The sequence below is a fragment of the Mytilus californianus genome, unplaced genomic scaffold, assembly GCF_021869535.1.
Source record: "Mytilus californianus isolate M0D057914Y unplaced genomic scaffold, xbMytCali1.0.p SCAF_15, whole genome shotgun sequence".
NCBI classification, from domain to species: Eukaryota; Metazoa; Mollusca; class Bivalvia; order Mytilida; family Mytilidae; genus Mytilus; species Mytilus californianus.
In genome coordinates this window covers 20,100,912-20,245,090 of record NW_026262637.1, presented here as the reverse complement: position 1 = coordinate 20,245,090, position 144,179 = coordinate 20,100,912, and the positions used below count along the sequence as shown (strand labels likewise).

At 32.3% G+C, this 144,179-nt stretch overlaps 3 protein-coding genes and 2 long non-coding RNA genes across 19 annotated transcripts in view; 4 read left to right on the top strand and 1 right to left on the bottom strand.

Annotated features, from left to right (window-relative positions):
* LOC127725628 (uncharacterized) overlaps nt 1-8,266 on the bottom strand; it is a 22,082-nt gene extending 13,816 nt beyond the window's left edge. For 6 of the 12 annotated variants that reach the window (XR_007993051.1, XR_007993053.1, XR_007993046.1 and 3 more), the window contains exons 1-2: nt 8,223-8,266; nt 4,015-4,339 (exon numbers count right to left, since the gene is read on the bottom strand). This is a non-coding gene — a long non-coding RNA (uncharacterized LOC127725628). Of the gene's footprint in view, nt 1-156; nt 264-880; nt 1,818-3,539; nt 4,340-8,222 lie in introns of all 12 variants that reach the window. The other 6 variants (XR_007993055.1, XR_007993057.1, XR_007993056.1 and 3 more) reach the window with 5 other exon arrangements.
* The window catches only part of LOC127725630 (uncharacterized), a 27,110-nt gene extending 13,814 nt beyond the window's left edge, over nt 1-13,296 (top strand). For 3 of the 4 annotated variants that reach the window (XR_007993061.1, XR_007993059.1, XR_007993058.1), the window contains exon 4: nt 13,196-13,296. This is a non-coding gene — a long non-coding RNA (uncharacterized LOC127725630). Of the gene's footprint in view, nt 1-11,065; nt 11,211-13,195 lie in introns of all 4 variants that reach the window. The other variant, XR_007993060.1, reaches the window with a different exon arrangement.
* A 5,997-nt stretch (nt 13,297-19,293) lies between these two features.
* LOC127725996 (hemicentin-1-like) lies at nt 19,294-42,569 on the top strand. Its single transcript, XM_052233295.1, has 7 exons — nt 19,294-19,351; nt 27,355-27,467; nt 30,172-30,486; nt 32,511-32,828; nt 33,134-33,412; nt 41,519-41,803; nt 42,244-42,569. The coding sequence occupies exons 2-7, from the start codon at nt 27,392-27,394 to the stop codon at nt 42,567-42,569; spliced, it is 1,599 nt and encodes a 532-aa protein (XP_052089255.1). The 5' UTR covers nt 19,294-19,351; nt 27,355-27,391.
* Nucleotides 42,570-44,508: 1,939 nt separating this feature from the next.
* On the top strand, nt 44,509-84,063 carry LOC127725995 (C-type lectin domain family 10 member A-like). The gene is made up of 6 exons (XM_052233294.1): nt 44,509-44,811; nt 50,506-50,814; nt 52,681-52,778; nt 75,889-75,988; nt 83,560-83,769; nt 84,059-84,063. Exons 2-6 carry the CDS (start codon nt 50,784-50,786, stop codon nt 84,061-84,063), a joined length of 444 nt encoding a protein of 147 aa, XP_052089254.1. The 5' UTR covers nt 44,509-44,811; nt 50,506-50,783.
* Nucleotides 84,064-95,103: 11,040 nt separating this feature from the next.
* LOC127725626 (adhesion G protein-coupled receptor L3-like) lies at nt 95,104-143,789 on the top strand. The gene is made up of 28 exons (XM_052232716.1): nt 95,104-95,368; nt 99,591-99,881; nt 101,771-102,091; nt 104,724-105,020; nt 110,053-110,301; nt 111,025-111,240; nt 112,084-112,230; nt 112,832-112,936; nt 114,392-114,486; nt 117,842-118,033; nt 119,225-119,296; nt 120,300-120,408; nt 121,007-121,126; nt 123,218-123,296; nt 123,858-123,975; nt 125,205-125,251; nt 126,064-126,187; nt 127,128-127,231; nt 128,845-128,974; nt 129,612-129,762; nt 130,396-130,465; nt 131,357-131,423; nt 134,405-134,490; nt 134,782-134,908; nt 136,189-136,305; nt 140,775-140,832; nt 141,427-141,647; nt 142,092-143,789. Exons 1-28 carry the CDS (start codon nt 95,353-95,355, stop codon nt 142,389-142,391), a joined length of 4,029 nt encoding a protein of 1,342 aa, XP_052088676.1. The 5' UTR covers nt 95,104-95,352; the 3' UTR covers nt 142,392-143,789.
* The last annotated feature ends 390 nt before the right edge of the window (nt 143,790-144,179 follow it).

Below are 144,179 nucleotides of genomic sequence, written 5' to 3'. Positions count from 1 at the left end.
TACACGGTAAGACCTTTCATTTGATATACAACAACCTTATCTTAAAAGAAAATTTATTTTTTTGCATTCAATGACCCCAACCAACCCATTTTTTGGGGACGTCAATTTGATATTTGAAATGTACGCTTTATGGACTTTCATTTGATATGCGACAACCTAACCATCTGAGAAGTTTTAATTTTTTGCACTAAATGACCCCACCCTTCCCCCTGGGATGAAAAGGGGGTTTTACATTTTCATTTTTGAGTAGAGCTCGTTAAGACCTTCAATTTGATATATCAAATGACCCCATTTGGCAAAGTGCCATAAATGATGCAATATCAATTATATAAATAGAACTTATGAAACTTACAAAGTCAATGCAAAACATGAAAATTTCAAATTGATTTTTAGGTTTTTTTTTTCATTGAATGTTTTTGGTATTTGGTCAAACATATAACCATGTTAAACTCTTCAATTTCTTATAATTTCAGGTGGTTACCTGTTGTTGATTCAGAAATACATGCCTCCGCTCGCAAAATTTCAAAGTGCATTATCTCTTAAACGACAACAGGTATCTCAAATTTGTTAAAAGAAAAATGATCTACAGTAAAAGGACAACATTTTAGAATAAAAATTGGACATTTCCAAAGTTCATCAAGGTCACAATGAATTATCAAATATATGATGCAATATCAAACTTGAGAACCGTAAGTCGTAGAGACATGGGACTACCACCATTCAACTCAAGACCACTTGACCTTTCAAATGTCACAAGGTCAAGGTCATAGTACACTCTGAAGGTCAAGTTTAATTTCATCATGACCTGACATTGACCTCAAATTGAAGGCCTTGAATTAGTGATCATCTTTGCAGTTTATAGTAGGTTGATATATGTTACCTTTTAAAAGATATACATATGTTACTATAGTTTTAAGAATTATGTTAATGTAACTTTTGAACAAACAGTCGGACATTTTTGAGCTTAATGTATAAAATGTAGAGCTCGTCGAGAGGAACATTTTATACACAGTATGTATGCAGCAAACTCTTATGGTTTTCTTAATATGCAAGCTTGAAATTGCAGCGTAAAGTTTTTTTGCACTCTGTGACCTTTGACCTTGGATGCAAATTGAAGGTCACATGAACTTAAGATTATTGGTGTAGGTCCCAAGTCTCTACGACTTAGGGTTCTCGAAATACAATTTTTCAAAAATTGTGTATATTTTTTTAAGAGAAATAACTCCTTATAAGGGTCAATAACAAAATTATTTTATATGTTCATTAACATTGCCATCAGTTCCTGTATATGTTGCCGTTTTCAAATCGATTCTATCTCTAATACTTTTTGAGAAAAATGCAAAGGAAAGAAATCGCTTCAAGGGGATATAACTCGCATAGGGGATGATGAAATCCTATGCAGTCACATATGGAAGTACATCATGATGAGATCAACCTATTGTCAAAATAAGGTCATGATATCTTCAAAAACAACGAAGGGGGGCCATGTTGAAAAAATCCAATAAAAGGGGGATAACTTCTACAGGGGATGATGAAATCCTAAACAGGGTCATGTGGTAATACTTCATGATGATGTCTATCGATGGTCCATATTTGGTCTTGATAACTTGAACAGAAACGGGGGGAGGGCATTCCCAAAAAAATGTTGGAAGAAAAAAAAGAAAAAAAAAAAAAAAAAAAAAAAGAAAAAGAAAAAAAAAAAAAAAAAGAAAAAAAAAAAACATTAGAAAAACAATAAGGTCTTTCCTAACGGAGTGGAAAGACCTTAAAAAAACATTAGAAAAACAATAAGGTCTTTCCTAACGGAGTGGAAAGACCTTAATTAGAAAAACTAGTATCTCAATTGTTTGTAAAACAATTGAAAGGTCTTTCCTGTTAAAGTGATGTTTTCGTAATGTACTTTGTACGACCTTTCATTTGATATACGACAAGCATACCTTCTGAAATTTTTCGCTTTTTACACTTAATGACCCCATCCGCCTTGATTTTCGAGGTCGGAAGTATGATATATGTAATCTAGACTTGATGATCTTTCATTTGATATGCGACAACGCCATGTTCTAGAAAGTTTGATTTTTGCACTTAATAACCCCATCCAACTCATTTGGCAAAGTCCCAAAAATGATACAATATCAATTGTATAAATAGAACTTATGAAACTTACAAAGTCAATGCAAAACATGAAAATTTCAAATTGATTTTTTTTGTTTTTTTTTTCATTGAATGTTTTTGATATTTTGTCAAACATATAATCATGTTAAACTCTTCATTTTCTGAAAATTTCAGGTGGTTACGTGTTGTTGATTTAGAAATACATGCTGCCGCTCGCAAAATTTCAAACTGCATTATCTCTAAAACGACAACAGATATTTCAAATCTGATAAATGATAAATGATCTGCAGTAGAAGGGCAAAATTGTAAAAAAATTTGGGACAATTCCAAAGTTCATCAAGGTCACAATGAATCATCAAATATATGATGCAATACCAAACTTGAGAACCGGAAGTTGCAGAGACATGGGACTACCACCATTCAACTCAAGATCACTTGCCCTTTCAAATGTCACAAGGTCAAGGTCATAAAACACTTTGAAGGTCAAGGTAAAATTTCATCATGACCTGACATTGACCTCAAATTGAAGGTCTTAAAATACTGATCATTTTTCCAATTTATATTAGGTTGATATCTGTTACCTTTAAAAAGATATACACACAATACTATACTTTTAAGAATTATCTCGTTGTAACTTGTGAACAGACGGTCGGACATTTTTGAGCTTAATGTATAAAATGTAGAGCTCGTCGAGAAGAACATTTTATACGCAGTATGTATGCAGCAAACTCTTATCGTTTTGTTAATATGTAAGCTTGAAATTGCAGCGTAATTTTATTTTGCACTCATTGACCTTTGACCTTGGATGTAAGTTAAAGGTCACATGAATTAAAGATTATTGGTGAAGGTCCAAAGTCTTTACGACTTCCGGTTCTCGAAGAAGAAATTTTCAAAAAATGTGTATAATTTTTCAAGAGAAATAACTCCTTATAAGGGTTGATAACAAAATAATTGTTTATGTTTATTAACATTGCCATCTGTTCTTGTACATGCTGTCATTTTCAAATTGATTCTATCTGTAATACTTTTTAAGAAAAATGCAAATAAAAGAAATTGCTTCAAGGGGATATTACTCTCAAAGGGGATGATGAAATCCTACGCAGCCTCATAGGGTAATACATCATAATGAGATCTACCTATTGTTCACATAAAGTCATGATATCTTTAAAAACAACGACGAAGGGCCATGTTGAAAAAACCCAATAAAAGGGAGATAACTTCTAAAGGGGATGATGAAATCCTTAACAGGGTCATCTGGTTATACTTCATGATGAGGTCTATCGATGGTCCATATTTGGTCTTGATAACTTCAACAGAAACGGCGGGAGGGCATGTCAAAAAAATGTTGGAAGAAAAAAAAGAAAAAAAAAAAAAAAAGAAAAAACATTAGAAAAACAATAAGGTCTTTCCTAACGGAATGGAAAGACCTTAAAAACATTAGAACTAGTATCTCAATTGTTTGTAAAACAATTGAAAGGTCTTTCCTGTAAAAGTGATGTTTTTGTAATGTACTCTTTAAGACCTTTCATTTGATATACGACAAGCATACCTTCTGAAAATTTTCACTTTTTACACTTAATGACCCCATCCGCCTACATTTTTGATATCGGAAGTATGATATATGTAATCTAGACTTGATTATCTTTCATTTGATATGCGACAACGTCATGTTCTAGAAAGTTTTATTTTTGCACTTAATAACCCATCCAACTAATTTTTTGAGGACAAGAATCTGATATTTGAAATGTACACGTTACGACCTTTCATTTGAAATACAACAACCTTACCTTAAAAGAAAATTTTATTTTTTACACTCAATGACCCCACCCAACCCATTTTTGGGGACGTCAATTTGATATTTGAAATGTACTCTTTATGGACTTTCATTTGATATGCGACAACCTAACCATCTGAGAAGTTTGAATTTTTTGCACTTAATGACCCCACCCTTCCCCCTGGGATGAAAAGGGGGTTTAACATTTTCATTTTTGAGTAGAGCTCGTTAAGACCTTCAATTTGATATATCAAATGACCCCATTTGGCAAAGTGCCAAAAATGATGCAATATCAATTATATAAATAGAACTTATGAAACTTACAAAGTAAATGCAAAACATGAAAATTTCAAATTGAATTTTTGGTTTTTTTTTTCATTGAATGTTTTTGGTATTTAGTCAAACATATAACCATGTTGAATTCTTTAATTTTTGAAAATTTCAGGTGGTAAACTGTTGTTGATTCAGAATTACGTGCCTCCGCTCGAAAAATTTTAAACTGCATTATCTCTTAAACGACAACAGATATCTCAAATCTGTTAAATGATAAATGATCTGCCGTTGGAAGGCAACATTGTATAAAAAAATTTGGGACAATTCCATAGTTCAACAAGGTCACAATGAATTATCAAATATATGATGCAATATCAAACTTCAGAACCGGAAGTCGTAGAGACATAAGACTACCACTATTCAAATCAGGACCACTTGACCTTTCAAATGTCACAATGTCAAGGTCATAGCACACTCTGAAGGTCAAGGTTAAATTTCATCATGACCTGACATTGACCTCAAATTGAAGGCCTTGAATTACTGATCATCTTTGCAGTTTATAGTAGGTTGATATCTGTTACCTTTTAAAAGATATACATATGTTACTATAGTTTTAAGAATTATGTTAATGTAACTTTTGAACAGACGGTCGGACATTTTTGAGCTTACTGTATAAAATGTAGAGCTCGTCGAGAGGAACATTTTATACACAGTATGTATGCAGCAAACTCTTATCGTTTTCTTAATATGCAAGCTTGAAATTGCAACGTACATTTTTTTTTGCACTCTGTGACCTTTGACCTTGGGTGCAAATTGAAGGTCACATGAACTTAAGATTATTGGTGTAGGTCCCAAGTCTCTACGACTTACGGTTCTCGAAATACAATTTTTCAAAAATTGGGTATATTTTTTTAAGAGAAATAACTCCTGATAAGGGTCAATAACAAAATTATTTTATATGTTCATTAACATTACCATCAGATTCTGTATATGTTGCCGTTTTCAAATCGATTCTATCCCTAATACTTTTTGAGAAAAATGCAAAGGAAAGAAATTGCTTCAAGGGGATTTAACTCGCATAGGGGATGATGAAATCCTATGCAGCCTCATATGGTAGTACATCATAATGAGATCAACCTATTGTCAAAATAAGGTCATGATATCTTCAAAAACAACGAAGGGGGGCCATGTTGAAAAAATCTAATAAAAGGGGGATAACTTCTACAGGGGATGATGAAATCCTTAACAGGGTCATGTGGTAATACTTCATGATGATGTCTATCGATGGTCCATATTTGGTCTTGATAACTTTAACAGAAACGGGGGGAGGGCATTCCCAAAAAAATGTTGGAAGAAAAAAAAGAAAAAAAAAAAAAAAAAAGAAAAAGACTAGTATCTCAATTGTTTGTAAAACAATTGAAAGGTCTTTCCTCTAAAAGTGATGTTTTTGTAATGTACTCTCTAAGACCTTTCATTTGATATACGACAAGCATACCTTCTGAATATTTTCACTTTTTACACTGAATGACCCCATCCGGCTACATTTTTGATATCGGAAGTATGATATATGTAATGTAGACTTGATGATCTTTCATATGATATGCGACAACGCCATGTTCTAGAAAGTTTGATTTTTGCACTTAATAACCCCATCAACCACATTTTTGGAGGACAGGAATTTGATATTTGAAATCAACACATTATGACCTTTCATTTGATATACAACAACCTTACCTTAGAAGACAATTTATTTTCTGCACTCAATGACCCCACCCATGCCACTGGGATGAAAAAGGGGTTTGAAATTTTCATTTTTGAGTAGAGCTCATTCACACGTTCAATTTGATATACATAATGACCCCATTTGGCAAAGTGCCAAAAATTATGCAATATCAATTGTATAAATAGAAATTATGAAACTTACAAAGTCAATGCAAAACATGAAAATTTCAAAGTGATTTTTTGGGGTTTTTTTTCAGTGAATGTTTTTGGTATTTGGTCGAACATAAAACCATGTTAAACTCTTCAATTTCTGAAAATTCCAGGTGGTAAACTGTTCTTGATTCAGAAATACATGCCTCCGCTCGCAAAATTTCAAACTGCATTATCTCTAAAACGACAACAGATATCTAAAATATGTTAAAAGAAAAATGATCTGCAGTGAAGGGACAACATTTAAAAAAAAAATTTGGACAATTCCAAAGTTCATCAAGGTCACAATGAATTATCAAATATATGATGCAATATCAAACTTGAGAACCGGAAGTCGTAAAGACATGGGACTACCACCATTCAACTCAAGACCACTTGACCTTTCAAATGTCACAAGGTCAAGGTCATAGTACACTCTGAAGGTCAAGGTTTAATTTCATCATGACCTGACATTGACCTCAAATTGAAGGTCTTGAATTACTGATCATCTTTCCAGTTTATAGAAGGTTGATATCTGTTACCTTTAAAAAGATATGCACATGTTACTAAAGTTTTAAGAATTATGTTAATGTAACTTTTGAACAGACGGTCGGACATTTTTAAGCTTAATGTATAAAATGTAGAGCTCGTCGAGAGGAACATTTTATACACAGTATGTATGCAGCAAACTCTTATCGTTTTCTTAATATGTAAGCTTGAAATTGCAGCGTAAATTTTTTTTGCACTCAGTGACCTTTGACCTTGGGTGCAAAGTAAAGGTCACATGAATTTAAGATTATTGGTGAAGGTCTCAAGTCTATACGACTTCCGGTTCTCGAAATAGAATTTTTCAAAAATTGTGTATAATTTTTAAAGGGAAATAACTCCTTATAAGGGTTAATAACAAACTAAATGTTTATGTTTATTAATATTGCCATCTGTTCTTGTAGATGCTGCAATTTTCAATTTGATTCTATCTCTAATACTTTTTAAGATAAATGCAAATAAAAGAAATTACTTCAAGGGGATATAACTCTCAAAGGGGATGATGAAATCCTACGCAGCCTCATATGGTAATACATCATGATGGGATCTACCTATAGTACAAATAAGGTCATGATACCTTGAAAAACAACGAGGGGGGGCTTTGTTGAAAAAAACCAATAAAAGGGAGATAACTTCTAAAGTGGATGACGAAATCCTTAACAGGGTCATCTGGTAATACTTCATGATGAGGTCTATCGATGGTCCATATTTGGTCTTGTTAACTTTAATAGAAACGAGGGGAGGGCAGGTCAAAAAAATGTTGGAAGAAAAAAAAGAAAAAAAAAAAAAAAAAAAAAAAAAAAGAAAAAAAAAAAAAAACACTAGTATCTCAATTGTTTGTAAAACAATTGAAAGGTCTTTCCTGCAAAAGTGATGTTTTTGTAATGTACTCTTTAAGACCTTTCATTTGATATACGACAAGCATACCTTCTAAAAATTTTCACTTTTTACACTTAATGACCCCATCCGCCTACATTTTTGATATCGGAAGTATGATATATGTAATCTAGACTTGATTATCTTTCATTTGATATGCAACAACGCCATGTTCTAGAAAGTTTGATTTCTGCACTTAATAACCCCATCCAACTTATTTTTGGAGGACAGGAATCTGATATTTGAAATGTACACGTTACGAGCTTTCATTTGAAATACAACAACCTTACCTTAAAAGAAAATTTTTTTTTTGCACTCAATGACCCCACCCAACCAATTTTTTGGGGACGTCAATTTGATATTTGAAATGTACGCTTTATGGACTTTCATTTGATATGCGACAACCTAACCATCTGAGAAGTTTTAATTTTTTGCACTAAATGACCCCACCCTTCCCCCTGGGATGAAAAGGGGGTTTTACATTTTCATTTTTGAGTAGAGCTCGTTAAGACCGTCAATTTGATATATCAAATGACCCCATTTGGCAAAGTGCCAAAAATGATGCAATATCAATTATATAAATAGAACCTATGAAACTTACAAAGTCAATGCAAAACATGAAAATTTCAAATTGATTTTTTGGTTTTTTTTTTCATTGAATGTTTTTGGTATTATGTCAAACACATAACCATGTTAAACTCTTCAATTTCTTATAATTTCAGGTGGTTACCTGTTGTTGATTCAGAAATACATGCCTCCGCTCGCAAAATTTCAAAGTGCATTATCTCTTAAACGACAACAGGTATCTCAAATTTGTTAAAAGAAAAATGATCTACAGTAAAAGGACAACATTTTAGAAAAAAATTGGACAATTCCAAAGTTCATCAAGGTCACAATGAATTATCAAATATATGATGCAATATCAAACTTGAGAACCGGAAGTCGTAGAGACATGGGACTACCACCATTCAACTCAAGACCACTTGACCTTTCAAATGTCACAAGGTCAAGGTCATAGTACACTCTGAAGGTCAAGGTTAAATTTCATCATGACCTGACATTGACCTCAAATTGAAGGCCTTGAATTACTGATCATCTTTGCAGTATATAGTAGGTTGATATCTGTTACCTTTCAAAAGATATACATATGTTACTATAGTTTTAAGAATTATGTTAATGTAACTTTTGAACAGACGGTCGGACATTTTTGAGCTTAATGTATAAAATGTAGAGCTCGTCGAGAGAAACATTTTATGCACAGTGTGTATACAGCAAACTCTTATCGTTTTCTTAATATGCAAGCTTGAAATTGCAGCGTAAATTTTTTTTGCACTCTGTGACCTTTGACCTTGGGTGCAAATTGAAGGTCACATGAACTTAAGATTATTGGTGTAGGTCCCAAGTCTCTACGACTTACGGTTCTCGAAATACAATTTTTCAAAAATTGTGTATATTTTTTTAAGAGAATTAACTCCTTATAAGGGTCAATAACAAAATTATTTTATATGTTCATTAACATTGCCATCTGTTCCTGTATATGTTGCCGTTTTCAAATCGATTCTATCCCTAATACTTTTTGAGAAAAATGCAAAGGAAAGAAATCGCTTTAAGGGGATATTACTCGCATAGGGGATGATGAAATCCTATGCAGCCTCATATGGTAGTACATCATGATGAGATCAACCTATTGTCAAAATAAGGTCATGATATCTTTAAAAACAACGAAGGGGGGCCATGTTGAAAAAATCCAATAAAAGGGGGATAACTTCTACAGGGGATGATGAAATCCTTAACAGGGTCATGTGGTAATACTTCATGATGATGTCTATCGATGGTCCATATTTGGTCTTGATAACTTTAACAGAAACTGGGGGAGGGCATTCCCAAAAAAATGTTGGAAGAAAAAAAAAAAAAAAAAAAAAAAAAAAAAAAAAGAAAAAGAAAAAAAAAAAAAAAAAGAAAAAAAAAAAACATTAGAAAAACAATAAGGTCTTTCCTAACGGAGTGGAAAGACCTTAATGATATACAACAACCTTATCTGAAAAGAAAATTAATGTTTTGCACTCAATGACCCCACCCAATCCATTTTTTGGGGACGTCAATTTGATATTTGAAATGTACGCTTTATTGGCTTTCATTTGATATGCGACAACCTGACCATCTAAGAAGTTTGAATTTTTTGCACTAAATGACCCCACCCTTCCCTCTGGGATGAAAAAGGGGTTTGAAATTTTCATTTTTGAGTAGAGGTCATTTAGACGTTCAATTTGATATACATAATGACCGCATTTGGCAAAGAGCCAAAAATGATGCAATATCAATTATATAAATAGAACTTATGAAACTTACAAAGTCAAAGTAAAAGATGAAAATTTCAAATTGATTTTTTTTTTTGAGTTTTTCTTTGAAAGTTTTTGGTAATTAGTCAAACATATAACCATGTTAAACTCTTCAATTTCTGAAAATTTCAGGTGGAAAGCTGTTGTTGATTCAGAAATACATGCCTCCGCTCGCAAAATTATAAACTTGATTATTTCTAAAACTACAATAGATATCTCAAATCTGTTAAATGATAAATGATCTGCAGTTAAAGGAAAACATTGTAGAAAAAATTTGGGACAATTCCAAAGTTCATCAAGGTCACAATGAATCATCAAATATATGATGCAATACCAAACTTGAGAACCGGAAGTCGTAGAGACATAGGACTACCACCATTCAACTCAAGACCACTTGACCTTTCAAATATCACAAGGTCAAGGTCATAGTACACTTTGAAGGTCAAGGTAAAATTTCATCATGACCTGACATTGACCTTAATTTGAAGGTCTTACAATACTGATCATTTTTGCAATTTATAGTAGGTTGATATCTGTTGCCTTTAAAAAGATATACACACAGTACTATACTTTTAAGAATTATCTCGTCGTAACTTTTGAACAGACGGTCGGACAGTTTTGAGCTTAATGTATAAAATGTAGATCTAGCCGAGAGGAACATTTTATACACAGGATGTATGCAGCAAACTCTTATCGTTTTCTTAATATGTAAGGTTGAAATTGCAGCGTAAATTTTTTTTGCACTCAGTGACCTTTGACCTTGGGTGCAAATTAAAGGTCACATAAATTAAAGATTATTGGTGAAGGTCCCAAGTCTCTACGATTTCCGGTTCTCGAAATAGAATTTTTCAAAAATTGTGTATAATTTTTCAAGGGAAATAACTCCTTATAAGGGTTAATAACAAACTAATTGTTTATGTTTATTAACATTGCCATCTGTTCTTGTACATGCTGCCATTTTCAATTCGATTCTATCTCTAATACTTTTTAAGAAAAATGCAAATAAAAGAAATTGCTTCAAGGGGATATAACTCTCAAAGGGGATGATGAAATCCTACGCAGCCTCATATGGTAATAGATAATGATGAGATCTACCTATTGTACAAATATGGTCATGATATCTTAAAAAACAACGAAGGGGGGCCATGTTGAAAAAATACAAAAAAAGAGAGATAACTTCTAAAGTGGATGATGAAATCCTTAACAGCCTCATCTGGTAATATTTCATGATGAGGTCTATCGATGGTCCATATTTGGTCTTGATAACTCTAATAGAAACGAGGGGAGGGCAGGTCAAAAAAATGTTGGAAGAAAAAAAAGAAAAAAAAAAAAAACATTAGAAAAACTAGTATCTCAATTGTTTGTAAAACAATTGAAAGGTCTTTCCTGTTAAAGTGATGTTTTCGTAATGTACTTTGTACGACCTTTCATTTGATATACGACAAGCATACCTTCTGAAACTTTTCGCATTTTACACCTAATGACCCCATCCGCCTTAATTTTCGAGATCGGATGTATGATATATGTAATGTAGACTTGATGATCTTTCATCTGATATGCGACAACGCCATGTTCTAGAAAGTTTGATTTTAGCACTTAATAACCCCATCCAACTCATTTTTTGAGGACAGGAATCTGATATTTGAAATGTACACGTTACGACCTTTCATTTGATATACAACAACCTTACCTTAAAAGAAAATTTTATTTTTTGCACTCAATGACCCCACCTAACTCATTTTTTGGGGACGTCAATTTGATATTTGAAATGTACGCTTCATCGACTTTCATTTGATATGCGACAACCTAACCATCTGAGAAGTTTGATTTTTTTGCACTAAATGACCCTACCCTTCCCACTGGAATGAAAAAGGGGTTTATAATTTTCATTTTTGAGTAGAGCTTATTAAGACCTTCAATTTGATATATCAAATGACCCCATTTGGCAAAGTGCCAAAAATGATGCAATATCAATTGTATAAATAGAACTTATGAAACTCACAAAGTGAATGCAAAACATGAAAATTTCAAATTGATTTTTTGGGTTTTTTTTTCGTTGTATTGTTTTTGGTAATAAGTCAAACATATAACCATGTTAAACTCTTCACTTTCTGAAAATTTCAGGTGGTTACCTGTTGTTAATTCAGAAATACATGCCTCCGCTCGCAAAATTTCAAACTGCATTATCTCTAAAACAACAATAGATATCTCAAATCTGTTAAATGATAAATGATCTGCAGTTGATGGGCAACATTGTATAAAAATTTGGGACAATTCCAAATTTCATCAAGGTCACAAGGAATCATCAAATATATGATGCAATACCAAACTTGAGAACCGGAAGTCGTAGAGACATAAGACTACCACCATTCAACTCAGGACTACTTGACCTTTCAAATATCACGAGGTCAAGGTCATAGTACACTTTGAAGGTCAAGGTAAAATTTCATCATGACCTGACATTGACCTCAAATTGAAGGTTTTAAATTACTGATCATTTTTACAATTTATAGTAGGTTGATATCTGTTACCTTTTAAAAGATATACACACAGTACTGTACTTTTAAGAATTATCTCGTCGTAACTTGTGAACAGACGGTCGGACAGTTTTGAGCCTAATAAATAAAATGTAGAGCTCGTCGAGAGGAACATTTTATACACAGTATGTATGCAGGAAACTCTTATCGTTTTCTTAATATGTAAGCTTGAAATTGCAGTGTAAATTTTTTTTGCACTCAGTGACCTTTGCCCTTGGGTGGAAGTTAAAGGTCACATGAAATAAAGATTATTGGTGAAGGTCCCAAGTCTCTACGACTTCCGGTTCTCGAAATACAATTTATATAAAATTGAGTAAAATATTTCAAGGGAAATAACTCCGTATAAGGGTTAATAACATACTAATTGTTTATGTTTATTAACATTGCCATTTGTTCTTGTAGATGCTGCAATTTTCAATTCGATTCTATCTCTTATACTTTTTAAGAAAAATGCAAATAAAAGAAATTGCTTCAAGGGGATGCAACTCTCAAAGGAGTTGATGAAATCCTAAGCAGCCTCATATGGTAATACATCATGATGAGATCTACCTTTAGTACAAATAAAATCATGATATCTTTAAAAACAACGAGGGAGGGCCATGTCGAAAAAATCCAATAAAAGGGAGATAACTTCTACAGGGGATGATGAAATCTTTAACAGGGTCATGTGGTGATACTTCATGATGAGGTCTATCGATGGTCCATATTTGGTCTTGATAACTTCAACAGAAACGGGGGGAGGGCATTCCCAAAAAAATGTTGGAAGAAAAAAAAGAAAAAAAAAAAAAAAAAACTAGTATCTCAATTGTTTGAAAAACAATTGAAAGGTCTTTCCTGCAAAAGTGATGTTTTTGTAATGTACTCTTTAAGACCTTTCATTTGATATACGACAAGCATACCTTCTAAAAATTTTCACTTTTACACTTAATGACCCCATCCGCCTACATTTTTGATATCGGAAGTATGATATATGTAATGTAGACTTGATTATCTTTCATTTGATATGCAACAACGCCATGTTCTAGAAAGTTTGATTTCTGCACTTAATAACCCCATCCAACTTATTTTTTGAGGACAGGAATCTGATATTTGAAATGTACATGTTACGACCTTTCATTTGAAATACAACAACCTTACCTTAAAAGAAAATTATATTTTTTGCACTCAATGACCCCAACCAACCCATTTTTTGGGGACGTCAATTTGATATTTGAAATGTACGCTTTATGGACTTTCATTTGATATGCGACAACCTAACCATCTGAGAAGTTTTAATTTTTTGCACTAAATGACCCCACCCTTCCCCCTGGGATGAAAAGGGGGTTTTACATTTTCATTTTTGAGTAGAGCTCGTTAAGACCTTCAATTTGATATATCAAATGACCCCATTTGGCAAAGTGCCAAAAATGATGCAATATCAATTATATAAATAGAACTTATGAAACTTACAAAGTCAATGCAAAACATGAAAATTTCAAATTGATTTTTTGGTTTTTTTTTCATTGAATGTTTTTGGTATTTGGTCAAACATATAACCATGTTAAACTCTTCAATTTCTTATAATTTCAGGTGGTTACCTGTTGTTGATTCAGAAATACATGCCTCCGCTCGCAAAATTTCAAAGTGCATTATCTCTTAAACGACAACAGGTATCTCAAATTTGTTAAAAGAAAAATGATCTACAGTAAAAGGACAACATTTTAGAAAAAAAATTGGACAATTCCAAAGTTCATCAAGGTCACAATGAATTATCAAATATATGATGCAATATCAAACTTGAGAACCGGAAGTCGTAGAGACATGGGACTACCACCATTCAACTCAAGACCACTTGACCTTTCAAATGTCACAAGGTCAAGGTCATAGTACACTCTGAAGGTCAAGGTTAAATTTCATCATGACCTGACATTGACCTCAAATTGAAGGCCTTGAATTACTGATCATCTTTGCAGTTTATAGTAGGTTGATATCTGTTACCTTTTAAAAGATATACATATGTTACTATAGTTTTAAGAATTATGTTAATGTAACTTTTGAACAGACGGTCGGACATTTTTGAGCTTAATGTATAAAATGTAGAGCTCGTCGAGAGGAACATTTTATACACAGTATGTATGCAGCAAACTCTTATCGTTTTCTTAATATGCAAGCTTGAAATTGCAGCGTAAAATTTTGTTGCACTCTGTGACCTTTGACCTTGGGTGCAAATTGAAGGTCACATGAACTTAAGATTATTGGTGTAGGTCCCAAGTCTCTACGACTTACGGTTCTCGAAATACAATTTTTCAAAAATTGTGTATATTTTTTTAAGAGAAATAACTCCTTATAAGGGTCAATAACAAAATTATTTTATATGTTCATTAACATTGCCATCAGTTCCTGTATATGTTGCCGTTTTCAAATCGATTCTATCTCTAATACTTTTTGAGAAAAATGCAAAGGAAAGAAATCGCTTCAAGGGGATATAACTCGCATAGGGGATGATGAAATCCTATGCAGCCTCATATGGTAGTACATCATGATGATATCAACCTATTGTCAAAATAAGGTCATGATATCTTCAAAAACAACGAAGGGGGGCCATGTTGAAAAAATCCAATAAAAGGGTGATTACTTCTACAGGGGATGATGAAATCCTTAACAGGGTCATGTGGTAATACTTCATGATGATGTCTATCGATGGTCCATATTTGGTCTTGATAACTTTAACAGAAACGGGGGGAGGGCATTCCCAAAAAAATGTTGGAAGAAAAAAAAGAAAAAAAAAAAAAAAAAAAAAAAGAAAAAGAAAAAAAAAAAAAAAAAGAAAAAAAAAAAACATTAGAAAAACAATAAGGTCTTTCCTAACGGAGTGGAAAGACCTTAACAATAAGGTCTTTCCTAACGGAGTGGAAAGACCTTAAAAAAAAAAAAAAAAAAAAAGAAAAAAAAAAAACATTAGAAAAACAATAAGGTCTTTCCTAACGGAGTGGAAAGACCTTTACAATAAGGTCTTTCCTAACGGAGTGGAAAGACCTTAATAACAAAGTAAACGAAATCGATCCTTGTAACACCAGTATTATATTTGCTTAGTGTACAGTTGTCAGCCAATATAAAGATTCCCAGTTATAATACCTTCCAGTTAAAAAAGAATAGTACTCCTTTATGGAAAACACCGTCAAAATATTAACTTGTATGAAAGAATCAATTTTAATTGTATTTCACTCATTTAACTTAAACCATAAAAAGTATGTTTAATATTGTCAAAACAGATCCCGGAAATAGTATCGTCAGCTAAAAAGCCGACATAACGTCATCCAACATATTTAACTGCGAGGCAAATAAAGATAAAAAGCTTCAGTTTTCTCGCTGTCGTTATTAATAAATCATAAAGTGGAGTTGATAATAGAGTTTCCGGATTTAGATGTAGGTTGATAATGGATGCTGTCGTCTTACTTTCTTAATCTAATGTATCAAGAGGTCATTTCCTTAGCGAGATTGTCGGAGTATGATCCCTTTTTGCAGATAAGATTTAAAGATCTTTCATTTTTGAGAATGGTGCTGTATTATTTGTTGAATTGACTACTTCTATGTATTTTCGGTTCAGTCAATCATGCCAAAGAACACTTGTTGATCGAGCACAAATGACCTTTTTTCAAAGATAGTGCTAGAGCAATGATAGTGCTAGCTAGAAATGCGTATAAACGTATATCAAAATAAAGCCATGGTCAGTACTGAAGAGATGATGAAAACAAATAACCAATGAATAAATTAAACAAAGTTTTTTTTAAGTACTAGTGTGCTATCGAAATATTCAGTATATGATTACCGACGTAAACAACTTGAACAGTTGCTTTTCTGTTATTCCAGCTTCACTAGTTTTCACATTTAGTTTTTTTTCTAGTACGTGTTTAGAGCGAAAGATTATTGAATAAAGCATGAAATACATATTAAACTTCTATCTAAATAAAACACAAATTATAAAATGAATTAAAATCATTAAAGTAAGAAGGATCAATAACAATCTGAGCTTTATTTTCAGAAAATTTAATAAAATCAAAGATAAACCTATGTACAGTAATTTATAATTGATTTAAATCTTTGGTTTTTCTTGAAGAAAAGTGAATTACGAAAACAGATGTGAATCCAGTCACCTACAATAGTTATGTGTCGTGTTCAAAAATATAAAGATTACAGAAAATATGAAATGCACATAAAAATTCATTTAATAGATGAACATTGCTGAAACCTATTTTTTAAAATTTGGTATCATTTTATATTAAATAGGGTGTAAACTCACCTTTTTAGCTAACCTAGACAATAGGTCCAAGTGAGCTGTTCTCATCACTTCTCGTCCGTCGTTGTCTCTTCCGTTGTCGTCTCGTCCGTCGTCGTTAATTTTTACAAAAATCTCCTCCTCTGAAACTACTGGGCCGAATTTAACCAAAGTTGGCCACAATCATCATTAAGGTATCTAGGTGCCTATTAAATTGACGATCATAATAAATAGAGAGAAACTTTTAATAGAACAAATAATCAACAAGACAAGATCTACAAATAATTTGACTTGGTCGAAATTATCAGATGTTTTGTCTAATATCTGAAAAACTATAATAGATATATAGTAATTGAAATCATTAGAAATGAACAGCAAGACAGGATTTAAGTTAAGAATGATCTCATATGTTTTTCACTGTGCACAAGTTCCGTGCCTTGAAAACTTTTCACATTCCCTTAGGAAGGACAGAATTTAACCTTGTATTTTTGACACATAATTTTGTGTCTAGATGAGGCATGAGTCCAGTTTTTGGATGGAGCTCTAGCTGCTTGATCTTTATTTTTTCTGGTATGGTTTTCCTTGAATTATTTTTATGCTTGTCTTATTTATTTTTCTACTCTATTGTCTGTCTTTGTTTTGTCCACTTGGTATCGGCCCCTCTTTTTAAATATTGCCATCTACACATAGTGGTTGAATATTTAATCCTTCAAACGTAAATTGACTTGAATCACGTGACAAGATTGGCAACGGTACAGAGATATGTTTGTGTATATATTTTTTGTTAAATAAAGTTCACGTTATCAAATTATATTGTTTATTTTCTAATTTCGTGAATATTTAGCAATTTAAAAATCGAATGTCAAAAATAGGTTTATGAAGGATATCTTTCTATTTACTGTAACAGCTGTGTGAAGATATTCGATACAACCTAACTAAATTGCATTTTAAAAACAGTTATAATGCAGATGAAATGAAAAAAACAAAAAACAAGTAACCTTATTCGAATGTAAATTCACTATTTACTTCAAACATTTCACATGCTGTTAAATTTTGTAGTGAAGTCTCACATTACATCTAGGCATCTCGTTTAAATACAATGTGTACAAACGGTCATAATTTCACAATGATGTTATCCTTAATATCACTATTGTGTAACCAAGGTTAAAAACCGGTTTAAAACATAACATTACTTTTATTTATAGTGTTAGAATTATATTTGACACCCCAGTAAACTTCTTGATGTTCTTATATTTCTTTTTTTTTCGTGTTAATCGTAATTGCTTTTTGGAAGTTCAACATTCAACTTCCTGATTAGTGAAAAACGATATTTTTACACTTGCTGTTTGCATTCCTCTGCAAAATGCCTTTACCTACTGCAAACAGATGAATATTTAAAGTTATTTCTTAATCCCCATTTCTTTAAACAACTACAAAAAAAATATGTCCCGCCATCAAAATCACAAGCACTTTGAGCATGGATCCCCCTATTTTAATTTCGAAAATATATATATATTTACATTCATTTTTATTTGATTTTTTTAACTATTATTCCCTATTTTCATGTTGTTTTGTTTTGTTTTTGCTCTTATCCATACAATTTAACAAAAACGGTTTTTATAAGTGATGCCCATCTTCTCTAGGTGGAAAATACCGACAAATCATTTTACGTATAATCGTCAAAAAATATGTCATTCTGTGATTGTTTATAGAAAATTATGGTTGCTACTTAACTTTCGGGTTTTGGTGACAAAGTTAAACAATCAACATAGAATCACAGAGCACGTGAGAAATAAGTGAGAAGGTAGAGCGTTGTGCATTTGTTTTTGTTTTTTATTATTATTTTCCATTCGTTTCCTTTTGTGTGATTGCTGAAGTTCTAACGAGAGGGCTCATGGTTTAGATCAATTCAAACGGAAAAGCTGTCGGCAAATGTGAATGCTTGAAGTACATTTTTGAAGATTTTGACAAGACAAAGAATTATATTTTTAAACCATGTAAAATTAGTTACATTTTTGTATATTAGAAATATTATATGACTTTAAGCAGAAAGTTATAACTGTTTAAGTGAGTGTTCAACTCTTCCCATTTTACAATTGATTCTCGAACATTGGAACAAGAGGTACGGAGAAACGGAAAATAAATTAAGTTCAGCTAGATTAAAGTTTTATAAAAAGAACCCACATCTTTAAGAACATTATCTTAACCGCTCGTTTAGGATTTAAAATTGCTACAAATTGAAAATTACATTCATATTATAGATTTTCTTTTATTTATGCCTTACAATCTGGCTATTGCAGAATATTTGCGTCTGTATAGCATTCAAATGAAATCAAAATCGAAAATTATTTTATTTATAACAACACTTTCATTATCATTAATCACTATTAAACTAGTACAGTTATATTAGATACGGTTTAAGCTTATCAAATTTCAACCTGATCTCCAATTAAACATTTTTTAAATATAGTTGACTGTAAAGACTGAAGGTTTAAACAAAAGATTAAAGTTGATTATTTACAATGTATCTATCATTTTCACCACTATTGCATGACATAAAATTTTAAAAGCCGCATTTTTTTAACAATCACAATATATCAAAATAGTTTGCTACTCATATTACTTTTCTCGAGGAAAATAGGAATATTTTGAAAGTTGACTACCCGTGAAACTTCCTGTTTGAATAAGTTCACATATTCATTCAATCTATCAACCTTTGAAATTACAGGTAGGTACCATTTATAGATGTATGCATGTTTTTTTTCTTTTAAAGTTTGAAAATTTGGAAAATCAAATCTTCGTCTTTATTACATTAATATAAAATGTTATGTTGATGCAAATTTGCAGTAAACCTCGATGAAAAGCAAGAAGTGCACTACAATAAAATGGTATTGTTTATTGATAGATACTGTTTAAAAGGTGACTGTTAATATCTACAGAAAACAGACTGCAACAGAGAAAATGTCCCAATTTTACGTAGGGGCAGCGAGAAAGAAAATATATGGCGGGCATAAAATCCTTTTTTTTTTTTAACCAAATAGGGTTTTACTAATTTTTTATTCATTCAGCTTTTTTTGTAATTAATTGAAACTGCGTTTAATTACAGAAGATTTTAAAATTCAAATGGTTTTGATTGGATATTAAAATGTATGACAGCATGTTCTAATGTCAGCAGTTTAAGAACCGTGAGCTTGTTCTCAGTAACTGAGAACATTCTGTGATACAGTATTTCTCATTATTGATTTAAATTGTATTGAGATTAAATTTGTTATTTCTTATACCGTTAATCTAAAGTGAAGCTTTTCAGTTTCCTGAAAGTATAGATTTTTATATGATTGTTCTTGTATATACACACCCTTTATACGTCTACTGGTAGCGATTAACATGGGAGGGATCAAGATCTCCAGAATTATCATTATTACGCAACATGAACATATCCGTGTCCCAAGTTAGGAACAACGTCAGTGGTTGTCTTCGTCAGATCAAAATGTGTTTCTTTGGAGTTTTTTTTCTTCTGTTTTTTTTTTATATGATTTAAAGAATTTGGTGTTAGTGGCAGGTCTACGATGGTATCTGTTTAATTTCCTCCATTTTGTTTTTAGATTTAGGGTGATTTATAAGAGCTGTATTTGTTGAGAACAGTAAGTAACCTCAAGTTTGTTTAGGTGAGGTTGGGTTGCTGTCTTATTGACCTTCGTGAAACATGATATGTTTTTATTAATTTTTTAACATTTATCGAATTATGCTACTGGACCATAATATAAATCCAAGTGTTTCGAGCGAATAATGTGATTGTCAATATCAATCCACTCTTTCTTCTGGAAAACGCCATTTCAAATGATGACTTGTTTTTTTTTCAAAATTTTTTGATTTCTAAAATGGAATAACAATTTATGTCTGAAGAACACGATACCTCGCTTTTGCTGCAGCACAATTTTATTTCCATGTTTAGTGAACAATGAAATGATGGTCAGAGCCCTAATTTGATATGCCGGATATTTGAAAGCCAAGAATGTATAAAACCGAAACAGTTGAAGATCTTTGTGACCAAAACGGATCTTAAAATATTAGCCAAATCCATCTAAGATCAATTTTGCCAAAGGGTGTGTATAAGGTATTATTGTTAAACAGATGAGCACTGCATTACTGCTTTGATTGAAAGAAAACTGTATCTACCTCAGACGAAAAAAATTAAAAGAATTTCAGAAAAATACAAGAACTTGTAGTATTAACAACTTCGTTTTATCTAATGATATGAAAAGTATGATTATGATTGTTGATTTGAGATTCTTTGAAACTTTTATATTGGGATGCATAAGATGTATTTGCTGATGGTTCATTTAAGTCGAATCGTCACGTGCTTGAACTCCATTTTTTTGGTATTTTTCTAAAAAAAACAGCTATGAAGTCTATAGTGTAAAATTTAAAAAAATATTTTATCTACGCATTAGTGTAATTAATTGGCTTTTTAATCAAGAAAACCGAGAGGTGTTGAAAATTATTGCAATTTATATTAATAGATGTTTTGAACTCAGAAAACTATAAAAAAAAATGTATATAGTACAGATATGTTTAACCCATTAAGAATATTTGCCTGTTAATATTATATATAACTGTTATGCTTTTTACTTATATGCTTATGGCTCTGCTCTGGCTGTTTTCTTTAAGATCTTAGAATTGAGATGATTATATTCATATTTGTATATGATTATCAAAATTATCAAAATCATTTTAATAAATTACTTTGCTCTGCATGGGCCCTTTAATTGGAATAAAAATATCTTATCTTATCTTACACTAAATTTTTGGCGGAAAAGATACACATTATTTTAAAACCGAGTGACACAAGCGCATTATTGGCGGAAGTGAAGTGTGAAACAACAGGATTTTTGTCACCCACAGATTTCTCTCAGCATAATCTAACAAAAACAAAAACAGCACACAAAAATTTAAAATTTACAGCTTGAATAGTCCCATTTCAAACTCGACTGTTTACTTTTAAACAAAATAGGTTCATTTCCGTTATTTAAAAAAAATATCTATAAAAGCAACTTATTTCATTTTTTGTTTAATTATTTGTTTAAGTTTTTAAACCATGTTCTTTAATAATCCATTGCATTACGTAGCATTTAAAGTTTTTTTTTTTTTTTTTGAAAAAGGAATATTTTTGATTTGCAAACTATGATAATTTTACCTTTAAACGGTGTGTTCCCATTTCGCCTTAGCTGGAAATTCCAGGTAAAAAAGGTAAAATAAATACTAAGGCGATATGGGAATTGTACTAAGGCGAAATGTGAATTTAGATGAAAAAATTAAATAAACAAATTAAACCTCTGTGTTTTTATAACAATATAAACAACATTTAATTAGGGATTTTTTTTTCTCTTGGATTATTATTTTAATATTTATTTATAAAAAGACACTTTTTATGATTTAAAAAATTGTGAAATCAGAAAAAAATCTACAATAAAACATAAGTCAGTAGGAAAGTTGCTTCTTTTATGCTTTATTTAAGAAAAGTTTCGATTGTATGAATTTTATGCAATTAAAAAATTCTTAATAATTCAATTATCCTTTACATTGTGCAACACAAAAAGTTAAAAAGAAAGAGAAAAAATACATTCCCACAGATTTATTTACATATATGACAGAAATTTTAATAAAATAAATAAAATAATAAAAAAAAATTTTTAATTGTGTTAATTATATATAATAAAGAAAATTTCGCCAGACCACAAGTAGAGAACCATTTCTACAAGCTGATGATGGTGACATCAACAAGCTACTCATATTTACAACTGCTGAAAATCTACGACAACTGTGCACTGCAGACACTGTATACTGTGATGGAACTTTCTACACAGCACCACCAATGTTTGACAGCATTTTCACCATTCATGCATTTGTTGGGACAGCCATGTTTCAAACATATTTGAAATTATCAATGTGTTCAAGAAAGAGCAAGCATCTAACGAGGTAAAGAAAGTACAGTATGCAGCAGGTGGCAAGATGAGGGGGAAAGCAAAGAAGTATAGAGAAATAGAAGAAAGATTCGCCAATTTGAAGGAAACCCTACACAATGGTACAACTGACTATATTCAGTATGGTGATGCAGCATCTTACATCCTCAAACTTGGAAACTAAATGAACTTTGAACATTCAAATGTGTACATCAGTGCCTTGTTTTTCAAAATATGAACTATATGGAAATAATTCTTATGTTTTATGTATAAGTGCTTATTCTCATGCTATTATTTATAACATTGTGCTTTGAATTCAGTGCTGATTCAGAAATAAAATATTTGTTATGATAGTTTGATATTTGTCTTTATTTATTCATTAAAATATGAAACATCCATATCCAATTTGTCATATCTAATAAGACTTTATTTACAAAATATAACACATGAGTAAAAAAATACAATTTCAGAAAAAGAAGAGCAACTATAAAAAAAAATATTTTAAAAGTGGGACACAAAAAATCAAAAAAAAAATATCTTCTTTTAAATAGTATTTCATGGTAGAATTTGACATCAAAATAACAAATATCAACTAATTGCAATACAAACAAAACATAACTTAATTACGTTGTTTACAGAAGCTCCCATTTCGCCTTAGTTAATTCTTGTGTACCTGAAAATTTGTACTAAGGCAAACTGGGATTAATTTTATATAATTATTTTGACAGCTAAGGCGAAATGAGAATAAGCCCTTTAAACTACCCTTTTATTAATAACTAAATTGGGATCTAAAACAACACCAATTACCTGAAACAACATCTATTCAATTTATTTTGTTGGCAATCGAGGAATAGATATTTTAGAAAATGTAGACTCCAGGAAGACACCTTTTGGAATATATATCAATCAGTTTACTGATCAATGAACATTTGTACTAAGTTTCAAATTGATGTGCTCACAAAATATCTAAAACAAAACTTTAACCTTGTATATTTCCATGTTCAGTAAACTCTGGTATCTTGGTCAAAATTCTAAATTTGCATCTATATTAAACGGTTCTTATCATGATACATATGTGTACAAAGTTGAAGTGACCACAAACTATCATAAACCAAACCGAACGGACGGACATACAAATGCATAATCCTGATAATTTGGAGAAACAATAGTTATCGTACAGTGGAAGCAATTGTAGGATAGCCAAATATATTTCAAACTTGGACTGGCATTTTCTCCTGACAATTCCAGCATATTACATTTACATCATAAAACCACCCGTTTGAATGTTCATAGAAGAATCAATTGGTTCCAAATCTATATTAGAATTCATTGTAGGAAGAAATATTCACTTCAGGGAAAGTAATCATATATTCAAAGACAAAAACGAAAATGGAAATTAATGAAATGATACTGTTAAAATGCAATTGTGCTAAAAATAAGCTAAATCTGATGTGTTTATACGTGTTTTATGGGTTTTCTTTTTGTAAACACGAGATAAGCTCGGAGCAAGAGCTATGAAGTCTCCTCCCGGAGCATACAAGGTACTAAAGGGGTGGGTGGTGGGGTAAGTTCTGTAATGTTTAGTTTTCTAGGTAATCTTTTATTGAACAATGTTTGCCTGTTCCTCTCTTTATTTAGCCATGGTTTTGCCAAATAATAGAATGCTAAAGTTAAATGACTTTTTCGTATAAATATTCGTAAAATAAAATTTTCTTTAAGATTTATGATTATATTAAACTAGGAATATGTGGTATGATTGTCAATGAGACAATTCTCCACCAAAGACCAATAACATAGAAGTTTTAACACAACTATAGGTCATGCATGTACTCTTTCTAAGTACGTAACCTCAAATAAATAATAGAATGTAATGAAAACGCACTGGCCTCTTCATCAATCCAAGAGGTCATGGGACATGTCACATCTGCACACTACAGTTCACATTTGTATCCGCTTCTCCTCCCATCATTTATAATTTTATTCTCATTGTTATTCACAATATAATAGCTTTGTTAAAAAAAACTATTTAAAGAAACAAAATGCATTCATTCGGAAAAGATACAGTCAAAAATGAAAAGAACATCGTGACCAGGTATGGATTTGTGTCGCTAGATTAATACAAAAGTTATTAAGTAACCATTATCTGAATTACTTTTATTTCAACATCGACAAATAAGTATTAGAGAACACAGTAATTTGAAAGCATACAAAATTTCATGCATCATGTATTAATATTACCTTTAAATGGCTCTTACAGTAGTGTAATATATATATTAGTTCATTACTATCTGATGAATTAAGGCGACAGTAGATTACCGATGTTTAAATCTCGTAAAATAGATAAGGAAGAGACAAATCAAATTAAACAAAAACTGAGGGAATCGCATGAACTCCATTGGGAGCGAGACCGGTTGCGTCAATAGGTAAGCGTCTCCTGCTATGCAAGAAGTCAGATTTTGTCATTTTGACTATGTATGTATTATTAGTTATCGATGTTCCCACTGTCTGTATCACTCTGCTCAGTTCTTCTTAAAATTGCATATCACGGCTTTGTGACGTCAAATACGTTGACCTGGCCGTAATAACTTTGATCCGGACATATTACCGACGTCGTAATGAATGAACCGACGTTGATAAGTTTGATCCAAAATTATCACGTCATCTTCCGGTTTGCTGGTGAAACAAAGAAAATACTTGTTTCTATCATGCAAATACACAAATACAACCCAATATCAGCTGCTCGACACAATTTGCGCTCACTCGACAAAAAAACTTCATATTGTGACTCGCAGCTGATATTTTACAATATCATTATGCAGACAACCTGATTTCCGGTACTTGGCAGCCGGTTCGTTATTGGTTATTCGATATTCATATTTTCTTAGTTAAAAGTACTAGTAACAAAAATTTGATAACATAAAAATAATGATAGTCATAGCGTTTGGAATGGCACATGGAAATAGTTTTTAGCAGAGGTGGATTAAGGAGGGGGCAGAGTGCCCATATATCGTTAATGCATAGACTTTTTACATGTCCCATTCCAAACGTTGCTTACTTTGGGGCCCCGGGCCCCTTTTATCAAAAATCATCTGTTAAGGACACATTTTGACCGGAACTGAACTTTGCATAAACATATTCAAAATTTACAAATAAAGTGCAAGAAAGTTATAAATTGTATGACATTCCTTACAGAAACCAGATGGGGTGCAACCAGCCCTACACTTACAAAAAAAAATATGTATATTTGACTGGACGAAAAATTGAGTATGGTTGTGGAATATATAATTCATAAGTTTTTCAACTAAACATTGTTTAGATAGCATTCAGACTCGAGTATTACGTAAATGTACCGGCTCAATGAGATGTGTCTCTTTGAAATCTTTACCAAGCTGAAATGGGTGTTCATAAGATAAGAAGAAAGAGTCAGACTAAAGATGCGGAACGATACTTTTATTTTTTTATTGTAACTCCAAAATTGTTAAACAAAAACCTTTTACAAGCTGTCATAATATGTAATACCCTGCCATATCCGGTATGTGTTTTTGTTAGATGTTTTTCTGCTTTGTATCGATCCGGTGAGTTAAGTCTTTTTCGACTGATTTTTATAGTTTGTTTTTATGTTGTGCTGTAACAACACTGTTCTAGGTTAGGAGGAATGTTGAGCGCTCACAAATATGTTCAACCCAGCCACATTCTTTATGTGCCTATCCAAAGTCAGGAGTCTGTAGTTCAGTGGTTGTCGTTGGTTCATATCTGTTATATATGTTTTTCGTAAATTTTTTTGTTATATATTTGGCCGTTAGTTTTCTCAATTGAATTCTTTAATATTTTTCATGTCGGGGCTTTTTAGACGACTATACGGTATGGGTTTTCATTGTTGAAGGTCGTACGGTTGCCTATAATTGCTTACATCCACTTAATTTGAACTTTGGTGGATAGGTGTCTCATTGGCAATCATACCACATCTCCATATTTTTGGAAATAAATTAAATATTTTTATTTTAGATTTAATTTGGAAGTTGATCAGTATTTTATTTAGAAGACCTTTTATAACATATCCAATTTATTTTGAATTTTTCTGAGTTTATTTATTATTTTACATTTATTATTAAAAAAGTATTATAATGTGAAAATTATATTATACGTTGTATACAGGTATCATTATAATTTCTTAAGACAACAATTTTATTTGCTATATAAACGCCAAGCCCATCTATTTTTTGACACTTATTGGATGAACATGAGTTGGATTTTCAAATGTTGGAGAACCGTGAATAAACCCCTACTGTAACCCAAATTTTACAGACATGAAAGATCAAGAAAGTCTCACTGTCATTTAAGCGAACCACGGTAGTCTATTGCATATATTTTGTATTCAAAAGCACTTGAAAATGTCCATTATGGTTTTCCATAGTTAGATATTTTTTAAACGTTATATAAATTGTTCATATTTTTATCTATAAAATTCAGTCGTGGTCCAGTAAAAAAATGAAATCTTTAGTTCATTTTGATCCTTTAAGATTGACAAACTAAACATATAGGTTCGTGTTCTATGTAAGGGTGTTATATTTGAGAACAACGAGAATTTATAAATTATTTGTAGGAGTAAGAAACACGATTTGTATCATATTTTTCTTCATATCTAATTTTTTTAATATTGCTTTCATTTTTTTTTTTTTTTTAAATTTAAAATTTTTATTATTTTTTACTGAAAAGAATTATTTGTTATGTATCTTTTTATTTGATAATGTTGCATAACGGATCATTTCAGATGAAAATTATCATAAATTTAGAAGCAGCTGTATGATATGTTCAGAGTGAATGCTATCATGGTTACGTGGCTTGTTTGGAATGTTCTGTTAGTCCATGTATTCTGTCAAGGGAGTAAGTATGAATAAAAAGGTGGATTCATTGTAGTTTTGCAGAACGACCAATGGAAAATATCTCATGCATTGAAAGATTGAAGTTATTTGGTTTACCTCAATTAGATCACGCAACAATCTAAAAGGTAGAAAGAAGTCAACATATTATGATATTGTCTAAAGAATATGTCAAGCTCTACATCGCGACAGTGTAGAAAAGTTGTAAATAAATTACACCGGAACAATACAAATCTATAACAAACAGCAAATTCCCGACATGACAGAACACACTTTCCAAAATATGACTTAAGACAACAACTGACGGGAATACTGTCTTGAAATTGGGACTGGCATTTGAACATCTTGAATTGTTTAACAAAGTTCTAAACCTCCCATTTGTTATATCAATCAGTAGAATAACAAAAGGTGTAATCAAAATCAGTACAGAAAAAAGATAACATAATCATTATACTAAATGATACCTTGGTATAGAATATATCTGTTGGTGAATGCTACTCCACAATATCTTACTTACTTATTTGAAATTATGCCGAACAACGCCATAATATCAGATCGCGCAATCCTTTGTATTTAACAGTACACTTATGCTTTTTCTATATATATAAATGTATATATGCAAGTCTGAATTGAAAACAACGTTCAAACCTATGATTGCGTTGGATAAAAACCGCAATTTTTATACGTGTGCATGCAAAACAAATTTCTTGGTAGAGGGGTCTAAATACAGCACAAACAACATTTTCCAAAAGACCAAATGAGTGAAAAAGTATATTTTAACAAAACGCATTTGACTAGCAGGTCGAACAACTAATGTTCTTAAACCCTACTGACTGCCATTGGCGATTGTCAAATAAACGGATCACAAGATGTAACAAAATAAATCTTATTAATAATTTATTACCAAACAGAAAACATATCTGGACACAGTGAAGGCGGTGTTGCCACGATGTCACAGAAGCAGGGGTTCGAATCCCGTTGATGGAAGAGACAACAATCTAACTTTGTTGGGCTACATTTGAGACTAATTATATTTATATTATGGTGTTAGCCCTGTACAAACACAGGTTACCCTATTGAGAACGTCTGTCGTACAGTTGTCACATGTTTAGACGTATATAACAAAATTATAATTTGATGTGACGGCATGGTATTTACAGACGAAGCATAGATGATCTGAAATTAACACCATCCTACTTGCCACTGTACATCATGTACTGTGTTACAACCCAAGATAAAGCCGACGACGAAAGGCATTACTCGACCAACGAAAGCTTTATATTTATACAACCTAGTTGGCCGACAGGTCTAGGGCGCTAGACAAAATGCTATAAATTTTAACAGAATATTTTAACAAAGTAGTGCATAGAATACTATTTTTTTCAGGGGGGACTAGAAAAAATCTAAACGAAAAATTAAGATTATATGTTTTAAATGCTGGTATTAAAGCGTAACTATAATAGTTATCATGGAGCCATGTTTTCGAAAGTATTTAAGGAGTAAGAAAGGTCTTTAGGCGGTATTTGGACACGTCTTAGTCTTAAGATATGCTTTCGAAAGCTAGTGTATTAAAGTAAAGATCTGTACTTATTGTTATGGTTATCTTTAAAGACCTCATTACATGTACATGTGTTATGATGGTCTAAAGAATATCATAAAAGTAACCAAATAACGTAAAACGAACATGGCTGAAGTTTACGTGCACATTCGATAGCGAGCTGAAAAGGCACGCCGAAACAGAGTGATCCGAAATATCCCATTGGATTATGTGGATGATGAACAAATTTTGTGTAGATATGTACTTTCACTGATATTTGAGTTGTAAGGCATCTGCAAAATCCTTTTTTTTTTCTGTATCATATCAAATCATGTTAGAGAGATATCAGAGGTTTCCTAAATGTAGTCGATGCCATTAATAGAACACACATCTATATAAAAGCTTCATAATAATACAAATATATCTCTGTGAATAGAAAGAAAACTAACATTCCAATACTGTTGAGGCAGATTGTGATTCAAACATGAAGTTTGTGAACATTGTTACAAAGTAACACTCACGTATCATCTATTACTGTCATAGTTGACGACCTGAGTGATAAATGCAAGTACGAAATCTGAGGAACGCTAGAATAGAGCACATATAAGGAGAAGAAGTGATGTTGAAAGAATCTTTGGGTTGCTTAAGTGAAAGTTCAGATGCATTGACAATAGTGCTGAAACACTTCTGTACAAAGCTGCTAAAAGATGTGACATAACCGTAGGTGTAACAGTTCTCAACAACATATGCATAAACCATGACAGTCTACTACCGCTAGAGGAATACAACTGCGACTGTCATAAGATAAAACTAAGATATTCATAAAATTTGTCTTAAGATGTATCTTAAGACATATCTGAAGATCCTCTCGAAAATCAGGCCTTGAGTTAGAAGCAAATATGGATTATTTTTTCTCAAAGTTCTGTATGGCGAAGCAAAAGAGTATCATGATTTCAGTTCAAAATTGTAATTGATTTCATCCATAATTGGGTTTTGAGACAAGGGGAAAATAATAAAAAAAAAAAAACTTATTGGACCAAAGTAAAAGTTTTTTTTACAAAAGATTCTTTGATATCAAATAAGTTCATTAGAGTGGTTGTTACTATGTAATACATTTATGTACCATGCCACAAAAAAGATATATTGCCATCAATATTTTTACATTTGACAGACAAACCTTCAATAGTGGTGACACCATATCAGGCTACACGTTATGGTACTTCAACAATTGTAATCCAATGTACCGTGTCGTCATCACCTGTCGCTACATCAGTTGGCTGGAAAAAGGTTTCATTAATTGACGGTACTTCACAAGAAATAGATTCACAACATCATTATGAGAGCTATCAAATGGCCGATTCAATGGTTAATCCCCATTTGACCATCACCAATATAGCATTTTCTCATCAAGCTGACTATATTTGTTTTGCAACAAATGAGGCTGGAACAGGACAAAGTAATTACGGAAGAATAAATGTTACTATCGGTAAGTCATGTTTTTCTTTATATTTTTAGTGATTAATGTACTATTATAAAGTTGAGAACCAAATAGTTAAACATAAACTAAGAGTAAAACAAAATTCAAATAGTATATGTCAAAGTTTTCAAGATAATGACATTCATTAAACTATAAGTTCATATACTGAAAATTTACCCAAAAAAAATGTATCGTTTAATGTCAAATAACAAGTATTCGGTAATGCTTAAGATATTTCTGAAATTTGCAAATTATTGAATCAACCTTAAAACAGAAAATGGCCCTAAATTCTTTTATTGTTAGACAAACATGATTTGACATAAAACTCATTAAATAGTCAAACATTGGATTGTTAGTCTCAAATTAATAAAAAAACAAACTTTTTTGGAAATGTTTTCAAAGGATCAAAGTTACAGGATTGTTCAAGAGTTATCAATAGATGTTCATTAAAATGATGATTATTCATCAATTCTGGATACATCAAAGAACTATGGGGGCTTCACAATATATTATGATATGGAAGTATGGAGATAAAGGAGTACACGTCAATGAACCAGTATCCAATCGAAATATAAACTCAAAAGAAGTCTAGAGGTCAACACATAGTCTTTGAACAATAGACAAGTGGTCACGACGCAATATGCATAGTTCTTAATCGCTCCAAAAACCTGAAAAAGAAATAAAAGATTTCATGCATGGGTGATTACTAGAATGGTATAAAATTCAAAATATCGTTCTCCCCGCGCTTTTTTTTAAAGAAATTTAATATAGTAAATGTATATGACTTGTGAGTTTAGATATGAGTGGGATATGAGAGAGAAATTAAACCCTCAAAGTCTTACAGCTAATTAAAATAATGACCCACATTCATCACATCCTTGATGTTTAGATAAAAGGTAGAATAACAAAAATACCGAACTCCAAGGAAAATTCATAACGGAGTACTTTATCAAATGGCAAAGTCAAAAGCTCAAACACATCAAACGAATGAAAAACAACTGTCATATTCCTGACTTGGTACAGGCATTTCCTTATGTAGAAAGGTGTGTAACAATGTGTCAGCAAAAGACACAGACATAATAGGAAAAAATGTCAAAAATTGGGGTTTCATTATCTATCATAAAGCCTCTAGGCTTTCTCGTGTTTAATGAGAATCTTTTAAGAATGAAAACATCATATCGGCTGGAAATAAAAAAATCATTCAAAATAAACATTTATAAATAGATGAAAATGACTCCCCTACAAGACTTAAACCACTGTGGAAATGTCGATCACTTATTACCACATTATAAAATCAACAGTTCAAAGCAATTGTCCATTCCATCAATGCATCTAAACGATCCTTCTTTGAATCGATTATCAGTACGCTTCCTGTGATTGCTGTAATATAAATATACAAAAATAAAAAGTAAAATAACGAAGTCCAAGCGAAGTTCAAAACGGAAAGTCCCGTAGCAAATGACAAAATCAAAAGCTCAAACACATCAAACACATGGAAAATAACTGTCGCATTCCTGACTTGGTACAAACAATTGCTTATGTAGAAAATAGTAGATTAAACCTGGTTTTATAGCTAGCTAAACCTCTCACTTGTATGACAGTCGCATAAAATTCCATTATATTGATAAAAATGTGTCAGCAAAAGAAACAGACATAATAGGTAAAAATGTCAAAAATTGGAGAACAACAGTAAATATTGTATTATAATCTTCACCAAAGAAAATGTCTTATTGTCTCTTATGCCAACACTGTATTTGAAAAGAAGACGGAAGTTTTTGCGTTTGTCCACTTAGTCGAAATTGATGGAAATGGGTAAGAGAAATTAAATCCTTCTCAAAGATAACTTTTAGTTATTTTTCACTGATTTCATATGCAGTTTATAATTACATATTCATATTTGTAGAAAAAACACTTGTCCGATATTCAGTTTAATATCAGTTTGAATTAATAATTTTTCATATCAATTCAAATAAGTATCACTACCACAATTTGATTCAAAAGTATAGTATAGTATATATATATATATTTCACAGATATACCATCTGTAACTGTGACACCAGAAATACAGTTTCCATTCGAGGATACCTCAAAGATAATAATCAAGTGCTATATCACGTCATTACCAACTGCCTCCACTGTTGGTTGGCAAAGGACATCTTTAGATGGTTATTCAACAGTAACAATAGTTGTGGCTAATAGTAATGGCAAATATCACGTGGACAATTCATTGGAATATCCGCATTTGACCATTAATGATATCTCATTAGCAGATGACGCTTATTATGCATGTTTTGCAATCAATGATGCCGGCAAGGGAATAAGTAATAGATCTAGGGTTGATGTCCTCAAATGTAAGTTTCGTACATATCAAAACAAATAGAATTAATTAACTTCTTTAATATTGTGTCAATTGTTTAATATTTGAGTTAATCAATGCATTTTTGTAGAAAATGTTAAAACAATGATCTTTGTTTAACCGTTCTAATATATCCTCACACTGAAATAAAAGTTGCCTTTATTTTTTTATCAACAAACCAAAGATTTGATATTCTTATCATTTTAATTTAATGTCGAAAGTGATTATCAAAAGTGATAATAACAATAAATCAGATTTTTCTTTAATTGAAATACATTTGTATATTAATTACCTTTGTAGCACCACTAGCTGTAAGTGTACCAGTAACAGAATATTCAGCATCAATTGGGTCTAGAGTCACTTTGCAGTGTTCGATTACTTTAGGCACTGCAACAGAAGTAAAGTGGCTTAAAAACAACAACATAATTATGATGACTGCTAGATTATCTGAAGGAAACGTAAAGTCTCCGTCATTGACTATAAATTCAGTAGAACAAGGGGACTTAGGATATTATGTCTGCCATGCAACTGACGGAGTAAGGATTGTGAATTCAGATGACATACTTCTAATTCCTTCAGGTAAGCAAGACTGTATTAAAAACCTTTAAAATAAAATACAACTACCTAGCTACTAGTTAAAAGGGCATTAGCTACGATTTAGACAAAACATTAAAATACGATTGCTTTTGTTTCAAATATTGATAAAAGCAGAATTTTGAAATAATATTTCGTTACAAGCATTCAGTTTGGCCCAAATTTGTCAAAATAAGCTCAGAAAACATCGCTGGTTTCAAGTCAATAATTTAACCTCAATTGAATTTGTATTTATGTGACCGTCAATTTAACCCCTTAGCTGGAGATGGGATTCGTATGTATTATGCGTGTTCAGCTATTAAAGGTAAAAGAATGCTAACATTGAAAGTGATTCGATCCACAAAAACATCATTCATATACAGGTAAAAACGCTGATTAACATTTTTTTTTTAATCTACAACATGATATCAAACAGACCTAGAAAAATCCAATTGCACGTGCTCGATGTCTATTTATATTGATATTTATGATTATATCGGGGTATATAACCGTCGGCAGTATTCGGAGGTCATCTCGCTGGTCAATCAGATGGCGTCTAGACTAAAATACACACGCAATGCTGATACATCTCATCAGCATGCATTGTTAATTGTTTATTTTAGACTTTTTGTAATTTGGATATACATTATAGTATGTTAAAAATCAAATATTAGAATTTGAGTCAAATCGGTTGACATGAGTTTGACAACTATTGCCCCTTTTAGAAAAGTTATAGAAGTGTAAGAGATACTTCAAATAATTACTACATTACTGTGTTTTTGCATAGTATTAATAAAAACAAGTATTAACAAAAATACCAAACTCCAAGGTAAATCAAAAAGGTAAAAGTCCATAAAATTTGACAAAATCAAACGACTATATATCAACCAACGGAACAGATAGAAAAAGATGGTTCTTTCAAATGAGCGGATTGGTTTATCGATATGGTGTGTCTGTGTTTCGAATATAACGAGAGGCATGTATTCACGGCCTTTAGATCTTAGAATCTAGATGTCGTCTCATCTGTAATATTATAGATTGTGTCCTATTCCTTTTCTTGGCATTTTGACAAGGTTTGGAAGGCATTAATAGCAAGAGACGTTTTACCTTGTCGACGCATCTCTTTTAGTTGGAAATTTATCAGTGCCGTCCTGTTAAATACCCCGCTCAAATAGGGGGTACATAATGATGCATATGTCCATCCGTCCTTCACAGTTTTGTTTTCTTCCAAATTAAAGTACAAACTTACCAAATCTTTTGAAATTTAAATAACCATAAACTACAAGCGGTCAAGTTTGATGATGATGGTTTAGAAATTTACCGTTCAAGATGTGTGCCCCCAGTACCCAGTTCACTCTATTGTCTGCTCTGGGTCGCATCCGATCGCAATCGATTTTTATGGTTTATACATCCGCAAAGCCTTGTGGAATAAAATTCTCCAGGAAATGGAATAATTAAAGATTTCTTAAATAGTTCAAAAGACGAAAATTTAATATTGTGTTCGTATACAATAATTCTAGCTGTCCTTTTGCAATTTTGGTAAACTGTCCATTAAAATAAATGCTGCAGTTTCTCATTACTGAAAACGGTAACCAAAATTGTGGAAAATATATGCATTGTACAATAGAATTATTGTGAAATATTTCTTGATCTCTTCCTTAACGCTAATGAAAAATTAACTTTTTGATGACATAATTGATATGATCAGACTATTACCTAGAACCTTTACTAAATTTTTCCATAGATACAAAGATTTGGTTTGGAAGTTTGGCTGTACCAAAACTAACTATTATTAACTTTGAACTAGCTGTCAGTAACTGCAAGTCCTCTCAGATCTGTATTTAGCGTTTTTTGTTGTTGTGGGGATGTACAGATACCCTGCCACATCCGGTCTGTGTTCTGTTCTATGTCTTTCTGCTTTGTATTGATCTGATGAGTTAAGCCCTTTCAAACTGATTTTTATAGTTTGTTCTTATGTTGTAATGTAACTCTACTATCCCAGGTCAGAGGAGGGTTGGCGCCTTCAAACTAATTTAATCCCGCCACATCCTGTATGTGCCTGTTCCAAGTCAGGAGCCTGTAATTCAGTGGTTGTCATTTGTTGCTGTTTATCATATTTATTTTTTCGTTCATTGTTTTGTACATAAGGCAGGTAATTAGTTTTCTCGTTTGAATTGTTTTACATTTTTCATTTCGGGGCCTGCTACAGCTGACTATACGGTATGAGTTTTTCTCATTGTTGTAGGCCGTACGGTGACGTAAATTTGTTAACTTCTATGGCATTTTGTCTCTGGTGGAGAGTTACCTCATTGGCAATCATACCACATCTTCTTATCTTTATAAGACAGAGTTGCGTTAACAAAAATACCAAGGACCTTCACAGTCACTTCATTAATATGTTAGCCATTACATGTAATGGACATAGCAAATGTTTTAATACACATCGCAGAAAGTTTCTGTTTTAAATTCATACACATTGTCTTTTTATTTGACAAATTTTCTAACAGCTTGTTTTTCATCGCACCAATGAGAAATATTTTCTAAAACAATACTAAGTGACTGACTTATATAACTTTTGTTTTCCCAATGACAGAAACATGGCTATCATCAGCAAAAAAATGCTGGTATTTGATTAGGATTATATAAAGGCAACTCATTAATAAATATTAAGAATAATAAAGAGCCTAAAATTGACCCTGGAGAAACAATTTTGTATTTTTCCACATCTGAAGAAGTATTTGAAATGGCGACCCTAACGTCAATCAACAAAATATGAAATAAAACACTGTAGTGAGATATTAAAATATTGATGTAATTTTTAAGGATCAGTTCAGGATTTAGTTTTCTGTGTTTCCACATATGAGTTTGAATATCCCTTTGGTTTCTTCCGCCTCTCTTTTAGAAGACCAAAAGATTCAGAAATATCGCTCCTTCTAATTGCCGCTATTAATGGCTTTTAAATGTCTAAAAAAGATATCAAAACAGTTTGACAAAACTGGTTTGAACGGAATACAACACATTATATTTGTTCAAAAAATTCACCAATTGAGTCTCAAGTGTCTCTCAATGATTTTAAGTTACAAATGGTACAGTTGCAATAAGTCTGTAATTTAAAACATTATTTTTCAATCTTAATACTTTAAAACTTTATATATAAAATTAGTGGTATGATTGCCAATGTGACAATTCTCTATCAGAGACCAAATGACGCAAAAGTTTAATACTCTGGGTTACCGTACGGCCTTCAACAATAAGCAAACCCAATACGGCATAATAAGCTATAAAAGGCCCCGAAATGACTAATGTAAAACTATTCAAACGAGAAAAATAACGGCCTAATTTATATACAAAACAATAAACGAAAACAAATACGATATACAGCAACATACGACAACCTCTGAATTACAGGCTTTTGACTTTGGATAGGCACATGCAGAATAACGATAAGTGAACTGATTTTCTGATGTTTAAATTAGAAATATGAATTCATGGAATGGAAATAAGATGTGAGGCCATTTCTTAAAAACTTTGCACCGAATTTTATTAGGACCTGTTGCCTTTGACTCATTAAGTGTGATTAATTCGTTGGTTGTTTTTAGTTAGTAAATAAGACATTTTCATGTATGAGACATGCAATGTAATCATGCAACTGTAGTTAAAAATATTTGATTTGCTCTTTTAGTCAGTAATAGGTTTATTGTTACAACCATTTAACATTTTATGGCCATGACAATTTTCACTACCACTGAAATAATACAGTTGCCTCCATAATTTTCGGACGTTTCCCGTTTCGTGATCTTTTACATCAGTATAGAGATTTTGCTTTGAATTATCTATCAAAACGGTTGAAGTTTTTATAACTCTGGTAGAATCCGAAACCATCTGAAATATGTTAAAAGTATTTTTGAAGTGCGACTGACTTGGATGTTTATTACTTGACATTAAATCAATATGAAAAATCTCCCAAAATAAATGAACCCCACTTAAAATGAGGGATAATTTCATTCCGGGTTCATTTCAGGTAAAGACGTGTACACTACATAAAAAAAGGACCGATAAGAGCCATTATTAATCTCTGAAATTACAATATAGTAGAATTACACAAACCTTTCAAACGCTTGTTATTGTATTGATAAATAAATTAAAATGCATTCTAGAGACTTTAGTGTAGAAACTTGTGATGTCACTGTGATATCAGAAACATGTTGGAATTGATATGTTTGAGCCGATATCACAATTTGGATTTGACTTTAATTAGGGTCCTTTTTTGTTTGATCAGCTCTTCATGGTTTTAAATATGTTTTGGATTTACAAATACTTTGGCCTCGAGCATCACTGAAGAGACATTTGATTAATTGTCGAAATGCGCATCTAATGCAGTAAAATTAGTAACGTTTATATTATTACACATAGTTTTTGGACGAAATAGATATGAGAAACAGACTTACCCAATCTGGATAAAGTGCATCTTATAGCAAAATGTCTTTTGGGGTGCAGCTGTTGCTCAATCTGAATGAAAATATATCAAATTGTGGATATTTTGGCAGATAATTTAGTTTTGCACTAGATAATATAAGTTTAAAGCCCTAATGCAATATGCAAGATAGAATTCAAAAATATAAATGTTGATTTATGACAGACTAATGTCTTGTGAACATTTGAAGGATGTTTTTTGGTATATTTATGATACTTTCTGATTTTTAAATTCAAGGGGCCAAAACAAGTTGCCTTATCATACCGTCTCCTTTAACCCAAGTTAATTATTTCGACTCGAACACGGATTCATACGACATAGTGTGAACGGGGTGTTATTGACACACGTATCTTACAATAGATATAAGAAGATGTGGTATGAGTGCCAATGAGACAACTCTCCATTCAAGTCACAATTTGTGAAAGTAAACCATTATAGGTCAAAGTACGGCCTTCAACACGGAGCCTTGGCTCACACCGAATAGCAAGCTATAAAGGGCCTCAACAATGACTAGTGTAAAACCATTCAAACAGGAAAATCAACGGTCTAATCTATATAAAAAACGAGAAACGAGAAACACTTATGAACTGACTTAGGACAGATGCAAACAAATGCAATGGATTTAAACGTTTTAATAGGCGTCAACCTTCACCCTACCATAAAGAATAGTGTAACATCACAACATAGAAATACACACTATAAAATAGAAAATAAAATGGCTTAACTCAACCAAAAGACATATTAACAAAAAGTGAAAATACACTGAACGAATAAATTTGATCTATGACACAATGTAAATACAAAATTAATAAAACAAGGGATTAAGATGTAAAACAATATCAGAAAAATAACCATAACCATGGACAAAATGCCGCCAAATAAAATAACGTACACAGGTAAAAAAAAATAATTTTGTTGTAAGGTATACATGGAGTACGGAAATAATTTTTACAAAACAAACAATTTTTTTGTTCCTAGTACGAGAACAAAAGTGAAAATTTATCGTCATACTAAACACTTATCAAAGGTGGTATATATTAAAAGATATAACACTGAATAAATAATCATTAAATAACAAAAATACATAACAAATTGTATCAACAGGTCAAATTAACACGAAAGTACGATTTGAGAGTACTCGCAGTTATTGAAAGCTAGTTAAAAGCCAAAAACAATTAAAAATAAAAAATCATGCATTTTTCGATTTCCAGATAATGATTAAAATACCGCTTGACCAAATCGTTTGAAACTTTAAAATTACGCCATTCGCCATTATACAGGTCAGATTCAATTTTGATGGTTTTAACCTTACCGTTCAAAATGTTTGCTCATTAGCTATAAAATAGATAGTATAAGGTTTGGAAGAGACACTTAGCATACTAATTGGAATAAATAAAATAATGTTGGAAAAAGAAAAAAAAAACGGACTAAAATGATATTTTTCAAACAAAACGAAGAGTGTCACTGATATATTTCTGAACAGATTTAAGATACGCAACATTCATATCAAACGAAAATAATCTATTTACGAAAATCAATAAGCCAATATTTATTTCAACATTATTATCTACAATTGAGTGAATGGAATCAGTTTATATATGTCCAACATCATTGTACTTAGGAAATAGTACGATGTTTAAGAGCTGAATGTGGACTACCGTTTCCATTGAAAATAGGATTAACATGTGCAAATTTCCATAACAATGGAACCTGTTGAACTGAAAGAGACATATAAAATAGTTTAGTTAATGGTTTTGAAATAGAGCTATCAACTTCTTTTAAAATTCTAGGACTCATACCATCAGATCCAGCTGTTTATTTGTTTTTATCTAACTAATATAAAACTTCTTTCTCAGTGAAGACAAATTTGTTTAAATGACACAAAAAGGCTAGTTATTATCAGGAATGTCTAGTTCCGTACAAATTTGTTTAAATGGCACGACAAGGCTATTTATTATCAGTAATGTCTAGTTCCGTATCACTTTTAGCTATATTAGCAATACTCTCTGATTTGCCCAATGGATTAATCCAATTGGCCATCATGTTTTAAACATGGGGATGAATCTCTGTTTTTTTATAATTAGAGCTTCGAGGCCTGTATAATACACTAACTCAAAATTTTCATTATTACAATTCAAGATTGCTTACGGATAAGTCATTCCCTATAATAAAATGTAAACTATTTTAATATAAAAAAAAATGGTCACACTAGTACTTCCACCATGTCTATTTCTATCTAGCCTTACAGGTTTATGAAACCCATTTAATTTGATTTGATGATCATTAATCGAAATTCATAAAAACAAAAAATGCCATACTCATGTATTTCATTGTTAATGAGATCTAACTTGGGAAATAAATTACACAAATTAAGGTGTTCTATTTCAAAATTCTTTTTATTACTCTGATCTGGGCCTGGATTATTCTCGGTTCCTGCGATCAGTAACAAATGATAATAGCACTGAGGTTAAACATGTTATATGGTAACAGGGAGGATTCGGTTGTAATGATACTTTTAACAGTTTTACAGATTATTGGTAAAAACATTGATCAGTCAAAACGATTAAAACTAATTGTGAACATATACCCAAACATAAGTACATGACATACACTTTGAACTGACCATTGTCACACGGACCAAACGCTGAAATTGATTGAAAGGACACTCAAAACTATACAAGAGAAAGCATAAGACAAACCACATACAACATATGTACAAAGGGAAGATATGGATAAATTACAGATGTTAACAGTATCAATAAACATTTGGTAATACCGTATTGGAGAAAACAAACGACAGTAGGTTTGTGGTCAATGAATACCTTTTGTTACAAATGTCGAATAGATATTTAGAAAGTAAAAATAAAAATATAACCACAGATTACTAAAAGGTATATCATAGCCTGAGTTTGTTCATGACTCGTACATGTGCACAGGAAAATACAACAATTAGGTGTATGCACATTAAATGCACAAGTTTGTTGAAGGTGGCATCGATTGAAAATTAAAAAAAAAGTAGAATGCATGTTATTAGAATCGAATTAATGCATGGATTATCATTATTTTTAATTCAATTGTGTGGTTTTCTTTCTTTAAATTTTGCATATCTATGGACTTTAAAATTCCACGATAACTTATTTTCATTTCTTAAAGAGTTATGCATAGTTTCTGATAATCATAATGTTAAGGAAATTATTGGACCCACACATCCATATATACTAAACTAAGTTCTCTGTGCATTTTTTATTAAACATTTATTATGAATCCAGAACTTATAGTGTTAAAGCAGTCTCAGTTATAATCGACCAAAAAAATGCAATCGGTGATTGTTGATCGAATATTTTGGCTGCTTATTGATCTTCCGGTTTTGGTGCCGAAGTATACAGATCTTAACCTTGACGGTTTTCCCTTCGCACTTGCGTTATGTGATTGCCGAATTTTTATTAAGTTCAGGTTATTGCATAAAAAAAGTTGACAGGAAATGAGAGTACGAGAAGACGAAAATTCAATAGCAGTAAGTTTGATAAAGTAAAATGAACCAAAATATGTTTACGATAATATTCATCAATATATATTTATCCCTATACAATAAGCAGAGAAACGTAAATAAACTTACTGTTTTGCATTATATATTACAGATGTACGAATGAGAGTTGAAGTACCCGTTACTCAATATTCTCCTACTTTATTATCTAATGTAAAACTACAATGTGAAGTAACAGGAAGTGCGACATCTGTAAAATGGTTTAAAAATAACAACCTTATTGTAATAGCTAACAATCCAAGATATTCTGGTGGTAATTTAAATTCCCCATCTCTGACGATCATTTCTGTAAAGGAAGATGACTTTGGATACTATACGTGCCAGGTAACCAATGGCGTTGATATTCTAAATGCTGACCAAATAGCTGTGTTACCTAAAGGTTAGTATATAGATACAGAATGTACATTAGAACATTCTGAACATTTTATAATGTATTCAATGACGAAAACGAATTATATATGACATAATTCCTTTGAATGTGTATTTCTTAAAAATATGAAATAATTTGAAGCGGTACCAAATTGCCTTCAAAGTCTCTTATGTCACTGCACTAGATGTGATAAATGTACTTACTTATAATTGTCACAAATTTTATTCTTATAAGAATAATTCATTTGCTCCACCATTAATCACTGAACTACCACCGAAACATCTCAAAAAATATTTTCGAATTTAGTTATATCCAAAACGTTCCAGTCATCATCATAGAGCACATACACAAGCGGACTGCGAAACCTAGTTGTTCAACATCTCAACTCTGTCCTTTTCATGCAACAATAGTGTAGATGAAAAAAGAAAAATGTTTTATAAATGTTGCAGGCATTCCACCAGTTGTTTCTGTTCCACAACAGTTGTCTGCACCGATTATAGGACAACAGTTCATTATTCCTTGCACTACAGAATCAACCAGCAGTTCTCTGAAAGAAATACAGTGGATACGTATAGATTTTAAAGGAAAAATAATTGACCCGATAATTACATCTTCACAGCAGCCAATAAAGTACCAAGGTTCTATTGTCGATAATCCATCACTTGTAATACACGATTATCAGTCTTCTGACGATGGACGCTATAGGTGTCGTGCTATAAATAACTGGGGAAGTTCTGTCAGTGATGCAGTTTTGGTTACGACTGAAAGTAAGTGAAATTGGAGGTTTACCCCTTGCAAATTTTAAATGTAGCATAGGGAGAACCATGTCAGTGATTATCTTTGGTTACAAACACAATATAGGTTAAATGTCAATGATTATGGAATAATCATTTTATAGTACTTTAAAATAACGCTTTTGTTGATTGTTTGGTAAGTAAAACTATTGACACTAGGCCGAAGGAAATGTTTGTAATAAATATCCAAATTATTCTGAATTAGAAATCCTGAATATCACTTAAGAGATATTGATTGGCTAGATGCAGTAAACTTGATATTGTACAATTTGAATAGAAATGTTATCTTAATTGTATTAAAAATGTATAGGAAATTCATTTGTCTAGCTTCACATGTTTAACACCATTTTAATATACAGATACGGAGATGTGGAAAGTTGGTCAATGGGACAACTATCCACCAAATCGAGTTCAAATGACGAGGATATAAGCAATTATTGGTCACCGTATACGACCTTCAACAATGGGGAAAACCCCATACCGTGTTATACGCTAAAAAAGGTCCCAACATGAAAAATGTGAGACAATTCAAACTGGAAAACTAACGACATAATTTATAACGGTACAATTTACGAAAAAGACATGACAGACATGAACCAACGACAACTACTAGATAACTGGCTCATGATTCGGGACAGTCAAATACAGAATGTGACGGGGTTAAACATGTTTGTGAGCACACAAGCCTACCCTACCTTGGGACAGTGTTGTATCAGCACAACATTAGAATAAGCTGTACAAATCAGTTGCCCGGTTTTTGGTGTGGTTCGTTTTGCTCAGTCTTTAGTTTTGGTATGTTGTGAATTTATGCAGACTGGTCATATTTTGAATTAGTTTTAGTTTGAATTGAAGTGATAATATATTTTCATGTTTTCTGAAATACATGGAGATTTAAATGTTATATTACCTGGATATCGTTGAAGATTGTTTGTAGTGTGTTGCTTTCTGATTGACGTTTAAAACAGATGAAAAATTTTAGGATTTTAGCTGTTAAACAATTATAACCTATTCCTATCGAATAACATTAAATATGAAAACTGCATGATATCAACTGCAAATTAAAATAATCTGTGTTCATTTTTATTGCAATAAATACTAGAAAACTCTTTGCATAAATGGTTGTCATAATTGAATGTTTTACTGGTATCGTTTCCCAATGCTTAGCCGTCAATAATAAACAGAAGAATGGTTAAGTTTTATTATCTACACCAATCCATTGCATCCAAGATTTTCAAAAGAGGGTGAAAGAGACCATTTACCTCAAGGATAAAAATTATAAACTTGTTCTTAGTCATCGTTCTAGTATGAATAAAGATATCATGCTGCGGACGATGAAGTACTTCCAAACGATAGTAAATGAATTCAAATTTTCCAAATTAAGGAGCAAGGTAATGTTAACGTTGACATTTCATCATGGCTTCATAAGGTTAATGAGTTCGACCTCGAAAAAGACATATATTTTACTATTTTTAGCTCGCATGTTCCTGTGAAGGCCTTTTATTTTTCTCTTTTTCATTTTTGGTAATTGTGTTTTACCAGATATTGACAACAATCGGTGTGTAATCGTAACAAGGAAAAGCAAAGAGATTACTATTTGTAGATGGCAGTATTAGGAACAGCTACAAAAATTTCAATAGAACTGTTTGCAGAACAAAATTCAGTAAAAATGATGATACAAATTAAATGGGAATATAAAGTAAAATTTTATCTTATTTTTGGGCATATAAATGTTGGTTCCTAAAGAAATTTAATGATTTTATGTACACATTTTCTCTTGTATTGCAATTTTCTACATATTTTCATGACTTGAAACAGTGTTTATTTCTACTCTATATATCTAAACATTTATATTAGAGTTACTTGATTATAATAGCAAAACGACTCATAATAAAATACTATGATTGTTATTTCTAGGTGTACCTATTGTATCTGGAGGTCAGGCTTATCATCAGAATGAAAGATTTACCCACGTGACTTTGACCTGTGCTGTGAATTCTGGAATTTCGATCCTTCATGTGTTTTGGCAGAAGAAAATATTGAATTCTTACATAACTACGATCGGCCCTGATACAAACATCAATAAATATAGCGGTAGTTCTCCATCTATACCACATCTCACAATATTAAATCTTGATGGTGGCGATGAAGGAGAGTATACATGTTTTGCATCAAACAATGTAGGAATAGGACAGAGTTCACCAACACATTTGTCTATTACTAATGGTAAGTTGTTGTTGAGATATTAACAATTTACAATAGAAATAATAGCTTTATTTTCATAATATTCATTAAATTTGGGAAGATTATTGGGTGAAGGAAGGAAGATTTCTTTTCTTCATATATCTTGACGCACTTCAAAAACGACTGGTTACAGAATACTGGCAAATATATCTTCTAATCTAAGCTCTACTTTTTGTGCTTCCAACAACAACAGTGACATTTTTAATGTACAATTGTTACTGAACAGTGATAACTAAGTAAGTCTTGTTTCACCTTATAATTGAGGCGTGTGGCGTGGTTATTCCTAAACGTATAAGAAAAGAATATCCTTTTTTTAAATGTCATCGGTAAAAATGGATACAATTTCCTGCAAATCTTTGCAAAAAACATTATTTTTTACAGTGTATAAGTCAGATAATTCTTATTTGGGGTTCATTTTATCAATCCAGACACCCTCGGTGTTATCTATAAAATGATGTTTTGTTTTCAATTCTCTTCAAATTTGCAATTAAGAGGGTATTCCAACTGTTGTGATTTAAGCGTCTCTGATGAGTCTTCATGTAAACGAAACTCAAGTTTGGCGTATTTAATTGTAAACCTGGTTTCTCTGATGAGTTCCAACTTTGATATTATTTACAGTATATATATCAGTGTAATTGATGATAACGATTATGTTATATTTGATTTATGCACAATCCCGTCCGAACTTATTGAATACTTCCCAAATGTAACTTGTAACCGCACTTTTTTTTGTTTTGTTAGCAAAACTATATTTTGCTTGTTTTGTCAGCAAAACTATGAATGCCGCATAAATAGAAAGAATAAGTTACGATTTCAGTGAGCATTTATTAGATTGTGATGCTCAACTTAAATTTTCTGTATAATGGACTGTTTTTTGTTTTCTCTCCTTTTTGTTGTTGTTGTATATTGTGATGAACAAAGTATTTTCGAGTTAAATGTGTTGATTTTTCTCACTAGATATCTTCTTATTTTCCTACTAGAGACATTGTAAAAGATCCCAGTTTCATTTTTATTTAAATTACCCGCATAAGAATTATATTAATAAAAACATGGATTATACTTTCTTTTTTAGCTTGATATAATGACACAAAATTCTTAATGATAATCAAGTATTTATTTTTACGTCATGCAACGAAGTTCTGGAGGGAATCTTATCCTTATTAATTGTCAAGATAGCGCCTTCATTTATAATCAGATTCTATTAAAGATTGTATGATAATAAGAAAAATCTTGATATAAGATGATATGAAAAATAAATCCATATTAAGTATGTGGAGCGCTGGGTGTGCAACCTTACTCCATTATATGGTTCTTGTATTAAAATCAGTTTTTGTCACAACAGGTATTTGTCCATATCATATTTAGTGTACAGAGAACGTGTTTTAAGTGACATTTAAAACAAAAAGGACCAGATAAGAACATCCTATAGCGTGTACAATCATATTTTCGTATGGAATTGAAACCTTTGTTTATGTACAACTGCATGTTTAGTTAACCTACAGTTCTCGTCATTTTATTTATTCCAATATATAATCATGGGGCAAAAGGGCGAGTAGGCACAGCCCTCTAGCAGGTTATCGATCAACTGGATATAAATTAAACGCCTAATCTTAAATTCAGTTTGTTAATTCATTTTTGATTTCTTTCTCTGTGCTCTTTTAAACCTTCAGTAAATTTGTTTCCCTGTATAAAAAATAAATTGTAGAGATCGAATTTGTTTTTCACGCTTAAGGTGTATGGTTATAAGTTTTTTTAAAGGTGATGACATATTTATTCTTGGGATACTTTTCTAATGTAACTACTTCATTTTCTCTCTTTTGGCAGATAATTTATAAAAATTATTATATAAAACATCCGAATTAGTATTCGTAATCATATTTTTGAATATCTGTAAACTATAATTGTTGCATTAATTCATATATTATATCGTTGTGGCCTGAGGTAGTTTAACTGTTCAAATTGTTTCAGCATTTTTCGATGATATTGTCGGATTATTGTTTACACGATATAACTATGCTACATTTATTTCCTAGATATATTGTATTACCATGAATATGTGTTCTTTGTTGAACATAGTAGCGTGATCGACGTCTATTAAAATGTTTTACCCAAAACCGATGCCAGAGGCCGTTTTGAACTTGAAATGAGCTGTCAGCCTTTTACTCATGTGGAAGGATTCAATGGTGCTTTGGGGGTAAAGATCATCAATGAAATCGCTTTTGCATTTGCTCTTGGTTTTGTCACTGGCGTTTAGTGAATATATGTCATAAATAATTGCACAATTCCTTTTCTCTGCAATTTTTGTGAGAACCATTCAATAAAAGGATTTATATTTTTCACTTATGGTAAGGTGCTGACTTTGTGAAGGAGATGATAAGGCAATTTTATTGGCCATTTGTATTCGAAGAAAACAAAAAGTATTATAATTCTACAAATAAATATCTTAAGAAGTTCATAAGTCATTAGTCTGTCAGACATCATTTATTTTATAATTTAGAAATTTGTCTTCTGCTTACCCTTCCGGAGAACATGAGATCACTCCCGAATTTTGATAGAGTTAGTGTTGCTCAGTCTATAGGTTTCTATGTTGACTTTTGTAGACTGTTGTGTGACTTTTGGTCTTTTTCGGTTTTTGCCATGGCATTTTCAGTTCGAGTTTAACTATACCTATATTTGGTATCATCCGCCTCTCTTGTATATTTACATTAGGGCTTCAAACTTCTTGAGATAAACTGCCAAATTCGCTTTATTTTAGATCTTGTCATTAATATGAGCAACATTTTTACCCAAAAAGAATTGTAACTAGATGTATTCACAAATATTTTTGTGTGTAAAATATCTTTTTGGGTAAGACTGTTGCTCATATTTTTTCATCGGATTTATACACTTCTACCGAAACTAATAGAGCAGTAACTTATACTTACCTTTGGAATCAATCACTTTTTGTTACCAGTGTTTTGTCGGTCAACCTATTGTCGTGTGACTTACAAATGATTCCTACACAATTTGTAAAACAATATTTGGATTTTATCCCTCTTTCTTTTGGCGTTGATATTTTAGATATTTAATTGTTCACTTATTGGTCTGATGAAATTAGATATGTGTAACCAATATTTCTTCCATAGCCATACAAAAACGGAACATAAACAGCGTGTGATTAAAGTTGTATTGCGTCCATGGTTTAGCATATACAGGCTTGTTTTACTTATATATGTAAGAGTTAATCAAAAATAAAAATCCAAGATAGTAATGCCATTAGGAGCGTTTATAGCCGAAAAAAGTGTGGTTTAATAATTTTAATAATTGTTTAAATGCTTAATGTTATGGTAATGGCTTATAAGTTGGACGGAAGGGGGTCTCGAACTTTTTTCGTTGGTTCTCTAGAAGTACATTTTATGTGTTCGAGTACAGATATAACCCCTGCGACCTTCTGTTTATACTATTGAGCTCCAACGTGGTGGTCTATTACAATAAAGGTAAGACTCTCACCTTGTCGAGTCATTCAATGTTTTCACCTTTTAACACTTCCGAGGACGTAGCAATGTCTTCTGGAATAACCTTCATTTAATGTCTCAGAATAAGTTGACCGGTTAATGAAGAAACGATAATTTTTACTATCCGTCTATTTTGATTCCTGCATTAAATCTTAAATATCTCTTTTATTTGACCCATCAATATTTTGATGTACTAAAAGAATTGTTGATCAAGATCAAGACTCTTACAAAATTATGTGGAGTTTCAGATTATAAGATAAGAACCAGACCATTGTGTAGAACAAAACAACCACAACTTTAAACTCCTTAAAAACAATGTAATCATTTGGTTCAACTAGTAGTTTTAAAGACATGATAGATATGGAATAATAAAAAAATCTAAATTAATTTAAAAATTTGGCAGCTCGACGGGTGCCACATGATGAGCAGGACAGCTTACCATTATGGAGCACCTTATTCGCCCCCAGTTTGTAATGGGGTTCGTTTTGCTCAGTCTGTAGTCTTCTAGTTTATATTTTGTTGATGGTTGTCCTTTGTCTTTCTTTTAATTTTTGGACATGGTTTTGCCTGCATTTATTAAACTTATGATTTTCGAATGCCCCCTGGTACCAATTTTCTATTTTTAAGCACATGGAAGATCATTTCATAGAGCAAACAATCGAAGATGTAGAACTCATCACACTATTGTTAGAGATACATAAATCGATGTTGAACAAACTAGTGTATATTATTTTATCGCTATTTTATGTATTTTTCCTTTGATCTTTTTTGTGATAATTTTTCATATCATGCCTCTCGCTTGAGATAGAAAATTATCGCTAGAAACTTAGGGTGCACGTGTCGTTGTTAATGTAAACATTAACGACTTCGTAGGCAAAATAGCAACAAACAGATAACCGAGGATGTTTCTCGCCTATATCTCATCTAAAGGGTTTTGTCCTTCGATATGACTAAAGCTTAGAAACACCCTCTTGTTTGAAAAACTATCGATCATCTAGAATTCTTCTGGAAATTCCTGTACCAAGTCAAGAATATCACAGTTGTATTTTAGTTGTCAATATAATGGAATTGTATATGACTGTCATACAAGTGCGAGGTTAAGCTAGCTATAAATAAAGGCAACAGTAGTATACCGCTGTTCGAAAGTCATAAATCGATAGAGATAAAAACAAATCCGGGTTACAAACTAAAACTGAGGGAAACGCATCAAATATAAGAGAACAACGACACAACAAAAACACAACATTAAAATATAACACACACAGAAACGAACTATAATATAACAATGGCCATTTTCCTGACTTGGTACAGGACATTTTAAGAAAAAAATGGTGGGTTGAACCTGGTTTTGTGGCATGCCAAACCTCCCGCTTTTATGGCAACGTCAAACACAACACCAAAACGACAACATCACATGACAGGACCACAATACAAATAAATGGGAGAACATATAGGACAAAGAAACACACGAATAATAGCTAACAAAAGGTACTAGGCTTAAAATTCAATAAACCAGGTTTAATCCACCATTTTCTACATACGGAAATGCCTGTGCCAAGTCAGGAATATGATAGTTGTTATCCATTGGTTTGATGTGTTTGTGCTTTTGATTTTGCCATTGGATAAGGATCTTTCCGTTTTGAAATTTCCTTGGAGTTCGATATTTTTCTTATTTTACTTTTTTCGTTGGTTAATTAACTCTAGCGTTCGGTTCTGTCAGGTTTTATGTACTTCCCTCTTTTTTAATTTGAGTTTGGTACTTTTGTTTATTCATTTATCATAATTCTTACCATTGATCAAAATATGAAAATAGTGTTCGTTATTTTTTATTTCAAGGCGTAATTTGTGGTCATGTGTATTTTCCCCGTAGTCCTAATTTCAAGGTCAGTGCAATTGTGAACAATCTCTTAGCAATCCATAAATCAGTAGATGATTTAATGGCTTTCACTTGTTTTTCAGTAGTTTCTGAGCCATCATAAGAGTTTTTTCTGGATTAAAGAAATTTTCACAAATGGGCGTAAAAAAACAGTCGAATGAAAACAAAACACTTCAAAAATTATTTTGTTGAACTAAACAATAGCATATGAAAAAAATCTAAATGACACATATTAACTTTTATACATTTTTTTCAGGTGGGACAGTTAATTTTTTTTTTTTAAATATAATTTTTGTTTCATTGTAGGACAGCCACCAACAGTTATTGTAGAGCAATCATCATACCAAGTTGCAATCAGTAGATCAGTGACTTTGATTTGCACTGCCAACTTTCACCCTCTGTATGCTATTACTGGGGTTAAATGGGAAAGATATAATACTGGTGGTTCTACATCAAATATTTTGCCTTATACTAGCAAATACAGTGGAGGCAGCGTTTCGATACCTTCCCTTACGATCGTTTATGCGGAAGAGAGTGATGCTGGGACTTATAGATGTTCCGTATCTAATATTTTTGGGACAGGAATGGGAACTACCACACTCTATGTAACAGAAAGTAAGTATATTTTGTATGCATTTTGTTTTCCTTTTCAATGCTCAGGAAAACGTATTTAACCACTCAATCAGTCATTTTCACTGTACATTTCATCTCAAAAATCATGACAATTTACTGTTTCTATTACTCAGGTTGCAACTTGCTTAGGAAATGTTTACGTTAAAAAGTTTTTGCTGTTTTGTGTAGGCTCTTTGTGGTTATGGCGTTTAATACGTTAAGTTATTGAACAATCAAACCTTTGCATGAAAATACCTAAATAAGAATATCCCAGAAAAAAACCATACATGAACTCATAATCAAACATTAGCTTTAATCTCTTATTATCTCTGTCAAAAAGGATTCAGTTAAAACGCAAAATAACATTTCGACTGGAAAAGTGTTTAATTCAATTGTATTGTATTACTTGATATTAAAGAAATATAAAAACAAAACGTATCAGAATACATTTCCCTCCTGATGTGAAGTAAAAACCAAAGCGAACAGGATACCCAGGGTGCAAGAAAGAACCAGATGTTGAAGAAAAACAGATAAGACTATGGCAAAAAAAAAAACCGGAGAAAACAATAACAAGAGCCTATAATTCATAAATAAGAAGATGTGGTTTAATTGCCAACGAGGAATTATTCGACAAATACAAAAGAACAAATTATCAAATATTTGACATCTCTAGTTTATTTTTTGATTCATGTGTAAGATAGTTAAACCAAGGTAGCATGAATATTCGTATCCAAATTAATTCTTTAAATATCTCTAAGAGAAGTATTAAAAAAGCGATATAGGGTATGAGTTAATGAAACTCCGACCTAATCACATGCAAACACAGAAGACTTCCTTATGTCAATTAACATACAGTCTTTAGCAATAGACAAGTTTATACAATATGTCAAGTTCTTATCAACAAACTAGAAAGTTTGGTTTATTCATATGGTTTAATAGCTATTTCTGTGCAAAAAAACAGTTACAGAGCAAATATTTTAAATACTTCCAACGATATCAATCAAATACATAAAATCTTGCCATCATTTGTCACAAAGAATTAAGTTTGTCTTAGGTCAAATGTTCAGCGCTTGGATGATGCATAAGCCTTTTATTGCATACAATCTTCCTATATCTATAAAGCAATAATCTAATAGATACCTCGTATTACAACGTAGGAAAAGTTGATATTTGATTTTCCCTAAAAACAATTAAGGACACTCAATCTTGATTGATATCTTTTATGCCTTTACTATCAGCAGATTAAGTAGACTGAGCTTGCCTTAAGTAGCATCGAGCATTTCTACTATTGTTACTTGTTTCTATGTTTTAGTCGTCTGTCAAACGGACGGATTTTTTAGATATAAAACATATGTTGATTCCTTTTTTGTTGAAAATAACAATAACTATATACTTTACAATATATGCAATTATGTTGACCGAGATCAAGCGGGGGTGAGGTTAAATACAAAACTTAGTTTTACCCTCCCATATGTTAATATGCCAATCTTAATTCATAAACCTCATTAGTGGTCGTCTTTGATTTTAAACTAATACTAATGTCTACCGAGTCTACCTAAAGAAAATTATTTTAGAAATACTGACATGCATATTGATATCAGTAGCAATGATCAGTGTATGATACTTTATTGTATGGCAATGCAATGCTCGACAAATAACTAATCAAAACATGAAACTTAAAAAAACCTACTTTGCTTCCTATATAAAGCATTTTAGCTTTTACATTCTTGTCCTTGACCAACCACATGGTCAATTTTGGTATGAATTTCTTCAAGATTTATCGATGTGTAGATAAGTAAAGTCCGTTTATTTAATTCTGTACAATGCAATGTCAAAAACTGTTTTTAAAAGTTTTAATAATTTTTTTAGATACTCAAAAGACAGAATGTCCTTCTTCGAATTGGTTGATTTATGAAAATTCGTGCTACCTCTTCGTGACCTCAAGTCTTGACTGGTTTGGAGCACAAGTAAGTAAATGTGTTGTTAAAAATGAAAACAAAAAATTCGCAGTAAGCATTACTACAGTAGCACTTGGTCAGCAACGTTATTGGATGATTGACATTCCCCGAGAGTAATATCCGCCCGGTAACCAGTTTGTATGTACAGACATGATGAAAATGATGCAAACTTTATAAAATATAAAAATTAAATCCTACTGACAAAGTTGCCTATGGACGTTTATGGTTGTTCTAGAATGACTCATTTGTCATGATTCCCAAAGCATAATCATAATAAAACTAACAAACAAACAAAGCATAACAAAAATCATTTGAAATTGAAATTGAAAAAAATCTGTTTAACTAAGCTGTGGTAGAGCAAACGTCGAATTTCCGCACAAATTCTTGTAACTCAGTATATTAATCCTTACATTGACTAGCTTTCAGGAACTGTGAGCACTCTTAGATCGGTATTTTGTGTCTATTGTCTTTTTAGACCACGCTCCAGAAGTGGGGCTATTTTACAATCACTTTGTGCGTCCGTTAGCCGTCAATCCGTTCGTCCAACAAAAATTTACGACAAACTTTATCAGAAACTTCTAAAGGTTAGGTAAAGGGTTCAACGCTCACAAACATGTTTAACCCCGCCGTATTTTTTATCAGTCTATCTCAAGCCAGAAATCTGTAATCCAGTGGTTGTCTTTGTTGGATGTCATATTTGTGTTTCATTAAGTATGAATCAGGCCGTTGGTTTTTCTCTTTGAAACGTTTAACATTTGTCATGCCGAGGCCTTTTATAGCTCACTATACAGATTTGGTTTTATGCACTATTGAAGGAAGTACGGTGACCAAAATTAGTTGCTCACATCTTTGTCCTTTGGTCTTTATGAATAGTTGTCTCATTGACAACCATTTCACATCTCCTTATTTATTTTTTTTTGTGTATGCGTATTGTATAAGGTCTACTAGATTATTCAAATTGCTACTACTAGTATCGGTAAATTTGGTCTGGTACCTGTCTGTCATCTGACAATTTATATACTACTTTCAGCGTTCTCTTGCACACATTTGCGCCAGATGTTGAAGTGTTATCTTGTCTCGTTAACTTAACAAAGCTTCTTGCGAGTAATATTTTTATTCAGTTTTACAAATCATTTTAATAATCTTTGAATTCTTTTATGGTAAAGTCACAAAAATCAATTGCTTTGTTTCATGACATATCATAGGTTTGTTTTAACGATAAAACTTAAGCTGCTTTTAATTCATGTCTTGAGTGATCTCCTACGGCATAAAGCGACTCATCCTAAGACACCTTCGTTTGAATAACCACATATTTCCCTTTGTAGCAGCCACTGCTTCTGAACCGCATAAGATAATTTTGTTATAAACTTCCAAGGAATCTTATTCACATGATATACTTGTGCTCCTCTTAATTTCTTCATCTAAAGATTGTAGGGTTAACTTTTGCATAACATGGACTTTGTCATATCCACACATCTTAAACTCTAATCAGAATTGAATGATCACTTTTACCATTTTCTATGGAACGCCAAAACTGTCTTATTATGCCCATTTTCATCATATGATGTGCATTTACCTTTATATGATATGCACTTGTCATTATATGATGTGCAAACACCTTTATATGATGTGCAAACATACTTACATGATGTGCAAATATATTTATATCATGTGCAAACATACTTATATGATGTGCAAATATACTTATATGATGTGCAAACATCCTTATATGATGTGCAAATATACTTATATGATGTGCAAATATACTTATATGATGTGCAAACATACTTATATGATGTGCAAATATACTTATATGATGTGCAAACATACTTATATGATGTGCAAGTGTACTTATATGGTGTGCAAAGATCCTTATATGATGTGCAAATATACTTATATGATGTGCATTTTCCCTTATATTATGTGCAAACATCTTTATATGATGTAGTTGTGTCATTATATTATGTGCTTGTAACATTATATTATGTGGTTCGGTTTACTTCATTATATGATGTCAAAACGTCCTTATATGATGTGCTTTCATCGTTGTTATTGTCAATGAACATGGATTACGATTAGAATGATTACTGTGTACGTCATAACTGATTTCGATCTGCTTCCCCGGAATTACTATAATCCCAGCTCAAATCTGAAGCTATCGTTTGGAAAATGGTTGAGATTTTAAAAGAGATAAATCTTGACACGCTGGTACCTCGTTTTAAAGAGGAAAAAATCACATCTGATATTGTTGGAAAATTGTCAAAAATTTAATATGAATTGCAAAGTTAAGGTTAAATCGATGGGTCTACAATTATAATGAACACACAGTTAAAGTTATTAAATTATGGGTCCTCGACTGTGTACTGAGCTTCTGGAGTTCAAATATTTGATAAACCAGAGGATATTCTGCATTTTTTTTTAATGCCAGTTTACTGTTTCTGATTTAGCAGCTCCAGCCTCGTATCAGCTTCCGAAAGTGCATTTTATAGAAAAAATGAGACAGTGCAATTTAACAAAAATCAACGTTTCAAACATTTTAGAGGAAGATTCAAATCAATTAATGCAGGAACTAGTTGAAGAATTTCCCTGCTGTGGCGAAAATATGATAAAACATCTTTTATTGAAAAAGACACCAATTAAATCACAGTCATTTTTAAAAGTATTTCATAACAATAGCTATTAAATTATCTACTCATAATTATACCGGTATGGATGATTGATTGATTGATTGATTAATTGGTTGATTGATTGGTGTTTTACGCAACTTTCAACACAATCGTGCTATTTCGTTGCGGTCAGTTTATATTGATGGAGAAAGCCGTAGTGCCCGGAGAGAACCACCAACCTTCGGTAGGAAAACTGACAGTTCTAGTCAATTAAGATTGGAGTCGAGCTTACCTGCCACGTGCGGGATTCGAACTCACAACCTTAGTGTTGATAGGCTAGTGATACAGTAGTCCGACTGCTTAGACCACTCGACCACCGATGAACCCCCGTTATGGATAAAACGAGATATGGGATGAACTTCAACTCGGTGCATAACATTTGCGCGCAGCTTTTTATTATGTTTTTCGTGCATGTATTTTACAGCTTCAACTAGACAGTAACCCGCAATATAAAAGGTTTCGATGGAAGCCGCTAATAATTATATACACCTCCAGACTCAAGGAATCGAACTGTAATCAGGGCTAAGGTACCAACCATTCATCCTTCTTTTGGGGAGGGGGGGGGGGGGCATGTTTTTTTTTAAATGTTTGATTCCAAATTTCATGAAAAAGAGTATCTATTTCAGGAGGGAAGCGAAAAAATAGTTTGTTTCCATTGAAAACGAGGGAAAAAATAAAACAATAATGAAATTAAAAAAATGAATTTGAAAACAAAGTTTTTTTGTTTTTTTTTTAAATCGAAAAATATGTTTGTCCTGAGCCCAAGAAAGTACACATACTCCCGCCCACAAAAGATGAATAGTCGGTGCCTAACCAATCTAATTAAGATACAGATCCTGTGTCTAAGCTTTGGTTACAAGGATCTGACACCACTCCATTTTACTTTCTGTTCTGGTAATTATTACATTAGCCAATGAAATTTCAGCATTTAAATTTTTGGGATCAAGTATAGAATACGTAATTGTAGTTCCATCGGATTATTATTTTTTCATAGTAGGTAAATTGGTTCTTATATAAATAAAGGAGGCTTTTTTCAGTTATTTGGTTTTCATTTTTATAAAACAGTTGTAGTTCCATTCAATTTTATGTGAATTGTATGTATTTAAAATATTGTAAAGATTAAATGATCGACAGGTCAGCAGGTCGACAGGTCAGCAGGTCGACAAGTCAGCAGGTCGACAGGTCAGCAGGTTGACAAATCAGCAGGTCGACAGGTCAGTAGGTCGACAAGTCAGCGGGTAGACAGGTCTGCAGGTCAACAGGTCAGCAGGTCGACCTGTCAACAGAATGACAGCTTAAAAAAAATTCAAAGTGGGGATATTTTATCGACCTGCTGACTTCTGCTGACCTGTCGACCTGCTGACCTGTCGACCTGCTTACAATATACCTGTCGACCTGCTGACCTGTCGACATGTAGACCTGCTGACTCAAATATCCAATTGTTGGAGACCAATTATTTATATGCTGACCTGTCGACCTGCTGACTTGTCGACCTGTCGACTTGCTGCCCTGTAGGGTTAGGGTTAGATTAGGGTTATGGTTAGTCTGCGGCTTTTAAACTGTTTCTTAGTGAGGATATTTTATGGACCTGCTGACATGTCGACCTGTCGACCTGCTTACCTGCTGACCTGCTGACCTGTCGACATGTAGACCTGCTGACTCAATAATCCAATTGTTGGAGACCAATTATGTATATGCTGACCTGTCGACCTGCTGACTTGTCGACCTGTCGACTTGCTGTCCTGTAGGGTTAGGGTTAGTTTTAGGGTTAGGGTAAGGGTTACTTGTCGACCTGTTAGTATATTGTTTAAACCTCCCCTAGGACTCTTATAAATTATAAATACCAGCGAAAGAATTTAGCCGGAACTACTTAAACGTATACTATACTTGGGCCAATTTTTGAAGGTGTGTATCAATCCGACAAAACCGGAGAATCACAAATGGTCTTTAAAACAGAAAATAGAATGGAGCGTTTTCGGATCCTTGTAGGCAAAGCTTGGACGATTGGTGTCTAAATGAACATAACAAAAAAATCAGTTTTTACTGAGGGCTGTTTGTCTAATACAGATAGAGAGTTGTGTTTTTTTTTTTAAATTGAAGCTCTGCAGAAGTAAAATCAAGCGCCATAGATTTAAAGTCAAGCGCTGTAGATATAATGTCCAGCTCAATAGATATAAATTTCCTCCAGCGCTGGACTTTACATCTTAAGACCAACACGTCTTCGTAATCATTAAAGCTTGAGGATTTAGGATGTTAAAAATATCTTTTTTGAAATAAAGTCTAGTTTTCCAACAGTAACTGTTATTAGCTTACCTGGCCCAAAGGGCCAAGTGAGCTTTTCACATCACTCGGCGTCCGTCTTCGTCGTCGTCGTCGCGGGTTAACTTTTACAAAAATCTTCTCCTCTGAAACTACTGGACCAAATTTAACTAAACTTGGCCACAATCATCATTGGGGTATCTTGTTTAAAAATGTGACCAATGACCCCGCCTGCCAACCAAGATGGCCGACATGGCTAAAAATAAAAAATAGGGGTAAAATGCAAGTTTTGTCTATTATTTTGAAAACCGTTATAAATAGAGAATACCTGACAGAGCAAACATTTTTTGAATGTTGAGCTCTACCAAATTGTTCATTGACGTCAAAGCTGTCATGCGACTTCGTGTAGGCGTTATTTCCCTTAAATGACAAATTTTACCATTTTTGTTTTCAGTTTTGCCTATTATCTTGAAAACTTTAATAGATAGAAAGAAACTTTAAGTTGCAAAAATTATCAGCTAGACAAGATCTATGAACAGGTTTGATGGTTGAAATCTTCAGTTGACACCTTATTAGAGTTATTGCCCTTTGGTGACGATTTTTACCAATTTTTTGTGTTTTTGCCTAATATCTTCAAAATTATAATAGATAGATAGAAACTGAAATAAGCAAAAATGATCAGCAAGACAAGATCTACATTTAAGATAATATGGAGGAAATTTCCGACGACTCCTATTGAAGTTATTGCCCTTTAATGACGATTTTTACCATTGGTATTTTGCCTTATATGATAAAAATTATATAATAGATAAATAATAGATGATAGAAACTTCTTAAAAATAAAAAAATGATCAGCAAGGCAAGATCCACAAACAAGTCAAATTTTGCCGATATAGTTAGAAGACTGTCACTCTTCATAGGAGTGATTGCTCTTTTCTTCTTATTATTATTTTAAAATAAGTCCATATGTACATAGCACACAAGTTCCGGGAAGTTTTACATTTCTACCTAGGGGTCCACTCCCGTATTCGGAAGAAGAAGAAGCCCTTAAATGAGTTTTTTTTTATAACCCTCTTTTGTGTTTTGAGCAAAAACTAAAGAAGATAGAGAGAAACTAAACAGACAAAATGATCAGCAATAAAATATAGATTTTTGTCATGAATTCTATTCTTGTCTAAATTGTTGGAGAGAGTCCATCCAGTGTTGAATATGCACATAGACCTAGGTGAGCGACAGAGCCTCTAGTTGTCATACAGGCCTGTAAGGCCATGTGAGTTATTCTCGTCATTAAGCATACGTCGTTCAAAAACTTTCACATTTTCACCTTCTTCTGATAAAGACTCGAGTATCTTATTCCTAATTTTAACACATTTGTTCAAGTAAGAAATAATGGTTTGTTAATATTTGTCCCTCCAAGCATACTAAAATTGTGAACCCTTGAAATATTTTGTTTTCGATAAAGGTCCAGTTCAGGGAGATTCAGTTTGCGGCGGCGGCTTTTAATATTTTGCGTTTATCTTGAAATCTACAATAGATAAAAAAAAAAGAAAAAAAAGGTGCAATGAAAACAGTCTGAATAGGCTCTATTGTAAAGGTCCCATTTGGGCAATTTGGGCTCTTATGAGTTGCTTCATTGCCTATTATCTTGATAACTTATTTATAGAGAAACCTTTCCTTGCAAAATGGTAGGCAAGAACAGATTTACAAATGAATAATCAAACATGACTGACATTTTCTTTCATTGAGGGGACGTGGGAGGAAAAATGGGAATTTCTCAATTATTTTTTCAAGTCCCCACCTTGAAGTAGGAAAATAAATTCAAGACCCCCTTTCCATAGACATTTACCCCCCCCCCCCCCCCACACACACACACACACACACACACACGAACATTTATAATAACCAAAAAAAATGCATTAAATTTCTATTGCTATTATAAGTATAACATATTGCGTCAGTAGTGGATCTAAAACTTCAAGTGTGGAAGTTGTTTGCGACTTCAGGGCCAAGTGAGCTTTTCTCATCACTTGGCGTCCGTCGTCCGTCGTCGTCGTCCGTCGTCGTTAACTTTTACAAAAATCTTCTCCTCTGTAACTACTGGGCCAAATTAAACCAAACTTGGCCACAATCATCATTGGGGTATCTAGTTTAAAAAATATGTCCGGTGATTCGGCCAACTAACCAAGATGGCCGTCATGGCTAAAAATAGAACATAGGGGTAAAATGTAGATTTTGGCTTATATCTCTGAAACCAAAGCATTTAGAGCAAATCTGACATGGGGTAAAACTGTTTATCAGGTCAAGATCTATTAGCCCAGTAATTTTCAGATGAATCGGACAACCCGTTGTTGGGTTGCTGCCCCTGAATTGGTAATTTTAAGGAAATTTTGCCGTTTTTGGTTATTATCTTGAATATTATTATAGATAGAGATAAACTGTAAAAAGCAATAATGTTCAACAAAGTAAGATCTACAAATAAGTCAACTTGACCAAAATGGTCAGTTGACCCCTTAAGGAGTTATTGCCCTTTATAGTCAATTTTTAACCATTTTTCACAAATTTTTGTAATCTTTTACAAAAATCTTCTCCTCTGAAACTGCTAAGACAAATTTAACCAAACTTGTCCACAATCATCATTAGGGTATCTAGTTTAAAAAATGTGTTCGATGACCCCGCCCGTGAACCAAGATGGCCGACATGGCTAAAAAATAGTACATAGGGTAAAATGCAGTTTTTGGCTCATATCTCTGAAACCAAAGCATTTAGAGCAAATCTGTTGAGGATAAAATTGTTCATTAGGTCAAGATCTATCTGCCCTGAAATTTTCAGACCAATCAGGCAACACGTTGTTGGGTTGCTGCCCCTGAATTGGTAATTTTAAGAAAATTTTGCAGCTTTTGGTTATTATCTTGAATATTATTACAGATAGAGATAAACTGTAAACATCAATAATGTACAGCAAAGTAAGATCTACAAATAAGTCACAATGACCAAAATTGTCAATTGAACCCTTAAGGAGTTATTGCCCTTTATAGTCATTTTTTTATAATTTTCATAAATTTTGTAAATTTTTGTAAATTTTTACAAAATATTTTCCGCTGTAACTACTGGGCCAAGTTCATTATAGATAGAGATAATAGTAAGGAGCAAGAATGTTCAGTAAAGTAAGATCTACAAACACATCACCATCACCAAAACACAATTTTGTCATGAATCCATCTGTGTCCTTTGTTTAATATGCACATAGACCAAGGTGAGCGACACAGGCTCTTTAGAGCCTCTAGTTTTTACTGTAGGGGGAAGGGGTGTAGAGTGTTGGTCGAACCCTGAACAGTAGGGACAAGTATGGACACACCATTCTGAATTTGGATTATGATTAAATATTCGACACAGCATAGGTTTCTGACACAGAATGAATGTGGTCTAAGATCTCAAAATGTTGAAATTGGACATTTACCTATCATATAGTCCAATATCCAAAATCTAAATATTTGGTTAGATTCAGCATATCAAAGAACCATAATAATTCAATTGATGTTGAAATCAAATAAAGTTTAATTTGGACCCTTTGGATCTTAATGTGGACAAATTTGAAAACGAGGCCCAAAAAAAATAAATCTAAATACACGGCTAGATTCAGCATATCAAAGAACCACAATAATTCAATTTTTGATGAAATCAAAGAAAGATTAATTTTGAACCCTTTGGACCTCAATTTCGGACCAATTTAAAACGGGGCCAAAAATCAAAAATCTAATTACACGGTTAGATTCAGCATATTAAAGAACCCCGAAAATTCCAGACTTTGAATTAAACCCTTATAAAATTGGTCAAGAAATGAGCAATTTACAAAGTATTAGAAAACTATTGTTTTTGGCTCCTAATTCCTTAACGGTTATAGCCATAACCCCTAAAAATTAATCCCAATTTTCCTTTTCTGGTATGGAACCTTGTGGTACAATTTTATAGAGATCCATACACTTATACACAAGTGATTTTCCTGAAACAAGAAAAATGCTTGTTTTTAGTCCCTAATTCCTAAACAGTTAAGACAATAACCCCCAAAATCAATCCCAAACTTCCTTTTGTAGTATGGAACCTTGTGGTACAATTTGATAGAGATCCATACATTTATACTCAAGTTATTGTCTGGAAACCAAAAGTCTTCGGACGACGACGACATCGCCATACCATTATACGTCTGCAAATTTATAAATATAAAAAAAATGAATACCACCTTTCCATTCAAAAAAAATTTCAAGATCCCCCTTAATTTTTTCCTACCCCCTCTTTTTGGTGTTACAATTGACCGGTTCCTTACAGGAGTCATTACCCTCCCAGTGTCCGATTTTTGTCCATTTTTGCGTCTTTTTTTACTAATATATCGAGAAAAGTAATATACAAAGAGAAACTTGAACAGCTAAAATGATCAGCAAGGCGAAATTTACAAAAAATAAACGTACTTGAAATTTGTGTATCAACTTCTTATAGAAGAAACTGCCTCTAAATAAGAAAGACATTTTCAATGGAAACAAACTATTTTATTTGCTTCCCTTCTAAAACAAATAATGTCTTTTTCAAGAAATCCCGGAATCTAACATTTAAAAAAACATGCCCCCCCCCCCCCCCACCCCAAAGATGATTGGTCGGTACCTTGGCCCTGTTTAAAGTTTTTGAGTGTGGAGGTGCATATATGAACGACTTCCATCGAAACCTTTTATGTTGCGGGTTACTGTCTAGTTGAAGCTGTAAAATACATGCACGAAAACGTAATAAAAAGCTGTGCGCAAATGTAAACACCGAGTTGCATATATCCCATATCTCCTTTCATCCATTCCGGCGGTCCTCGGTGGCTGAGTGGTCTAAGTAGTCTAACTACTGTATCACTAGCCTGTCAATACTAAGGTTATGAGTTCGAATCCCGCACGTGGCAGGTAAGCTCGACTCCAATCTTAATTGACTAGAATTCTCTGTTTTCCTACCGAAGGTCGGTGGTTCTCTCCGGGCACTACGGCTTCCTCCACCAATATAAAGTGACCGCCTCGAAATAGCAAGATAGTGATGAAAGTGGAATTAAACACCAATTAATCAATCAATCATCTATACCGGTATATTTATGCATGAGTAGAAAATTTTATAGCTATTGTTTTGAAATACTTTTAAAAATGACTGTGATTTAATTGGAATAGGAAATGAATTAAGATAAAGCGGCAATTCACAAAGAGGGAATACATATACTAGTCCAGCGGATATCAGAATAATTGATCACTTTATGGTAAAAGCATGAAACTTGGCATAGTGAAAGATTAAGGGGTATAGAAAAAATTGAGATATGGAGCCACGAATAAAAAATCCAATATGGCCGCCAAATTCAAGATGGCCGACATAAGTATAACATCATTCACTTGATGAAGTCTTCCAATTTTAATGAGTTCAGAAGATGTCACAAACTTAATGAAATACAATTAAGATATGTCAATTATTATTTTTTTTAAACCTTATTATACAGAAATCATCAAAATGGCGTCAAAAAATTCAAAATGGCGCGTCAAAATGTTTGAGTTTGACAGTATTCGTATGTATACCCCATCACTGTGTGATAGAAAGTTACCAAATCCGTGAAACTGATCATTTGATATCTGCAAAGGCCTACAATGTATCATTAATACCTGGGTGCACAGATTATATTTTCAAAATGGCGGCAATATTCAAAATGGCGCCGTTTAACATGTCAAAATTTGACGTTTGTTTTTAAATATGGTATAAAAATGATTAAAAATAATGGATCATTTATTTCAATACAAGCACGTATATACAAACATATTATTATTTAATGTAACAGGTGACATTAGCTATGAAATAAAAATGGCCGATACAACTCAAAATGGCGTCTTTGACGAGTTCTTATTTTTCACAGTTACAGGTAATGACCTTAGAAAATTTCACAATTTTCCTGTAATGAAAAAAAACCAAAACATATGCAGAAGTAACTATTTAACATAACAACACATTAAAAGTATAATTAAAATATGATCCAAATGCAGGAAAATCAAAATAAAGAACAGTCTCAATCAGTTTCTCTTTCACAGTCCGGTGAGCAGTTGCACAATGCTGTGCATTTTAATGCTGCTTTCAAGCATTTACATGCTCCTCGACATCCTTTATTACAGCCACATGATGAGCTCTTGACATGACATTGAAGCTTCTGCAAGCACAGACCAGAATGGTACCCAAGTACCATCAAGTTTTTGCCAACCAAATAAATCTGGTGATGGCATACTTGGATTTGCAACTAAACAATTGCCCCAAATAACACTACTTTGGTAAGCTGCACGTTTCGTATGTTGAAGAAGTGCATATCGTGTTGGAGGAATATTTTCAATTGTTCTTGTCTTCTGTGTGAATAACTGTTTTTTGAACTCATTCACCGTATTAGCTGTACTAGACCGATCATACAAAAGCAAAACATACCGTTCTATTACTTTTAACACTTTTAAAATTTCCACTTCATTTGGATTCTCAATAACCTGCAGAAATGCTTCTGACAACTCCTCATATACGGACCATGTGTCCCAAGCTGATTTCTTACCTTTCCAAGAAAAAGCTGAGACTGTGTCACAACCGGTAAAGGCATGGAACAGTGAAAAGACTTTCGATTTCAATGGTCCTAGAGCAAGGCATAATCCATGAACTGAAATATATCGGAAGTTCTTTCCAGTGCCAAAACCTATCCACAGCTGTTCAATCTGCAGTCTGTTGAAACAAGAGACAGACAAGACAACAACATCTGTGTCAAATGTTCTGATCAGTTTTCTGCTGTGGCCCTTCTGGGAAGCATCTAAGGCATGCAACAACATTCTAGTATCAGCTTCCTCATGTGAACATGGGCTCAACAGTTCATAGCTGTGTTCTTCAGTATTTCCAAGGGCGTTGTTCTTGTCAGTTACTACGATCTCATTGTCGTTACCAGCATTGGTTATTTTATCAGCGAGAAAATGAAAAAGCTCTACTTTATTTTCGTCTAGGCGCAAGAATTCCTGCCGTTTCCTGGTGCATTCGTTTCATCTTGAACTCGTCTTCGAATACCTTTCCCACGTTTTCCTCGAGTAGACGCTTTTAAGCTATTGTCAATGTATGTGTCAAACACAATGTCAATTCTTTGTCCATCTTTTCCAAAGTTCTGAATATACGGTATAAACACTTTAGAAGCGTATTCATTAAATGATTTGATATTGACAGGCTTAAGCATATTAACAACTGCAGATCCATCAAGAATTATAGAAGATACTACAGGTTGAACATCTGTTTGAGGGGATAACCTCTCCAGACATTTCGACAGGTCAGCTTTTGTTCCTAGACGTATAGTACCATTTTGACTAAGCGTTGGAGGGAAAGCATGATTCTCATGTCTGAAGAAATCGTCAAGGTTTTCATCCCTTGATTGACAAGCAATATACAATCTTGAAAATAAAGAACAATTACTTTTCAAAGACATTAGCTTGTGATCTGTCGTAGACGTTTTCTTTGCAGGAGGTGGTGTTTGAAAAAGTGGTAACTTATTCCTCTTGATTTTATCATAGACAGACGTTGTTCGATCAACAAGGCGTTCTTTCAAATACTTTTCAAACTGTTCTTGTCCAAATGATTCTATTGTGTAAACGGTTTTTACAACTGATATGTAAACAATGTTCTTCGAATCTAATACTAGCAAATCCTTACTTGTCTCTAAAAACGGATTTCCAAGATCATCAATTACATCATACAAAGACACAATGTCATTCTGGAATGATTCTTGAAAGGATAATGTTTGTTCATGATTAAGTTTATTAGATTCATTAGTGTTTACAAAGCATTCAGTGACATTTTCGAATTCATTTACCAACCTAGCCATTTCAGGCCCAGCAACCATCCATCTACGAAGCGCTCCTGGATTTTCCGTCAATCCAACAGCACCATCATCTGCTTTAACACACGCATTATTTTGTTCGTGGGCTTTATCAATAGCCATACAGGAAAATTTCTTCTCGGTCTTGTTGACAGCAAAGTTGCCGCCAAGGAATGCTCTGTGGGTTTCTGGATTCGTTTTTTGTAACTGAAGCATATCACGCAGATGAATTGGCAGCCATCGTGAATAGTTGGTGTGATCCAAGGCAAATAACCAAGGGATGATCTTTGAGAGAGCTTCAATATATAACAAAAAGTTAGCCTCACGTATAGACCTTATAAATATTAATACTGTCAATTCAAATTGGAGAGTTATATATCAGAATTTAAAATGAGGAGATTCTTTAGATCGTCCCAAACACCACTCTTCAAATTCTAAGATAACCTCATCATCCCTCAAAACATCTTTGTACTGGAAGTAAGCGTTTGACAATAGACGGTAAAGTGTACACGCTGTAATTGGGTGTGCTCTACGTGTTTTTGTAACATGAGAAGCCTTTAGGAATGCATCAGCCGTACCTGGTGATGTAACCTGTGCATTTACTAAAACACTAGTCCATCCACTATCTTCAAGCCAACTACCAAGTGCTTTGAACATTGCCATTTCTATGTGTAGGCCGCCGAACATCATGACAAAGTGTTCCTTACCATACATCTGAGGCCAGTTCCATTGTATTAGTTTTGCTACTGTGAAAAGGGGTTGGTGAAAAGCAACAACTGGAGTTTGACCTGGATTTAGCTTTCTTACATCGCTACGAATAATGTTCAATGAATGTCGTATCATTGCAACAGATTTTGCTTGCTCATGAATCAGAGGTAGAAGGGCAGACACTGCTGGTAATTTATTCCCATCTTGCAGTACTGCGGCATAATAGTCGGACCATGAAATATTTGTACCCACTTTAGCCTTAACACTTGAATTTTCTGCAACATGTTTCAGCCATTTGAATTCCCCTTTTAATGTAGCTGGGAATGAGGACATATCAATTGAAAGTTCTCCTTCAACTAATGGGATATCTGGTTCGCTGAATCTTAGTACAGCTGGTGGAAGATTTGAATAACTCTCTGGTAGAAGAGAAACTCTCTTTGACTGGCATTTCAACATAATTTCAGATTGGTCAAATGTTTGAACAACGCCTTGAACATCGTCTGAAATATGTTGGAATAAAGGTATACCTGTACCATGGAATGAATCTTTTGACGATATACTGCTTGGATTGTGATCAATGTTGTCTACAGCAGATGAAGTAAATACATTTTGTAGTAGATTGGTAGGGCAAACAATACCTTCTTGGACATAACGACGACAAGCATCATTGGCCATAGAAGTAGAAATTTCTAACACTCGGTCGTAGGAGACAGATAGTCCAAGTTTGAAGAAAGTATCTACTAGATCACGTTTTCTGGTCTTACAGTGGATCATGATTCCCAAATAAGCACAAACTGGAGGTTCATGATCTTTCATGTGACGGTTGGATAGTTTCTTTGTACAACTGTACATCAGAAGCTATCCTATTGTTAATGTCGACTGTGAATATGAACAATCCTGAATGTTGGGTCCAAACTGAATCATACTGACCAAAGAAAGCAATGACTGGGGTACAGAAGCTTCCTGACATTCCCTTGGAAAGGTTCCTTTAAATTCTGAATTTAATGCGAAAATATCTTTACGAACAAACGTAGCTGCTGTTGACAAACTCATTATCAAAGTCTTCTAAGCAGACTCTCTTCAATGCAGGACCAATGTCATCTTTGAAAGCAAGAATGTTTTCATGGCCTTGTTTGTAAGCATCTAAGTCAGGGAAATTAGATACAATTCTGTCTTTTAGTCGAGAACTATTAACTCGAGATGAAACATCTGCACCTAGACATGTTATTCTTTCCGTATAAAGTTTACATAGATCTGACAACTTGTAAACACTTATGGTCTCATCGCATGACCTTGTTTCATTTATATAAGAGACTAGTTCTGAAAATGCAATACCATGGATTTGCCTTTCCTTCTTAGATTCGACATAATCATTTTTCATTTCAATTCGAGATGCACGATTATATAAGGAAACTAAACATTTAGAGTGGTACTTTGCTTCCTGTGCAATTAGGTCACCAGCGCTAAACTTTGCAAGTAACAACGTGTCATTTAATTTTACTGCACATTCTCTCACACGTGTATCTTGTCCAAACGTTGAGGACTCATGAAGGGCTTCTTGGCCATTTTCATTACAGAAAAAGCACACAGACGGGTTACTGGTGGACTGAACGGAAAACCTATGTCTAGTTTTCTTTTTAGATGTGGTTGCTTTATCATCTGTTCTCTCATGTGAGGTTCGTTTTTCTGCTCTATTCAACTTTGTCCTGTTCAGTTTTAAGTTGCAAGATTTGTGCGAACTTGCCTTGTGGTCAATGAAAGACTGTGCTATTCCAAATCCCTCATCTAAGTTTTCAATGCACACATTAATGCCTTCAGGCATCAATCGTAATTCATGAAACTTCTTAATATTGTCAGCTAAAGATTGATAACCAGCTCCAACATTGAGACGTTTAGAATCAAAAGGACATGTTAGTTTTTCGTCTGTTATTTCTTGGCATAGGATGTAATTTGCCCAATCAATATTATTTGAATCAGTCGGTTTGTCATATTCTACACTTGTTACCCTGAACGTCTTTTCAGTAGCCATGTTGTAAGAACTATGATCGTAAATTGGTTTATATATTCCTTGTGGATAACTTCTGTATGCCAGACGCGTGTTTCGTCTACATATGACGTATCAGTGACGCTTGAATCGAAAAAGTGAAAAAGACAAACAAAAAGTATGTAGTTCAAGATTTGATGACCTGAAATCCTGAAAGTTTTGCAAAGCACAAATATTTGTTGATAGATTAATAGCTTTCTAGATATACACGATATAGTTTCTGATAATAAGACTTTTGGCGGCCATTTTGAATTTGTCGGCCATTATGGAATTATTTTTATTGTTCTATATTCAGAAAAGATAAATTAGCATCATGACTAGCAATATGCAATGTTTTGTGCTTTTATTTTCAAATGATCAATTATACCGTTTTTTTGGACTCTGCCTCATGACTGTTGGCGGCCATTTTGAAATTGGCGGCCATTATGGAATTATTTTTGATTGTTCCATATTCAGAAAAGATTAATTAGCATCATAACTAGCAATATGCAAAGTTTTGTGCTTTTATTTTCAAATGATAAATTATACCATATTTTTGGACTCTGCCTCATGACTGTTGGCGGCCATTTTGAAATTGGCGGCCATTGTGGAATTTTTTTTTGATGGCTCCATATCCAAAAATGTTTATAAGCATCATAACTAACACTGTGCAAAGTTTCATGCTTTTACCATAAAGTGATCAATTGTCTCAAAATATTGGACTTAGCTGCTGGACTATACCGGTATAGCTATCTTTTGCAATAAAAGTTGTTTTATCATATTTTCACCGCAGCAGGGAAATCCTTCAACTAGCTCCTATTTTAAGGGATCTAAATCTTCCCCCGAAATGTTTGAAACGTTGCTATTTTTTTTTATTAAATTGCACTGTCTCATTTTTTCTATAAAATGCACTTTTGGAAGCTGATGCGAGGCTGCAGCTGCTAAATCAGAAACAGTAAACTGGCATTCAAAAAAAAAGAAAGGCAAAATATCCTCTGGTTTATCAAATATTAGAACTCCAGTCCAGGTGCTAAGTACACAGTCGAGGACCCATAATTTAATAATTTTAGCCGTATGTTCATTATTGAAGACCCATCGATTAAACATAAACTTTCGGTGTGAGCCAAGGCTCCGTGTTGAAGGCCGTACTTTGACCTATAATGGTTTACTTTTACAAATTGTGACTTGGATGGAGAGTTGTCTCATTGGCACTCATACCACATCTTCTTATATCTATTTGCAATTCATATTTTGACATTTTTTTACAATATCAGATGTGATTTTTTCATGTTTAAAACGAGGTACCAACGTGCAAATGTTTATCTCTTTTAAAATCTCAACCATTTTCCAAACGATAGCTTCAGATTTGAGCCGGGTTTGTAATAATTCCGGATAAGCAGATCGGAATCAGTTATGACGTACACAGTAATCGGTATAATCGTAATCATGTTCATTGACCATAACAACGATGAAAGCACATCATATAAGGACGTTTTGACATCATATAATGAAGTAAACCGAACCACATAATATAATGTTACAAGCACAAAATATAATGACACAACCACATAATATAAAGATGTTTGCACATAATATAAGGGAAAATGCACATCATATAAGGATATTTGCTCATCATATAAGTATATTTGCACATCATATAAGGATTTTTGCACATCATATAAGTACATTTGCTCATCATATCAGTATATTCGCACATCATATAAGGATCTTTGCACATCATATAAGGATCTTTGCACATCATATAAGTACATTTGCACATCATTTAAGTATATTTGCACATCATATAAGGATTTTTGCACATAATATAAGTATGTTTGCACATCATATAAGTATATCTGCATCATATAAGGATGTTTGCACATCATATAAGTATATCTGCACATCATATAAGGATGGTTGCACATCATATAAGTATATTTGCACATCATATAAGTATGTTTGTACATCATATAAGTATATTTTCACATCATATAAGTATGTTTGCACATCATATAAAGGTGTTTGCACATCATATATTGACAAGTGCACATCATATAAAGGTAAATGCACATCATATAATGAAAATGGGCATAATAAGACAGTTTAGGCGTTCCATAATTTTCACCATATTATGTCATTGTGCACCTCCTATTTTCTTTTTATGTTTCGAAGTATTTTATGGGGTTTCCCTTAGAAATTCATGGGTTTTGCAAGGGGAAAGAGTATTTTTTGTGAGGTTTGCTCGAAGTACATCTCGTTATCATTTCGTAATATGTCACAATGAATATCCTTTTTTTATGGCAGAAAGGGGTAATTTGATCATTTGACAGATTTTTGGAGCCGTGTTGAATAATGGCAATTGCCTTTTCCGCTAAAAATACTTTAAGGGTTATTGAAAAAGAATAATCATGATAGTGCACATGCTCAATGACTTATTATTTTTTTTCTATTTCAGCGCATACTGAATCTTTCCTTTTAAAATAAAACTGAAAGTCATTTTTTTCGTTTCTAATTGATTGGCGCTAAATCAGTTTCAGTAGAGAATAATATAAACTAGTGAGACAATTAATGTATACAGAATATTAAGCTTGTCAGTTTCAATGGTCATTTCGATATGTTTGAATAAAAAAGCGCTAAAATATGATATTTGAGGTAAATAGATTAGCAATTAGTTCTCATTTCAGTGTACATGATTATTCTAATTTAAAGAATCATTGATCACCCATTTTTGGTTACTTGAATTCGAAAATCAAAACGTACGGTTAAACTATTAAAATAACATACTGCAGATGTGCAGAAGACATTACTATGTCAAATAACAGTATATGTTTTTTTGAAGTTTCTATTTACATGTAGTTTCTTTGTGTTTCCAAACATCTTGCAAATATTTATATTCAATATGACTAATCACATTTTGTCGATTTTAGAACAATTTGATGTCTTAATTGACAAAATTTGATTATTCATATTGAGTATAAATATTTAGTGCATTTTCAGCTTTATTTTTTCCTATTTTGTGCACAGCGTGGCCAAATGTTATAAATTTTCAATATGTATAACAAATTTAGGACATCACAAGTGACATTTGTCCAGATAATATTATTTTATAAGCTAGAATAATTTTATCATGTTTGCAATTTCAAAGTCCAGCAATGACTTTTCCTTTATTTATGTTTTATAGTCTTTCAACATATTTTAATTCAATGTTGCACAGGGAATGCGTGGGACAAAAGTGTTCGGAAGAAAATGTCAAAAATAAATTTAAAGTCTACTTTATTAAAAGTTGGTGATTTGATTGTTTTTTGAATGCAGTCGAAGATGACTAGAAAAGACATGTTTAATGCCTTGCCTTATTTTGAACCAAAGGATCTGCTGAAAACAGACGAAGAGTGAAACTATACGTGACGATCTAAAACAAACTTAAATTGGCATTATATTTTCAAAACATGCAACCTTTTTTTTTCATTTTTTATTATGTCGACTTATATTTTGAATTTGAGTGCAGTAGCGGAACCAGAGCTTCAAAAGGGGGTTAAGGAACTTTATCCGGATATGCCTGTTATGTGTGAAGGACCATTTGGGTCACAATGCAATTGTTGACAAGTTCGCTAGAAAAACGTGTTTCATTTTGTTCGAGTATCCTAAAGCATGATTTTGTTTTAATGTGTAGGATGAATTTCTGATAAACTGTACATGTGTGTATGATATTCTCCTGTGGTTGTATTTATTTTCAAGGTTATGAAATTATTTCTATATCTGTCTTTTTTTTTATCACGCACGACATATTAAACCCCTATTCAAATACTTAGATTGTCACAAAATTTCATTATGAGTTTCTTCATGGTTATCAGAGCAGTGAACAGCTGAACAGAAATACGAGTAGTTGAGTTTTTACTTGATGCAGATATAAAACTAAGAAGGTTTTATTGTTACTTAAAAGGAAAGCTTTACATATATGTGTAGTAGTAGATTTTTTATGTTTAGTGCATCATTGAATTTTTACATAGCATGCACGTATATTACAAAAATGGTTCACATAAATAATATTGACAGAGTTTAATGTTTGAATTAGTTGACAGAGGAAACATATTGTAGAAAATGAAAATTGCACTAAATCTCGGGCGTCCAAAGCACTTTTCTGGATTTACCTTCATCATGAACGCTAAAAACCGAACATAAATACATAAGAAGAAGACCCATTGGTGGCATTGGGCTGTTGTTTCTTTGACACATTCTTCGTTTCCAATCTCTATTCTATAAACACATTAAAAGCTGTATGATCAATAGGGACATTAAAAGCGAAACGGATCAAGAGTCAACTTTGCCTGAGGGAGTTTGAACCTTAGCTTCTAACTAATTTCTACATTTATCAACGGAGAATTCAAGAAAAGTATTTAATAAATAATATAATTACCGGTACCACTCAATCACTGCTGAGATAATAATACCATCAAGGACTAAACATCAACTACTAGTAGTTAAAGGTTTCTCTCATGCTTTCAGATGTGGTCGATAGTCCTGGAGTTAATAAAGCATATTCAACTGATGATGTTGTGTTGCAAAACTAACATTCATATAGTTCCTTTGTAGCTCGAATATGTCTAAATGTATATCAATATTTTTTTTCCCGTTCTTCTAGCAGTTTGCATCAGATTTTCGGTTTTTCTGACGACCACTTAAGATCATAATAAGAATCAACAAGCTAGAGAACCGTTGAAAACCACAAATTTGCATTTGGTAATAACGTCATATAAAAAATATAATTCTAGCTACCAATACCAAATACACTTATTTTAATATTTAATTGACTTGACATGTGAACATTTGAAATAAGAAGGGGACTGTACAATATTACGTCTACAGCTGAATGAATAGGTTAGCTAGCTTGCACAAAGTTAGTGCTATTTAGCAGTGAGTTGTATTGCTCAACTCTGGTAAATCGGCCATTCAGTTACTAAAACAAGTTGAGACTGTTTATCAAAAATATCAACATCTATGTTAGTAAAGCTTACTATAGTTGGATGAAAATGTTTACTTTATATGTCAATATTAGTAATTAACGAGTCGATTTTGTCGCATGGCATACAAAAACATACGGTATATTTATTTATATAAAAAGAGCGCCATTCTCGAGATTTCCTCTTCCTCTTCCGCCGCTTTTAAATTTGAACTTGTCCGCACCCGTTCTCCAAAACCGCTTCTCAGATTAACTTAGGGTTCTAACAATATGTTAGACTAACATGTCTAGTGGTGCAATCAGGGTTTTGTTTGAGCAATGAGGTTTGTAAAGGAGTACTTTGAGGGGCAAAAAGAAAGGAGGGTTTTACTATAGAACCCTATGGGATTTTATTTTTAAAAATGTTCAAATGATTATAAATTGAAAACCGTTTGTGATAGACACAATCTTTTTAATTGAAAATGTTCCAAATGATAAAGCACATTAAATGAAACAAAAGGTTAGTCCTCAGGGGTTATCCCCACCCCCTGCCATTTGAGAAAGTTTTAATATCTTCTAAGTGGTCATGATCCCCACCCCTAAACCATATATATTCTGGTTTGTTATGATAAAGCAAATCAAATGAAATACAGGGTTAGTCCCCATGAGTCACCCCCACCCCCTGCCATTTTAGAAAGTTCTTATATCTTGTAAATGGTCGAGATCCCCACCCTAAACCATATATATTCTGGTTAGTCATGATATAGCACATCAACTAAAATAAAGGGTAAGTCCCCAGGGGTCACCCCCACCCCTGCCATTTGAAAAAGTTCTAATATTTTGTTAGTTGTCGAGATCCCTACCCCTAAACCATATATATTCCTGTTCGTCATGTCACAAAGATTCGAATGATATAAAGGGTCAGTCCACAGGGGTTCCCCCCACCCCTATGATCAATATCTTGTAAATGGTCGAGATCCCCACCCCTATACCATATATATTCCTATTTGTCATGTCAAGAAGATTTGAATGATATATAGGGTCAGTCCCCAGGGATCACCCCCATCCCCTGCCATTTTAGAAAGTTCTAATATCTTGCAAATGGTTGAGATCCCCACCCCTAAAGCATATATATTCCTCTTCGTCATGTCACAAAGATTCGAAAGACATATAGGGTCAGTCCCCAGGGGCCCCCACCCCCAATGATCTAATATCTTGTAAATGGTCAAGATCCCCACCCCTAGACCATATATAGTCCTATTCGTCATGTCAAGAAGATTTGAATGATATACAGGGTCAGTCCCCAGGCATCACTAATGCATATAACTATACAGGACCAAACCAATTTTCACTGGACTATGTGATGTCGGGCGACCTGGAAATGACGAATTATGGGAGCTTCGTTTGGGAGACTTCGTAACAGCATCCTGTTACAATCATTTCTTGTTACTATTAACATTATGTAGATGAAAATTTTATTTCATATATTTTATATTGTTATATGTTGTATACCAAACCTTTCTTAAATTGTCCGATTTCAAATTCAGAAAATATTCCGAAAGTGATGTTTCAACTCCCTCAGACAAAGTTAACAATAGATGGATTTGGCTAATTTGTTTGGTCCTTTTGTGTCATATAGCTCTTCAACTGCTTCGGTTCTTATAAATCCTTTGCTTTCAAATATTCGGCTTTGAGCTTATCTGATGAAGGTTAATCAAGAAAAGCGCTTCGGATTCATGAAATTTACAAATTGTTGTTTACATTTTTTATATCATATCATGCATGTTTTTTGTTGTTGGTTTTTTTTTTTTTCTTCACTTGCTTGATTATGCTTATTTGTCTCGCTTGCTTGATTATGTGCCACCATACATGAATGTATGTGAATGCGAATCGGGATGATCGTCAGTACTCAACATGCGGCACCACGCGTGTTGCTCATGTAAGTACATATTAAGTGATAAGTCTAATGCGGTGATGTCACATTCGAGAAAAAGTGGACGGGATTGTGAATACGACAATGTGGAGATATTGACAGGCATTGACATACATTCATGTATGGTGTAGAATGCATTTTTGTCTTTTGGTCATTTTTCGTTTTTTTGTCATGGCGTTATCGGTTTGTCTTCGTCTTGTGAGTTTGATTATCAGTTTTATATCGAATATGATGGTTCCAATAATAACTGAAACTACTATTGTCAAACAACAACAAAAACAAATAATAATAAAACATAACACAAAGATTGGGCAACACGAACACTGCAAAACACCGGGGCTGATCTCAGTAATAAATAAAGGCAACAGTAGTATACCGGTGTTCAAAAGTCATAAATCGATTTAGAGAAAACAAATCCGGGTTACAAACCAAAATCGAGGGAAACACATCAACTATAAGAGGAAAACAAAGGAACAACAGGAACTCCGAAGTGCAACAAAAACAAACGCCAACACACATAGAAACGAACTATTTGATAACAACTGCCATAATAAGTCATCTATCCGATTGTTGTTGTGCAACAACAAAAAAAAAAACACCAAAGTAAAAAAAGTTACTTTTTAAAACGTATAGATTAATATTAAAAAGAAAAATATTATGTGAATTATTAGTCTGCAAAAATGCACATTGGAATATTTTTTTTATATAGCATTATTGTCGAGAATATGACGCAAAACTTGCAGAGATAGAAACGGAAGCTGAAGACAACTTCATTCGAAGGATCATAGCAGAAGCATATTCCGAGCAATGTAGGTATACTTTACCTATCATTATTAATATGATATCGCAGAATGCAAAGACTTGACGTTTCTTAAATCTGTTTGAAAAAATCCTTCCTTTTCATATTTTTTGATTTTTTCGGAATTATTTGACATGCTATGAACAACTGCTGTTTCAAATGCAAATCCTCTCCAATGCCACTCTGACAACTGTACACATTCTTCCTGGTGTGCATACTCACGCTTCATTTAAAGAACGACTGTATCCTCTCTTTAGCTTTAAACAGTGCTGTTCCCAAAAAATTACACCGAGGGCGAAATCAACAAAAGCCTGGACATATTTGTTGAGATTGCTGATTTGATATTTCAGGAATCAGTCGATATTCGAATATTGATTACGCCGTGTACCTCCATCTCGTGTAATTATATCTCTGTAATATTCAAATGAAAGGAGATGTGGAACGAATTTTAGATATCTTTTTTTATATATTTTTCGTGTAATTTGTCTTCATCCTAAAACTTGATCAATCGGCATGATTAAGGATGAAGACTCCAACGTGTGTCATAATTAATGATTTTTAATTAGATAAAATAACGTGACCATGCTGACGTCAAAGGTTCCTACCCTAGAAAATGTCTCAAACTGGACGATTTCGATCAAGTTTCTTTTCATTCACACGATTGACAGTGTAAACAGGAGCTTCCCTAATAACTCTCCAACCTAAGACAATTGACATCATCAATTTGAGTCATTGAGTGTGGAAATTACCCAAGGAAAAGACAATTCATCATCCGAAGAGTCCAACATCCACAGTTTTTCATTCAATCGCAACCTGTTTGTAACCTCAGATTGGTTCGTAAGATAAATAAAGCGCTTTTTGCGGTTTACTTTTTTCAAATAGAACTACTTTTAGTACAGAATGTATAAATGTCTAATGTCAAATAATCCACAAAAAAGGTTTCTTTTTTCCTCTGTTGTAGAAACATTATGGAAACAAGAAGTACAATTAAATTCCATTCTGTTCACTTCTGTTCCCTCAAATGATTTTAGCATTTAATTTGTGAAAGGCTAACAGCGGAATACTTATAAAATAAGGAGATGTGGTATGATTGCCAATGAGACAACTATTAATTAGGTGATAAAAAAAACCAACTGCTATTATAATGTGTTTGTTTCTCATTTGAACATTATACCCGTATAGATTTTTTTCAATATCATAAACCATAACATTTAAATAATTAAAAACCAATTGTTCAGGGATTAATTGAAGGTAATTCCACTCCAAATCCACATACTTTGATTGGGAAATATTTACTTCCGGTTAAAAATGCCAATTCTGTTGTCAGATAATAGCTTAATTTACGCTGTTTCCAAAAATAGCTGGTTAAAGTTTCTATATAATTTTGCAAAAACTTTCGGAGATAAGTAGGTTCTTTCGGTTTACATAATTTCACGTTCAGTTTCATTACAACCTTACTTCATACTGATTCCAAACATATAAAGTTCTAGTAACTTTTACATAAAAATAATGCAAACATGGATACTTCCGATAGATCACCTTCAAGGTCATTTTTCTGCAACCCAATGTAAAACACTTTGTCGTGTACCATTGTACTATGTTTATTAAGGTAATAAAACAAGGACCTTGAATCCAAAGACCTTAGGTCTCTTCTATTTATGGTTAATGAGTTAGATCTTTATATATCACCATACAGCTAATTTTGAATATAAGAGGGGAGAAATTTCACATTAAATTTAAACGTACCCTTTCAACCACCATTTGTGTGTTACGACATGTCACAACGAGAAGCAATAAAAAGCCAAAATAAAACATTAAAAAATAACCTTGACCTTTGACCATGACTTCATTATCATTTTGGTGCACCCAGGACCTCAAATAAAAAATTCTAGGTCTCTATCGCTTATGGTTTACCAGTTAAAAATACATATTACTAATAGCAATTACATAAGGGGGAATAACTCTCGTGTGGAGTGTCTGGACCGCTTTGGACACATTATTCTGGACATCCTGAGGATATTACGAACAATTTGGGAAAATAATTTTGTTGTAATCTTTTACTGTTGCGAAAGAGAAGTAAACACAAGAAAGACAGTGTTTGAGGAGATAACTTTTACAAAGAAAAGTGTTATGTTAAACGGTGTCATTTTTATCAGCTGGACATCTTGGGAAACAAAAAAGCCCGGTAAGAATTAAAAGTGGCGGAAGAACAAAAATAATAATCAGAACAAAATCAAAAGGTCTTTCCATGGAAAAGTGGAGGGATTAATAGACTATTTTCATATTACCGACTTTTGACTTCAGAGTGATAATTTTTCGACAGGTTCCCTACTCTGTGGTAGGAAATTCTGGTACTTGGTCAAGTAAGAGCAACGGAAAGTAAAACCAAGCTTACAATCGGTAAAATTTGAGGGGAAATTAATAACCGATGATTTTGTCGTGTATAGAAAACATCAAATAATTAATTTTTCCCCCAAATTGCACTGATTGTAATTTTAATTTTACTTCTAATAATTGCTCTTACATGATTGAGAACCAGAATGTCCTAACATTTCTATAGAGGGTCTAAATGGCCTATGTCACTCATATGGATCTATGTGTATTTTTAATATTTAAAACCATGACATAATTCATGATTGAGAGTCTCTTTGTAGTTGATCTTGTATTGCTGATAACTGTTATATCTTTTTATTTTCGTTTTATCTATTATAGTTTTGCCCCAAAAATGGTTAAAAATCGACATTCAAGGGCAATTACTATAGAAAGTGGACTGACATTTTCGGCTTTGTTCACCAATTGGTAGATCGTGTCTTGATGATAGTTTTTGCTGTTTATAGTTTCTGGTAATCTTATAAATATTTTGACCAACACTCCAAAAGGAAGAAATTAGTCTTGTAAGGTCAATAACTCCTTTAAGGAATCTACTGACGATTTATAACTTTTCTGGATCATCATTTTTACAGTTTTCTTGAGACAAAGAGAGAGACATAAAATATGTTTGAGATGTGTTTTTTCTTCCTCTGGTTCTTCTCAAACAATCTTGTCCGGGTTAAAATTGTTTTAAATTTTGACACTGGTTTGTTATTTTTGATGTAAAGGTTTATTACTTCAAGACGGTGTTTTGCATATCACCATATCTCCATCTGACATTGAACTTTGACCTGAATGTAAAAATATTTGGTTTTTTTTCAATTTTTTTGTCTGTAAACGTAACTTTTTAATCATTTGACATAGGCTTTTGATTATTGGCACATGAGTGCAACACCTAAAAATGACGTATAGCATATCATGGACGATGACCTCTGACTTTGATCTTTGTTAATGTCAAAGTATTGATTTGTATATGTCCGCCCCCTAAAAACCATTAATATTCATGCTTGCCATGACAATACCTTTTCAATGCAACTAAGTGTTTACCCTCTCCCTCATGCATTTTAAAGGCCGCGTTGACTAGTTTTCAGTTGCCCTATAGTGGTCACACTGTTTTTGTTTCTGCCCGTTAACATTTTTATATTGTACGATAAGCCTTTATTTTCTCAACAGATTTTAAATTCGTTTTGCACTGTGTTACTATCTATAAAAGGAAAGTACCTTTGTGGAGTGAAATTTTGACAAAAAATGTGATAAAAAACATAGTTTTTGTTGGAAAAAATCTTTGAAAGCATCATTTTCAAAAGTTGATATATATGTATCATAAGCTATTCAAAATTGTTTCCCGATGTATAAAGTAGGGTTTTTTTATTAAAAGAAGAGGGTGCAAATCAATGAAATATAAAGTATTAGCTACGATATGTTAGTCATAATTTACAATGAAAAAATTTACCAAACAGTGCTACTAGCAATATGATGCTACGTGGTTTTGTAACACTTTTTTCAAACATATGTACCGCCTACTGACGAGTCCTGAGGGTAAATGGTCATTCACTTATACATAATGTTTATTTGTATCATAGAAAAGAACAAAATTCACAAGGCCTAATCGATTTCTAAAATTATCTTTCGTTGTTCAACATTTATCATTCATTCGTTCATTTCTTAATTTGTGTAAATGTATAATACAGCACTGATCACTTTTATACAACATCTTAGTGTACCGGTATCACTTATATTTTTATCCATATAACAAAAATCTTGAAACAAGGAATAATTTTGCAATACCTTTTTCATTTCAAATACTAAAAATTCATAGTTCATATTTCTTCAAATCTACACCATTTGTCATAATTTATTTCTAGAAATTAAAAATCACAAATAAATTCATTATATCTACTAAGTTTGTATACCCCACACAACAAAGTAAATAAGTATAATGTTATTGACCCGTCAGTCCGTTTGTCCATCAGTCCTGTTCTTTTCATCGCAACTCCTCTGAAACCGTACAACAGAATTTCAGGAAACTTTGTAGATAGTTAAAACATGTATTATGTAGATGTTTCGTATTCACAAGAAGTCTTATATGTTGACTTTTGTAGGAGTTATGAGTATTTGAAGCATACTCATAAAGGTTCTTTAATTGACATCATTTTCATACTGGTCAAATTTTTTTTTAACTTCGATCTAGTCTTGGAGAAAACTTTTTCGTAGAAAGAACTAAAATAACACAGAAATGTACTTTCTAGATCATCTAGCCCCAAGCGCCATGCTAGGTATTGTCATTACTTAAAACCATAAGTTTTTTTCTAAGAAAAAAATTTGACATTTAAACGAAACCTTTTACTAATGATACTTGGAAGATCGTTAAATAATTTACAGTTTTTGTGGACAAACCAAAGTAAGAAATGACCACTACAAAGGAACATAAATAGAACCATACAAATAGTACATGCATGCAGGTTCTAAGATACCATCTCGCATATAAAAATCACATCATGCAGATATGCGCATAATGTGTAACTGTCCTAATTTTGAGATATTGCTGCTATCCAAAATCAAAAGTTGTGGAACATATTTTATCAGAATCATTTGATAATCCATGCAAGTAGTGTCTCCTCCATGACAGTCTTGAACATTCAAACTAAATATTAAATAAACGACACTGCTAATTTTGAGTGGTTGGTACAGGTTGTTTGTCACTGTGCAACACAGTTAAACATAGAACCCTATGGGAAAAACTGAGAACTCTTTTTGTCAAAAAACACTGGCATACATTCAAACATACTATCCACACTGATCTATATTCCAAATTGGTCCCTGATGTCAAAATTGTTATTATAACTCAATTTTTGTTAAGAGAAACTTTGAGAAATGTAATTATGTTTTGCTAGGATTTCAATGAAGTTCGAAAATATGTATATATATGACCTATAATGGTTTACTTTTATAAATTTTGACTTGGATGGAGAGTTGTCTCATTGGCACTCATACCACATCTTCTTATATCTATATATATTTGTATTTTTGATATATGTAGCCTATGTCAACACATCTCTTAAAAAATATATGCAATTTTAATACACTGTAAAATATACTTTTTTTTTATTACACAAGGTATACCTGCAAGATCTTCCTACACCACCAATATAAAATATATTGTCAATTCTCATTATCATTAGTCTTTGATGGAGATATTCGACAAAACTTCTGAATTTTTGTATTTTCATCTTTTGCATAAATTAAAAGGTAAGTTAACCCTGCCACATATTCATGTCCCTGTCGTAGGCCAGAAACTTCGTCAGTGTATGACATGTATGTCATATATCAAATTTATTGATACGTTTGGTTTGCGGACGTATTGTTTCTCGTCCGTGATACGTCCTTTGCTATTTTACATGCGTATAGTTGCTTGCATCCGCGTCATTTGGTCTCTGTTTGATAGTTGTTTCATTGGTTCCAACATCTTTTTTATTGTACCGTTACAAAATCTATAAAAAAAAAATGAAATTAACACTTTATAACATCTATGCTTCCGACGCACTTTTCATGATTAACCTTATTATGCTTTACCAGTGATAAAAAAAAAAAATGCTTTATTCAAATTAGTTTACCATTTGTTGTTAAGCCTTGATATCGTTTAAGTGGAACGATTTTGTATCAAATTAATTTCGGAATGCTTTTTACGATTATTGACATGATTCAACCATTTTGAAGAAGGAATCTATTCGATTTTTATCAGCTTTCTATATTTTAAAATAAGATATGCAATAAGAAGAATTGGATTTGCCGATGTCTTTATGATATTCCTTCTGGATAGTTTTAGAAAATTTGCGATTTTTTTCGTGCTTTCCCAAACAATTCATAATCTCTCGGTCTATAAAATTGTTCAGGTAAGTTCACTAGGCTCATATGTAAACTACTAAAAGTGTTGATATCGGTCCCAATAGATAGACAGCTAGTTTAGATTGACAATGTTGCTTGTGATTTTGTAGATGTATGAAATAATAGGTAAATCAGTATTATCAAAATATTTTGATTCGCATGTTAGAACATATCGATCATTCAATACACTTGATATATTGATGAAATAAAGCTTTCTATCAACATACTGAGTTTAAAGAAATGACGTTGTTTTTTTCTGAACGAGGCCACACAAGTTTTCTCTAATTTCAAATATGAAAGACTATGATTGTTTTATATAATACTAGACCACACCCGCGACATCGCGGGTCCGTGACTGAATTGAGTTATCTAATCGTGTATAAGTCTTATTTATTTTTAATCTGGATTTTTAGTATTGGTATTGTCATATGATAAAGTCATGTTGATTATAAGAGGCACGGTTTTCTCTGCTTTCAAAATTTTTCTGTTTGAACCCGTCGAACTGGAACTTATTAATTATTTGTAGTATTTATTATTTGAAAAACAAAAGGGCCCGGAGTGATGTAATTTGTAATCAACATCATTGTCCTATATTAGTTATATATAAAGTTGAATTCTTTAATTCGCCGTTTTTACGTCATGCCGGCTAACAAATTGGAAACTGTACCTACGCCTTTATTTCAAGTCTGGATTTTTAGTATTTGTATTGTTATCTTATAAAGTAAAACTGATTAAAAAACTTCAAACGGAAACAATGTGACAATGATTGAATTGAGTAGTGTCAACCCTGTATAATGACGAAGTTTAGGTGTGTTTGTGACCCGTGTATATAGCAAATTGTGATGCGCCTGACAGATGCGGACCGTACAGATTAGGAAATAGGTAATAGGTAACAGGCGACATATACTTAGGTATCTGTATCGGATTCGACCCGGAACTTGTTAATTATTGATATTGATATTGATATTATATTAACTATGTGGAAAACAAAAGGGCCTGGAATGGTTTAATTTTTAATCAACACCGTTGTCCTATATTAGTTATATATAAATTTGAATTCTTTGATACGTCGACTGAGCATCCGCGGAAGCGTATAAGACACGGATCGATAACGGTCTCCGAATTTGAATATTTTCTCAAAAATTTGCGTTTTCTGTGGAAAAAAGATTGTTTCAAAGACAAATTTAGGAAGTACAAAACACTACATTTATACGTCATATCACAAATATTTCCGACTTTGTATGGTTTCAGAGGAGTTGCGGCTCAATGAAATCGATCTCTTCCTTTAGTAGTATAGATATAACTTTCATCATACAACTCTTTTAGTGTTCTGGTTAGGAGGGAGAGATGATGACGTGGAAGGTTCATGGAAATGGTCGTCCGGAACGTCGTTTACATATACGAAGTGGAACTCAGGTGAACCAAATGACAATACCAATGTAAATGGCTATGTGCAGGATTATTTAATGACTAATGCAAATGGATGGTTTGATCATGAATCGCACAATGCTGTCAACTATATATGCGAAACAAAAGGTAAGTATTAACCCAAATTTGACTTGTGATAAAAGAACTAACTAACTGGCTCCTCAGTTATACTGCTGAGTTTAATGAATTTATATCGATTATTAATATATATGTCGTCTTTATTTTCTTGTGGTTATTCTGATGGTAACTGGATGGGCATGTTTTACTGCGTCTTTTATTTTATAAAATATGGTCTACTTTTGCAAGGGATGCACACATAAAACTTAAAATATTTTCATCACATTTTGTCTGGACCATCTTTAGTTCGTAATCGTTGTCTTTGTTTGTATTTTTCTAGAGTAGAATCATGTTGGTGGTTGATGTGTTTTATTGTATTGTCCAGTCTTTTTCTGATTCATGTCATGTTTCTATGTATCATTGTAACAGAACGTATATGATATACTTTTCACGCGTCATTGAAATAAACGAATTGGGTGTCTGTGTATCAAGGGATTCCACTAAGATGTCATAAACTAGGCTTACAGTCCTGTTCGGCGTAAAAGTAGTCACGGTCATAAGAAATATACACAACATGCAGTTCATACCGTAAACGTGTCTAATGATGAGTTCTGTCGGAAACTTTTGTCAACACAAATTGCGTTTCATACCATTAACGAAATCTAAATTCACTATTTCAAGAAACTAAAACACTTCTGTAATTGGCTCATTTCTGTTAAGTACCGATCGATTGAAATATTCATAGACATAACTAACCACAATCTTTTCAAACCCTTGACAACTGTTTCCAACGATGAGGAAATATAGCTTTAAATGTAGAAATTTAGGGTATCAATATGAGCAATCTTTTCAACAAAACTTTTGTGCCCAATAAAATACCCGATTATTTCAAAGTCAAAATTCCACGTACCATTTCACATACCTACACCAAGAATATTAACCACAAAAAGGTTCTGGAGACCTTTTCCTCCAAACCTCACGATTGCTCTTTTTATCGTCCTCATACAAATATAGTCCCGCTTGTTGATGATGAATAATTCAAACTAAAATCTTTGAACAGCCTTTTCTAATTTTCCAGTTTCTCATTTCTCATCAGTAACATATCCTCTGTTCCTGACGTTTACATATATCAATTGATACGTTACGCTCGTGTGTGTAGATTTAGACATATTTAGATAGTGTGTCAAGTTCAATAAATAAAAAGAAAAAAAATCGTAATAAATGCATTACATCAGTAAGAAACATTATAGATGTATTAAGAAAAGCCTTTCAACATGACAAATTATGTCGGTACTTTAATTAATGTCTTTATTCTTTTTATTATTTTTATTATTTATATTTTGTTCTTTGTATTAATCGGATGAGTCAAGCCATTTTCGTCTGATTTTAACAGTAAGTTCTTATGTTGTGTTGTTAAGCCACTGTCCCAGGTTAAGTATTTGGGGGCTTGCAAAACTTTTTTAACCCGCCACATTCTGTATGTGCCTGTCCAAAGTCATGAGCCTGAAATTTAGGGGTAGTCGTTTGGTGCTCTTTGTTTGTTTGTCTATTGTTTTGTACGGAAATCAGGTCCTTGGGTTTTTATAATGAATCGTTTTACATTTTGTTATGTCAGGCCTTTTATATCTTGCTTTGCGGTATAGACTTTTCTTCTTTTTGAATACCGTATACTTACCTGAAGTTGATGTCATTTTGTCTATAATGGATAGTGAGATATCATAAGAAATCATACCACATTTTTTTCATTTTTATTTATAAACTTGAAACATAAAATAAGACAATTCTTCTTTAGTCGTATCATGACTATAAAAGAGGATGTTTTCTTGAACCCAATATTTGTTCCATCTTTTTTTCCGGGTTGTAAAATATTCGTTCTGTGCAATGTCCGTCAAATCAAGATCAAAGATCAAGGACGGACAATTTCTTATTATTTAAGAGTCAGTATTTTTTCATATTCTGTTTTTTGAATAATATAATAATGTATGAAAGCAAGTAAAATTTTTCTATTTTATTTATCCAGAAATTCCATTGAAAATGGTAAAAAACTAGAAGAAATTGAAACATTTGTTTGTGATTAAACTATTTATCACCTACAACAAAATGAAATTCTTTATTTAGTGCTTAGAAAGTTTTTGACCTCATTAATAAACCACAATCATACAGATTGATACTTTTAACTCGTATAGGTGCCCAATATACAGCCATGTGAACAAAGACAGCTTTTGCGCTGTTAGAAGATTTAATGCAGTCAATAAAAGGTTAAAGAAACACATTTTTTTAAATTTAAAAAGTTTAGAGTAGATAATACAGGAGTTGTCAATACTTCAAGTGGAATATAAGCGGTCGAAACTCTGATATTTCAATACGTATTGTAACTTCTAGCATTAAAAAAACTTGTCGACTTTCCTTATTATCTGCTTTTTAATTTCATTATTAGCATTACAAGGAATAAAGGACTTTTATTTATACATTGTCTGTCAAAAAATAAATAAAAGATTTTTTTTTATAAACAAATAAAGAATATATTGGTTGATGTCAAGTTAAATCTATGCAAACAATCTTTCATGTTTAATTAAATGGTCTTTTGAAAAATCTTATTGCAAATGTATTTGCTGTAACTCGTTTAAACCCCTTTTCTGTAACGAAAAAGGAAAGTATGCTAGAAACACTTACTGGAAATGTGAAGATCTGATTGAAGCTTTAAATTTTCACCTGGACAACATATATGTAAGTTTCGGCGATAAAATGTATCGACAGGTAGTGAGTATTTCTATGGGCACTAACTGCGCCCCGTTAATACGCCCCTTTAATAGCAGATTTATTCCTGTATTGCTATGAATCTCAGTTTATGACCAAACTAAGTAAAGACACGTCATTGTTATATTTGTTTGATACATTCAACAATACCTACCGTTATATTGATGATATTTGTTTTCGTTAAATAATCCAGAGTTCTCTAAATGTACTACCGAAATTTACCCAAAGGAACTTACTTTCAATAAATCTAACATAAACAGCAGTATTTGTCCTTTTCTAGACTTAGACATTTTAATTTTTAGAGGGAAACTCCATACTAAAAGAGACAATTTTTAATTCTCTATTGTTAATTTTCCCTTTTTAGACGCCGATGGTCCTTTGGCTCCATCATACGGTGTTTATATATCCCAACTCGTTCGTTATGCCCGTGTGTGTAGTGATGTCATAGATTTTAACGAACGTAATCAATGCATCACTGGTAAATTATTAAGTCAGGGATTTCGTTACCATAAATTACGTAAAACTTTTACTAAATTCTTTCATAGATACAAAGATTTGATTAGTAAATTTGGCTGTACCTGTAGAAAACTGATTGAAAACGGTATTTCACATCCTAAATTTTACGGTAATATTGTACTATAAGCGCGGAAATCACTTTGTTATCCGTGTAAACCCATCGAACCTTTAGACAAACTTATTAGTAAAGGTTTTCTTACCAATGTTGTAATTAGATCTTTGAATATAGTTAACATTGGCACAAATATCGATTTTGTCATCAGCAAATTAAAACATAACTAAATTTGTATTCTTTTCAAATGTTTTTTTGGGATGTATAAATACACATCCACGTTCATTTTCTATATAGAGATTACTCTATCTATATATTACATTATACATATCTATTAACAGGTAAAACTCCTAACTATCCTACTGCCTGTCGATACTTTTATTTTTGCATTGCACAAGTCATGACTTCTTTGACTGTCCATGACGTTAAAACACTAAATCCCTTGGATGTGTTTTAGTTGATTTTAGTCTCTGATGCATGATTTTTTATTATTAATTGTTTTTGGCTTTTAACTAGCTTTCAGTAACTGCTGGTACTCTCAAATCGTACTTTCGTGTCAATTTGACCTGTTGATACAATTTTTAATGTATATTTGTTATTTAATATTTACTTATTCAGTGTTATATCTAGTCTCACTATTTTTAATATATATCACCTTTGATAAGTGTTTAGTATGACGATAAATTTTCACTTTTGTTCTCATACTAGGAACAACAAAATGATTTATTTTGTAAAAATTATTTCCATACTCCATGTATACCTTACAACAAAATTATTTTTATTTACCTGTGTACGTTATATTATTTGGCGGCATTTTGTCCAAGGTTATGGTTGTCTTTCTGATATTGTTTTACATCTACCACCCTTGTTTTATTAATTTTGTATTTACATTGTGTCATAGATCTAATTTATTCGTTCAGTGTATGTTCACTTGTTTTTGTTAATATGTCTTTTGAGTTTAGCCATTTCAATTGATATTCTATAGTGTGTCTTTCTATGTTGTGATGTTACACTATTGTTTCATTGAGGGTGAAGGTTGGCGCCTATTAAAACGTTTAAACCCGCTGCATTTGTTTGCACCTGTCCTAAGTCAGGAACCTGATGTTCAGTGGTTGTCGTTTGTTGATGTGATTCATAAGTGTTTCTCGTTTCTTGTTTTTTATATAGATTAGACCGTTGGTTTTCCTGTTTTGATGGTTTTACACTAGTAATTTTTGGGGCCCTTTATAGCTTGCTGTTCGGTGTGAGCCAAGGCTCCGTGTTGAAGGCCGTACTTTGACCTATAATGGTTTACTTTTACAAATTGTGACTTACATGGAGAGTTTTCTCATTAGCACTCATACCACATCTTCTAATATCTATAAACAGTATTAGATCCAATATGCAACAAAACCCTATTTAAACCAAAATAGCAGAAGAATTATTTTTGGTTCGTTGATATCACTAAAATGACGTTCATGTTCTTCTATGCGTAAGTAACTGATTTCAAGTTTGCCACGATTTGTAAGCGAGGCCAGGTTTGGCATTTCCAAAAGGTAGACAAGTTAGATTTCGAAAAAACATATGTATACTACATATTAATAGCATATTCCTTTTTGCACTTGTATTATTCCTTCCAAAATTAAGCAAAATTATTTTCCTTTTGATATTTACAACGTCCTTTAAGCAAAAAGTTTAAAATGGTTCCGTTTTGCTGAACGTGGTATTTTTGGCATTTGTCAATACTTTCAGAGAAGAGTGTTACCCGAACAATATAGCCCGGTGACTCAGAATTTTCAAAATTTAATCGTCAAAACTACTACGTGGCTATATCATATATCATTCGATTCGAAAATGTGGGTACTTTAACATTAATTGGATCGTCAAAAGAAAATATGGTGCATAGATCAAAGATCATTAACCATTTTCACGAGAAAACACATTGATCCGATCTAAGTACCCTTTTTGCAGTAGAATGATTGCAAACTTGCATATGCTTTTTTCCTTATTCAACTTTTCATCAAAATAGTGGAAAACCATCATTAAATGAGTTTCCCGAGTAAACGTATGTGGTTTTACAAACATTGGGGTGATTCATTTTAAAATGATGTATTTTTTTCAAATAATTAGAATCACGACCTCAAAATTATAAAAAATGTTTAGACAAATATGAAAAAATATGTATATGTTAATATAGCTATCTATTATACCTCAATGAAAGTGGAAATTTTGAGTGTTGGGCATGTAAGTTGAATTCGATACATGCCAAACTGGCAACAAAATTTCTTTCAAAGCAGACTTATATTTGGGTTTAAACAATGTTATGACTTTTTTTTCAAAATGTATCAATAGGAACATAAATCATTATAAAATAGACGTACAGTTTAAAAAAGGCATTTGATGACTAAAACCTCGCCTTTTATCCGTTTAGAAATTGTGAAAGTTTCGGTTTTTCAATCCCAAATTTAATTTAGTGAAACAAGACAAGACAAGACAATAAAATCTCTTCTAAGCAGGATGATTTAACATCGCATTACACATAGACCTGAAATGACTTCTGTATTGTGGGAACGTTATTTCAAGGTTCCAACCCTTGGCTGGAGCATATATATTCGTACATGCAAGGTTAAGGATGTACACCTCTGAGTAGCCAAACATTTCTAGAATTAAACTTTTTTTCTAAACCTGATTTTTTGGTTTATATGACTGTAAAAAAATAATTGGATAAGAAAAAATCATATGGTGGTGCACTTCTTTTCTTAGCTACGGCCCTTTAAAAGTATCCAATTTTGATGATTTTCCCATTTATCATCAATGTTTACCTATTTTTGGGCTATTATCGTGAAAAAATCACAGTTCCACAATTAAACTTTTTTTCATACTTTCAATAAAGATGAAGTGGACCAATTTGAATAAATTTAACTTAAAATAACTATAGGTAGGTGTTGATATAAGAAAGTTTTATCATATTTTGATGTTTTTTTTTGTGTCAAATTAACCATGCTGTCAATTTTGTAAATTTGTGATTTTTCTCTGTTTTAAGAACAAAATGCATATTATTTCAACTTCTTTGTTATAAATGATTGAAAAAATACATAGCTAAGAAATTTGAAAAGAAAAAAAGTGATATGGGATGTTCATGTTTCTAGTAAAATCATTTCTTGTACCCCTCAACCATTTTCTCAAAATGTTGGCTAAAAAGACTGACTTGATTGGTAATAAAATTTGAAAAATTGATTACTCAAAAACTAATCATTGTAAAAACGCAATTTTTTCACAAAGTTAAGTTTGATTTAAACATTTTTTAAATTCATTGATATTTTCCACTTGTATCACATGTTTTGGAAATAATTCCAGAACGAGTTTTCAACGAGACTGTAACGTCAGAAGAATACATCCTTACGCTAAATAAAACACGAATATCAACATTGGTCTAAAGTTTTACTATAGTGGTTAACGGTCATGACAAAATTCTTAAAACCACAAATCCTAATAATATTGCGATTATGAACTTTAAGCTTCGGACATTTGACTTGTTCTGCACTGGAATATAGTGCTGATCGAATGTTTGTGTACAAAATGTATAGTGTTTTTGTCCAGCATCATTGGACATTTCGAAACATTTTTAAATTGCAGAATACTCTTTTGGCATATCAATACACATTTATGGGAATATGAAACAACAATAACATTGGGGCGCTTCTAAGACAAATAACAAATGAATCCTGTTCAGAAAAGCAAAGTTTGTCCTGCTTGCAACTCTAAATATTCCTAAAAAAAAGTCAAGAAAAAATCCGTTTACGCTTGCCATGTTTATATGATTGTAGTTTTATCGAAAATTGTCGTGATTGTTCTGCCTTACAGTATGGTCTGTATAAACTGATTCGTAATCCCTTGTCTTGCTTAAATGCAATCTGATTAAAATTCAAATCTGAATTAACTCGCGTGCTCGTATACATATGAGTATAAAGAGGTCAGAGGTCTATATTTTAATTAGATTAGCTTTTTTCAGTATATGCAAGCATATGAAAAATATAGATAGATTCACACTTTTTTATCCGTGTGTTTTAAAACAAAAACTGAGGAAATCCCTTGCACTTCAAAAAGAGTTGAGTTGGGATGCGTCAACAACATACGCGTCTTTTGTTATGCATGCACCACACACCATGCGAATCACATTTGGTCAAAATATCATAAACAGGAATTGAACATAAATAGTAAATTAAGTTTCTATTCCGTATTTAAATATCTTAAAATGCAAAAAGATGTTGCTGGTGAGTTTAAACACGGTGAAGCTTAAATGTAACACAATTCGTGATGGTGACTTTAAAACTTACTTTATATAAAATAAGAAGATGTGGTATGATTGCCAATAAAACAACTATCTAACAAAATTCATATGGAGTGGATGCAAGCAATTACAAACAACCGTACGGCCTTCAACAATAACATGAAAAATATGAATCAATTCAATTGAAAAAAATAACGGCCTTATTTATAACAAAATAATTTACGAAAACAAATATGATTTGTGTCCATTTCAGTCGCCGGTTATTCCTCATAATTCTTTACTTATATTACGAATTTAACCGAATTCGTATTTAAATAAGCAAAACACACAGATGCCACACGTGGAGCAGAATCTGCTATCTGTTCCGTGACACATGCGATAACCACCAGTTTTTAGTTAGGTTCGTGTTGATAAGTCTTTAGTTTTCTATGTAGGGTTTTGTAGAATTTATTTTTCTTGACGTCCTTCTTCGCCTTTTGCAATGGCGTTGTGAGATTGTCTTCGACTATTAAGTTTTAATATCCCTTTGGTATCTACCGCCTGTTTTTAAGCAGTTTTGTTTCAGAAGCAGGCTCCTGTTAATGAAGTCGTACTGTGTCAACGTACACGAGCTTAATATATCAATTGAGATACGTAAATCGATACGACGGAGCAGAGGGTATGCTACTATTGAGAAACGGTACATTGACAATGGAAATTTAAAATCATCATGTGACGTTTGTCATAGAATTTTGTTTGAAGTCCTTAATCTGTGTCAATATCAAAGAAAATGTCAAGATATGAAGCAGCCATTCTAGATTCGGTAGCATCTTTTATCACAAGCTTATTGGGATATATGAAATGTAAGCACTGAAATGTGGGTTATAGAGTGACAGGAAATCTTGATATATCTTAACTTCAAATTAAAGAACTAGGCAAAATGGATTTCTTTAAGTCTTTGAGAAGGTTCTGTATTTCCAATTACAATTAGGACTGCAAACGCCGTTATGTTATGTTGATGTATGCATCATTCGTATTAGCTTTTTTATCTGCCCAATCAGGGGCCGGACGCAACTTTTTTTTTAAAATAAAAAAAAAATCAATTAAAAGAATCTTATTCCTTAAAAACTTATGTATATAAAGAGAGAAAGTGTAGTTTTATTAATTTATAGTAGTTACGATACAATTTATACATTAGAGCTTTATTGTATGATGTTGGAATCAGGTGAAACACAAAATATCCCCGTTTACAGTACTTTGTACCTTCATAATTTGTCATCAAACGGCTTTTATGGTTAGCTTTTTCGATACATGAATAAAGCATTGTGTGTGATGTTTGAATAAAATAAAAATAGAAATATAATTGAGTGAAGCCTTTGAAAAACGTCAAACTGAATGCCACTCATGATCTGCATTTTTAGTCAAATGTGCTAGCTAAACGATAAAAGTAAAAAATCTGCACCATACGACTTTTTGAATTCAAGTAAAATCATTTTTCTAAGACTGTGCATATTTTTAGCCGTGTAATATGAAGTGTAATTGAATAGTCGACTTTTTCATATTCCGTCACCGAACTAGTATAAACTAATTAAACTTTAAATTGATGAATCACTTTTTCTTGATCTATACACGATTAATTAGCTTTATTTGGTTTGGGGCATCTAAATATTATTCACTCTAAAAATATTGAGCGCTTAGAGGAATTTTATCAATTTTGGAGGATTATTTTAGAATGCAATTTTCTTTCTATATATTGCGCATTTAACCTCTTTGAAATTTAAAAGAACTATTGTATTCTGTTTTATAAGACTCATACGCTGTTTAGAAAAAAATACAAAAGAAGAACCATATAAGGGAATGTTGTTAAATTCTTAAAAAACTTTGGAATGTTCATTCCTGATCATTGATCTTGATTTAATGGAAATCACACCGTACGAATTTTTGCCAACAGGGCAAAACAGAAAGTACAGATAATAAGTTTGATATGTAATATAGTCGTATGTTTCGTGGGTACATTCAAATCGTTAACAAAGAGGCTTTTTCATAAATGGCACTTTCGTATACTAACGTCACGATATACGTAAAGTAGGTCAGGTGGAAATGAATTAATTCCGGTTCACTGAATTGTAACTTCTACTTTTTTATAAACTAATATAAAATGAGGAAATGTAATGTTAGTCTTTATTAAACCCAGCTTTTATATATATTTACATTATTAGGGTACCTTGGTACGAAAAGAGGCAGCCACTAACTAAATATATATGTAGCGATTATAAGTCATCTTGTATTGATTGGTCATGGAGAAGAAAAGTAACCTTATGGTGTCTGTTGGCTAATTTGTCCAAATTTCTGAATGGATGGAATGAATTTACATTATAAATTTTACTGTTTCTTAAGACAGAAATGTGTGCATATTTTGTTAATTTCAATTGGTCGAATTGTTCAATTCTTTTTATTTGAAAAAAATTAAAGGCAATAACTCCTTAAGTATTCATCCGCTAATTTTAGTCAAAATAGGAAGTAGGTATATCATTCTGAGCATTTTTACCCGTGCCGGAATTTTTCTATCTACTGTGGATTCATATAATTTCGTGGATACCAATTTTCGTGGAATTAGGAAAATAGGTGGTTTCGTGGATATTTTTTATTTCGTTCTTTTGACAAAAGCCTACAAAAACCTATAATAATAAATTGTACTTCGTTTATATTTTGAATTCGTGGTTTAACTATACCTACAAAATCCACGTAAATTGATATCACACTCATAATAATAAATCCACAGTATTATGGTTTTCAAGATACAAAACTATTCATTCAACCCCTATGTTCTACTTTAAGTTATGGTGGTCATTTTTGTTGACTGACCGTAAAAATAAATAACTTTGTACTAGACACTTCAAAGATCATTCACTCCTTTATTGTTAAAATTGGTTCAGTAGTTTAGAGAATATGATCTATGAAAAAGTTAACGGCGAAGGCAGGTGATGACGATGGACGCCAAGTTATGGCAATAACTTACATGGCCATAAAAAATAGATGAGGTTTTGTATAGCAGATCTCCCATTTCAATGATGTTACAGTTATGATAAGAAAGAATAATCGAAAGGAAAAGTGTCATATCCCCGTAAATCATGACGATATTCCGATATGTTTTTTTATGTCCCCAATTGCATTGCACTTTGTTCCATGAATATTATAATTGTCAAATCACAACAGTTAAATTTTGAAATATACAAAAAGACCGCTTTCCTATTTCAGCTTTAATTCAACCCTCTCGTACATGAGAAATGTCGTATGAACCGGCTCGAAGTGATAGATTCTAATCATATATATAAACATCTAATTTTATTGTACAATTTTATTGTACAATTTATTCGTGTGTTTCTTTGTCCTATATGTTCTCCCATTTATTTGTATTGTGGTCCTGTCATGTGATGTTGTCGTTTTGGTGTTGTGTTTGACGTTGCCATAAAAGCGGGAGGTTTGGCATGCCACAAAACCAGGTTCAACCCACCATTTTTTTCTTAAAATGTCCTGTACCAAGTCAGGAAAATGGCCATTGTTATATTATAGTTCGTTTCTGTGTGTGTGTTATATTTTAATGTTGTGTTATTGTTGTGTCGTTGTTCTCCTCTTATATTTGACGCGTTTCCCTCAGTTTTAGTTTGTAACCCGGATTTGTTTTTATCTCTATCGATTTATGAGTTTCGAACAGCGGTATACTACTGTTGCCTTTATTTATCTTTGTTTTCTGAATTACTATTTGGTAAGTGTTAACATTATCTTTTCAGGTCTATTAGCAGTCAGTGCTCCTGTTACCTACTATTCACCGACATTGTATACTAATGTGACGCTGGAATGTGTGGTAACTAGTGAAACAGCAACAGTAGTGACATGGTTTAAAAACGAAAATCCTATTGTAATAGCAGGAAATCAAGGGTATTTTGGTGGAAATGATAATATTCCATCACTTACCATTATTTCTGTAGGAAAAAACGATTTAGGATATTATACCTGTCACGCAACAGTTGGAAATACTACTGTTAGTACTCCTAACATTATGTTGACAACAAAAGGTAAGTAAAGCTATAGTCTAAACTTACATCGAACGAGACAACCATATCACATGTACTATAACTACAGAAAGAAAGATGTGAAATCATTTTATTTTAACACATTTATCTAGACATATCCTTAAAAAATATGTATTTCTGATATATTTTAAAATGGAAATTGTCGAATTTGATAGTTAAGTTGATTTTCTACGCATATGTTATTAAAATATTGATTTAAATTAAGCAGCCACCTAAATTTTGATAATTAGAATAATACATAGATGCTATATGCTACTTATAAACATAACAAAGGTAACACTTCTTATAAAATAACATAAATTTATGCAACGGGAGCTCACTGCTATTGTTCTTAATTGGCTTTTATGCATTGCATCTATCTATGCTTATTCAAATATCTCATTTAAAATAAAATTGAGAATGAAAATGGTCATAGTAAAGCTTCATGTTTGCATTGTAGCTAATATTTTCGATACGTATTGATATATTCTTCTTATTCGTAAATGCTGCAATTCGTAAATATTGTTTACTTTATCAGTTTTTTACTACGACTAAAAATACTCAGTAAAAAAAACCTTCCTAACCGTTTATTTTTTATCTTACAAATATTATCTTACTAAACGACGCGTCGTCTATGACCTGCTACGCGACTTAACGCTAATCAGATATCTGAACAGTATGAAAACGAGGAGATGTGCAGTAATTTCCAAAGACACAACTATCCATCAGTTCGATTGACGTAGGTGTAGGTGAACCGTAGGACTTTCGAAAACAAGTAAATCTATACCGGATCTATATTAAACTTAGATCGACGACTGATGTTAAATATGACATAAGCATGTATTTCCAGTTCAGTATTGATCATTTTTCTAATTGTTTAAATTGAAAACTTGACAAAAATTAGGCGAAAGGTTCCAAAGGGATGTTCATATTCATAAGTCGAAAACAAACTTACAAATTTGAATTGACGTACAGAAAAGAGCAACAAAAGGAGATGACAGTCCATCCAAACAGAAACACCTCGAACAAAGTAAAAGGAGTGAAGACGTTTAAAATGTATTTTATAATCTATAAACATACAAGTACATATAACATAAGCTATGAATGTGTTCCAAAACTGATATATCGGGGTAAATGACAACAACATAACAGCTTATAAGGACATACAAAGTTATCTCATGGAAAACGTTGATCTACTTGACCTAGATTAGCCGAGTCATTCCATTCATCATCCATTTACATTTTGTCGTTTTTTGTTTCTTTTTTATCGGAATGGTTCACTATATCAAAGTTTGTGATTTTGTCAATTTATAGCGACCGTCATCAATACCAAAAAGAAAATGTTAAGTCAATGTCTCGAGTGAAGGAGCTCATGTTATCTATCATAGCCTGATTAAGTTAAAGATTTTAAAACTGGTTGCCAAGGATTTGCCGCTATTCATGAACTATTTAACTAACGTCATTAATTATAATATTACACATGTTACATACACGTAACGTTTCATTCTGCGCAATTAGGCTTTTCATCAATACAATTTGAATGAAACACACGTCTTTTCAAATAAAGCGAAGTACTAGCCACAACCTTCATGGTATTTGGGCCGTGACTATAGAGAAATATAGAACCAAACGAGGGGGAACAGAAGTGGCGTATTCATTAATCAACCGACGACAAAATTAAACAAAATAATATTAGTACACAAGAAGAGGAATTCTACATCAATGGACAGTCAAATACTGGATACACAGAAATTGATGCGTTGAATAGGACATTCTTGACGCCGATGATTATAATATTCATATGGAAGTCACCTTGCTGAAACAAGAACATAGTTTTTGGAAACAAAACTAACACTTTTAAGTCAACGGCGAATTAATAACCTTATGTTCCCACAGCATAAACATCAAATGTTCAGTCTAATAGTATTACACAATTCATTTCAAAACATCCTGATAAAGTAGTTTCAGTCGAATATGTCTCCTTTAATATGAACGCAAACTCAGCAACCACAAACTTTTATCATAGTTTACCAAAATTTTATCTACCTAACTTTACGGGAGACATGCATATTAACATGACAGACATTTTTGGGAGTCGTTTTGGACAAATGTTAATTACAATCCCTCTTTGAAAAAAGTTCAGCTACCATTAATCTTCGAAACCCCATGCATGAAGCCACATAATTCATATTCCGCGGTTAATCTCTATCAAGCGCCAGCTATGACCGCGCAATCATATTACTGAAGGAGCGTTATTGGCAGACAACACAACCAATTATAAAAGTGTACATGCAGAATTTACTTGAACCTATGAACCTATCAATTACAATAAAATTGGGTCGTGCATACGGGGATTAGAGTCGCTCGGACAATCACAAAACACATTCAGATCACTTTTGTTTCTAATCATATTTGAAAGTTTCCCAAAGAAATGAAAAAAAAACTGATGACTAGAGAACACGCAAAACTCATTTTCGAATGTTAGATCATTGAGAGAAGTGATCGGTAAAGAGATGTACGTAAAGGACACTAGAAATTTAAATAAATAAATCAGACTGTTTTACTCCACTGCGTCATTGTACACAACAGCTATACCCAAAACCACTGCAAGAACCCAGTCTGTAATAAATAAGACTTACCCAAAACATGTATTTCCTCACTGGAGTGTATTTTGTAGACTAAAGAGACGCTTTACTATAATTAAACAGAAAAAGTATGCTACATTTGATTTGGAAATCACAGTTTCGGAATGCCGCTTATGATTTAGATGTAGGGAATGTGATAGCAAGCATCACACTAGACTCTGCAACCGTAATACAAATCAAGAAAGAGAACAGGTACAATGAAACCCGTACCGCAAAATGCCATCGTAAACACAATAGAGAGCGACAATCGATGCCTTAGTATTCTACTCATCGACATCGAGCGTTGAACCAAGGACAGACGTATTGTTAAAACAGTCATCACACCAGTTTGTGTAGATAACAGGCCAGTAACTACAAATATGTATTAATAATATCAAAGAACTCTCAACCTTAGCTTTCATGTTCGGCGTTCTGATACAACACAAAAAAGAAGAGGTCGATTTGAAAAGTGAAAATCGAATCTTTAGGAAAAGTTTCTGACGAATCGGTGAAATCAAGCATCGATTTTTTTCGAAACGCATGAATCAGACAGGATCACAATAAAGGACGACCACTATATTTCAAAATTTTCTTGGAAAGTAATTACTTAAACAAAAATCCGTCAACTTAACATGATAAGCGAACCAGAAAGGATGACAGTTTATGGAGACATCTTTTCTGACCAGGAAAAAGAGGATTTTTGGAGAACGTTCAAGATGAAAATTCAGGTGAGAAGTTACACTGCATTTCTCACCATGCTGTCAGGAAGGACTCACCAACCACCCCAATTCGTATTGTATATGATTGTAACAGCCGAGAACTATCCGACAAGCAAGATTTAGATTACACCAATATGCAGCAACGACAGACATTGAGAAAGCTTGCCTTCTAATTGAGCTTGACGAAAATGATCGAGACGTGACAATATTCGTTAGACTGAGTAAACCTGAAGACCCAACAAGCCTCATTTATGAATTAAATGCCATTTAGACGGAACGTGTAGTGTAAAGAGTTGAAAAATCCGAAGCATAAATTAAAAAAAAAACGCATAAATAAAAGACACAAAGTAGCGTTCTAAGAGCATTCGCAGTTCCTGAACATTTTATGTAAACTTCTCGTGAATCAGGTCCCTGAAAATCAATTCAAATGTTCACGAGACAATAAGAAGAAATTTGTTGAACTATGGGATTATGATGTTGTTCTTTTTCAAAACCAATCGTAGGACATCTATATAAACTATTAACTTTCAATTTCAACAAAAACATGCAAAAAGCTAGAGAATAAAAAAACGTCAAAAACATACTACATTAAGTTATGATCTAGCTATAGGGTTACATGACGCAAACTGAAAATGTATTGAAAAACGACTTATGGGATATCCAGCAAAATATTATGGTTCCGACAAACGGAATACGAAATTGTATTGTCTCTTTAAAATATATAATACTTGCATGGGGAAGATTTTAATGCATTTTTATATGACCTGTAGAATAATCATTAAAAATAAGTCAGCACGCCAAAACTCATATTGAAGCAAAAACGAAACCTCCAATGTTTGAATTAAGTGAAGATTATTTATGTTACTATGTTGTTTATTTCAGATCCATCAGTGTTAGCTTTACGTACACCTTTTACTAAATATTCACCAACACTGTCTAGTAGAGTCACTCTGCAGTGTATAATTACCTCCGGTACTCCTTCATCGATAGATTGGCATTTTAATAATAGTCCTATGAGGGTAGAAGATAATTCAAGATATTCTGGAGGCAACATTAATAATCCATCTCTGACAATTACATCAGTGGAACAAAATGACTTGGGTTTATATATGTGTTTGGCAAGCAATGAAATTGTTACCATAAATTCTGACATCATAGCTCTACTTCCTGTTGGTAAGTATCGACAGTAATTTTAGATATTGCCTTTGGTAACAGCTGGTTTATTTTAATAAATAAATCCAGTTCAGAAACGACCATGGCAATTAGTATTGCTTTGGGACTTATTTTAGTGAATCTTTAATTTATAAAATCATTGAACAAAATTCCCTTTAATATAATGATACGTGGATTTTAATAAAAATGACAGATGTAAACAATAACATCTTAAAATGTCTATGTCTTTATGCATGAAAACCATAATGTTTTGAAAATTTAATTGAAGGTTTATTACTGATATTGCACTTGTTAAAATGTGTAAATGAGTATATTAATGACTTGATCACAATAGCACTTTCAAAGTTGATGTAGTTCGTATGTATGAAAATAAAATCACAGATTATATTTTAAAGCTTAATTAAATAAACATAAATAAAAGGATATTTGAGGTGTAAGTAAATGAATCAGCAACCGAACGACAAAATAACATAAAGACATCCAGAGGGCAATTTATAGTCTTAAACAACAGATAAGTATCCATACAGTTTGTCAAGTTCTAAATCGTGCCGAGTGTATAAAGATTGTTAATAAATCAAACAGAACAATAAAGGTCTCCCATTTAGAAACTATATTAAAAAAAAATCAAAACATTTAAATACGACATACGATGATCCTATTTTTGGACAGGCACATGCAAATATGGCGGAGTTAAACTATCCTATTTGAGATCTCAGTTCTACCCTTGTTACCTGTGTTTAGTTTTAGCTTAAAATCTGCAAACATTAATGTGATAAATAACATAAAACAGTATTTTATTAAAGAACAGCACTGTTTTAATTTTAAAGTCCTATTTTTTGTAATTTCTACAGAATTTCCGGACCCTCTCGCAGTATTTGTTTGCAATTTCTGCTTTCTTTTCCTATTTCTGGTTAATGACAAACACAACTTTTCCAGTTTTTTTTTGTTGTAATTTTGTCATTCGTGAAGTGTTTTGGAATCATTAAGCAATATTTTCCACTTCTGCTTCTGCTTGATGAAAATCGGATGACAAAAAATTGTTGTGTCATTTGGTCTCTTGTGGAGAGTTGTCTCATTGGCAATCATACCACATCTTCTTATATTTATCATAATAGATACCAGGATAAACAATTTGTACGCAAGCCGCAAGTTTCGTATACAAAAGACTCATCGGTGACGCTCGAATCCAAAAAGTTAAAAAGGCCCAATAAAGTAAAATATTCTCTCATACAGTTGCCCTAAAACAAAGACCATCTGCGAAAATAGGAAAATAGAGCAGTTAAACATTAAAACATAGTATGTAGTCAATATAAGGTTATACTTATAGAATTCGCGTTAAAATGTATTTTTAATTAATGATTAAAACCAAAGTGAAAAAAAAACCACCGAGAAAGGAATTCAATCAAGCATTCCCTTTCCGATAGGGAATATAGATCAATTTGATTTTGTCTAAAATCCAAAAAAAGACGATGAGCTAAATTTTCAGGATTATTTTGTATGATGCAGTTCTGATAAAAACATTATATATCGTTTTTAATCTCTATTCTTTCCAGTTGCTCTTTCCGTAGTTTCTCTCTCAGGTTGGACTTCATGCAAATCCGACAGTTTGCACTCCATAGGTTTTTGTATGTCCTTTGGCTTTTGATTTTGTAAATGCCTGCAGTATATTTGTTACATTTTAAGATTAATACGCATTTATTTTAAAATATACACTAGAAATCAAATTGTAAAGTTATGGTACGATATTTTTGCATCTCTGTGTTATCAAATGCTATCTAAGCATGTAAATACATTTGTATAGTTTCTTTAGATAAAAAAAACCGTAACAGTACAACACAAAGCGTTAACGCTAAATTATAAAACCTTAAATAACTTTTAATCATTCACAGGTGCAAAACCGGTTGTTAATGTGCCAGAAACATCTTACATCCAATTAGCAGGACAGGAAATAACCATCACCTGTAGAATACAATCTCCGAATAGTCCTATGCAGGAAGTGCAGTGGATATTTATCAATCACGAAGGAAAAAGGATTGAACCTGTTATTCTCTCAACATCTCCTCCTCTCAAATATCGTGGTTCCACTACCAGTAATCCATCACTAACTATAATGTACCTTGAGTCATCTGATGCAGGACAATACAGCTGCAGAGCAAGGAGTTTAATTGGAACAACAGTCAGTGATACTTCTGCGTCACTCATGATTCCAGGTATAGATAGTAGGAATAATAAAAGTTTATTGTTACAATTACAAAAAATTAAAACAAAATAGGTTAACATTTGTGATGTAACGAGTTGTGATAAATTTTTTTCTATTTGCGTCAAGGTATATTTAATCTAAGTGTTTATCAAAACTTAATTGGAAATGAAAAAAAAAAACTATTCTTTGAATTCGATTATGGAAAAATATAAGGCACGACATTGGTTCATAGTATTTGTAATTATTTACTTAATATTAAAATTCTTTAATAGAAACTTATTGAGAACAAGGTAATTCAATCTTTTTTCCACATAACTGTAAACTGTAAGTCGAATTCGTTACTTATTTCACAATCATAAAATTATTGGTAATAGAAAGCTAAAGACAATTTTATTTTGCAACTACAAATGAATACAAAAAATATTTTCCGTTTTTTTTTTCTTTTTTTTTTCTTTTTTTTTTCTTCAAATTTTTGATACTACGTGTAAATTCTTGAAACAGCACACAATCTGCAAAAGAATAAAATCAGGGTAGGTTTGCTTATTTTTTAGGTAATATCAGAAATCGTAGTTGTTTAATGTTGAAGATCTTGATGGATCTTAAGACAATAGTTATCTGATTTAAAAAAACACACAACTTAATGATCAAAGTTTACTGTGAAATGAAATATATTATCTTATTTGTAAAAGCAAAACCTTTCGAAATATTATGTTCTTCAACTTTGTACTTTATGAGGCCTTTTCAACTTTTTTGGCATACACAATTGTGAGCCTGGTACCTATAAATGAGTTTTTTTATTATAATTCGTGGATTCAGGTGTACGAAAATTTTTATTCTTTAACGAGGTACAAATTTTCTATAGGTTTGTGACTTTTGTTTAAACACAAAATAAATTATCCATGAAAATACAATTGTTCTTTCATCCACGAAAATTGGTACCTACGAAAATGAATAAATCCACAGTATTAAAAAATCCGTCGTTTACATATTGAGTACAGGAAACTTATATGCAGAGATCTGCTTTGTAGAATAATTTTTTCAGTAAACAACGTTATAACTTACTGATAATTATTTTAAAGATATGTTGGGTTTTTTTAAATACATAATGATTGATTGTGTTTTCTTTTAACCTTGTCCATGTGCATTATACAGAAACTTGCAAATAAGTTATGCAAAATGTAAATATATCATGTGAATACAGACGTTTTATTTGATATTGTGTTTATATTGCTGCATATGCATATTTCAAATTTAAAAAAAAAGAGATCCCGTCCTCGTTTAGCTCTTACTTAATCTGCAGCGTTTTTAATGCAACAGCGTCGTGTGTTTATTCCTACCGAATTTAGAACGTTATAACAGATCGGAACTTATTGAATGATTGATTGATTATTGCCAGCTTTACATACATTGTTAATCAATGTATGTAGATTTAGAACGAGATCAAAATAACAATTAATTCAATATAAGTTAGTAAATTCAGCAAAGAAGACCGACTGGGATGAAAAGCGGGAAATTTCAACTGACACTAGAAATGAGGGGAATGCTGGTTAGGGATAGAAATTTTGCCTTGCAGCATGTCACCTACGAACCATACGAAGAGTTGTTGCAATGGTTTCCCCGTCTGTGCTTAATTAATTTGAATCGTATTTTGGTGCAACGGCGTCGTGCAGTTATTCCTGTAAAAATCAAAACGCTATACAAAAAGCTCTCATAACAGATTTTAACTTATTGACTCATTATTGCTTGATTAATGTCCAATTGGAATTATTTAATGCAGTACGAAAAATATTACAATCAATACAATAAGTATGCTCTGCAAGGTAGGCCAACTTAGATAAAAAGTAGAAAATTTTGATTGCTATTGGAAATATGGATATGGTAGAAAGTTGCTGAAATTTTGCTCTGTAACAAGCCAACTGTAAAATGTATACATCCCGCACACCAAAACAGACGCCGCACTTTACCAAGAGTATAACAGTTGGACCTGGAGAAGTTCAGGAAGCAACATTTTGTAAACCCAAGTCAACCATTAGGGTGGAACGTATTGATGATAAAAAAAAGTTAATGGTCTGTATTTGCTGATGCTTGAATATACAAATTGTTCGTTTTCCTTAGCAACAACTTTTAAACTCAGGATACAAATATGATGTCGTTAGTGAATTTTCCGAGAAATTTAGTTGTGAAAGAATGGGAAAACAACACTTTAAATTTTGATGCGTAACTAATGCGCTGCTACTGTATCGTATGCCCTTAACACGGTTTTGAACATTTCCTTTCTCACGTCTACCTTCGGCAAAAGCCTGCCATCATTTAGAAGTAAGATAACTATTATAGTATATACCATATCACGCTACATGTACAAAGTTGAAGTGACAATAGGAATTGTCAGAACCCACTACAACCAGATCATAATGAATTTATGGTTGCATATTGCTCCACTGAAGTTGAGGCGGTGAATGAATCGCTTACCTACTCAATTCTTTCCTTATCTAAAATTAATGAGTACATTTAGTACTGGTTAATTGTTTTACTCAGAAAATACTTTTTATATGTTCAAATGATTAAACGATATAATATGGCAAAACATTATGAAATTCAATTTTTGTGCAACATTTAATTTACCGTAATTATGAATTTTGCAGAGATTCCTGCTGTTCACATATCGAAATCCTTATATACTGTAAATCTAGGAGATGAGATAACACTGGAATGCACAACGCTATCAAATATTGCACTTCAAGATGTATTCTGGGTTAAAGAAATAAATGACACTATAACAACAGTTGTAATTGGTAACAGGTTTTATGGGTCATCAATTCTAAATCCATCTCTAACAATCTCCGATGTTAACAATAATGATGAAGGACATTACACGTGCTATGCAAGTAATACTATTGGTATCGGAAGCAGCCTACCAACACCTTTAAATGTCACAGGAAGTAAGTAAGCCTTTTCTCACACTTAAGACATGAGATAATTTCACATTTTATGTGAAAAGCCTTATTTGGCTAACATTTTCATTCTATTCATAAACTCTCCTAGTTATATGTGTTTGATCAATGAATTCAGTTTGCTGTCATTCTTATTTTATATATGACTTTTGTGTTGGATCGAAACTGCTGATGTTGGACAGTTAGACCCCGAGCGTATCCAACTCTATAGTCAGTGCCTGGGCAATGACCTTATCTACAATATTCCTTTCTTAATTTTCCGACCGATCAATTTAGAAGTTGTTAAGAAAGTAAGGTTAAAACCCAATAAGGCAGAGTTAACTTCATGCGGATTTGGCTATTCTTTTTATCTCCCTTTTGGTCAAATAACTCCCCCGTTATTCAAGTATTTATACATTTTTTGTTTTAATTATTTTGTGTTAGAGTGTTCCTGATAAATGTTAATCCAAAAAAGAAAGTCGGACGCAACAAAGTCTGAATTCCTTTTCTAACAATGGGTCTTAACCGCTAATGGTGGACTGTCAGTCTCCGAGTGTACCATCAGATCAGTAGTCAGTGCTTCGGCACTGGCATGATTTATATCATTCCTTTCTTACATTATCCATACGTTGATGAGTTTAGACATTCCTTTTTATAAGAAATCAAGGTTCCAATTCCTAAGCGAAGTTGACTTTAGGTGGATTTGGCTATTCTATGTAGGTCCCGTTTGGTCATAATGGTTCTCAGACATTCAACTATCTATACATCTCTGACTTTCAAATTTGCGGATATGAGCGTCCCTGATATATATTAACTAAGAAAAGCGCTTCGGACTCAGCAAACTTAAAACGTGTTATTATGATAGTTGAGATTTGTTAACACTGTATAAATATGAATTTTCATTTTAAACTTCGATAAAAGATCAAGTTTCTGTAAAAGTAAATTATCGAATTACACATCAAAGAAAAGAAAACATTTTTTGTAAGTTCGCAACCTGTTTTGAGCTCTTAATTAATGCTTTTATAATGATCTAACAATTGTGATATGATATTTTAAATTCTCCCTCATGAATTCGTCCGAATTTAAAACATTTCTATTCTAAATACATGGCTAAATAAGAGACAAGTCATAATTTATGTTTGTTTGCTCGCAGTAACTTCCTTATTTTCTCAGCGAAACAACATTTAATATCTTGTAAACATTTTACAAATTACAAAAATATACCACAATTCCATCTATATACATTCACAATTTCCTCTAAATACATATCAATACAAACATAACTGTAATATATTATGCAGAGCTTAACGTTAACTTCGTCTACCAAAGTTACTGGAGCACATCGATAATAATCAAACGTAATCAGGACTTATATATGCCTATAAAACCCCACCCGTACTACCGCCCTCGAAATATTCGTGCAGAAAACAACAGTAACATCAGACCACTTCTGATTTACATACTAGCCAAACTTGTACCACAAGTCTAAAGATAGAAATAGAATAGGGAAATTCCAAATATAACGGAATAGAAATAAATTTAAATTCTCCCTCATGAATTCGTCCGAATTTAAAACATTTCTATTCTAAATACATGGCTAAATAAGAGACAAGTCATAATTTAGGTTTGTTTGCTCGCAGTAACTTCGATAAAACAAAGGAATAAATAATTTGAGAACTATATGCCAAGATTCAAGGAAACAGCCATTTGAGATTTTAAATTGTCTTTAATATATCCATCTTTGGCTTTATCAGAAGCCCATCTACCGTGGACTTTAAGTAACCTATCAGAGACTCCTCTATTAGCCCCCGTAGAAGCGCCACCACTTCTCAAACTATGAAGCCCAAACTTAAGCTTATCTAAACCAATATCTGATAAACTCTCTAACAAAATTTCTCTCGCTCTGGTATAGGACAATGGACTATTTATATTACATAATTTATAAACATCTTTCGATTTCATAAAAGACAGTGCTCTGAAAATATAGCTATCAGAATTTTTGCTCAATTCAGCTAAATTGATATACTTATTTAACCAAAAAACTGGACATAAATCTGTACCTGTTGCAGCTATAACAACAGAATTACCCCTTCTGTATAAATCAGTTTTGCTTTTATCAATGCGAATTTTAACATGACTGACTTGAAACTCAATATTATTCATCTTAATGTTAGCCAATTCACTATACCTCAAAAATCCAGAAAATCCTAACAGAAATAATACTACTACACGCAATTTTTTGAGATTATTATGATCTCCGAACTTCAAAACAATATTCCTTAATATATCTGGCGTAATAGGTTCTTTTTTGTTTATAGGTTTACTTAGCAATCTCCTTCCTCCTTCATAAATAAGACCAAGGAATTTGTCTGAACAAGGATTATGTTTGAAATTAAAGTCATGAAACCATTTTATTGAATAAAAACTTGCATCTAAAATCGCAACACTGGATCCCTGTTGAATGAATCCACCTATATACATAGAAATCGTAGTAGTTGTCGCTGGTAAACACTCAAGTGAACATGAAACACACCATTTTTCAAACTTTTTAAAATAGCACTTGTATTTCTTAATTGTAGAATTTGATCTAAACGATTCGACAAAAGAGGGTAAATCTCGTATGATACTGGCAAATCCCGAATCATTGGCATAACACTCAAATTGTTTCCATTGATCTGTAAAATAAATATAATAATGAATACCAAAGTAAATATAATTAACATTACTACTATAAATGAATGCGGCATTTCCCTCGCAAACAACCCAGTGCGGCATTTCCCTCGCAAACAAATGAATGCGGCATTTCCCTCGCAAACAAATGAATGCGGCATTTCCCTCGCAAACAAATGAGTGCGGCATTTTCCTCGCAAACAAATAAATGCGGCATTTTCCTCGCACACTTACTGTGGCATTCATCCTCACAGTATCTAAAAATGTCATATACTTATATATATACAGTGGCATTAACCCTCACTGTATTCATAAACAATTAATCAACAATGTTAACAATGACATATCTAATTGTTGCAGTTAAAACATCACAATGTTAAATTTAACATTCTTACGAATATAGTCTCATATCTGATAACTGCGGCAAATAACCATCGCAGAAAACTAAATCAACTACAGTCTGTATACAACATTCAATGCATAAATCTCAATAATTCGAGAAATCCAACAACAAAACATATACATTACTGTTAAAAGGTCTCTGTGCAAATATACTCTTTTCTTGTGAACCTTTTGTAAAAAAGTTCATAGGTTTTACGTACTCTCTAAAGTCTATAACGAAAGATTTAAATCTGTCTGAAAACCTATTCACTAAGATAGGCCAAAATAACGCTGATGGCCATTTAGGTACAACTAAAGTGCCTTTAGCTTTACATAACCGCATGTGATTTAAACACTTGCTAACTAAACAAACTGGTGCTTTTTGTTTCTCGACAAATTTATTAACATGTCTCAAATCTAAGACTAATCTTTCTTTACCCGTACTATTTACCGACACAGTAAGTGGATTAACGACAAATGGTCGATTTACTTCTTTTATACATTCTTTAGTTAAAAGTTCTTCAATAGAATTTTCCACAAATTCTGAGTGTTTTAACGCGGATCTATTATTACTTAGAAAAATAGTCGGTGGTTCACTCAGAAAAGGAATTCTATAACCAAAATTAATAACATTCATTATAAAATCATTAGCGTTAAGTACATTTTTCCAAAACAATGCATGTTTTCTTAAATTTCCTTTCACATTTATAAGATTTTGACAAGATTTTTTCTCATACTTGTTAACAAATTGAAAACAATACTCAACTTCATCTATGTCTGTATCTGTTTTGTTACTGGGTCTTTCCTGTGTTCTGTTCCTGGAACTTTGGTGCACCAACTGTCGCTGTAGGAATCCTTTTTTCGGGGCAGTTCCTTGCAAAGTGCCCGGGCTAGTTACAATAGAAACACTTGTAACTTTCTGACTTGCCTGCTTTGGAGAACTCGGTATCACTGACTTGGCCAAAGCCACGAAAAAAAAACTCCTGGAATTGAATTCCCCTTTTCCGGAACCACTATTGGAAGATTCTGGTTTACTGTACGGCTTGGAACTTCTTTTACGAGAAGCCCTGGAAATAGCAGCACGCAAATCACTAGCGTCTTCTTTATTGTCGGCCAACGGACTATCCAAGTACTCTTTAACCGTGTCCCATCCATGCTTGTCGGCTATCTTTAGAATTTTGTTACGCTTACGGATGATTTCCTTTTCCTGGGTAATAATTTCACTAACTTCGGAAGCGTTTCCAAGCTTTATACAACTTTCAACGGCAGCAAGCCTCTCCAGACGCTCGGTATTAAACGAATGTTGCACTTTAATTCCCTCACTTTGGAATACAAATTCTGGTTGGTCGACACCGGTTGCTTTAACACTTTTTCCTAAACGAGCTTCGAAATGATTAATCAAGAAATGTTTTTGCTTCTCTAAAGAATTGTTTAAAGCTGAAGTGAAAAGCGAAATAGCCCCGTCCGTACTTAACTCTGTTTCGTTACTATTTTCAGCATGTTGAGTAGTAGCACGGCGTTCATCATGGTCGGAGCCTTCCTCGGACATATTATGCAGAGCTTAACGTTAACTTCGTCTATCAAAGTTACTGGAGCACATCGATAATAATCAAACGTAATCAGGACTTATATATGCCTATAAAACCCCACCCGTACTACCGCCCTCGAAATATTCGTGCAGAAAACATCAGTAACATCAGACCACTTCTGATTTACATACTAGCCAAACTTGTACCACAAGTCTAAAGATAGAAATAGAATAGGGAAATTCCAAATATAACGGAATAGAAATAAATAAGACAAAGTATGATACAATGGTTAACTATAGAATACCCAAATATCAATCAAGACATCAACTTTCATGAATTTAATACGGCTTAAGTTATTGTTGGTGTGATTACCGATTAAGTCATTTTAATTTTGACATATCTGATGAAGATCCCGAATGAATAAACATCAATTGTCAAATTGTTTTTATATTCTTTTAAAGACGCAAACATCACTATCACTGAGCTGACTACTGAAGGTGAGATGATTAATGGAAGAAGTGTAACGGTTATTTGTGAAGCGTATGTTATGTATGCAGAAGGCACTGTTTTTGCTACCTGGAAACTGAATAATTCGGTAATAAATCCAACAAATATATCAAGATGGAAAACAGAAACAATACCAAGTAATCTAAACAATGAGAGAATGCAGTTCCGTTTGATTGTTTTAAGTCTACAAACAAGTGATTCAGGTATATAGTACACGTTAACTTTACAAAAAATGTGTGTTGTCTAGTGTACTTTCGCATGTTGGATAGTTTTATTGTTTGCAAAATGAGTAAGTTATATGATGCTTAAAATACGAATGGAAGACCAACCGTTAAAGTAGCGTAGTACACCAAAGTAGTAAAATAATAAGCACGATAAACCCACCTCAAAATGTGAACACTACGTCCACCACAATAATGACGAAAGGATTATAAAATGTATAATCCAAAATGCTCTACTGTAAACCATATTTACGTTTGTAGTTTTTTTGAACGACACATAGTCATGTTTAGTTTATTGTGAACATCGGAATGAAACCGTGTCCAACGGATCGACTGCCTCATTACAGATAAGAAAAGAAAATACTTTGTTCTCAGTATGAAAAATCTAAATGCCTATAAAATTATTCTGTTTTACCATTTTTTTTAAGTGACTTCTGTAAAAAAAACACACATTCAGGTACGCTCGTCACAAATCAAATTTTTAGGTACTATAAAGATTGGGAGAAATTCACGAACCATAGCTAAATTGTCGTGAACAGGACAATCAACAACTGTTTAAGGTCAGCTGTAATATGTTGAAGCGACCTTGATCTTATCTTATTGATTTAGGCATTGTCAAGAAAAAATAAGGACAGGGGCTAAATGAATCATTGTTGTAAAAACATCAATACTGCCTTATCAATTTTATTAAATGTACTTAAATAGGAATATTAACGTGTGGAGTGAGTGATGGCTTTATTATCTCTGAAAAGACCCTGAGTTTAAATATCATTGGCAAACCGATCGTTAGTATTTCACCACGTACATCAACAGTAACACTTGGCGATACTGTGAACATATACTGCACTGTAGTTCAATCTTATTCTGTTCTTACGTCTATCCTATGGTACAAGAATGGTGACACGTTTAATCCGAACAAAGGTAAGAAATTAACACAAATTAAATCATTATATATGTAGCAACTTACAATAGACACGTTTAAGTGGATTCCTTGTTGTCGCATTTTGATCAAGTGTTGATTCTCTTAACATTTAATAGCAGGAGATGCACCGGTCTCATTTCGTTTAGAGTTCATGCGATTTCCACGGCTTTTTCACACGTTTTTATTATCATGATTTGTATATTCTGAATGGATCTATTATATTAAAACTACGGTCACTAACTAGCGTTGTCTTCAGTATATCTTTCTTATAAGGCCATGTATTCCGGAATTTCAATACTTGGAAACGACTAAAAGATCAAAATAAAAAAAATACTGTCAATTAAAACATTAATATCTCGGTAATTTGATTTAGTCCACTTTATAATATTTTTTGATTAAAGAAGTGTTTTATCAAACACTTTTTATCACTTCCTAAAAGAAATTGTGTCTATATAAAAATAAGAATATGTGGTATGATAATATGTCAATGAGATAACTCTCCACAAGAGACCAAATGACATAGAAATTAACAACTATAGGTCACCGTACGGCCTTCAACAATGAGAAAAACCCATACCGCACAGTCGTGACCATTCTTTTAATGAAACAAAGTAAGACTAGTTCTTTCAATCGGTCCTACTTTTCATGAACAATATGACATAAGTTTGGTTGTACTTTCTTCGAAAAAGTTTCTTATCCTGTTTGACACGTTTTGGGATGATTGGCTTGTGTTCACCTATAAAATTGTAAAATTGTATGCTTTAGAATAAGAAGAAATGCTTCAGTATGACTTTTACAATTTACTCAAGAAGGATTTATAAAACACTGCTTTTCTACATTAGGTGAAGTAGTTATACGTTTAGACAATAGACATTCTAAACTGGTTATTAGTGGAATCCAAAAAAATGTTCAATATGAATGTTCTGGAATAAACAATTACGGGGAAGGAAATCGTCTCATCTCTCACATCAGCGTTATCAAACCCCACAGTAAGTGTTGACTTTTTATACTATATTGTTGTTACAACCATGTGTATGGTATCAAACAAAATGTATGTTTATGGAAAGTTCTTTAATTAAAAGTAACTGTGATATATTTGAGACAACTTCTAAATAAGGTATACAGTAATAACTTTTGAAAAAAATCCAAAAAACAATGACTAAAACTAAATGGCTCGTTTTTATGTGTATGTAGGTAGTGGTATGACGATGTATGGACGCTATATAAATTTAATCAGCGTTCAGTGGCTGGTAATAAACTCGTAGAAACCAGTATTAAAATGTTGTACGCCAGACGCCCGTTTCGTCTTCAAAACACTCATCAGTGACACTCGAATCAAAAAAGTTAAAAAGGCCAAATAAAGTACGAAGTTGAAGAGCATTGAGGACCAAAAATTCCGAAAGGTTTTGCCAAATTCAGCTAAGTAATCTATTCCCGGGAAAGAAAATCCTTAGTTATTCGAGAAATTCAAAGTTTTATCAACATTAATTTTATAATCATGACCATATCAATGATAACTCATGTCAACATATTCGAAACAATGTCAATTAAAGTACATTGGTGAAAACAGTTTTTATTATTTGCTTTTAGTTGTCTACCAGTATTGCCCAGTAGATGTCGACCAATTTGAAAGCCTCTGGGTATATACTGTTGAAAATACATTAGTTATCAATTCATGCCCTGGTGACCGTGCAGGTAACTATAATATCATTTGTAAATAAATGTTTTGTTTTATTTGTAGTGTTTTGTGAGCTCTACAATTTACGAATACTACAATAATCTCACAACTTTAATCTCAATTCATTTACATTAAAAAAAAACAAAAGACACGAAACATTGATAAATATGACTTAAATAAGAGGAAATATTAGAATACTAGTTCTTAAAATATCATCTGATGAAATTAAAATAATCAATATCAATGCATTTGTTATTTCTCCATATTGTAATATCACTAGATGTCTGATTGGCATAAGAAATCATATCTTTAATTGTCACAGTTTCTCAACGTACACCTATCATCGATTCCACATGACCGTTAGTGCAAATTTGGCATTTTTCATGTACCTTGCAGTGAAACACTAGAATCAACTTTGGAAATATTGAAAAGGTCGATAAATACATAGCAGAAAATGCTATCCCTGTCGAAACATATTGTCTCCCTCCGTATGAAATTTATGCAATTACTATTGATTTCAATCTCGTTGAAATCTGGTTGATATAGTATCAAATATTTCATGTAAATTTCTTAATAAAGTAAAAATACAATCATTGCTGACATATTTTTCTGATCGTCTTTACAAATATACATAAAAGTAGAGCACTCCGATGAATTGAAAATATTGCATCTTGACCAATGCATAAATACTTTCTCCTTATAATTTGCTACGCACTAGAAAACTTCTGATTTAAAGATGTATTACCAACTATATCTTAAAGGGTATATTTTGTATTCATATTACATCTATTTCTTATTGACTGAGATTTAGCAATCGGTGACAATGATCAAGTTGGTTTTGATAAGTTTTTTATATTTTTTTTTCTTTCTTTGTGTTTTTATTTTTTTGCTTTTTTTAAGTTTCAATAAGATTTATATAATATATATTATTTTATTGTGTACTTCTTCACATACTTTAGCCGTAGATGTCACCTCAGATCGGTGGAAATAAATACATATTCCTTCTTGTCAAATTGATTGAACGCCGCAGTCCATGTCAAATAGAAATCTATGTTTTCTTTCTGGTTTTATTTTGAAGGTTTCGATTTTATTTTGCTGAAAGAAATTAAATTGATTTAATGGTAACACAAAATAAAACATTTCTTCCGACTGATTTTCTTTTATTTTTAAATTCAACCATTGACTGTTAGGCCTTGAATCAGTGAAATAACAGACGACGCGAGAAAAGTTTGGACGAAATTAATAGTTTGTTACGTTACAAATTTATTCGCATAGAAACAGTTTAACCATCATAAATGGATGTATAAGAACATGTATATTAAATACCCAAATGAAAGCTTCTAACTGTTGATTACAATTATTTTATCATTGTTTTTGTCATATTGCTTGAAAATTAGAACGAAAGAAAAAAAAAACAAGTTGACACATATATTATCTTCGATAAGAAAGGTGACAACGTCTTATATTTTAAGGTACAGTGTCTCGATTGTGTAACAGTAATGGTGAATGGGAAGAACCAAATTACAGTACATGTATCTCAGAGGGTCTCTTAACTTTGAACGTAGAGGTATACATTTACATTTAGCCTTATCTATATGGTGGTTGTAATCAACATTATTTTTATAATTGCTTTTGCCTTCAAACATGTTTCCGTGTACATTCTTGTTTGTTTGTTTGTAGGTAGTATGCAAGATTCCAAGCTCGAGGTTTTTTCAACTTCGTTACATTCACATGTTACAGTCGATGACTATTGCAGGCAATGGGCTAAACGCGAAAAAGAAGACGTAGATACTCTTTCCAAATGGGTTAAAGCTGTGAGGTCGTTGATACAAATTAGAATGGGTCTTTAAATACACATGCTACATCGATCTTCAGAGACCCAAATTTTGCTAAGCACCTGTCCTACCTCCATGACAAATAAGTGTTGTCCCCGCAGATAACAGCATCGTTTTTTGTGTGTAAATCACATATTACATAAACTGCTTGATAAAGGAATTAGGTATTGACTTGGATAACTTGGAAACTCAACATATGAGTCAACGACACTTACCAAGGGGGAAATCCTGAATAATCATATGTCTGCTCTATGTTCCTTTGGAATTTGAACTGGATCTTCCTTCACTGTATTGTATACCTATATTACATACGTGTCCCTACAAACAACGTTACATAGATGGGTCTTCAATTTGCTCCACGAAACCTCTTTCTAAATTATCAACGTCAATTATATCAGCAATTAAAACCGGGCTTCAAAGTTATTGTGAAACTATCTACTCTAGGGGCGTCGCGATTCAGATGTGAATATCTGAAAATTCGTTAGAGTACATACAATCTAAGTCTCTTTCCTATTGCAATAGTATGAAAACATTTAACTTTTCCACCCTTCACACAAGTATTCCCCATTCCAAACTTAAACACAAATTGAAAGAATTTGTCCTACTTTGCTTCATTAAAGAGAATGACCAAATACAAGTATCTTGTCTTAGGGAGGGAAAAATCGTACTTTTGTAAACATTCATTTGATGCAAACAAACAATTTTCTGAATCTGATATTATCAAGATGCTTGATTGGCACCATATTTGTTACGTTTGGAGGACGTGTTTTTCAACATGAATCGACTTTCCCGTGAAACCAACTTTGCTCCTCTTCTTTCCGACTTGTTTCCTTATTCATATGAGGGTGAATTCATGCAGGAGCTTCTTAGGAAGAATGAAAAGAAGCTATCATTATCCTTTAACTTCACGTTCCGCTATATACTCTAAAAATTCAGAAATTATTGTGTTCATCGATTTTTCAGATTTTTGCAGAGTTAACAAAATTGCGAGATTTATTATTGCGATTTGTGGAAAAGCTGCATACAGATATATCTGTCATATATCAGAATGCGAGTTCTTATTATTGCGATGTTTACCCCGTCGTATTATTCGAAATTAAAAAAAAACCTCCCAATAATTTCTGTATTTACAGTAGATGATGTCTTTTCACTAAATAATTCAAAGTTTGGTGACTATATTGAACTTATCTATCCCATCGAACTTGAAATAAAGGATACAATAGATACAGTCAAGTCTGCCTTATACTTTGACTTACATCTAGAAATTGACAATGAAGGTCGGTTGGGAACAAAACTTTACGACTAAAGAGATGATTTCAGCTTTCCAATTGTGAACTGTTCATTTCTATGAAGAAATACTCCAGTATCATCTGCATATGGACTATATATCTCCCATGTGATTCAGTATGCCAGAGCTTGCATTTCCTATCATGATTTGCTTGATAGAGGGTTGCTACTTACAAGGAAGCTGTTGAACCAAGAGTTCCAAGTGGTGAAGTTGAAATCATCCCTTCGAAAATTATACGGAAGCCGTTACATGTTGGTTGGCCGTTATTGAGTACTAGTACATATGACAACGGATATTTTCCAAAAAAAAATGAAAACAACACGTTTTAAATTTCATGCTTCCGAAGCGCATTTCTGGATTTACCTTCACCAGGAACTCTCAAAGCCGAATATTTGAAAGCCAAAGATGCATAGGAACCGAAACAGTTGAAAAGTTCCAACTGTTGTAACCAACAATCATGTCCTCTTTTCCTCGAATGTGACCTACCAAATTAGACTTATCACCAGGTTTATACGTACATGAGCAACACGACGGGTGCCACATGTGGAGCATGATCTGCTTACCCTTCCGGAGCACCTGAGACACCCCCGGTTTTTTGGTAGGGTTCGTGTTGCTCAGTCTTTAGTTTTCTTTGTTGTGTTTTGTGTACTGTTTGTCTTTTCGTCGATTTTCGTTTTTTGCCATAGCATTGTCAGTTTGTTTATGACTTATGAGTTTGAATATTCCTTTGGTATCTTTCGTCTCTCTTTTACAAAATGAATTAATGCAGTGTTAATCTCTAAATACCATTTACATAAGATTTTATATGAATCAGATCATCTAATTAAATTTTATTAATGATTAAAGTGCTGTATTGTTTGTACTGTATCTGAACAGATATTTGATTGAACGATATTGTATGATTTAGAGTCTACTTCTAGGAAACTATCTGTCATATTAGGTATTAAGTGGTCGATAATTCTCAAGATTGACATCTCCAAATGTTTTCAGATTTTTTTTTCATTTTTGAGGGCTATGATCTATATCATGCTGTAGTGATTTACAACTCTTCTGTTCCTTTAAGGTATTGTTGTCAAATCCAACAGTTTTGCCTAATCGGTTACTCGGATAATCTTTCGACCGATTAACCGGTTAACCGGTAGTAAAGTTGATGTTTAAAAGCCTTATCTATAGTACCCTACACATGTACGTTTTTATGATACAATAAAGTTTATTCTTGGGCGTTATAAGGCTAGGCTTTGAGCATTCCTGGTGAATTCTACCGTATCTACTATGAAGTTTGTAATAACTTCAGATTGAGAAGATGAAAATCTTCTTGATCTCGTTGAATTGACAATGTCTGAAACCGTTGATTGTTTCATTTTCTCTGGTGTCTCAGAAAATAATGTGGAGTGTTTCAATTTGAGATGATTAAGCGCGTTACTCGTACCACCAAATATACATTAATTCCATTCACATGATTTGCATTTCACCATTTTTGAGCCGGCATTCGTTCAAAGTATGACAAAACGTTGGACAATGGATGTGGCAAATTAACATGATGGTCTACGTAATGTTAAATCAAAAATGAAATATTGAAGTAAATCGTACTGAAAATGATATCAGCTTACAACTGTTCAAAATACATGTATGCTTATTATGTTTACTTTAGATCTTGCCCCGAGCTGATCGCAAGTTGCCTTTGTTCAAATCTATTAGAATTGAAAAAAATGTCTGGTTAACCGGTTAGCGTTTTTGGAATTCGATACTTGTTCCTTATCCTCTTTTAAATTCTTTTAATTACACTTTTTTATTTGTAGACGGATTTCCTGAAAAATGGTATTGAAGTAAAAGATGTGAACAACATTCTTGTTGATTTAAACAAAATAACAGAACCAGATATACCCGGAGACTTGACATCAGGGGAATTGGATATTTCTTCTTCAATACTCGATAACATTGCTAGTCATGCAAAAGAAAAAACAGAAAGTATTTCTATTGACCAGTTGGAGGTATATAAATATTATTTACATGAATAACAAAGAGAAAAAACCCTGAGAAAAACACACACAAAAAGCTCATGTGAAATTTCCTCAACAAACACACGCAAACACCTTCAGCAATTGAAACAATGAACGCATATTGTATGTTTGATTCGTTTTTCAAACTTTATTTAATACTTTTTTTGCTATCTCAACATTGACAGATTGAAATCACATTCCTTTGATAGATTCTTATTCTGACGCAGTCATTATTAATTTCGGTTTGTGACCCATTTATAAAGGACGCTTCACTATGGTAACGGCATGCATGATGTCACAAATCTTTAATCTGATTGGACGAAATAACGGAATTGAACAAAAACCAACAAAAAAGATATACGCTACAATAAAAGGAAAACATTACGAACATAAAACCAAACTTAAAAATTATCCATATAAATAAAAATAATTTCAGGTAAAGAAGGTGCCATTATCACCACTGTCAAATTGTTTGGATTTTGTATGCTTAGCCTTTAATACATGAGTAGGTAAATATCACTGATAGGTTCGTTAGATCTACCAGGTCAATTAGGCTATTAAGATCTATTATAATTAATAGCTCGAGAGCTATAAATATATCTTATCGACTAAAACTTCCAAGGCGTAATCATAATCTCAGAGAGTACAAAATAATACACTTGAAATCTGGGACTATTATATATTATGTACCAGTTGAAATAAAGAATGTCAAGATACATGTATCGCAAATTTAATTACTTGGCAAAAGCTGTATTATATAGATCATCAACCTTGGGCGTCCGTCCGTCCCCGATATACACACCGAAATAGGTTGCAACTTGTTAGAGTTGTTCTTGATATATAGTTATAATTGACATTTTTTAATTCATGGCTCTAAACTATTTCAAGTTTGTTATTCATTACAGATCGTAACCTACTTATATCTCATGTTTATGTCTATTTCACAGCAATAGGTACTTCTTTATCTGTGAAAAAAACCTCTAGATATATATATGCATTTAGTTAAGTACCATGCAGTATATAATTTAATTCTTTATCGTCAAATTGTGTGCAATTTTTTTTAAGTATGATAAAAAAAAAACTGATAAAGATTTATGGTTTGTTTTAAACTCTATGCTCACATCAGAATGCGTCAGATATCTTTCTTAAAGATAGTACTTGTTACATATATGACTTTTCAAGATTTTTGTGTCATCCTGTGATAACCTTTTGGTAGAAAAGAATATACCAAGCTGGAAGCAGTTGAAACAATTAGTAAGTACAAGTGACAAAGAATCAGCTTCAGTTATTTAATATCATATGCAGTAGCGTTTAGTTCTAGATGAAAATGTTTTTTTTCTTTGCGTGTCACAAAATTTATTTTCGTTGTAAATATCAATAACCTATCATAGTACTGATGTCTATGAAAGTAAATTAGAGTCAACAGTAAATGACCGATACTCAAATCTCACAAATCTATTCCAACATACAAATCAAGGTAAAAACAGAACCATTAACTCTAATCGAATCGAAACCGGTGCGTCCTCAGGGTAAACGTCTCCTGCTATGCTTCTATAACCATCGAAATCGCGTGAACGCAAACAAAAGAACGTTCTTGAGTTGGAGTTAAAGATGTGAACTGGTTCCACATCTTCTAATTTTTATAATACATATTTTTCTGTAAATTGACTGTAAATAAATAACACTTTTAAATCGTACAAAGCATTAAAGCTTTTTCTACCCCTCAGCTATGTTTGCACAGGTATTTTGGAATTTTTGGTTTCCTTTGCTCCTTATCTACTTTATCAAATTGGTCTTCAATAAATTAACAGTACCAATTTTTCTGCAACAGATGCGCATTTCGACAATAAACGTCTCTTCAGTGATGCCCGAGGCCAAAATATTTGAAAATCCAAATTATTATTGAAAAGATGAAGAGCTATAATCCAAAATTGGTAAAAAAAAAGTATAGCCAAACTGTTTTGCTTCCGGCACCACTTATGAGTTGTAGGTGGGTGAATAAAATGCGCGTCTGTCGTTATTATGAGTTTTTTCACCAGTTGCATTGATAGGGTAAGCATGCATAAAACCGATAAATGATAAGCCTCATTATCTAACTTCAATAACATATAAAATATTACAGTATCTTAAGGTGAGCTAAAATAATTCAATTCGGTAGAAAACATTCACAGAAATGTGAGCTGTTATTTGACATGATTATTAAATATTTCAAATATTTTTTTTAATTTAAAGAATGAATAATGTATATTTGGTATAGAATTTCACGGGTGTAACAGCCATTGCAAAAGCCGTCACAGTGTACACAAAAGCGTATACGAATGTTAATGACAGTGTGTTTCAAAGGACTGTACAGAAAGACCAGTTAGGTTGGTATTAGAATAAAGCAATTGTCAAATAGACAATTAACTAACGACATATATGGATATGAATATAAGATCTTTGTTTTGCAAGTAATTGAATAATTCTGCATATCTCAACAAAGATTTAAATCTCAACGAAATCAAAATAACTCACAAGGAAATGTCTTATCATCTTTCTTTTCAGAGAGTAGAACAGTCAGTCAGGTCACCTAAATATAAGGCGAGGTCTGGTACACTTCTATGAAGCATCAATTCAAGGTCAACATACGGTCTTAAAAAAATGAAACCTTTTTTTTTTCATTTTTTTTTTTCATCTTTTGTATTACTTTCACACATTAATAGATTTGTAGCGCTCATCAAAACAAAAATTTAACATGAAGAAAATTCTTGTGATGTAATCTTTCAAATAACCAAAAACAACAACGAGAACGTACTGACACACAAACATAATTCAAATTAAGGGAAGATGCATCAAACGTCTGAGTAAAAATGTTCCCCGAGTCACTTGTTCTCATTATTGGCCAAATAAGTTATCTTGTCAATGTAAATCGAAATCTATCAATGGAGAGGAGAATATAAATTTTACTTGTCTGTTGCATTTCAGTTGTTCAAGTCGGGAAGGTTTTATATGAAGATATAACATTTCCCAAGAAAACTCAAGTGTTACCTGATTGGATAACAGAATCGGCAAATCAAGTAACGTTAAGCAAAGATAACTTCGAAGGTAATTTTTCCTCTCTTAAAAGTTGCATGTTTTTCTGTTTCCTGCTCGACTGACAATTTAGCAAGCAGACAGTTTTCAACTCTCTACTCAAAGCTTACTTGTTCGGTCTTTTTCCAAAAGCTATGGCTGCTTCCTGTTCGACTTACATTTTAGCAAGCAGACTTCTCAAAACTGACTTGTTTGGAAAACCTTATGAAAGTAAAATACAAAAATCTGCATAAATGTTATATTGGCTGTTGTCTGCTCTATGGTCGGGTTGTTGTCTCTTTGACACATTCTCCATTTCCATTCTCAATTTTATAAACATTTTTTTAATGTACCTAAGGTGTTTATTCATTCAGCTATTAGACGAAAATGTCTACTTAAAACCTACCTTGGTGTTGTTTGATTTCTAAAAATTGAAGTGATGTGAATGTTCGAAAATATAATTAAGAGGTTGGATTTCCTCATTTCAATATTTTGATTTTTAATCATAACATATTCTTAGTCCAAGCCTATACCAATAATCTATATCAGTTGACGCCACATAAAACCGAATGCTCTGCTTATAGAGGCGTATTTTAGATAAACCACACTTTTTACAGTTCAGGATTATAAAAAGCAGCAACTGAAAATATCCCATCTAAAAATATGCGCGTACATTACTAGTTGTTTGATCGGTAGTGCATGCATAGCAGTAGACACCTACCCTGAACAACCGTCTACAAAAAACAACAGAAAAAAACAAAAACTGAAAAAAAAACTGAGCAACACGAATCCCATCAAAAACCGGGGTGATCTCAGGTGCTTTGTAAGGGTAAGTAGGTCCTGCTCCACATGTGAGTGACACACGTATTGTTTCTCATGTAAGTACGAATTCGGTGATAAGTCTTTTTCGGTTACATTCCATATTCAAGAGAAAAAAAAGGGATTGTGGTTAAGGCAATTGGAAACTTATCCGTCGTCATCTGTGGAACAGATATTCTATAACAATCAACCAACTTGTGATGGCGTCTGTAACATTTTTGAAGGGATGACTTCAACTTCTCTGCTTGGAACACTTGGTTTCATAGCTTTATAGTTTCATAAGTGGAATGTTCTTTTAATGCATATTGCTTTTATACCTCCTCCGTTTTTGATTCTTACATGTTCTATCATGATTTCTTTTTACTACATATAACCTATTAAAGGATCTTAATGGCGAACTTGGTTACTTCTTTGACGATTTTACTGACTCTACTGTGATAAGGTTAACTGTTATGGCCATAGATAAGTTCAAATAGTCGTATTAAAATCCATTCTCTTTTCCTCGTTTGGGACGTAACTGATTGCGACTTACCACCACATTTGTACTTGCTATAATTACCACTGCGCGAGTTTCTTGAAGAACAGAATACTACTTACTACATGATAGTTCATTCCCGGATTTTGGAAGGGTTTGTATTACGCAATCATTGATTTTTAATTTGGTATTTTGTGGAGTATTGTTTGTTCGTCTTTTTTCCCTAGTCACTGGTGTTCTCAGTCTTTCTTCGGCTATGTTTTTTTTTATTTCACCCTTGACATCTTTCCTTTTTCACAGATTCGGTTTGGGTGATCCAGTGATATATTGTTTTCTTCTAATCATTTTAACATTACACAAAGTTCTTATACATAAGGATAATGTTTTGATATATCTGATTGTGTTTAATTAAGGGTAAGCAGATCCTGCTCCACATCTTGCACACGTCGTGTTTCTCATGTAAGTATTAATTCGGTGATCAGTCTGTTTCGGTTACATTCCACATTACTCTAAAATTGCTTAATTATTCGTTCAATTAATAACAGTACTTCATGGAAAATCCAAGTACAAACAAAGAACAAATGACATCTAGATGTCACATACATTTTACATGTTTTACAATATGAAATTATTCTTTAATTGATGCCATGACTTTAATGTGTATGTGAAAAAAGTGGTCGGTTTTGACCAATAGGTGACAGTTTTTGGTTTGTACTATAGGGTAAATTTGTATGAAATTTGATGTACAATATGTTTACAATGATCGTGATAATCACCTTTACATTTCATATGTATTGGCTAACATTGCATACATTTTTTTATCATGACAGGACAGCAACCAGTCGGATATAGTACAACATATTACAGAAATATTTCGAATTTATTTCATGAATATTATTTGTCAGAAGGGTAGGTTTTTGTCTTAGTTTTGGTAAGCTTAAGATACCAAACCATTTGCTGTGGGAAAAGAAGATACCGATGAGGCGATCAAAATTCGAAGGACAGATGACACTTTTACACAAAGACAAACAATGTTACACAATAAATTACACATAAAACAAGCAATGAGAAACATGAACATCACCCAAATGCCGATGTTAAAATTGGGATTAGAAAAACGAAAACTAGAGGACAATACACAAACAAAACAATTAACAGCAACCACACAAACGTCGCACGTGCAAATTTATCTCTCATGTAGATTGATTGTTTCAGAAATAAAAATCGTTGTTTTATTATTGGTTAATTTTGATAGGAATGGTACAATATAGGTGTGTATTCTAGCTATAGGTTAACATGTTCTGAGTACTTCATTTGAATGGTATCAATCAAAATCACTAATTTTTGTGCTTGCGTTTTAAGATTCAAACTATAATTGTGTTGCCTATATGCTTCAAATTTAATAATACTTTGTCACTCTATTCATTATATTTATGTTGAATACAATACTTGTTTGTTTATTGTTTACAGATCGGTTACAGCTACTAATGGAAGTTATGATGTAAACTCAGTAGTAATAGATTTTTCGATAGAACCTACGCCAACAAGTTTACAACGTCCACTGGTTATAAAATTTGAACATGTACAGGTATGTCTACATTAGAAGCCATGTTATATCTAGTATGTTCATCCTGTTTTAGAGGGATATACTCTGATTTAAAAACGGCAAATGTGAGCTGACCATAATACTCAAATTACAGATATATTCATAATTAGCACGAAAAAAAGTAATGTATACGATAATGAGACGACTTCCAAACGACATAAACCACCAAACGATATCTAAATCAGGTTAAATCTTTGTGTATATATATCCTTAAAGTAAAAGTCTCGCTGTACCATTTAACATGTACTACCCCGTATAATTTAAGCATTGTAATTTATATAACACTGATATTCCAGAGGCTGATTCAAGTTAGATTAAATGCTGGTGTCGAAATGGAAGGAATGTACAGGAAGTTATTTGATTTCAAAAGTCATATAAAACGAGTTTATAATCTTAAGGAAATTATTTGACCAATACATGCACATAAATGTGGAAGGGGAAAATCAATAAAGTCCTTTGTGCACGTATTTTACTTTTATTACTAAGCCATAACGTATAATCGACAAAAAAAAATATTTCATTTGGTTCTGTTGAATAAAAACTTTGGCTGTTAATTAACTTTCGGCTTTTGTTGATCGTGACCTTGATAAACAACCAACAAAGAACCATGGAGCACTTGTATAAAACGTAAATGGTAGAGCGAAGTATATGTGGGTTATTTTATCATTTTTCATGCGTTCCCATATCTGAATGTAACTCTTTCTTAACAGTTTTTTTTCTCTTTTAGAATCGGTTAATACTTTCTTCCTTCCATATTTGTTTACTTTTTTTTATTACTGCATTTTGGAAAGCTGTCAGTGCATTGGAGTACGGAAAACAATAAATCAATAGCAGTACTGAAAATTTCGATATGATAAACGATGTACACGTGTATAACGTTTAAACGTATTCATCTTTTATTTTTGTTAAATTTGAAGTATTATATTACTTATATTATTTTAAAAGAAAGCCTAAACTTTAATCTTTAATATTGGTCCGAACTTGACATGTTTTGCAATTGCCTCTTTATTTATCTTTTCATTTAAAGTTTAGAAAACTGGTAGTTATCCCTTTTGGTGTTCTTTTTTATTTTTGATCATTTTATTATCTCATAATAAGGAAAGACAGTAAACGGGAAATATTACCACCAAAGACACTTAAAACTGCTACACAAATTTTTTCTTGATGATCAAAATGCTTTCTCAAATTGTCTGTTTATTTTTAAATTACAGGTCAATTACTCAAATCCTGTCTGTGCATTTTGGGATTTTGATGCTTTGTAAGTCCATGATACATTAAATTAGATCACAATAGTTTCAAAAATAACAAATTTTCAAATGTTAATTGATACACTGCGAGTGCATTGAACAGTAAAGATACGTGTGTATTTTTTGCAGCTGATTAATCTGTGTTACAAAAATCCTTCTCTTTAAGAATAGAATTACACATAACAAAAATAAAGTAAAACAACCAGTTATAGGAAAGAAAGCATAATGAAGGTATGATTTAATCAAACAATGAACAAGTGGCTTTAAGGAAACATCAATGTTCCTTCATCTGATACTTCTGATGAAGCAGGAGAACAAAACTGATATCGTCCAAAACCTTCAATTTCTAGCACAATGCCGTTGAAAAATGCTTTTATTTTTTTCATTCATGGGCAATTTTTGCCACATTTCCTGTTTCCAATTCATAGTCTCGCTAAATTTGTCAAACTTTTAACATCAGACGTTTTGATTGAACATAGTAATATATTTCTTCACATGTTCACTATTTACACTAATGTCTATGTAACTTTTATTTCGTCCAGGAGTATGTTAATGCTCCTTGCGTAACCCATCAGTAAGACATTGGAAAAAATAACAAATACGAATACTTTTACTTGGGTTTAAATATACAAAATTCATTAAAGAGTATCTAACTATCGTGCTTTGATAATGCTGTTCCTTTGCTTTTGGTGTGGTTTTTTTTCTGTGCATGTACTGATTTTGTGTCATGAATGGTACCCCCATAGCCTTTGTTTTTCTATTATATACGAACAATGGAATAATAGTTTTGAATTATATTTTTTAAGATTTAATCTTATTACAGAAACACCCCTAACGGTGCATGGTCTTTTTCTGGTTCAAAATTAGTAACGACATCAGAAGGAGTAACAGTATGCCAGTATGACCACACTACTAATTTTGCACTACTAATGAGTCCAGGAAGAGCAGTGAGTATTGACTGAATGCTGCAATATAATCTAATGATATTCCGATATCAATAAGTTTCTGTAAGAAATATTTCATTATTAACATACTGATTACTACATTGGATTTTTTAGTTCACCTGATTCAAAGGATAAAGGGAGCCTTTCTCATCCCTTGGCGTCCGTTGCCAGTCGTCCGTCGTCCGTTTACTTTTTAAAACATATTTGCCCTCTGAAAGTACTTAATCAATTGGAACCAAGTCAGGAGCATGTAGTTTAGTGGTTGTCGTTGTTTCATGTCTGTCATATTTGTTTTTCGTAAATTGTTTTGTTATAAACTAGGCCGTTAGTTTTCTCAATTGAATTGCTTCATATTTTTCATGTCGGGGCCTTTTATAGCCGACTATACGGTATGGGTTTTTCTCATTGTTGAAAGCCATACGGTTGTCTATAATTGAACTTTGAACATAGACCCAGTTGAGCGACACAAGCTCTTTAGAGCCTTTATTTTGATGGGAAAAATTATTCAAACATTACTCTAACTTTCTTGAGACTGGATATCGGAAACACAAAATAATCTTTAATAATTCAAATCTTTCACCATGAGTTGATAATACTGATAATGTGAACCTTCCAGAATCTTGTGAATAAAAACATAGCTATATTTTCATATTGAAGCCACCTTTTGATAATATTAGAATATAAACATCACACGTATAAAGTGTACCAAAGATATAGAAATTTATAAAAAAAAAATGCAGAATGACTTTAGACTTTGGTTAATAGAAATATACAGAAGATTATGGAGTTTTGTGCCATTGATTGGGCTGCTGTCCAATTGATGGTTATCCCACATATAATTCTTTTTATTCATATTCAATCTTTCTTCAAATTCATATTCTTCAAAACAAAATTTATTTATCATAGAAATTAAAAGTACATGTAATTTTATTTTTATTTGCAGTCTTCATCACACAGCTTGGTGTTAAGTAAAATATCTGCTGCTGGTTGTGGTATTTCAATCGTTTTTCTTGTTGTTACAGTCATTATTCATGCAATGTTATGGAGGTAATTAATATATCGAAGATATCAACAAAACAAATTTATAACAATTCAACACAACGTTTTGCTGAGTTAACATTTTAATTTCATAAATTGATCTGCCGTTTTAAGGATGTACACCTCTGAGGAGCCAAACATTTCTAGAATTAAACTTTTTTTCATAACCTGATTTTTGGGTTTATATGACTGTAAATCATAATTGGTGAAGAAAAAATCATATGGTGGTGCACTTCTTTTTTTGCTACAGCCATTTGAAAGTATCCAATTTTGATGATTTTCCAAATTTTCATAAATTTTCACCCATTTTTGGACTATTATCATGAAAAAAATCACAGTTTCAAAATTAAACTTTTTTTTATACTTTTTAATATAAGAAAGTCTTATAAAGTTTTGTTGCTTTTTCGTATCAAATTAACTATGTTGTCAATTTTGTAAATTTGGGATTTTTTCTCTTTTTTTAAGAACAAAAAGCATATTATTTCAACTTCGTTGTTATAAATGATTGAAAAAATGCAAATCTAAGAAATTTGAAAAGAAAAAATTGATATGGGATGTACATGAATCTGGTAAAATCATTTCTTGTACCCCTCACCCAATTTCTCAACATTTTGGCTAATGAGACTGACTATATTGGTTATAAAATTTGAAAATTTTATATTGAAAAACTATTTATTGTAAATACACATTATATTTCACAGAGTTAAGTTTGATTATAATATTTTTTGAATTCATTGATATTTTCCACTTGTATCACATGTTTTGGAAATAGTTCCAGAACGTGAATTCAACGAGACTGAAACGTCAGAAGAATACATCCTTAAGTTGTTTCGTTTTTAATACATCTTTATATTAACGTGTTTTCTTACCATGTGAATGAATACATAACATCTTCAAAAAATTAAGACTTTCTGAAGAAAAATTAACAATCTCTTTAATCATCACATCTAAAACAAAATATTTTAATGAACACATATTATATCAACATAAATACAGTATGAATATATAAACACAAAAATTTTAACCGTGTACTGTAGACATTGTACTTCATTTCTGTCCATACTGCTGTAGTGTATCCGAAACATAGAATCCTTTATAAAGGAGACCGCACCAACATAATAAATCATGAATTCCTACCCTAAAATTATATCTTAGTTGATCGCATTGATAGTAAACAGTGGCGGATCCAGGAGGAGGGGTTTGGTTGGAACCCCCCTTTTTTTGACGATCAATGCATTTGAATGGGGACATATAGTTGGACCCCCCCCCCCCCTTCCCCTTTTATAAATGGCTGGATCCGTCCTAGGTAAATTTTCAGGTAGTAAACCCTTGTTAAACTTAAAATATCACATTTATTAAAGTATACAACATTAAAACTTAGGAACAAATTAAATTAATATAAATATATTATCACTTAGCGAAACGAGATTAAATACGGCAATGAGACCAACTTCTGGTTTGCACGTATCCTGTATTATTCGATTCCAAAGACGTATTCAGAATATGATTAAAATATGCCAACATATCATATCAGAATAAAGATTTAATATTATGTAATGAACATTTAGAATTTGATTAAGTATCTGTATGAATGATTTTTGTGTTATTGTCTATTTTTGTAGACAACTAACATGTGATACGCGCGGAAGAAAAATAAAAAGGGATAAAGCAATCTTACTGGTTAATTTTTGTGTTGCCTTGGCAATCTCCTACATCTTATTTTTATCGGGAGTAACACGGACTGGCAATAAGGTATGTAACTTATTTAGGAGAAGGGTACATGTGAATAAGAAGAATTATGTTTCAAACAAACTTGCTGGTTGTATTCTGGTCAGAGGGGAAGAGAGAGGGATTTATGTACGTACCATATAACTGTGTATTCAAGTAAAACATTCGCCTAATCAGCAACAGTCATTTGGTTTCAGGTAAGAACTAGTAAAGAAATACACACAAGATACATGTAATATGCCGGATCAATTCTATTTTGTATTAATTTTTGTTTGAACTTGATTCAATTATTCTATTAAATTTCATATTTTGAAAATAATTTGTGCTTTACAAAACCTAAAGAAATAGAAATAAGGAGATGTAGTATGAGTACCTATAAGACAACTCTCCATCCAAGTCACAATGTGTAAAAAGTAAACAGTTATGATAGGTCAAAGTACGGCCTTCAACACGGAGCCTTGGCTCACACCGAACAGCAAGCTATAAAGGGCCCCAAAATGACTAGTGTAAAACAATTCAAACAGAAAAACCAACGGTCTATAGATATAAGAAGATGTGGTATGAGTGCCAATGAGACAACTCTCCATCCAAGTCAAAATTTATAAAAGTACACCATTATAGGTCAAAGTATCTTAATTTTTAATACATTAATTAATTTTAGAAAGTCTGCACAACTATTGCGGTACTGCTGCATTATATCTTCTTGGTAGACTTCGCCTTTATGTTAGCAGAAGGAATTGAAATTGCGATTTCCGTCCTTTTTGTTTTTGCAACATCTTCAAGAACAAAATGGCTGATACCAACATGCTGGGGTACAGTAATGCTTTTTGAACGTTATGTGATATATGTTATAACAAAAATAACGTTTATATACCGAGCACAAAAACAAACACGAACCTCACCAAAACAATCGAAAATACACATAAAAGGGAAAACATTAAAGTATATACAATGTTTATGAATATAATTATTTTTTCATTTTTCAACTGATGCTCTGCTATCTGACGGAGGATACCCAAGGGACAATCAAAGAAACTAACAACACCCTTGCACTAAACGTAAAATACATTTCAGAAAAACAAACAACAGTCTAAAATTCTACACGGAAAACTAAAGACAAATTAGCCGAACCAAAAACACGGGTTGGTCTAAGTTGGCCTGGTAGAGTCTGCAGATCCTGCTCCTGATATGGCATCCGTCGTATTATTCGTAGTTAGTAGATTTTCAGTGAAAAGTGATATTCGGTGATGTCACAATCGAAGAAAGATGACAAGGCTTCGACAATGAAAAAAAAATATATGTGGTCATCTTGTAAAGTATCTGTAAAATTTATTCTCATGGGGATGAAATGACTTTTTATTCTGAAATCAAAAGAAAACCATATATTTAATCATTTAATCATTTTTTACTTTCTGTATTTTCTCATTTCAATCATTTATTTGTAGTTTCTCCAGCTGTCATAGTCGGAATATCAATGGGTGCAACCAAACTAGACGGATATGGAAATTCTCAATAGTATTTATAATTTTCTTTATATATTTTTTAAATTTATTTCTATCTGATTAACAACACAGTGGCGGTTCCAAAAGGGGGGGTGTTCTAGGGGTTGGAACCCCCTTTTTTCTTGACGATCAATGCATTTGAATGGGGACATATAGTTGGAACCCCCCTCCCTTTATCCTGGGTTGGGACCCCCCCCCCCCCTTTTAAAAATGGCTGGATCCGCCCCTGCAACAAATACAATTAATTGATTGAATGCTTGATTGGTGTTTAACGCCACTTTCAGCACTATTGGGCAATTTCAGTGTTTATTGATTGCTGAAGCCGTAATGCCCGGAGGGAACCACCGATCTTATAATACGATTGGGGTGGAGCGCACCTGCCACGTACAGGAACAACAAATACAACAAATGTCATCCAAAGGAATTCAAATTAAAAAAAAATGCAAATTATAAAAAATACTACATTCCCTCAAGTTATTTTGAAAATCATTTCTTTTGATTATTTTCACCCATCTGAAACGGGTTTGCACATAACTGAAAGATTATTTTTAAACTTTTGAAACTATTTTTAATAATTTTTCTTAATATTGTCCTGCCAAATCTTTTATCTCAAGCATACCTAATTAAAATTGTTCCAGAAACACATGTTATGCGTACTGACATTGTTACCATATGTTTACATATAAAGGATGCTTCTAGAGCTCTCATTCAGTGCAGTATTTATAAAAAAGAAGATGTGGTATGATTGCTCATTCTTATTGTTTGCGTTTCATATACTTTTATAAAATGTATTTCAAATTAATTTGTACTAAAAAAAAACAATATCAGCAAATTGTTAGTTTAAATATTTGAATAACCGCATGGACTCATTCAAAATTAAAATGGATGTTTTAATTTTTTTCAGTTGCTGGCTTTCTGTTGAGTCCAACTTGATATGGGCATTTGTGGGACCTGTCTTAACTGTTGTTTTGGTACGAAACATAAAATGTCTATTCTTACAATAAACAAATAAATATATAAGAAGTCTTTTTATGTCCCATTTATGGGCATTATGTTTTTCAGTCTGTGCGTCCGTTCGTCTGTTCGTTCGTCCGTCCGTCCGTCCGTCCGTCTGTCCAGCTTCAGGTTAAAGTTTTTGGTCAAGGTAGTTTTTGATGAAGTTGAAGTCCAATCAACTTGAAACTTAGTACACATGTTCCTTGTGATCTTTATAATCTTAATGCCAAATTAGAGTTTTGGCCCCAATTACACGGTCCACTGAACATAGAAAATGATAGTGCGAGTGGGGCATCCTTGTACTATGGACACATTCTTGTTTTGAAAAGTATTAGAATTTGAATTTGGTAAACATTCGATTCTGCCTAAAATATGAATAATGGAGATTTGGGATATACGTCAATGAGACATCAACCCAACGACAAAGAGTGGCGTGATACCAAAGGAACATTCAAACTCATAAGTCGAAAATAAATTGACAACGCCATGGTTAAAAGGGAAAAAACAGATCAACAGATAAACAACTGTACACAAAACACAACATAGAATACAAAAGACTGAGCAACACGAACCCTACCAAAAACTGGATGTGATACAAAAATAGCAAACAAAATGTAGAGAGCAACATACAGTCTTGAACAATAGACCGATGCCTTTACAATATGGCAAGCTCTGATACGTCCTTGGTCAATAAAAATGTTAAATGAATTAAAAATAAACAATAAATAGTCTGCTAACAACACCAAATTCTTTACATTAAAGTTTTAGAAAAACACCCAAAGATGACATAACACAACCACGGACGAGTTCCGGACTTTAAACTTGCGCATGAATATGACAGGATAAAATATAATGGATGTCAGTCAGATTTTTTCCCCTGTTTAGCAGGTGTAAGACAGGGGGAGAATTTATCGCCTTTTTGGTTTTCAATTTTTCTTAATGACTTAGAAGACTACTTTAAGAGTCTAGATGGGATTCCACTAGAAACTGTAAAAGAGAAGTTTCAAAGTGAATTGCACATATTTTTTGAATTATTTGTTATATTATATGCAGATGATACTGTAATTTTATCTGAAACAGAAGAAGGTATGCAGCGATCACTAAACATTTTTCAGTTATATTGTGAAAAGTGGAAATTAGAAGTAAATTTAAATAAAACAAAGGTTATGATTTTTAGAAAGAGGAAAAGTAAAAAGAAATTTAAATTTTTATTACAAGACAAAGAACTTGAGATTGTTAAAAAAATTTCTTATTTAGGTGTTATCTTTAAATATAACGGTACTTTTTTAGATACCAAAAAGAAACTTATTGATCAAGCACAAAAATGGATGCATTTTATACATAGAATTGTTAGAAACGAAAACATTCCTATAGATTTGCAACTGAAATTATTTGATTCCATGATAGAACCAATTCTTTTATATGATTCTGAAGTTTGGGGTTTTGAGAATTTGAAAATTACTGAACAGATGCATTTGAAATATTGCAAAAGAATTTTAAAAGTTCGAAATACTACACCCAATTTTATGGTGTATGGAGAATTGGGAAGATTTCCTTTGCAAATTCGAGTTAAATGTAGAATGATTTCGTATTGGTGTAAAGTTGTAAACAATAGCAGTAAACTCAGTACTGCTTTGTACAGGCTGATGTTATCATTGAAGAATCATGGTCATTATGTTTTCAAATGGATTGATTCTGTAGAATCAATATTTAACAACACTGGTCTGGGATATATTTTCATGAATCAAATTGGCTTTTGTGATAAAAATTATCTCGATCGAATATTGAGTGATCAGTTTATTACCTCATGGTTTGGCGATATAGAAAATTCATCTCGGGGACAATTTTATGGGACATTTAAAAAGGACTTTGGATTAGAAAAATATCTGATCAGACTATCTGAACAGAACAGAGGGTGGGTAACTAAATTAAGGACATCGAACTTACGTTTTCCAATCGAGACAGGCCGTTGGCAAAATATACCTAGACCAGAGAGAATATGTACTTTATGTCATAAATTTGTTGGTGATGAATTTCATATTTTATTTGTATGTCAACATGATTCTATTGTTAATTATAGAAACCAATACTTACCTAGATAGTATACTATTAATCCGCAATACATTAAAATGGAAGGATTATTGTCCATATGTAATATGGAAGTCTACAAACGACTATCATTTTTTATTAAGAAAATTGCTTGTTTATTCTAAAATATTTACAAATGTATTTCTATGTGTTTAAAAAGTACTGCATGCTCATTTCGTCATTCAATTGTTTATGTATTATACTTTGACCTCGTGTTACACATTTATGTGTCTGAGCGTTATCAAACATCTTGAAATCTTGATTAAATAAGTTTTTTAGATCTCAACCGTCGAACTATTTTATTCCAGTTATTGTGGTGTTGGCGTTTATTTAAAAAAAATTATAATCAGCGACGACAAGAAAAATAGCGGTTAGTGAAAGAGGCCAAATCAATTGGAAATATATAGTTTTAATAAAAATAAAAAAGGCTGTATACCTACATAATGGAATCAAATAATCTTCTATTCATTTGAACAAATGCGTTTTTATCCTTGATTATATAAAATTTTTATTATTATCAGTTCTTGCTCTTGTATATATTTTGATTCAATTGTAATTCGACAACATTGTGTTTATCAATTTAAATTCGCATTTTCATTCCAAAATATTTTGTTTTCCGTTTCAAGCTGTAGGACTTCGATGTAATGTAGTATTGGTTTTTCTGTAATATGTTTTTGTTTAAATATACAACTTCTCGATATCAATAAAAAATTAGCTGTTATTCAAACTTTCTTAATATATATATCTAACTTTATTATAAAGATTTGTCTTCATAAAAAAATCGTGGTCTATAGCAATATTCTTTTACAAATGTTTTACTTGTTTCAAATAAGATAGCTAATGAATACATAATCTCTATCATTTATAGATAAACCTTATTATTCTCATTTTGGTGTTGAGAACAATGTTCGCCACTCATGCAATGATGGACAAGACAACCAAAGAACGAGCAAAGTAGGTTACTAAACATGTTCGTGCTTAGGATCTGAGATATATATAGGAATTTTACATCCAATTGAAACAAGTTCATTAAATATTGATATTTGAGTAATATAGAATTAAACTATAAGATTCAAACATTCATTAGTTGCCGTGTCCGCTCTTAAGAAATTCTTTCCATAACCATAAAGAAAATCTTTAAGCTGGATGAAATCATCTCTACAACCGTTTATTGACTTTGGGCTTAAATACATGTATCTTGCATCTTTTAAGTTTTACTATGATAAAATGTTATTTCCATTCCAGAGCTGGAATAAGGAGTTTGTGTGTTATATTACCATTGTTTGGTGTCACATGGGTCCTAGGTGTGTTCTCCGTTAATGAGGATACGGTTGTGTTCCAATATTTGTTTGCAGTGTTTAACTCTTTACAGGTAAATTCATTAGGTCTGCGGTTTGATATATAACAAATCCAAAAGAAATATTTCAGATTAACTTGTAAACTCATTTGAAATACCATGCTAATAATTTTGTACGACATTCGATTTTCGTCTTCAGTTAGTGCTCGAATTAAAATAGTTGAAAGCCCAAATTAAGCACGAAGTAGAAATGTAAGAGTTACACATTATCTTTTAACAAAAAAAATTCAATTTAGTTATACAATATATGATAAATGTGTAAAATAAAACACAGGTGTGCAAATGCTTCGATCTTTTTTACTATAGGAAATATTAATAGTATGATTGCTAATGAGACAATATCCATAGACAACAGGACAAAGAATGTTGGATATCGAATAAATAGATACCAACATTGTCATGTCTAAGACAACAGATTTTGCATTATAAAATCCAATTTATTGACAAAAGAAAGGTTTGTGGTCTTGGTTTTTTTAATTTTTTTTTAATTATAAACTTTATTGGCTTTTCAAGGTAATAGATCGTCTCGGACGTTTATATGAAATGTATAAAACAAAACGTATATCAAACAGTATGTGAAAGTCATAAAAAATAATTTACAAATTTCTTGTTAGTAGAAATTATTCAAATAAATGTCGTAGTTTCTAGAGGGAAATACATGCTTTGTCCCAGGAAAAACCAAAAAGGTTATGAATAATTAAATGAAAATTGAAAGCATGTGTAATTAATTTCCTTAAACATTGATGTTAAAATCGAACGATTCATTTTTCGATAACATAAAATCGGTTTACCCCAAAATTTACGATAGAATCCGTCATATGCATTCGACGGAATAATGAAACATACTAATTCACGTTTTTTGAAACGGTTAAACGATGTGAACTACAGTCAGCGATGTCTATTTGACGTTTTAAAATGACAATTAGTGAATGTCGTCGAGTGTAGTGTAATGTGTGGATTGGGAGCACATGTCCTGTATTCCGTGAATCTTTATTGAATAACATGTTCACATCATTGTATGTCTTGTAAATGAAAATAAAACCTTATAAATGTTAAGCGTTCGAAGTTCTTTTCTGGATTTTCTTATATCAGGAACGGTCAAAGCTAAAAAAAAAATGAAAAGCCAAGGACGTGTAAGAACCGAAACACATGTGGAGCTATATGACCAAAAGGGACATAAAAAACAGATATTTAAAAGATTAACTTTGCCTGAGGGAGTTGTAACATACTTGAATTAATAAATACTCTGGAATTTGAAGCAATCTTTTAAGATCTTTTTTATCTTATGATTTCAGGGATTTTTCATATTCCTATTTCATACAGTTTTAAACCAACAGATTCGAGAAGGAATACAAACGATGCGAGTAAAGAAAGCTGATAAATCATCAATTTACTCAAAACAAAGCTCACAAGTTAGTATGTCTTCTACAATTTACTGAAAACAGAGCTCACAAGTTAGAAAATTATTCGACAATTCACTCAAAACAAAGCTCATAAGTTAATATTTATTCTACAATTTACTGAAAACAAAGCTCACAAGTTAGTATTCTTTTTATAATTTACTCAAAAAAATCTCACAAGTTAGTATTTATTAGAACATACTCACCCCTTCTCGTCCAATGAAAAGTCAGTTTTTCCCTCTAATTTTCATAGTACATGGCTTTCCATGCATTATGTCTAGGTTAGTATATACCTTTTCATAGACTATCCAATTTAGCACATATTTACAACTCGAGTAATCTTTAAATTGGTCTATTGATAGTTTAGTTTGGCTGACTACTTGTATCACAGGTTTGTAAAACGGAGCTCATTAACGAAGTTTTGTAAATCTACTCACTAGTATCATTGTAAAATATGTTATTTCAAAAGGCCCTTCACTCCAGAATGAAAAGATGGTAGCTGTTGGTGTAAGTATGTATATTGATATAAAGCGGTGTTTTACTATACATGTTCTTCTTACATGGTAAGATGACCAAATAAATTGACCAAAAGCAGGCAATAATTAAATTGCAGTGGAAGCTTTACATGTTTTGAAAACATTTTGTAATTTCACAGTAAAACTAAAGCTATAATAAATTTGAAACATATAGATAGTTTGTCCCCATAGATATAGTCTAGCAGATAGGCATTAAAAAGCAACTGCCAATAAATCAGAGATTTTAGGTTTTGTGTTTTTTATTCTTTTTGTTTCTTATTTCAAAGTAAAAACTAAAAGATTTATCAGAATATGTTTATATATATATATATATATATAGGTGGCACATTATCTTCAGACATAATCACAGTTTTTCAATTCATGACATCGTCCTGAACATGCATGAAATATTTGCCACTGGAAATTAAGCAACCAATAATCAATAAATCAATCAATTCATGACGAAATGGATCACCTTCCTTGAGAAATTTTAAAAAATTATCACCAAGTTGCTTTAATTTCCCTTCACAAGGTTTCATAGTACACACTTTTTTGTGTACAAAGTAATTGCATGGATGATACATTATCATAATTTTGAGATATCGTTGTACTCTAATCAAGGTATAAAGAACCATATGTATTACCCTTTATTTAAATGAAAGAAATTTGCAATTGTCAAAAACATTTTTTAGATCCAAAGATTTTAATAGCAGGATATTTAAAAATCAACGTGAAAACTAATTACAAACTATTTAATTTAATTTGGAACACATCATTTTATTTCAAAATAGCCAGTGGCAATTTTTGTTTTAAATATCTTGATTACGATGCAATGAAATCTTACCCTTGTGGTCATTCGTGCGTAGTTACTTAGTACACGGGAAAAGTATGTACTATGAAAATTAGAAGGCAAATATAAGCAATTTGATTGGACGAGAAGTTGTAAGTATGTGCTAAAAATGCTATACATGGATGACTTTTCATTGTAGATGAATTATGAAAGTGAACTCTTAAGAACTACACTAACGAAGTGTACAATCCCCTGAGGCATTTTCCTTGGGAAAATAGCTTACTTATTAAAGATGAAAGAGAAAAGAATAAAAAAAAAATTTTTTTTTTTAATTTTGCAAATGTTTATATATTTTGTATTGGTACACATATATATGATAAACAAAAAATGAATTGGGGTAAAGATGTAGGTAAAATAATATCTATTCAATTTATATACCTGACATTCGAGTCAATTTTTTTTTCTTTCAAAAAAACAATGTCAGACTGCTGATATATAAAGCAAAGGATTTTTTTTTTTGAAAAACACAATACATGTCCATTTATCAATAAAAAGTAAGCATCTAATGTTGAATGGTCTGAATTTAGATATTTATACAGCGAGTTTTATAATTATAAAAAAAAATCAAATTTCAAAAAGCGGATTTCTATGACATTGTGTACTTTTAAAAAAAAATGAAGATATATAAGTATTCAATTTTACCTGAAGTAGAAGAAAAACTCAAATGTTTGAACAATTTATCCTTATTGTCCTCACAAACTATGTCAGTGCTATTTCATTGCATCCATTGAAATGATCATTACCTATGTTATACGTCTAGGTTAGTCTATGGAAAGGTACATACTATGAAATTTAGAGCGAGGGGCTTGCCCCGAGCTCTTAATTTCATAGTATATACCTTTTCATAGACTATCCAATTTAGCACATATTTACAACTCGAGTAATCTTTTAATTGGTCTATTGATAGTTTATTTTGGCTGACTACTTGTATCACATGTGTTTGTAAAACGGAGCTCATTAACGAAGTTTTGTAAATCTACTCACTAGTATCATTGTAAAATATGTGATTTCAAAAGGCCCTTCACTCCAGAATGAAAAGATGGTAGCTGCTGGTGTAAGTATGTATACTGATATAAAGCGGTGTTTTACTATACATGTTCTTCTTACATGGTAAGATGACAAAATAAATTGACTAAAAGCCGGCAATAATTAAATTGCAGTGGAAGCTTTACATGTTTTGAAAACATTTTTTAATTTCACAGTAAAACTAAAGCTATAATAAATTTGAAACATATAGATAGTTTGTCCCCATAGATATAGTCTAGCAGATAGGCATTAAAAAGCAACTACCAATAGATCAGAGATTATAGGTTTTGTGTTTTGTGTTTTTTTTTATTATCTCAAAGTAAAAACTAAAAGATTTATCAGAATATGTTTATATATATATAGGTGGCACTTTATCTTCAGACATAATCACAGTTTTTCAATTCATGACATCGTCCTAAACATGCATGAAATATTTGCCACTGGACAGTAAGCAACCAATAATCAATAAATCAATCAATTCATGACGAAATAGATCACCTTCCTTAAGAAAGTTTAAAAAATTATCACCAAGTTGCTTTAATTTTCCTTCACAAGGTTTCATAGTACACACTTTTCTGTGTACAAAGTATCTGCATGGATGATACATTATCATAATTTTAAGATATCGTTGTACTCTAATCAAGGTATAAAGAACCATATGTATTACCCTTTATTTAAATGATAAAATTTGCAATTGTCAAAAACATTTTTTAGATCCAAAGATTTTAATAGCAGGATATTTATAAATCAACGTGAAAACTAATTACAAACTATTTAATTTAATTTGGGACACAGCATTTTATTTCAAAATAGCCAGTGGCAATTTTTGTTTTAAATATCTTGATTACGATACAATGAAATCTTACCCTTGTGGTCATTCATGCGTAGTTACTTAGTACACAGGAAAAGTATGTACTATGAAAATTAGAAGGTAAATATAAGCAATTTGATTGGACGAGAAGTTGTAAGTATGTGCTAAATTCACTTTATTATAAAAAGTGAACTCTTATTTAGGTTTGAATATTACAATGGGAAAGGATAATTTTGTAAGGTCACTCGAAAGTGTGAATATGTTCTAAATTGGTCAGACAATACTTGGCCTTGGGCTTTAAATCTTCATAAAACATGACCAAGTATTGTCTAACCTATAATTCGACAATTTATTCCAAACAAAGCTCACAAGTTAGTATTTATTCTACAATTCAGTTTGTCATGCGTAAATGAATGATAAATGATGATTGGGTTTAAATAATTTAGGCGGTGTTCGTTTCAACTGGAATTGTACAACACTATTAGCTAAAGAAAACATGGAGATCATTTGGTTATTTGTGTCATTGAGTTGTTGTCTCTTTTTGTTATAACCAGGCATGAGGCGGGGTATACAGTGACGTATATTCCAGTCCGTTCGTCCGTCTGTCAATTTTTTGTTTCGGGATGATACGAAGAGTTATGTATAGTTTGACAAAACGTTTTGAAATTAATATACTATGTCATGGACCATAAAGTACAGGGAAAGTTAAATATTGATGGTTTTCACATTTACCTTTCAAGATTTATTTCCTTTCGTTGTCTTTAAACAATATCACGAACCATAGTATACAGGTCAGGTTGGACATTTACCATTTTAGAGTTATGCTGCGGATGGTGATATCAACTAAGTGTAGTTTATATTTACATTTTCCTATAACAGGTTAAAGCCATTACCATATGTCGAGCTTAAATTGCTATCAGTCGCCATTGATTATGTATGAATTCATACAGAAAATACTAATTATATGATTTCTGCATTTTATTTCAAACTTTATCACAGACAAACTAATATTGTATAATTAGCGGCAATCATTTCCAGTTGTTTACAACCTGGAATAACCAAACTCAATGGAAATTGGGCTCTAAATATCATGGGATAAAAGGGAACAGTTTTTTCTACTTAGATGGCTTCCCTAAGATTGAAAGATGATGTTTTACAAAAATTAACATATTGAACAAATAGACCAGTCAGAAGTTTCACTATAGAACAACTGCCGATAACAGAAATTTTCTTGATTGTATGCGTGTAAAGATCGAATACTGTCCTTGTTTGTCTTCAGAAAACTACAAGAGAAAGTTTTGTTACTTCCACCAGTGAGTCACAAAGAGACTCGTCGGGTAAGGTTTACGATAAGAAAGCAATATGCTATTTGCCTTTCAAACATTATTTGAAAAATAAAGGAATATACCAAGGGGCATTTAAACATCAAACGTCGAAAGAACAGAAAACTTCATGCTCAAAAGAAAAAGATAATGAAACAAACAAAATTAACAAAATACTTTATAGATAATTAAATATTCAGTGTTCATTACATGCAAATGCGGTAGTTCGTTTGATTGGTTAACAACTAGGAGAGGAGAAAAGGCTTTTGGCTATAACATATCCGGGGTCATCTGTGACACAGATACTTCGCACATGTAACTGTCTAGCAAATCATGGTGTTAAACTTTCGAAAAGATAACATTGAATATTTTCCAATTACCGACTTTGTTTCGAAATATAAAATATTTCATAAAAGAAGACAACTCTTAGTTAGGGCAGACTTTAAATGCAATTCAACTATTTTGCAATACTCGGAAACTTGTTTTAATTTTTGGAAAACATTCTTAAATCAGAATTTTAATAATGGCACATTAAACATCTATGTAAGACATATGGTATATAATTGTTAGCATTTTTAACATGGGATTCGGTTACTTCTTTTTTTACAGAATCATCTAGCATTTTGAGAGCAAGCAAATTTGATGAAAGTCTGGTCACAAGTATTGAGAATAATAAACATGTCAATCAAAATAGCCTTAAAGGGGATAACGGCATAGCACCAGAAAACTATTCAAAAACCACAAAAGATGTGCACGGACCTGTCAAAGCTGATAATGGAAAACAAACTAGTGTTCAGAACAAATCGAAATCAGACGGAGGTAACAGAAAGGTAGATTATTTTAAAGATATGTATGAATTTATTAGATGTAACAATGAAATTGATTGATTCTGAATGCAAATTAATTCAATTACAAGTCTGGATGGAAACTGGAAACTTAGATCTGATTATTTAATGCCATTCAACATGTCATGTAAGTCATTAAAAAGCCGAAGAAGTAGAGGAACAATCATTGCCTCTTAAAGATAGGCGAAAGATACCAAAGGGACATTCAAACTCATAAGTCGAAAATAAACTGACAACGCCATGACTAAAAAAGAAAAAGACCAACAGACAAACAACAGTACACAAAACACAAGACTGAGCAACACGAACCCCATTAAGTGTTCTTTATATACCAGTGACATAATTGGCTTTCTTACATTAAAATACCAGTTTATAAGTATTTAATTTGATTATAAAAACAAATATAAAAAATTATCATTACTTTCTTAGCACCAACAATCTAATGACAACAAAGATGTTGTCTTAAGACGATCCCAAACCGTTGCATCAGGAAAACAGAGCCAAGACGGAGGGAAAATTCACAAGAAAGACCAAAGAAGAAGCCAATACAACAGCCGCCCTGAAAGCATCAGTGTGTATTATTTTGATAATCCCGTCATGTCAAATGATCAGACCAGGCGGCCTGCTGTGGAAAATCCTTCTTCCACATTCGAAAATGAGCGACAAAGAATACCAGATGAAATTCAGGGTCAAAGAGGCAACAAAATAAGGTGGTCGGCTGACTGTTAAGTTAAACAGTGACGTGAAGTAATCTAGTGAATTTGAACATGTTCATATCAAATATATCTTATATAGCCGGAATATTATTTTTTTACAGTTAAACATTGGCATAAGATATAGACATACATGAAAAAAAATATAAAATCGATTTTTCAAATAGCCAATGAATATCGAAAAATTGACCTATTCATGTCATCTTCTAAATATATGTTATAAAGATACTGATTATATATTGAGCAGCAATTTAAATCTAATTAAACAGAACTGTACATAGCAGTGGTCTATGTGACTAATAAAAGGCAAGTCTTCTTTATAAAAGATGTAAATCAAAAAAGAAAACATTAGTGTTGTTCTAAATGACTGTCGGGCATTTCTTTGTTGTTCAACTTGGCCCATTCTTTTATCTTCAAAACAAGTTCACATTTGAGTAGCAGCTGATATTTTACAATCTATGTTTTTATTTTATTTTATTTTTAATTTTTTTTTTTGCTAACCATTAAATATTATATATTGTACTTTAGATCAATTTATTTTATCGTATAAAAAGATAACTTTTACTTCCAAAACACAACACGACTTAAAGCCAAAAGAAAAGTAAAACTCAATGGTTCATTTATGATGTGATAATAAACATTTGCAAATGCTATGTTCTTACAGAACTATGTTAACTACTGAAACACAAAACAGTTCTTTTTAATATTTGACATTTGATTTTTCCCCTGTTTGTACTAAAATAACCTTATATGTTACTTACTAACCGCTGATGTATTCCCCTTGTCTTGATAAGTAAATGACACTTTATCATTATCTTTTTACGCGACTTTTCGAAAATCAAAATAATCAGGTATCTAAGCAGATATATTGTCTCACGTTACTTCTCCCCTAAGAACTCTATAATATAGCATTCTATATGTTCTTGCTATATTGAGTTTACATATGGAGGATTTACTACTGTGCGAAAAATATGTTCTAGAATCTGATCGTTTAGGAAAGCCGAATAGCTACCTCAGAGTGCCTTTCCATTTTTATCATGCTACTTTTGGTGCATTTAAATTTCTCATTTGCTAGTTTTCAGTTTAAAAAAAACATTTTAATTTTTTTTTATTTGTAGGACAATCGATTTATGCATTTTATAAACGATTTTACAACTTTGTGTGTATATACATATATTTTTTTAATAAATCAAACATACTCGTTTTTTACACCATTATGTATCTCTTCAAGTTTTTATTTTCTAACTTTTATACAACCAATATACCTGGTGATATTATTCAATTTCCTAACGGCATTATCGTATACTCAATTGTGTTCAGTTTATTATATATCTTTGTATACATTTATTGCTAGTTATTTCATATATGTTAACACAATTATTATATTTTATTCAATAAAAAAATAGTAACATTTCATTCATGTTCTTTGGTGGTATACCTGTTCATATCCTGAAAAACAGAACGCACATTGTATTTTGTAGAAAATAACTGTCAAGTTGTTGCTAAATTGTATCCGTCTTAAAATATTTTAGTATAAATGCTGTTCCAGACAGAAAAAAAATCTTACAAAATAACTTCAAAAAATATTTTTTATTAATATCACTACATCGCACGATCGTGTAACTCAACTCTACTAGAAATTACTTAACAATTGCTATATTTATATTGTCCCTGTTTTATGCATATTTGACAGTCATGGCTTGAAGAAGCATGGTATATAACAAGAGACAAATCATAACCATAAGTCAAAGAAACAGTTTCCAAAATAATAACGACGAAATAGTAAACAAAAAACTTATGACGG

What these genes read in the sequence shown, in the direction of transcription:
- LOC127725995 (XM_052233294.1), top strand. Translation starts at nt 50,784, where the DNA reads ATGGGAACTACCACACTCTATGTAACAGAAA. An exon ending in CACACTCTATGTAACAGAAA is followed by an intron (nt 50,815 to 52,680) that starts GTAAGTATATTT and finishes TAATTTTTTTAG; the next exon opens with ATACTCAAAAGACAGAATGT. An exon ending in TTGACTGGTTTGGAGCACAA is followed by an intron (nt 52,779 to 75,888) that starts GTAAGTAAATGT and finishes TTTTTTATATAG; the next exon opens with CATTATTGTCGAGAATATGA.
- LOC127725996 (XM_052233295.1), top strand. Translation starts at nt 27,392, where the DNA reads ATGTTCAGAGTGAATGCTATCATGGTTACGTGGCTTGTTTGGAATGTT. An exon ending in CCATGTATTCTGTCAAGGGA is followed by an intron (nt 27,468 to 30,171) that starts GTAAGTATGAAT and finishes TACATTTGACAG; the next exon opens with ACAAACCTTCAATAGTGGTG. An exon ending in CATACTTCTAATTCCTTCAG is followed by an intron (nt 33,413 to 41,518) that starts GTAAGCAAGACT and finishes TATATATTACAG; the next exon opens with ATGTACGAATGAGAGTTGAA.
- LOC127725626 (XM_052232716.1), top strand. An exon ending in CAGCGTTATCAAACCCCACA is followed by an intron (nt 112,231 to 112,831) that starts GTAAGTGTTGAC and finishes ATTTGCTTTTAG; the next exon opens with TTGTCTACCAGTATTGCCCA. An exon ending in TGTACAGAAAGACCAGTTAG is followed by an intron (nt 120,409 to 121,006) that starts GTTGGTATTAGA and finishes GTTGCATTTCAG; the next exon opens with TTGTTCAAGTCGGGAAGGTT.